The sequence below is a fragment of the Rhamphochromis sp. 'chilingali' genome (assembly GCF_963969265.1).
Source record: "Rhamphochromis sp. 'chilingali' genome assembly, chromosome: 4".
NCBI lineage: Eukaryota > Metazoa > Chordata > Actinopteri > Cichliformes > Cichlidae > Rhamphochromis > Rhamphochromis sp. 'chilingali'.
Genome location: NC_137948.1, coordinates 27,481,363 through 27,625,541, shown reverse-complemented (window position 1 = coordinate 27,625,541; position 144,179 = coordinate 27,481,363). Strand labels below are relative to the sequence as shown.

Sequence of the window (144,179 nt, the reverse complement as noted above, 5' to 3'; positions counted from 1 at the left end):
ACCTCATTAAATCTGCATTTTGATTTCCTTTCAGAGCCCACAATGCAAGACGCATGCAAGCAATTAGGATATTTTATTTAAAGTGAGCCGATAGATTTGTAGTGTTTAACATTTCTAGTCAAATTACTAAAATCGGTCCACAATGAACACAAGTGCAGTCAGTACAAATCACCTTCACTGAGTTTCTTTTTTCTCCTTTTTCTAATTTCTGTACTTTACAACACTGAACTCTGTCAGTGTGCAACAATTAATGGGAGTAAGAAAGATGTCTCAATGTATGAATCCTGCATTACTGCAATACCCAACATTGCAAAAAACCCAACACATTTACTCATGTGACACGGTTACTGTGTAACTTCAATATGCTGATGATATTTGCGGTCAGATTGTTGGGATCTGACGGCTGTCGTATGTCTTGTGTCCTTCTATACACCCTACACATCAGCTGCTAGACAGATTTTAGGGTTACATGGTGGAATAGTTTGTGATAAGGCAGGCAGGGATCGGACCCAAACGCAAACTCACGGGGACAGAACTTGAACTCAAAAACACAGCTTTATTGCTGGGAAAATAGAACACAAGCAATACAAAACTAAACTGGAAAAAGCTAATTATAATGCATACCAGGAGACACGGGGAGAATCACACACAGCATGAGGGAGAACGCGACACCGAACTGAGGGAGACGCAGACATAAATACACAGAGGGTTAACGAGGGAAGTGGGAACACACGGGGAACACAGGTGACACTGATAATCATAACAAGACACGGCAGGAGTAAATGTAACACTGACGGGAGACTGTCAAAGTAAAACAGGAAGTACACAGAGGTTCAGACAGGAGGAGAGAGAGCACAGGGAGAACACAGACATAACGGGCTGGGGAAAACATGGAATAAAACACAAGGAGAGACGAGGGCTCACAAATACACAGAGGGACACACAGGGAGTAAGAGTCACAAGGGGAAAACACATAAGGAACAACGTATATATATATATATATATATATATATATATATATATATATATATATATATATATATATATATATATATATATATATATATGAGAGAGAGAGAGAGAGAGAGAGAGAGAGAGAGAGAGATCTATAGATATATATATATAAGGGGTGCAACGATACACAAAATTCACGGTTCGGTTCGGGTCGATACTTTGGTGTCACGGTTCGATATTTTTTCGATACAAAAAAAAATGTTCATGCCTTTTTAATTTGTCATTTATTAAAATTATAAATATATATTTTAACTCAAAAGTGCAGTTTTTAAATTTAATGTTGCTGAAACAACAAAGTAATAAAAAAATAAATCTATCTGATGGAGAAATCACTCATCTTTGGAAAAGAGAGTGTATTACAGAATATAATAATCCAAATCCAAAATAAAAGCTATACTATACGCTTCTTCTGGGCTATATTCTCAGCAGCATATTAAACATATCAGGTGCCCATAAGGAGAATCATGTGCTAACGGCTGTCTAAATGACTCGGGTAAAGTTTGTAGCATGCGTGCTTGTTGTTTTTGTCTGCTTCCACTTGTCTTTGCACTAGGATGATGTCGGAGTAAATATGCAGTCATATTCGTTGTGTTCCCACTAGTGCTTTCAGGTTAATCTGAAATGACGTTAACGCCACAACACGGCAAATCTCCGTTAACGAGCTACCGCGGATCGCCCCGTGCGTGGGGCTGGACGGCTAACACGTTAACGAGCAAACTGTGCTAATGCACTAGTTCCCACCATGTAATTGAGCATTGCGTGGCACATCCAACATACTGTTTTACTTTTGTCCATGACAAGCTTACCATCAGGGTCATGCTTCACATGAAAACCAAGATAGCTCCAAAGGCCAGATCTGAATGAGGGTGGGGGAGGTTAAATTTGCCATGTTGCAACGAGAGCTTAACTTCTGTCTCGCTAGCTTGCCCTGCGCTCAGTGAATCTGCGTTTGACTACTCCGCCTAGGCTGCACTCTCGAGCGCAGATCCACTGAGCGCTCAACACAGAAAGCATCGTCAGAAGAAAAGTTGATAAAATAAATTTAAAATTTTGTATTGTTCGATACATATGCGTACCGAACCGAAAGCACTGTATCGAACGGTTCAATATCGATACGAGTATTGTTGTACCCCTAATGTATATATATATATATATGACGTTCTGACGTTGACTCTCTGAAAATCAATAGATTTATAAGTATATATAAAAACAATATATAAAAACTGCTAAAGATGGTGATCGAGATGACTTTGTGTTCCTAAATTCAGTCTGACATTTAAACACCTTTACTCAGATGTTGGCACTCGGGAACAGCTACTAAAAAAACCCTCTGGAGGCAAATGAAATATCCACCAATTAGCTGATAGAGATTGGCTACAATATACAGCTGCTGACATTTTCGATTCCACTTTCATTTTAACACAGACGATCACAGACACAGAATAGCAGAGAGAACTTTTGAGAGAGACACTCCGTCTAGCTTCAAGTTTGTTTGTTGGCATTAAATGCACAGCTTGTGGAAAGGATGTGTCATGATGGCAGCTGTGTGGATCTGAGAATGCCCAGCCATCACTCTCTTTTTGAAGCCAAGTGTGAAATGGGCTTTAAATCACTTTTACCCCAAGCACTCGCATTATTGATGGCAGACTCTGAATCCCATGAAAGAGGCTGTCTTATCGGTTTAGCACAAATGCTGCAAATTAGTAAAGTAATTATTATGGCTTTAGCTTTATAAATGCAGCTAACCACAATCCTCTCAAAGACATGCATGCATGGAAATTAAATATTTTAGGAATGCCTTGGCGAAGGGAGCAGACCAGGGGGCACCTTCCACCATCCGGCCTGATTCATGCGAAATTTATCTTTTCATTTCTAAAATACAAAAACAAATCACTAGGAGTACACTGCTCTCAGTTCATTATATTTTAAAAAAAAAACTGGCTCCTTCTGTGTTGCATTAGGCACAAATGGATGCAGAACAAACAGAAAAGCAATGAGCATTACTTCTTTCTGTTGTTGACGCCTGAAGCCTTCATGTGTGATTTACTGTGATCTTGCAAAAAAAAAAAAAAGACACCAAACTTAAGAAATGCAAACTTGGCCTTCGAGATTTGTAAATATTCCTCTCTGAATTCTGTTTAGCCCACAGTGAAACATGGGGTAGAACTCATGGGACTACATGACCTGCTAAGATGCACAGAGCCTTAGACAGAAAACATCTAAGGCTCGCTGACCTTCAGTTTGTCTGAGCTCGCGCTTTGTGCAGTTGGAGACATCAGGGGAGTAATGCGTCTTTAATTAAAGAAGCCGGAAAAAGATCGTAGTACTCTCAGACCGGTGGAGCCGTGCCAGGTTCAGCGCCAGCCTGTGCTGGTGCACTACTGGCTACCAGCAGCAACAATTCATCTTCACTTTGTGTATTTCTCTGGGAGATAGGAAATGACACCGTTCCCGTTCTCATCTCATCTCATTCTCCGGAAGCCATCTCTGCTGTGATGAATCTTTTCATCTTCTACTCATTGCTGGTTGTTGGAATGACAGAGCAGCAGGCATTTCCAAGCCAACTGTATTGCATACTCATGTTTCCAGGCCTTAGACGGTGAATCAAAAATATTGAATATTAACATTTCCTGTCTGCACGAAATATGATTATGAACCCATCACTACTGCTCTGTGCCCACGTGCTGCACACAGAAACAAACACGCACACATTTACTTACCTTTTGTGTTAATGTGTAACATATTGGCATCTTTTGTTATTATACAGAATCTGTATGAAACTAATTTTTCTTTAATCTAGGGTTTATCGAAGGCCTAGATCTGCTTAATCCATCTGTTAGCCCCTTTCCACAATGACTGTCTAAGAAATGATGCACTGCAGACCTGATGAGTTTTAGCTTTCTTCCCTTGTTCTAAGAGCACCTACTGTGCTCATCTCTAGCTCTGTATTTTTGTTTTTCGACTCTATTAGAGTGAATTTGCATTTATTACACTTAAAAAGAATCTTTATCTTATCATCTCCCATCCAGTCTTTTTATATTCTGCAGTTCCTCAATTTACCACTTGAGGCTGAGTTCAAAACCAAGTAAATCCACAGATTCCAAAATCAAACTACAAATGTTAAAAAAACAGTATGCTTACGGTATATGACAAAAGGTATAATTTTCCTCTTCATGCAGCTGAATTTTTATGTAACTAGATCAAAGCTGAAAGTCAGAGAAGCTGGGGGTGTTACAAAACAACAGACTTCACAGCACCCCCTACCAAATGCAAAAAAAACCAGACACAGAATATAAAAATTATTAAAATGACTGCTACAATATTCTTGTTGTCATTTTATCTAAAGGATGCATGATTTGCATGAAAAGTTGTAATAAATGATAACTATCAATGATTATCTTCCCTTAAATAGCTAAGCATCATGGACAAATGATGTAGCTATAAATGCTTTGTCTTTCAAAATGAGTTACCAGCTAATATCTGTCACAGCTGTAAAAAGCTATTACAATGGAACAAAAACAAATTTCCAATTTTTCCCTTGTGTTTTGTTAAATAACAGCTCATAAAAAGAGCACAAAGTGGGAGCTCCACTCCATTGAATCGCTCCTATCTTAACCAAGATAAGAGGCCTCATCCCAGTAATGACTCTCCAACTTGCTGAAATTGAAAACATGGTCCACAAGGACACCAAAGAAACTCACAAACCTTTCCCTGATGAATAACCTCACAGATATTTTTGAATACTTTGGATCTCTGTGCTGCTTATGAGGGAATTTATCGCCAAAACCTCTGAGCAGCGAGTCACATTTAGATTAGGATTTAACCGTGTACCAATATGAGGGTAACATGAATTACTACTTAATGTTATCATTAAGTAGTAATTCACTTTATTACCTTTGCTGCAAAATGGTACTTGACTATGTTGCATGATGGCTTTTGGGCCCGGTAAAACATTGTGGATATTGGGTAGGTTATAGTCAGCTGTGCACAAATGGGCTTATTGTAAGTTTTAAATGCTGTGTGTGCAAGACAGACAGTTTTTTTGTGGTTTCATAAAAAATGTACTCACCAGTGTGTGCTTGATATGTGCACCCACTCACAGAGCAGAGGTTTAATTAATGCCATATCTATGCTGTGAAAATGTTCAGATATCCCGCATGACTTTTTTCTCAGCCGTGCAGATCTGTTCAGCTAATTTTTCTTTTATGCAGGGGTCTGGTAGTTATTACATATTGCAGTTTGGTAGATGTAATGCACTAGATAGACCTCTGTTGGATCATGCCACAAGCACACACACACACATGCACTAACAGACACTCAACATTCAAAGCATGGCCCACAGCTCTGCTTGAAGTTATAAAAGATTAAAGGCGTGGCCATTTTAAGTGATGGTTGCTAGCTTAGATGCTAGCTGAAATGTATCTCTACACTTTACTTGTGGTGTTCGTGCCTTTTGGAGCATTTGAAATGCAATTAATTAGCTCAAGTGTGCTAACAGACCCATCAAGAAGTCTCTTCACTAATTTTAGTGTGTGTTTCATTTACATATTAGAGCAACAGTTATAGAGCACCTTGCTAACTATCTTTGTTAGCATTGTCTGATAATTTAGTACATCAAACTTATCAGATGAGCCAATGTGATAACAAGGTGAGGCTTTAAAATATTAACGGCTAGGTTGTGGTTACATGCGTCTTTTATGTAGAATCAGTTCAATCGATTAAAAATAAACAGGTCAAACAGGCTAAAACTTAAACAAAATTACATTTATATGCCAGTTTAATAGTTGTTTTTGCAATTTTATCGTGAAATTTTGAAGTATTCACAATTAATAAAAACAAAATGAAATAATTGAAATAAAATATATCAAATATAATTTTTGTTTCAAAATGCCTTTTAAGGAGACTACATACTGGTCGATTCAGTTACCAAGTGTGACATTTTAACCATGTGAAGTCCTTTTATTTTGAGAAATTTGTAAAATTATCAATCTGGATATTATCTTGGGATAATGGAAGAGACAGTTGTTCCATATGAAAAGAGTAAAATTTCATTGAAAATAAATAAAGGTAATAACTAGAAGTTTAATGAATGTTTGTTTATTTGTGCTTTTAAAATCATGTATCATCATTAATATTATTGCGTAAAAAATATCATGGTGTTTTTAATTTGAACATATTTGGTATAAGCTCTTACGTACACTACAGCCTGCAACATGCTGCACAAAACTCAACCCCCAGGTCTGTAACACACATTTATCCTCATGCCTGCACCAGTACCATTTGCATTAAATATGTAGAAGTTATATTAAATTAAGTATGGTAAAGTAATATTTATCTTTACTGTTGCATCACTGAAGTTATGCACTGTTAAGGACACTATGGTCAAAGTCAACACAGAACATACTGATATGAAAAAAAGTACTGCTGCAAGTATTAGCTTAGATGAAAATTAATAATACAGAAACGTAATTTTGAGGGTCGTTGCATTCATATATCAAATAAATCATATTTTATGACAATTTATAGTTGATGATTACAACCAAATCCTTTGTGAACATCATCAGTAGGCCCAACTTCATATCAACAGAAGCTCATACAAAGTTATGAATTTAAACAATTTATCGACTTCCCCACTCACTCTAAAGGACACACCCTGGACTTGGTCTGCTGTTCTGGTCTTACTCCCTTGAATCTTTCTGCTACTGAAATCCCCATAACTGACCACTTCCTCCTTTCATTTAACCTCACTCTCTGCTGCTCTTCTACCAAGCCAACCCGTCTCATCTCGTTCCGCAACATCAAGAACATTGATATGGACATTCTCACTACCAGTTTGGACAATGTTCAGATTCCGGACTTCTATTCTACTCCTGATGATTTGTTGTTATATTATAATAATTGTCTACGCACTGTCCTTGATTCTCTGGCTCCTGTAAAAACCCACTCTGTTTCCTTCACTCGCTCTGCTCCCTGGTTTACCTCTGACCTCCGAGCTCTGAAGGCCAAAGCTCGGCAGCTAGAGCGTAAATATAAGAAATCTGGTTTAACTGTTGATTCAGAAATCTATAAATGTCACGGTTTGCCGGGGCAAGCCGTGTGAATAATAATGGATCCAAACTGCAGGCTGCTGAAGTGGAGGGTGAGTTTATTGGCAACTAAAAGGTACAACAGACAGGGTGGCGAGGAACAGAACGGTGAAAACTCTAAACTGGGAAAACTAAATAAAACACTAACCGGAATACGAACGTGACATGCAGGGAGAATGACCAGAGAATCAACACAGAAGGGTGGAAGGGAAATAACACAGACGACCCAGCAACTACCATGACAGAAGACACAACTTAAATACACCCAGAGAACACAGGGAGATTACACGCAGGTGGGGAACACAGCTGGGAGTGATTATCGTGACGAGACTAGGGAGGCAAACTGAAAACACTCACATAAGACGCAGACCTTCACAATAAAACAGGAAACACATACACGCAATGACATAACACACCAACTAAACACAGACTGGGGGACACAGAACATAGGAACATGAACAGAAGAATACAAACACCCAAGGTAACCAAAACCACAGAATACTAATAGACTAAACATAAACACGGAGTCGCAGACTCCGGACCATGACAGGACCCCCCCCCTCAAAGGCTGACCCCAGACAGCCCAACAAAAAAAACAGCCAGAAAAAACAGAAAACAACCCGACCAGGGCGGGCGGCGGGGGTCCAGGACGGAGGGCTCGGGGCAAAACAAAACAGGAGCACCAGAAGGTCAAAAGACAAAAAGAAAAACAAAAACACGAGTCCAAAACCAAAAGAAAAGCACACCAGAGCACAGGAAAACAGAGTCCAAAACAGAAGAGGTCAGGGGGCCGGCCAGCACAGGAGTCCAAAACAAAAAGAGTTCAGGGGGCCGACCGTGCGGACGGCAACGGCGGCGACGTGGATACAGTTCGGGAGGCCAGCCGTGCGGACGGCAACGGCGGCGACAACAGCGCTGGTCCGGGGGCCGGCCGTGCGGAAGGCAACGGCGGCCACTCAGGCGATGGCGGTCCGGGGGCCGGCCGTGCGGAAGGCAACGGCGGCCACTCAGGCGATGGTGATCCGGACCAGGCGAGGCTGCAGAGGCTGGACCAGGCGAGGATGAAGACTCGGATGAAGCTGGACCAGGCGAGGATGAAGGCTCTGAAGCTGGACCAGGCGAGGCTGAAGGCTCTGAAGCTGGACCAGGCGAGGATGAAGACTCGGATGAAGCTGGACCAGGCGAGGATGAAGACTCGGATGAAGCTGGGCCAGACGAGGCTGAAGGCTCCGAGGCTGGACCAGACGAGGCTGAAGGCTCCGAGGCTGGACCAGAGGAGGCTGATGATGATGCTGCAGCCAGTGAGGATGATGATGATGCTGCAGCAGGCGAGGATGATGATGATGATGCTGCAGCCGGTGAGGATGATGATGAAGCTGCAGCAGGCGAGGATGATGATGAAGCTGCAGCAGGTGGCTGAACGGGCCCCTCGGGCCCTCCAGCCGACGAGGCATGAGGCTGGACGGGCTCCTCGGGCCCTCCAGCTGACGTGGCATGAGGCTGGACGGGCTCCTCGGGCCCTCCAGCTGAGACAGGTGGCTGAACGGGCTCCTCGGGCCCCCCAGCGGAGACTGGAGACAAAGGCCGGAGCGGTCCCTTGGACCCTCCAGCGGAAACAGGAAACAAAGGCCGGAGCGGTCCCTTGGACCCTCCAGCGGAAACAGGAAACAAAGGCCGGAGCGGTCCCTCGGACCCTCCAGCGGAGACACGAGACGAAGGCTGGACAGGCCCCTTGGACCCTCCAGCAGAAGCCATCACAAAGCCAGCAGGCATGGAGTCCTCTGGCAGACATGAAGGCAATGGGTGCTGTGCTGAGCACTGGCCCTGCTCAGACAGCACTGACACGGAGTTGTTCTCTGAGGGCTGCTTAATCTTCAGGGGTCCAGAATCAGCTGGGGACTGAGACCTAGCCTCTGGGGAAGCCCTGGAGTGCAGAACGGTGCCTGAAGCAGCTAAAGCGCGAGAAACTCCCTGACTAGACCTTTAATTTTCTCCCTTGCATGGAGTGAATGAGTGGAACCGGTACTGCTGGAGCCAGAGCTACAGGTAGCGGGGGCACTGGAGCTACTGGGGCCTGCGCTACAGGCGGCACTGGAGCTACTGGGGCCTGCGCTACAGGCGGCACTGGAGACTGAACTGAGGGTGACACTGGAGACTGAACTGAGAGTGACACTGGAGACTGAACTGAGGGGGGCACTGGAGACTGAACTGAAGGGGGCACTGGAGACTGAACTGAAGGGGACACGGGAGACTGGACTGAAGGAGGCACGGGAGACTGGACTGAAGGAGGCACGGGAGACTGAGCTGAAGGAGGCACGGGAGACTGAGCTGAAGGAGGCACGGGAGACTGAGCTGAAGGAGGCACAGGAGACTGAGCTGAGAGTGACACTGGAGACTGAGCTGAAAGTGACACTGGAGACTGAGCTGAAGGGGACACTGGAGACTGAACTGAAGGGGACACGGGAGACTGGACTGAAGGAGGCACGGGAGACTGGACTGAAGGAGGCACGGGAGACTGAGCTGAAGGAGGCACAGGAGACTGAGCTGAAGGAGGCACAGGAGACTGAGCTGAAAGTGGCTGCCGGGGAGCTAACTGAGCTGAGAGAGGCTGGACAGGCGATAAGCAGCTCATGTTGACATCCGCCACACAAAACACAGCCCCTGAATGAACAGTCACAAAGTCTGGAACAGACACAGAGTCCTCACTCACCACAGCCGGCGAATTAGAAGTCCGAACGTCCGGCTGTGGGGTGGCGCGCCCGCGGCGCGATCGGCGTTTCCTCCCCGCAGAGGGCTCCGACGGGCCTGGAAAAACCGCATCCGATAGGTGAGGCAGACGCGGCTGCTCCGGGGTGGCTGTAGTTTGTTGCTGCAGGACCCAGTCCGACAGTTCCCGAGCTTGCGCCGCCTCCCGGGCTTCATACAAGTTGGCCAATAAGTCCAAACATCCTCTGACCTGGCGGAGATAGGGATTTCTGTTGAGGATCGCCTCGATACCATTTATCCCAACGATCCTTGCTCTCGTATTCGAGGTGTGGGTTATCCAGTCGACCAGGCGTTGGACTTGCATCAGATCCCTCTCCCCGGGCAAGTCTGCTGGATCCATGTTGTGGCTGGGTCGTACTGTCACGGTTTGCCGGGGCAAGCCGTGTGAATAATAATGGATCCAAACTGCAGGCTGCTGAAGTGGAGGGTGAGTTTATTGGCAACTAAAAGGTACAACAGACAGGGTGGCGAGGAACAGAACGGTGAAAACTCTAAACTGGGAAAACTAAATAAAACACTAACCGGAATACGAACGTGACATGCAGGGAGAATGACCAGAGAATCAACACAGAAGGGTGGAAGGGAAATAACACAGACGACCCAGCAACTACCATGACAGAAGACACAACTTAAATACACCCAGAGAACACAGGGAGATTACACGCAGGTGGGGAACACAGCTGGGAGTGATTATCGTGACGAGACTAGGGAGGCAAACTGAAAACACTCACATAAGACGCAGACCTTCACAATAAAACAGGAAACACATACACGCAATGACATAACACACCAACTAAACACAGACTGGGGGACACAGAACATAGGAACATGAACAGAAGAATACAAACACCCAAGGTAACCAAAACCACAGAATACTAATAGACTAAACATAAACACGGAGTCGCAGACTCCGGACCATGACAATAAATACCATGTACTTCAGTATAAAGACTCCATTAACAAGGCCAAACAAAGCTTCTACTCTGGTATTATCAGTTCTTATGAGGGTAATGCTAGGACTCTGTTTTCAGTTTTCAACAAACTAATTCAACCCCCCAACGCTTTACCACCGCACTTCTATTCCTCTGAAACATGCAACTCCTTGATGCTGTTCTGGACTACGAAAATCGATAACATCCACCAGCAACTCAGATCGAATGTTGTGTCTACGCCCTCTCCAGAACCTTTTCTCCTTTTTGAGCCGTTTTCCACTTTTCATCTTCCTGATTTATCTGATATTTCCGAGTTAATATGTAAATCAAAGCCTGCCACATGTCATCTTGACCCCATGCCCACGGGGCTTGTGAAATCCTGCCTCTCTTCTTTACTCCCACTCATCTGTGCTATCATTCACTCTTCTCTCACCACCGGTATCGTTCCCTCCTTATTGAAGACTGCTCTAGTCACTCCTATACTGAAAAAACCTTCTTTAGATCCTAACAACTTTAACAACCTCCGTCCGATTTCCAATCTACCCTTCATTTCTAAGATACTCGAAAAAGTGGTTGCAGCTCAACTTCATTTACACCTGGTTAATAATAACATCTATGAGAGATTTCAATCTGGTTTTCGCTCATGTCACAGTACCGAAACTGCTCTACTTAAAGTCACTAACGATCTCTTAATCGGAGCTGACTCTGGTCTTCTCACCATTCTCGTCCTTTTAGATCTGAGCTCTGCCTTTGACACCATTTCTCACTCTGTCCTTCTAAGCAGACTTTCCTCTCTCGGCATCTCTGACACACCCCTCGCCTGGTTTCAATCATATCTCCTCGACCGTTCCCAGTTTATTCAACTAAGATCATTCCGCTCTCGCCTATTCCCCGTCACCTCTGGTGTACCCCAAGGCTCAGTTTTAGGCCCTCTTCTCTTTATAATATACATCCTCCCTCTAGGTACCATCTTCCGCAAATTTGATCTTCAGTTTCACTGTTTTGCTGATGACACCCAGTTATATATCTCTTGCAAACCTGATTCCTCCCTCCCACCTTCTTCCCTTACAGAATGTCTATCCGAGTTAAAATCCTGGTTTACCTCTAATTTTCTAAAGCTCAATGAGGATAAAACTGAGATCCTCCTTATTGGCACCAAATCCAACCTTTTGAAGGCAAACCATTTCTCACTTACCATCGATAACTCCACAGTTTTCCCTTCTCCTCAGGTTAAGAGCCTTGGTGTCATCCTAGACAGTACACTTTCTTATAAATCACACATCAATAACCTCACCCGTTCTGCCTACTTCCATCTACGTAACATTAACAGATTGCTTCCTTCTCTTTCCACCCAGTCTACGTCCATTCTTGTACATAGTCTTGTTACCTCCCGTATTGACTACTGCAATTCTCTTCTGCATGGTCTCCCCCAAAAATCCCTCCATAAGCTTCAACTGGTTCAGAACTCTGCTGCTCGCATTATCACCAGAACCCCCTCCTACCAGCACATCACCCCTGTTCTTCAGGAACTTCACTGGCTCCCTGTGAAATTCCGGATAATTTTCAAACTTCTTCTGCTCACCTTCAAGGCCATTCATAACCTCGCTCCTTCTTACCTTTCTGACCTGTTAACCACCACTTGTTCTGCCCGTTCACTTCGTTCTTCTTCTTCTGTCCAGCTTACTGTACCTTCCTTCCGCCTCACCACCATGGGAAGCAGAGCTTTCAGCTGCTCTGCTCCCAGGCTGTGGAACTCTCTGCCCCCTGAAATAAGAAATATTGGTTCTCTCCCCCAGTTTAAATCCCAACTCAAAACTCATCTGTTCAAATCTGCATATTCACTGTGAATCCACTGTTTGTTCATTTTATCTTGTGCTTTATTTTATTGTTCTTATTCTGCCATTGTTTTACTAAGTGTTTTATCCTATTGTAAAGTGTCCTTGGGTGACTTGAAAGGCGCTCATAAATAAAATTTATTATTATTATTATTATTATTATTATTATGTTATTTACTGGAAAATAATATTGTGTTTTACAGATAAACCCAGTGTGGTGTGAATGAGACACGGCACACGGCGGGTCCAGGGATCATAGGTTTGAACCATTTTATTCAATATTTGTCACACCACAACACACCAACCCCTGAGTCCCTGTGTTTTTAACTAGGCGGGCGTGATTGAGGATGCCGTGCAGGTGCGTCCGCCCTCCCTGCACGGCACCGCAGACCACGCCCCACCACACCCAGGTTTGCCACTTCATTGTGGCTGACCTGAAAGGCTTATTAAATGAGACCCAAATGAAATGGAAAAAGTGAATAAAAATTAATGTCACTTACAAACCAAAAGATAACAGTATGGGTTCCCATTTGTTTTTACACTTTAATTTAATTTTGTTTTTTTTGTTGCTCAGATTTAAGCACCAAAACAACTGTTTGGGTTAAAATATACCCTTTAACTTTAACTACAAAATACAAGCGTGTCTGTAGGTGCCATCATCATACAGAGCACATTGCCTACAGTCTTACTGTCCATTTCAGACACTGAGATAGGTCGGAAATGAAAGTTTATCAGACTGTGCTGCGAATTGAAAACTCTAACAGGGATATCTAGTGATTTGAGCGATGCCCCTAGGACCCGACCAAGAGCCTGCTTTTGTCTGCCCGTCGGAAATCAAGTACTGTAGGTGTTGTTTCAAAAACTAGTCAAATATGTAGTGGCATTTAAGGATGCTACCGTCACATAATTTAGTTGTAAATAATGGCTTTCCTGCAGCTCTTTCTTGTCTTTCCGCCCTTTCTTTGACATAAACAGTTTCATTATATTTATTGGGAAATCTGTGCTGTGTAATAGCATCAGCTCTGCCAGTCACAAGACAAACAAGAACAACATTACACCAAAGCCCAGAAGAGACCCGGGCAAAGGTTTTATTGGTAATCCACTGAAGCCAAATGTGCTTCTATACAAAAAGTACCATCCATTTGCTGCACACTTCATACAAAGGAGTTTATCTTGGGTAGTTGTTGCACAAAATTGATGTGAATATGTCAACTGTGAGAGCAGCTGTGCAACTTGATTGATATAAATGTGGGCTGCAAACACGGAGGTTCAGATTTTCCCTGGCTTGTTTGGATCAGCCCACGTTTATGTCTAGCACAGTCACTGAGGCTGTAACTGCTGTATCGACTCCTCAAATGATGTGTGTTCTCAAGTGTGCATAAACTGAATCCTTAAATTGCTAAAGGGGTCAGTGCTGATAGCATCAAAATTATCTTTTTACCTTTTTAATGGCGGCCAATTTAAATTATTAATTGGACATTAGTCCTTTATTAACTGATTTATCTGATAGGGCATTGGGGGCTAGCAATACATCACCTCACAGCAAGATAATTCCTGCTGTGAACTTCCTGGATGGCTGGAGCTTTTCTGTGTGGCGTTACGCGTGTTCTTACCGCCTCTTCCACCCACAGTGCTTGTTAGATTAAGTCTTAATTGGCCGGGTTTAGATGTGAGTGTTTGGTTGGTTTTCTTTCTGTGTTGGTCCTGTATCACAATGAGATCCGACGCCCATCTCCAAATGATAAAGCTCTCCAACAAAGGCAGCACAGTGGGACCGTTCTGTGGGGGGGCGTCTCCATGTGCTCTCCAGGTGATTAAGCAATGATCAATTCATAAGGATCCAGGAGGTCTAACTCTCCACTTACTTCATGAGTCATTTCTAATCAGCTCTATTCTAATTACTGTACAGTACAAAACAGTAACTACTGATTTATTACACATAGCACCAGATCACACAAAATTGTTTAAGAATTGTATTTAGTATTTAATTTTGAGGACATTAGTAGTTTTGATATGCAGAAATTAAACATTTTTTGTTATTATAAAGTTATAATAAAGTGACTTCTTTTCATTAAGGGCAGTCCAAACACACACAAAATAATAATATTTGCCACTACTTTCTTCACCACTGCTTTCCTTAACTGTGGCACATCTGTTCTTGCAGTGAGCAGTAATGAGCAGAATGACAAAATGTGGAAGACATATGTTATGTGTTTGTGACAGCTGTGCGACTGTCTGTGCATTCATCTTGCTTTTATTAAGTACACAGCAAATCACTGGAGTTAAATATTCTGGAGTTAGGCATAAAAGTGCGCAAGAGTTACATTCCGGGAGTTTATTTTTCACCTTATACTACAGTCAGTGTTGGGGAGTACTCTAAAGCGGTGTAATATTTAGGTGTTCATTCACTGGGTGCTAAGGAGTCTAATTCAACACATTGCTGGTGTTGTTTGTCTGTCGACCGTTACAGCGCCTATCTGTGTTTCTTTCTTGGACTCCGACATGTAGGAGGTAAAAATACTTTATTTACTTTGGAATTTTCTGTGAGTGTAGTGATGTTATTTATATATATATATATTCAGTTACATGGATGCACAAGTAAAATATAAAGTTAACTAACTAGCACTACATGTGTTTTCTGTATGTTATGCTGATTTGGAGATAGCAGCTAGGCTAATGCTAGTCAAAAGTTAGCTAACTTACTTATCTTACTGTATTTTAAGATACACATTTCACGTTGTCAATGAAAACGTTTATTTCTATTTCTTAATTTTAACACCAACGTTTAATTTAACGTTAGCTAACTACAGTAATATTCTGTTTAGACTCATGGTAATGGCCGTATTTAACCAAAGAGAGGTGCAGCCTGCACTGATGAGATGTTGAGGTACCATTAACATCAGTTAGTTAGTCCTGCTGCACACTGAGACATGCACACAACCCTGTCTCCAGAACTGTAAAGACAAGGACACAGCAAACATGCAGTCACATTGTCTGCTAAACCAGCCTAGCTAAATAGATTTTAAGCAATATTTAGTGTGGACAGGCTAACTCAATGTAAGACAGTGTTCGTTGATTAAGTTATACACAGTTTACATAGAGTTACCATAAACAACCTCTTCTTCTTGTGTTGTGTTTCATAGTAGTAAAGGTATTTTTTTCCGTAGGTGGCCAAGATGTTGATAAAAGTAAAACACAGAGAGACAAAGAAATATGCAAAATTGGAAGAAGTCAGCTTCACAGATTTTGTGAGAGCAGGTAAGTTATGGTTTGTACTAAGTCATTAAAGAAGAAATGATAATGTTGTTATTAACTAAGTGATGATTTTACTTCAGTGCAGCAGAAGTTTCTCATACCAGAAAATGCAGCACTGAAAGTCACGGATGAGCAGGGTATAGAGGTGGATGAGGATATCTTTCCTGAACTTGCAGCAGTCAAAGAGGTGTGTTTTGTCATCTATACAGCTGAAGGTAAGTAAATATATGCTCTGATAGATTTTGAAGGATTTGATTTGTCTAATATCCTGTGGTAACAATCACAAAATGCTGTTTTCATGGCTCAACAGTAAGTTGGATTTATCACATGCATTTCAGACATCCTGGAAACACAATCATCCAAGAAGCTGCGTGACTGCTCAGACCTAACACACTATGTGACACTCACACCTTGTGGTATGTAAATTGTATATTACCATAATAAAATACAAAATAACCATCTGTTCTCCTGGGAGAAAGTATAATTTAATCAAACCGTGCAATTTACTGGCCCTGTGTGCATAAATGGTATCTTTGTTGTGTTGTGTTTTTGATTGTATATACCTTGTATTCTAATATTTTTATTTGTCACCCTCAGATTTGACTGTCCTGAAGCAACATGTGGAAGAGCCCTCCTCTCCAAGTCTAACAGATACATTGTCTGTCTCAACCACCAGCAGTCAGAGCAGTGACACAAGTGATGCCGGACTTCAAATGGTTCAGCCTCTATTGGACAGCATACATGAAAGAAATGTAGATACAGTACTTAATTGACTTATACTTGACTCTTTAGTTGCCATTACTTGAAAAAGCTTAAACACGAAGATAAAACAGATTAGAGAAAAATAATTTAATATAGTATTTCATGTAGTTTGCTCTGCAACTGTAGTGTGTAATAAGACTTGCTCTCTCTCTCTCGCTCTCTCTCTGTTTTTGTTATGCATGTTAACCATGAAACGTGTTTCCATGATCAGTGTCCTGCTTTTCAGGTAAATGAAACCATTTTTAAGAAGATACTGGTCCTAGAAAGGGAGAAAGTAAGACATTTCAAATGTTTTGATGCCCAAATGTCATATGGGTGTGATTCACAATTTTATGTTCTGTGAGAGAGTTGCATTACTTAATTTGTTGGCTTGATGGAGACTTTACAGAGTCTTCCTCACGTTAACACTGCATTACAAGAAGTGCTTATTCTGTAGTCATTTTTTTCCTTTAATTCTGTTTTTTTTTTTCTTTTCGCCCAATGTTAGGCCTTTCTGACCTCAACTGTTTAGCTGCCAATAATGGTGGATATTATGCTATTACAGTACTGTTACACAGAATGTATGTTAATCCATGCAGCATTCATATTTGAATATGTTATTTTTGATAAATAAAATCCATACATTCATAATAATCACTATTGTGTTTTTGTAGTAATTTGCACCAAAAACCTAAAACTTTTTTCAATTGATGAGTAACACTACAAAAGAGTTAATATCAAACTTAACTCTAGTTATGAGTTAAATTTTACTCTATATGGTAGTAGAAATTTCACTCCGTGAGAGTTTAGTTTTAACTCCTATAAAGAGTTGAAAAATCAACTCCCGGAAAAGAGTTACTCTAACTCTGCACTAGAGTTCATTCGATGGTCACGCATGTACACTCAAATGTAGTTAATCTGAACTCCCTGAGAGTTTATTCCAAGGACCAGAATTTGCTGTGTATGTATGGAGATAAAGGCGAAATACATCTGCGCACTGTAAGTAAAAAAAACTTCATCCTCTGAGTACATCAGGATCAGAGTGTCATCATTAATGTAACACGGGAGTGAATATGGGGTTCTGTGTCGTGGCACCGCTCAGCAGAAATTACACCTCAGACCTGAGAACTTGTTTCCCTCTCATGCCTCTGAGGGAGGACTGCAGGAAAACATAAATTGAAACTGAGAGTGTTTCATCAAAGTGGGCATACATTGCTGATAGACTGCGTAACTGATTTGGAAAACAGCAAATTGTTCAGGACAGGGTTAGAAAGCACACGTAGCCACCATAAACACAAAAAGGCAAACATAAAACCATGCAAGCAATCACTGTCGCTTTAAACGCTCCCTCTGCTTTAAAGAGCCTGTGTTTTATCGGCAAACCATAAAAGAAACAGCAAGAATCCTTTACTCTGGCTTTTAGATTGTGAGGGAGACCAGCAGTTCATATAAACCGACGTAAATCTGCCTGCTCGTCTTTATGTAAGCAACATCTTTTTCTAATGCGTGTAATAGACAATGCTCAGTTCAGCAGAGGGGAGAAACTGTGTACTGTAGTGACTTCAGCCCATTGTATCTGTCAATAAAATTACTCATCATTGCCTTTTATTTTTCCTAAATTTGTGAACAAACCATAATTACATCAGGAGGTTTTTAAGGTTTGCTCCGAAATCTGAGTTCAAAGTAAAGAATGTTTTCATTTTTTGCTAATCTACCAATTAATTTTCCATTTAGTGCATTAGTATAAAATGTTGTGCGAAAAAAAAACCTCACAAATGATGCCATCAATTAGTTTTCTTTTAACCATAAACTATATCAAGTTGTTCAAGTTTGTTTCCAGTGTTCAGTTGGATTTAGGCACACAAACTACTCGGTGTGATCAGCAAATGTCCATGGTATCAAGCTCGTGATCAATGTTATCACTTCCTCTATCCTCCAGGAACTGCCTGCATACTCTCACCACACGAGGCCAGGCATTGCCCCAGGAGGAACCCGGGACCCACTGCACCAGTATAGTGTCTGACAGTGAGTCCAAGGACTTCATCCTGATATCTGATGGGAGCCAGGGTGTCATTGCCTAGCCTGCAGGTCTGATCCACCACCAAACCACACGTGCTGAACGATGTTACAGGCAGCATGACGTTCTTTACAGCTTTTCCACACACTTGCACGTCTGTCACATGTGCTCAGGGTGAACCTGCTATCATTTGTGAAAAGCACAGGGCCTCAGTGCCCTGCTGGAGGTCATTTTGTAGCTCTGGCAGTGTTTATTTTGTTCATCCTTGCATGAAGGAGCAGATGCCAGGCTTAAGGACCTTCTACGGTCCAGTCCAGCTCTTGTAAAGTAACTGCTCATCCCGTAGGATCTCCACCATGCTCTTAAGACTGTGCTTGGAGACACACCAAACCATCTGGCAGCGACACGAATTGATGTGCCATCCTGGAGGAGTTGAACTATCTGCACAACCTCAAGGGTCCAGCTGTCTCATTCGCTGCCAGTAGTGACACTGACCCTAGCCAAACGCAAAATTAGTCAGAAAATATGAGGAAGGAAAAAATGCCAGTGGCCTCTACCTGTAAAATCATTCGTGTTTTGAGGGTTGTCTCATTGCTGCCCCTTTAGTGCACCTAGTGTCAATTTCAATAACACCAAAGCAGCTGAAAGTGATTAACAACCCCCTCTGCTACTTAACCCTTGTATGGTGTTCGGGTCTGTGAGACCCGTTTTCAGTTTTTCTCAAAAGAAAAATTAAACAATTAATTATTTTTTCAACCTGAAATTCATTGGCTTTGGCTTATTTTCTGTGAAGAACATAAATCCGAACTAATTTTCAATGACCTCATACTGTACCTCCCCCCACGCATTTACATTACATACAAGGTGTTCGGGTCCACTGGACCCAGGCCTAATAAAAGTGTTGAAAGTGTAGGTCCTGTGTTCCCACACTCTGTCCTCCTCCTTTCTGGTGCTGCTGATAGTGTTTTCTTCCCCTCCTGCTCCCGCACAAAGTTGCAACATTGTTGAAAATTCAACTATCAACACCGTCTGCTCTGACATTCCCACACATTTTACCCTCTTTCTTGAGGGATCCAAATTTTATTTTCTCATACCCTGTCCCACCTGCAAATTAGGGGCATAATACTATAAATAAGACTTTGCCAGTGTGGTTCTTTATCACAACTGATCAAGATGGCAAAAGATTATCTGCTGCAAGGGCCATCCAATTGATTTTGGAAGAGAGAGGAGCTTCGGATGACGATGTTGACAAAGAGGTTTCAGAATATTTCACATTTCTGAAAATTCAGAGTCTGACAGTGACTTTGAAGAAGAGGATGAGGTTGAGCACCATTTAGTAACAAAACGAAGACGAGTACCCCATCTGCAGCCAGCTCCAGGACCAGAACAAGCCCACCAGACAGCAGGTGAAGAAATATGGACGTCAATAACTGGTGAAATTGAATGGTCTTCTTGCCCAAGAAATGAGCCACCCTGCAGAGCTGCTACTGTGATAAGCCAGGGCCAACACGGCTGACAGTTACTCATGTGCAGGACATCAAGTCTTCATTTGAGCTTTTCATCCCAGATTCCATCCAGAAAATTATTCTGGATTGCAGTAATCTAGAAGGAAGGTGTGTTTTTGGAGAGAGGTGGAAGGAGATGGACCAAATTCATCTAAGAACCCCAAAGGCCTACTTTGGGGTTCTTATCCTTGCAGGAGTTTTCAGGTCCAAAGGGGAATCCACAGAATCCCTGTGGGATGCAGAAACCGGCACGAAGCTTTCCGTGCATCAGTGTCTCTGGAAAACTTCCACAAAATTTCCAGGATTATCCGTTTTGATAACCGAGACGACAGACCAGCTCGACGGCAGAGAGACAAGCTAGCTGCCATCAGGACAGTGTGGGATAAGTGTGTGCACCACCTCCCCTGTTTTACAACCCTGGGCCTAATGTCACCATTGATGAGCAGCTGATCCCATTTAGTTGTGAAACATATTGCTTCATGTGTAAATGTGTTGTGTCTTTCCACTCACTCCACTTGATTATAACTGATTTATTTTTTTATAACATTTTATAAAAAAAAAACAAAAAACGAGAAGCACATTAATTCATAAATGTGATCTAACAAAGGTAAAGGGAAAAAAATTAACCATGTTTGCTGTTCATATGGCTTGTAATTGGGATGAAGTAAACATCTGTTGAGTAATTTAACATAAAATTGTTTGATAGTGTTAATTTGGAAAGCCAAAACTCTAGCGGGTCCACCAGACCCATGAACACTGGCTGAGTAACAAAAATACGAACACCACACAAGGGTTAACTGACCACAAGAGTAATTGACTTGAGGCTATAGTCTGATTTAAAGGATTTCTTTGATCTTATTAAAAATATTTTTAGGTTGTGGAAAAATATGAGCAGGGCTCTAGACTAACTTTTTGCCATGGGCGTACGCCTAACTTTTATAATAATTGATATAATATAAAGTGTTTTTCTGGATACACTGTGCTTTTTCAGCATTCAAAGATTGATGACACCGTGTCAGAGCACTGGCTATGAATTTCAGAGGGATCAGGCCTTAACTTAACAGAAAAGTTAGCAATAGTTCTTTTCCTATTACAGCTACATCCACGTCTGTCGTGCCTAGGCTGCTCACTAGGGCTGGGTATCATCACTGATTTCTATAATCCATTCGATTCTGGTTTTCAAAGTCCCGATTCGATTCAACTTAGCCTCAGACAGTCAGAAATATTATAATTCTGATCATTTATCAGTACAGACTTCTTCAGAATTGTGAACATCACAGCAGATGCCTTTGTGTGAAAGTAACTGAGAATAAAACACAGAAAAACATGAAGGAGATTTTCCTGGTCTGGCTTTTTATAGCAGATAACCTTAAAAATATTCTACAATGTTCTGCATATAAAGTTTAAATTTCTTCAGTATTGAACAACAGAAAAAATGGGCTTTCTTGTCCGAGGTCATTTAAGTGAAAAAAAGAAAAAGAAAAGAAAAAGACAGCAGCCACAGCTGTAAACAACGGTAGACTGGTGGGTAATAAGTGAATGAATAACACAGAAAACAGAGATTGGAGACGGGAAACTGTTCTTGAAGTACAGAGAGATATAGAGAGAGAGCTAGCTGTTCATGAAGTGTGATTTTAATAGTCGTGGAAGCAAAACAGCAAAATTCATGACGACATTGATCAAATGTGAAGCGCAGTTTGCTGCTTCGTTTGCTGCTTCGTTTGCTGCTTCGTTTGCTGCTGGCTCGGTGAATTTTGGTTGGAGAGACAAAACCTGCAGCTCAGAATCAGCACAAAAAGACGTAAACACAGCGCGGACCGGACGCATCAGAATCGCTTTATTCAAGCTACTCACCTCCCACTTCCACCTGCACTTTCAACTGGACCACGGCCAATTAGAGAGGTCCCGCCCCTTACTATCTCTGATTGGTTTAGTCCAATCAGAGTCGCATTTGCGACCAAATTGGTCGCACTCTAGAGCCCTGATGAGGGAATTCTGCACTCCTGGTGACACTATATTTCATTGCTGATCAACCAGAGTTGATAAAATAGGTGGCCACTGTTCCTCACTGGTTCAGTCAGGGGAGCTTTACTGACCTCTCAAAACTCCTCAAAGCGTTGAACATCAGATACTTCAGCTGTCAGCAGTGTCCGCTTGACAAGGTGAAGAAGACACTGCCTATCGGTGTCTAGTCTCATGGTAATCGTATTGATTATTCTCTGTGTTTTTTTGTTTTTCTACTTTGTTTTTTGTATAACAGCACTTTGCCCAAAGTAGGATGAAAGAAGATTGCGTGCTGACAAACACATTGTAAACACTGCAGTATGTAAATATGCATACTGCAGATTTTAGCTTCGAATGTCACCTTTAGCCTTGAGTCAATGTTTCCCATTAAATCCTTCCATTTAATCCCATGAATATTCTTCTTCAAAAAGTACCTGCTGGTTGTAATAACAGCTCATTGGTTGTTACAGAGACATAGGAGATCTCAAACAATCGTAAACAAATCAGTGGGAGAAGGCTGTAATCCTGAAAAGGTGGTCAGTGGCATTTTTAGAATATGTTTGACCCCTCCAATCACCATTATGTTAAAAATATTAAAATTAATTAATTTTTTTCCTTTTTCAAAAAGCAAGATGTTAAGATATTGTTTAACAAGGAATCTTTAAAGTGCAATGCTTATACAGTGTATAATAGTCAATTAAAAATGGAACTCTAAACTTATAGTCAGCATCATCAGCATTTAGAGGGGCCACCTTGTCCTTCTTTTTCCTGCTGGTGCCAAAAACCTAAGAAGTGACACACTGCACAGCATGCCAAGATGCGACAACAATAGCGTTTTGGGAATTGTTGTCTTAATGGTGCAAAAATACTGTTGTGTGTCTGTCAAACTGTGTTATCTTTCCCTAAATAAATAATGTATCAAGCTGCTAGCAACAAAGTGCCTAAAAATACTAGTGAATTAATTGTAAGTTGTCTGTGCGCACATAAGACTGGTTTATTCCTTGAGTTAGGTGAATTTTTAATGCTTGACTGATTCATAGGTCAGTGTTAAGTGGCTTAGCGAAGAAAAACATTCCTCTGAAAATGGTATTGTATGAGGACTGAATTGAAAACGAGTGTAAAAAGCAGCCAGTATCCAAAGAACAATTTTTATAGATCTTTAGAAAGCCTGGAGAGCAGGAATGAGAGAAGATGCATGCTACCAAACGCATCTGTGAACAACGCAGAATGTAAAATTCATTCAAAATAACTTTTAATTCAGCACATTTGTTTACATTTTAAGAATACACTCAGTGCATTTATGTGACAAACACTCAAACGTAACTGCTGTGTTTACTCCACGGGGCACTTTTATTATTCTGTCCATCAACTAATTGGCGGAAAAATAGTTTCAGGGCTTTACAAGAGTTTTGCTAGACGGCAGACAAGTGCAATCCAAAATGTTTTCATTGGAGCAATCTTATATCCATAGACCTGCAGCAAACTCGCAAATATCACTCAGGTGTGATACATAAAGGTCCAGCCTTGAGCGACAGGCAGAAAGAACATTTTAAAATTAATGTGTTTACACATTTTTGAGATACGCAGGACTGGAAATTGGCTTTCTTTGGGGCAGCTTTGGATCAAGTAAATCAAAAAAACCAAACAAAAAGACAGCATTGTAGTCATTTATAACTCTTTACTCTCTAAAGTGAATGCAGAGACTGGAAGGGGAAAAAAATGAGACAAGATGAAAATCAAATTTGAAGCGCAGTAATACAAACAGATGAGACATCATTGCATTAGCTGACAGTTAACGCGGTGACATCTCATTTGTTTTCCTTCTTTCTGCAGAATCGAGCATCTTAAATTGACCCTCTGTGGCGAAGAGACAACAGCATTTGAATATCTACAGCCTGTTTCATCTCGAAGCTAATCTCCCATGTGCTTCTTATCTGAAGGGCTTTTAAACTGGCACATCCCTGAATACACAAACTGACAAGGCTGCAATAAGCCAAAGCTGCAGTCATGCCTTTACTGCACCCAGAATTCTTGCACCGCTTGTTCCGACTGGAGTAGTAATTCCCGTCTTGGCATCTGCTCTGCCTCTCAGCCGATGGAGGGAACATGCATATGTGGCGAATCCAGCCCACTCCAGGGTCTTTGTAGTATGTGCGGACGGGCATGAATGTCTCAGCCATGGCATCTTTCCATGGCAGTAGATTTTAATGTTTCCACTGAGGGGAGTAATTGCAGACAAGCATGGCCAGACTGGCAGTACACACCACAACACACACATACCTCGGTGGGTACACACACACACACACGAGCACAGATACTTGCCCACTTCACACTGAGAGGGCCATAATGACAGTGCTAATGGTGTCTTCTATCAAAGGCGCTGGAATTAGGCATGAAGGACAACAAATTTCAACATCACAGGAAAAATGCTTGTTAACTGTGATGTTTAGATGAGCTGGGTAAACAAACGCTCAGTTATTAATAGTGTCAGAGGGGCATAAACGGAATTGTAGTAATGATGCAACGGGACTGATGTCGAATAGCTCTCCAATTTCCATGCGAAACAGCAAGAACGGGCCAAGAAATAAACAGATTTTCAATCACGTCTGTGTCTTTAAAACTGATTGATGGTGTGACATTTCCACATCAGCATGCCAAGCAAAGCTGTAATTAGTTGTGCTGCAGAGATAGGATGAATCATGTTTTTTACCTCCCCCCACAGCGATGATCATGCAGGCTTTATTTCTGAGCACAGAGGAAGACGGCGGCGCCATAAAGTTCTGTAGTCTGTGGTGAAATACTGCACGAGCTCGTGACATGAAGCGCTCACCTCTCACAGGCAGTCACATGCCCCTGACTCCTGAGTACTAGTGTGACAGCGCGCTTGATCACCGTGTTTCCTTTGCTCTGAGAATTGTTTTTGTCGAGCATCTTGCGAGAGCAATGCAATCAGAGAAGTTTCAAGAGTTTCTTGCGAGGATTAGCTCGGGCCCGCAGAGAGCGCAGGTTAAAACTGCTCAAATTCAAAGGGGAAAAACTTTGATCCTCGGAAGTCAGGGTTACACGAGACGAGTTTCCAAAAATAATAGTGTTTGCCTTATATACACTGCTACATTTAGGAAAGAAAACTTCTCCCACCTGTCCTCTGGGAAGAGCTCAGAGGCAGAAGTTTGCTAGAGGTAATATTGTCTTTGGAAGGTGCGGGAATATTATGCATTATTCATTACATTTGGTCAACTTCAAAGGTGAGATGTAAGCAATGGTAAGGTATCACCTCTGGAGTGTTATCACCACAGAGACCTTGCGCCGGCTTTTGTTCTCTAAAAGCTGTTTAACACAATGTTGTCTTAGGAATTACACATCGGATCACAACTCAGAGAAGAGGGAGAAAGGAGAAGGCAATCGCGCGGGTAAATTTCCTGTTTGTTGTCTTCAGTTTTGTTATTTGACACTGAATTGTCATTTTTTACTAAAAGATTGCTCAATTTACTTGTCACAGCACCTACGCGCTGCACCAAGATGTGTTGGGTTAGTGTAAAACGCGATTTAGTCGCACATCACATTAGTGCTTCAGCTGTAATCTGTGCTGTTGCCATTATTAAATCACAGATGCATCTGTGATTTAATGTAGCCATTCAGATGACTACTAACAAAAAACTGCAATGCAGAAATACCAAGGATATGGTCATAAACACTGTGCCAAAATTCAACTACCATCTGAATGTCATAGCAGAAATGGAAACTCATCAGAGCAGGTGACTTTTTCCAATTTTCTGTTGTCTAATTTTGCTGAGCCTGTGTGAGCTGTAGCGTCAGTTTCCTGTTCTTACCAGGCAGGAGAGGCAGCCAGTGTGGTCTTCTGCTCACCCAGTTGCTCTCTGTTTTTCAGACCATTCTTGGTAAACCAATGAGACGCTTCTGTGTGAAATCATAGTACTCCATAAGTTTCCTTTTTTTTTTTTTTTTTTTTTTGCCTGTCCCGTACTCCATAAGTTTCCAAAATACTCAGATCAGCTCATCTGACACCAACAACCATGCCACATTCAAAGTCACTTAAATCACCTTTCTTCTCTATTCTGTTGCTCAGTTTGAACTTCAGCACATCGTCTTGACCACGTCTACATGTGTAAATCCAATGAGTTTTAGACACGATTGGCTTATTAGGAATTTGTGTTAAGGAGCAATTGAGCAGGTGTACCTAACAAAGTGGCTGGTAAGCACAGCTTGTCCTTGATTTTCTTTTTTCTTATTTTTTTCATTTTAACTGTGCAAAAAATACTTCTCACCGTCTTTTACTAAGAAATACTCATGGTAACTTTGCACAGTGCATTGCAGAGGTCCAAGCTGATTTAAAATCTTGAGACCACGTTAACGGGCCTGTGAAATCTTCAGTGTGCATAATGAAGTCAATTAACCAAAGAGACCTGATCCTACAAGCAGGCAGTCAGACTCAAGCCAACAAAGATCTAAGAATAATTAGATCAAATGTGCTGTTGACCAAAACAGATATGAAGCACCAGCTCTGGCAGGAGCACGACACTCCAGCAATTTATGATCACAAGCCCAGTGCTTGTATTTACTTCTTGAACTGCTCACATTCAATATCTAGTCTCAGAAATACACATCTATGATACACGTGACCAGAGCATCTGGGCCTATTATGGCTCAGGTCTTTGGCCAATTTTCTGGTTACAAGGATCCATGAAAAAACAAGTCCTCTGTAGTGAAGGAGAGAAAGGGAAGGAGTCGGTGCCAGAAGCAGAGAGACGCAGCAATAGTGAGAGCTGCTGGGGGCTGTTTGTTGGACCACAGGGACGTCCGTGTGATTAGTTTCTTCCATAGCTTAGGATGACTCTAACAACGGCAGGGGTACAAGAAATATGTTACCGCCCCAGCATTCCTACAAGGGTTCTGTTGTGTACCCATACATCAGCAAACTACTACTGGGCTATAATGTTAACTGCTCTGTTCTTAGGGCGCTGGATATATCATCAAACAAAATATGCAGAGCAGACAGAGAAATCCAAAGGTGCATAATGATGTGTTTATTTTGGGAGGTGGGATGGCAAAGAAATAAAAGGACAAAAAAAAAATCTATGGCTATAAGTTGAATTTAATTTCACAGGACATAAAGCTAGCCTTTATTAGTTTTTCTCTCAGACTGTGAAGCGTGCTCTAAAGCCATAGGCCACGGAATACGCTGTACCCTGGAAATATTGAAAATCAAACCATAAACAATAACTATGCATCCTTGTCTTGCTCCCCTTCCTCGTCGTAAATTACGCTCTCTGAGCCGCTTTGTCATTTTGTCTGTGTCTTAATGCATCCAAGAGAGCTATTTATTTGTTTTCAAACACTGGAAACAAAGACATTTTTTATTCCTCTCAACATGTCAGTAAAACGGCTGAGGAAGTTTGAAGGAAATAGGCAGGGAGGAAATTAAAACTTTCCTGATAACTGATGCAGACGGTGTAGATTATGACTGAGCTTCATTAGCAGTAGGTTCCCCAACTGGGCTGTCTGCTGTAATTGGTGTGGCTGAATAAAACACTTAATGAGGGTGCCCCACAGAACAGAAGTGACAAATAATATATTTATAGGCTGCCCTGTTTGTATTAAGTACTGAGAGCTTTATGTGTCTCTATCTTGCGTATAACTGCGGCATTATTGTCAGCGAAAGAAATACATTTTCTGTTTCTACCACTAATGGCCAGCGCTTGATGAGAATTGCTTCAATTTATAATTTAGAATCTATACAGTACGTTTGATTGATTGCGCGCGATGAACGGCACAATAGGCTGCCTGATGCTAAATGACTCGGGGCGATGCGGAATCCATCCATTTGCCATGGAAAAGGATACAAATCAGTCCTGCAACACTCCTGGACATCAATCTTTCCTGCCTTGCTGAATTCCTAAGAAGGTGGATGAAAAAAGAGGTGACCGGTTTGGTTTAAGAGGAGGGCCATTTTTATGAATCCAGGTATAAATGCAAACATTAACGTGCAAATGTATTAACAAGCCCAGATCGTGACTTTTCCAAAGTGGTGAGTGAATGAGACCCAACAGCTGTCAAATGATGGCTCTTGCCTGCTTCCAACACAACCGGCAGGCACACATAAAAAGAAATATGGTAACCGCCCCGTGATTTCCCTGCACAAATTATTATAGCAAGACCTGACATGTCTTTTGGATGAGAAGATACTTCTTAAATGCTTTAGCGCATTCTACATTTAAATAGTAAAGTGATTCTTCACGAATCACCGTGTTGGCTGCTGCAATCTCATTATGGTTGAGTGTGTTAATTAAGATCTCATTGGGAATGACATTTTCATGCGCATTCTCTCTGCAGGGCGGCAAAGCCAGTACCATTTTCCCTTTACTAAGGAGCCTGGGAGTAATAAGATATGACACCGAGGGGGAGGGATAAAGGTCTTGGGTCAGCCAAAACATATGAATCAAACGATATACAAAATACGTGGAGTCATATATTTTCACGTCAAGCGCCAGATTAGATCTGAGGTTGTGAATTCAGTGTGTCTCTCTGTGGCTCTGTCTATCTATTCACAGGCTGTCAGAATGCATGCACACATGGACATTTGTTTTAAAGATTTTAATGTCAGGGGAGAGTGAAAGATGTTGCATATGATGCTTCCTGAAAAACAGATACTGATCATCAACATCTTCAAGCCGGAGCTTAAAAGGGCAGCGTTGCTGTTATTACTCAGGATGTTGATTAAATCTTAAATGTTAGCTGAGCTGAGGATATACACTTGGGTATATCCTGTGAAAAGGCATCTTCTGCTTGTAAATATATTTGTTTCTAAATGAAAACAGCAGTAAAGAGTTATTCATTGCATTTTTTCAGCCAATGTCTGCAGTACTTTCACTTATTTTCATACTTATAGGCTACATTTGAGAGGGCAAAAAGTACTTCTACTGAACCATTGCTTGTACTCAAGCCCCGTGGTTGCAACACAAACCCAAATCATCACCTCTCCTCCACCATGCTCAACAGTTGGTGTGAGGTATTTGTGCTCAAATGTTGCGTTTGGTTTTCTTCACCATGCGCTTTGCATTTTGACCAAATCTTCTCCACTTTGGTCTTATCTGTCCGAAGGACTTTGTTCCAGATGTCTGGGGGTTTGTTCAGATGCAGTTTTGTTACCTTAAGCTCTGCTGCCACCTTCTTTTTACAGATAAGACTTTCTCCTGGCAAGCCTTCCAAATATGCTATACTTGTTCATCCATACATCCATCTATCTTCTTCCGCTTATCCGGGGCCGGGTTGCAGGGGCAGCAGCCTAAGCAAAGAGGCCCAGACTTCCCTCTTCAAAGCCACCTCGTTCAGCTTATCCAGGGAAACACCAAGGCAATCCCAGACCAGCTGAGAAATATAATCTCTCCAGCGTGTTCTGGGTTTTCCCCGGGGCCTCCTCTGGAGGGCCATGCCAGGAACACCTCATTCAGGAGACCCCCAGGAGGCATGCTTATCAGATACCCAGACCACGTCAACTGGCTCCTTTCAATGTGGAGGAGCAGCGGCTCTACTCTGAGCCCCTCCCGGATGGCTGAACATCTCACCCCTCTCTAAGGGAGAGTCCAGCCACCCTGTGGAAGAAGCCCATTTCCGCCGCTTGTTCTGTCTTTTTCTAATTCTACTGTCATGAACTTTGTAGAATCTGAAGAGTCAGTCCATCAAATATTTACCAGCACATTTGGAAAAAAAAAATCTGTAAAACAATCATATAAACAGCACGTTTCTCTCATTAGAAAGCTTTCCAACAGTTCTGAACTAATAAGCGGTGTAGTTTGAGTCTCACACATTTGGCTTATTAAAAAATTTAAAAAAGAAAGAAGTTCATTACATCAGGAAGGGTTCGCTATGGCAGTAAGCGAGGAATAATGCAGCAATCTCAGAAACGCCTCCCCAACAGAGCTACACCAGTTTAAATCCAACTGAAATAAACTGGATTGCTGCACTTTGATTACAGTTGCTGTATTTACTGTGTGTTTGTCTTAGAGTAAAGTTTCAATAAAGCTATAACACCCACACCATCGTGTCTGCGTGTGTTGGATCATCGTCTAACACATTTTGAGCTAAACTTCAGCATTTTGTCTCAGAGCATCCCGTTGTTGTTCCCCACAGTAGGCACGGTCGCCTTGACTTCCTTTCCACTGACCCACCCAAAGCGTTCAATCTCCTTCGACCACCTTGTTCAGCCCACCACAGAATACAGCAACACACAAACACACACACACACACTGGCAGATAATTCCACCTGCGCCTGCATGCCTCCAAATTGATTGGTCCCTCTCTGCCTGTCCCTTTGGTAAGCTCGGCTGTATGATTGAGGTCCTCACTAATGAATTCTTAGAGACCAGGTGCTGATACCATGTTAACTGAAAGCAGAGGGAGGCATCTATAAAACAGGAGGGTATGAGCCCCACTGGACAGCTAGACAATGCTCCTGAGCGGTGCAGTGCAAGATGAAATACATAGGTAAATATATGATTCCACCTACTGTTTTCCCACTGTCTCACAACACTGTCACCACTCTGACTGGTGATTTATCATTTGTTTACCATTTCTTATTTACTTCATTAAAATCAGTGGTTGCATACTTTAGCATTACTTTTATTATGTATCAGATTATTGTTGCCAAGTGGCTTCATCGCGGCAAACCTGAGCACATTTTTGCATAAGGACTCACGACACACTGGATCATGTTTTACATAAAGCTGCCATGATAGACACAATGTCACCCTGGCAGTTCAGAATTAATGGTGAGATGAAATGAGTTGTCTGTCTGGGGACATGCCAAGCAGGAGATGGCCGCTATTAAGATGAGGGGGCAAAGAAGCAGAATGCTCTTTCCTACTCATCTGTCTGACATCCTAATATGTGCTGACAAGTTTAATGCCGTGTCCCATCCTTGAACAAGCAGCTATTACTGTAGCGGAGCACTGACTGTCAGTCAGGCCAGTGGAAGTTTATCATGTGAGGAAAAAGGAGAATTTAAGAATAGAGGTGCACCAATTAGAGAATAAAAAATATGTTTAAAATGCAACAAGTGGTTTTGATGTTCGCAGGAAAATGTGCTCTAAGCAGACACATGATGCAGATACACATGCAGCTGCACAAAAGCCAAAGCCCTAATCAGCTTGTTATGGCCTGAGATCTTTGTCAAGGTTACTTTAACCAGCAGCACCTGCTGGTTTTCCGTTTGCTGCACATGGATTGGCAGAGAAGTTGTGAAAGGTGTGTGGGGTGGATGCCAGGTTGGAAGATGCTGATCTCATTTTGAGCGGGAATTTGGTTCATGTGTAGCCACACTACATTATGTGAGGGGAAGTTTGTCTGAGACCTAAATCCACTGCACATGGAGAAACAGTGATTGCTGCTATTACAGTTTCCTGATGTCCTTTTTCCCCTTTTTTTTTATTAAGTTAGTCCGACCAGCCTTGCATGTTTAGTGGATGAAAATATCTGAGAGTGCATTTTTTCAGGGCAGACTAATTAACTTTGGTTTTTTTAATTATTTGGTTTGGTTTTTGTGACATATTTTTCACATTATCACATCTTCAGTTATAGCTGGGAGTATCTCTTGAGTATCTCTTCTTGGGGGTGAATGGGAATTATTATATGTTTGACTGAAATGAATATTATTTATAAATCTCTAATGAAGTTGTATTTATATCTGTTAGATATCAAGGGAGACATGAAACATTTCTATTCCCCGACTGTTTGTGAGTATCTGGAGGCTGCTGGCTGACACTGGGGGAAGTCGTGTGTGCTCCAGAAGCCTCCATGTGACTGCTTTAGTTGATTGCTATGGTCAACCGTAGTTTGCATGAAAGACACCAAGTTGTCTGGCCCTTTTGCATTTTTACGTAAGCTGTACAGAGAGACACGTCACCTTCAAAGTAAATGTTTGGCACAACTAAGTTGAACTTCAAGACCGTCGCACAGTTTCACTACCAGGTGATGAGTAGTTACGAGTAGGATATAGAAACAAGTCGGAGGCTGTCATGCAAACTGCTGCAAGCAATTGCAAAGCGACTGGCAGTTGCTGAAGGTCACTGACTGGTCTGCAGTCCTGCATGAATGCAGCTTTAGTGACCTCCAGCAGCGATCCACTAGACAGTTGGGGAATATACGGAGTGCAGAATTATTAGGCAAGTTGTATTTTTGAGGAATAATTGTATTATTGAACAACATCCATGTTTTCAATGAACCCAAAAAACTCATTAATATCAAAGCTGAATGTTTTTGGAAGTAGTTTTTAGTTTGTTTTTAGTTTTAGCTATTTTAGGGGGATATCTGTGTGTGCAGGTGACTATTACTGTGCATAATTATTAGGCAACTTAACAAAAAACAAATATATACCCATTTCAATTATTTATTTTTACCAGTGAAACCAATATAACATCTCCACATTCACAAATATACATTTCTGACATTCAAAAACAAAACAAAAACAAATCAGCGACCAATATAGCCACCTTTCTTTGCAAGGACACTCAAAAGCCTGCCATCCATGGATTCTGTCAGTGTTTTGATCTGTTCACCATCAACATTGCGTGCAGCAGCAACCACAGCCTCCCAGACACTGTTCAGAGAGGTGTACTGTTTTCCCTCCTTGTAAATCTCACATTTGATGATGGACCACAGGTTCTCAATGGGGTTCAGATCAGGTGAACAAGGAGGCCATGTCATTAGTTTTTCTTCTTTTATACCCTTTCTTGCCAGCCACGCTGTGGAGTACTTGGACGCGTGTGATGGAGCATTGTCCTGCATGAAAATCATGTTTTTCTTGAAGGATGCAGACTTCTTCCTGTACCACTGCTTGAAGAAGGTGTCTTCCAGAAACTGGCAGTAGGACTGGGAGTTGAGCTTGACTCCATCCTCAACCCGAAAAGGCCCCACAAGCTCATCTTTGATGATACCAGCCCAAACCAGTACTCCACCTCCACCTTGCTGGCGTCTGAGTCGGACTGGAGCTCTCTGCCCTTTACCAATCCAGCCACGGGCCCATCCATCTGGCCCATCAAGACTCACTCTCATTTCATCAGTCCAGAAAACCTTAGAAAAACCAGTCTTGAGATATTTCTTGGCCCAGTCTTGACGTTTCAGCTTGTATGTCTTGTTCAGTGGTGGTCGTCTTTCAGCCTTTCTTACCTTGGCCATGTCTCTGAGTATTGCACACCTTGTGCTTTTGGGCACTCCAGTGATGTTGCAGCTCTGAAATATGGCCAAACTGGTGGCAAGTGGCATCTTGGCAGCTGCACGCTTGACTTTTCTCAGTTCATGGCCAGTTATTTGGCGCTTTGGTTTTTCCACACGCTTCTTGCGACCCTGTTGACTATTTTGAATGAAACGCTTGATTGTTCAATGATCACGCTTCAAAGCTTTGCAATTTTGAGACTGCTGCATCCCTCTGCAAGATATCTCACTATTTTTGACTTTTCTGAGCCTGTCAAGTCCTTCTTTTGACCCATTTTGCCAAAGGAAAGGACGTTGCCTAATAATTATGCACACCTGATATAGGGTGTTGATGTCATTAGACCACACCCCTTCTCATTACAGGGATGCACATCACCTAATATGCTTAATTGGTAGTAGGCTTTCGAGCCTATAAAGCTTGGAGTAAGACAACATGCATGAAGAGGGTGATGTGGACAAAATACTCATTTGCATAATAATTCTGCACTCCCTGTAGACATTTTCCCCTCAAGATCAGTGGTTGTTTCGGTTTAGGCCTGCGTAACTGAGGCCTAAACTGAAACAGATAAATAGGTGATGTGAAGATGATCGTGGACATTGAGGGTTTTGAAAATGTTTGCACAGGAAATGGAACCCTACCAAATAAAGTGGACAGCAGGAAATACAACAATCATATGACCTTTGAGCAAGCACTTTGTTGACAGTGGGAAGCAAAAACTCCTTTTTCCAACAAGAAACTGTCAGAACCAGGCTCAGGGAGGGGCAGTTATCTGCTGTGACTGGTTGGGGGTGAGGGGAAGGAGTTACAAGGTAGTATTGGGGGGTGTAGAGTATTTCAGTCACATTTTTAACTCTGTCTTTTTATTTCTTTTTTGTTGCTGGAGCTCCATCATATATATTTAATTGCTTTGCAATACATTTTTGCACCAACTTTTTAAAACCACTGTTTACATCCATTGATCTCTTGTCTTAACTTCTTCTGTAGCTTCAGTTTTTTTCTGGGTGCCTGAAGCCTTTTTTTCTCAGGTGTATTTTTTTTACTAACATTTTTTTTGTTTGTTTTGAAAGGGAAATAAAAGTTTATAATAATAATAATAATAATCATTATTATTATTACTACCTTGGACAGGCTGTCCGTCCATCAAAGGACTAAAACACACACAATACAATTTGTCTGCAATTAGGTCAGAATATACTGAGAAGAAAGTACTGATGTGTGAAAGTGAAATTGACTGGACAGCACTGAATGCAACAGAGGTGCACTGAAAAGACTTTGATTTGAGGAACAGAATGAGAGGGATGCGCTGCTACACACGACTATCCTTCTTATCCAGTCTGGTCACACCTTCCTGCAAATTATACTGCTTATTATCCTTACGCGCTCTATCGCAGCCCTAAATCAGACTGAATTATGGGTGCACAGCCTCTGCCTGTGTCTGAGCATCTCTGCCGGACTGTGTGACAGCCACAGAGAACATAATCTTACTCCTGTCATTCTCTCTGTGTCTTTCCTTCATCCTTTGTTTTCCACGTCGTGTGCCAGTGCATCTCCCCAAGTCAATCAGGCTTCACTTCAATACTGTCCTCTCCCTTGAATTTCAATTTTCAACTCCTCTAATGTGTTTTTCCTTATCAAATTTTGCCTCCATGCCAACTCTCCCCTTGTCTTTCACTTGTAAAACAGCTGCCAGTAAGCACTCTTATGTGCATATATAAGAGTTTTATTTTAAAAAATAAAAATTCCCCACTCGCCCCTGTGGGCGGTCAATCCTTCAAGCTCGGGTCCTCTACCAGAGGCCTGGGAGCTTGAGGGTCCTGCGCAGTATCTTAGCTGTTCCCAGGACTGCGCTCTTCCCGTGGATCTGCTGGAGACACTCGCCTAGCTTGGGAGTCACCGCACCTAGTGCTCCGATTACCACGGGGACCACCGTTACCTTCACCCTCCGCATCCTCTGGAGCTCTTCTCTGAGCCCTTGGTATTTCTCCAGCTTCTCGTGCTCCTTCTTCCTGATGTTGCTGTCATTCGGAACCGCTACATCGATCACTACGGCCGTCTTCTTCTGTTTGTCTACCACCACTATGTCCGGTTGGTTAGCCACCACCATTTTGTCCGTCTGTATCTGGAAGTCCCACAGGATCTTAGCTCGGTCATTCTCCATCACCCTTGGGAGCATCTCCCATGATGGTTCCTCGTCTCCCTCCTCTTTCTTGGGTTTCTGCTGCCTGAGGTATTCACTGAGCACTCAGTCAGTTGGGGCCATCTTCCCAATGTATTCTTGGATGTTCGTTGTCTCATCCTGGACTGTGGTGCTGACACTCACCAGTCCCTGGCCCCCTTCCTTCCACTTAGCGTACAGCCTCAGGGTGCTGGACTTGGGGTGAAACCCTCCATGCATGGTAAGGAGCTTTCTTGTCTTTATGTCAGTGGCTTCTATCTCCTCCTTTGGCCAGCCTATTACCCCAGCAGGGTACCTGATCATGGGCAGGGCGTACGTGTTGATGGCCCGGATCTTGTTCTTACCATTCAGCTGACTCCTCAGGACTTGCCTGACCCTCTGCAGGTACTTGGTGGTTGCAGCTTTTCTAGCGGCCTCTTCATGGTTCCCATTCACCTGCGGGATCCCCAGGTACTTGTAACTGTCCTCTATGTCTGCAATGTTGCCTTCTGGTAGTTCAATCCCCTCAGTTCTGACTACCTTCCCTCGCTTTGTTATCATCTGACTACACTTCTCCAGTCCGAACGACATTCTGATGTCATTGCTGTATATCCTGGTGGTGTGGATCAGTGAATCGATGTCTTGTTCACTCTTGGCATACAGCTTGATGTCATCCATGTACAGGAGGTGGCTGACAACTGCTCTATTCCATAGTCGGTATCCGTAGCCAGTCTGGGTTCAGGCCTATGCAGAACAGCAGTGGAGACAGAGCATCTCCTTGGTAGATCCCGCACTTGATGGTGACTTGTGCTATGGGCTTGAGGTTGGCCTCCAGTGTTGTCCGCCACATCCCCATTGAGTTCCTGATGAAGGCTCTCAGGGTCCTGTTGATCTTATATAGTTCTAGGCATTCCAGGATCCAGGTGTGGGGCATTGAGTCATAGGCCTTCTTGTAATTACTCCAGGCAGTGCACAGGTTGGTCAGTCTGGTCCTGCAGTCTCGGCTGACTGCTTGGTCTGCCAGTAGCTGGTGTTTTGCGCCTCTGGTATTCTTGCCCATCCCTTTCTGTGCCCCGCTCATGTATTGACCTATGTGCCTGTTCATCTTAGCCGCTATGATGCCTGATAAGAGCTTCCACGTGGTGCTGAGGCAGGTTATTGGGACCGGTCCCTTCTGGGGGTCCTTGAGGATCAGGACTGTCCGGCCTTCGATTAGCCATTCCGGGTGTCTCTCGTCAACTAGCAGTTGGTTCATTTGTGCTGCCAGACGCTCGTGGAGTGCAGTCAGCTTCTTCAGCCAGTAGGCGTGAACCATGTCAGGGCCTGGTGCTGTCCATATATGTACATGTGTATATATACATATAGATATATATTTATGTATATATACATATATCTATATATATGTATATAGATATAGATATATATATATGTATGTATGTATGTATATAGAACTTAGTGGAGAGTGCTTGATAAATTCATTAGTCAACAGATATTGAATAAATGTGAAGATTAAAAATTCTATCTGTTCCTCGTAGACTGAGTTTTGCTTTTCTCTCAGTAGATATTTATGCAGTATCCTATCAACGACTCTCCATGAGGGAAAATGGCAACTGCAAGCTGATAAACAAATTTTGCTGCTACAGCTTAAGGGTACAAACAATGCATTTTGGTTAATAACCGTATTGTTAAATTAAACTTGTTTGTTTAAGCTTTAAGTTAAAATGCTTAATCTTGTATTGCAAATGTATGTATTTTCTAGTCTTCTTTAATAGTAAAAATAAAACATATTTAGGATTGGGACGGATATACAACAAAAAGCAATTTCAAGTGAACCAGCCACTCAAATTTTGTGCTTATCATATTTGCAGGCTTAACCGAGACTAAGGAATTGTGCAAAATAAATAAATAATCAATAGGAAACCAGGAGACGGAGACATATATATACTCTGTTAGGGATGTTCTGGGAAGCATCAGCATGTGTTTGCGCATCATGCACCATCATCCAGGTGACCTGGATCACATGCTTGATGGAACTACAGATAGTGATCATGTTTGGGAAGCGTTGTAAACAGCAGTGCGCTCCGGGAACTTTACCTTGATCTACCCACATCTGCTAAACTGCAGCCGAGCTCCTTGCGGGCCTGTCGCCGGGTTTCTCTGCATGCTGGGCTTTTGATGTTGCTGATTGCACAGGTGACTACCCCACACTTTGAGCATGCAGTGCTTATATATCGCCACCTATACCAAACTTCTACACAAGCCTTCACATTTCTGCAAGATGCATTACTAATATTCTTATTCTCCTTTAGTAGCACCACCGACAAAAGAAACACAGCAAACATAGACAGTCTGATTGGGCAGTAGACTTACATTCCTGGAGGACCTACCAGCTATGGCAGTACTGAATGACAATACAGATACACGGCACAGAAAAGCTAACATGCAGTAAAAGCCACCAGAGGGAATCAGCTGAAAAATAAAGACCCTCTGGGGTGTGTGGACACGGAGGAAAAATCAGAAGAGGTAAAGGCTGCAGTGGAGGAGCAGCAGTGACATAAACAAGGTACGTGTCAGGGTTTTGAGTGAGGATACTGACGATAAATCTGACAATAAATAATTTAATGCAAGCTTGTATGTCTTGGGCCAATGCCAGCTGATATAATATAAGTGCTATCACCACGGTCAGGTGAAGGTTAGGCCCGATTAGTCTAAATAAAAGAAGCGAATAAAAAGGACAAATCAGGTCCACCTTTGCCACCTTTGACTCTGTATTTGCACTGAAACACAATTCAAATGAATTTTTTCTTACTTGTTACTTTTTCCTGCCACCAGGAAATAAAAGGAGCATGCTACATCCACAGACTTTACAGTGGCACATTTTGTACACAGTTGCAGTCCCTGCTTCGAAACTATGCAGCAAAATGGTGACCATTAAGGCTGAGATTTTCACAAAGTTCAGCACTCACTTTCTTGTCACAATGAGCCATTTTTGTCTGTAGACAAAATGACTCAAAGCAGAAAGTGTAAATATGGAAGTACACATTTTTGAGAAACAGCTCAGTGATTTAAAAACATGCTAACAGTTAAATAATAAAGAATAAATAGCAAATATCAGTAAATGTGAATTGTTAGGATGAGTATTAGCACCTAAATTCTGAGACCACGGTTCTCAGTCTGAAATTTTTCACTCTAGGTCAGGAAAAAGCTGCTGCCCGAAGTGGAGGAGTTTAGGTGTCCTGGGGTCTTGTCCACAAATGAAGGGAGAATGGATCTGAGACTGTCTGAGCATCTGCTGGGAATCATGTAGGTTAGATGAGGCCCCGGGACAGATGCAGGACATACTGTATAGACCACATCGCTCAGCTGGTTTGGAAAGGTCTTGGTGTCCCGCTCTGAAAAGCTCAAGGAGGTGGCTATGGTGAGGGAGGTCTGGGCATCTGTGCTTAGGACCCTGCCCCTGTGAACTGGACCTGAATAAGTAGCATGTATGTATGTATGGAATTGGTTATACAGGTATTAAAGCATTAAAAAGACTAAAAAATTTTAATGGCAAATCCGCCAATATTTGTTGAGATATTTCACTCAACATAACAAATGTAGACCTGATGGTGGTACAGAGAAGAGGTGAGAGGATCAAATGTAACCAGGGTTCATTTTTGAGGATCAAGGAATTTACTAATTTTGGGAAATCTCTTCAGTAGATGTTGGAATACATTTCAGGATGTATGAAAACTCTATGCAGCCGTGGAGCTGGAAGAAAAGTTTAGGAAAAGTCACGACCGAATCAGTGGACCAGCCAACTGAAAGACGGACTGACAGTGTCAATCGAGATCCATAGCACAGCTAAAATGTGTATGGACTGAAAAGCAGCATAGAGACGATGCCTCATCAACTTAAAATTGCACAATGTAACATGACGTGATGCTACTGCAAAAGGTCTTTTCCAATGTCAGCAGCTGGTTTGTGAGAGCTGCTCTTACCACGGAGATCTGTGAATTCTCCCCAAAGAGTAAAAAGCACAACCAAAATACAAGAAAGAAGCCAGACCTGTGCAGCTGCAGTGACGTGCATTTAAAAATCGGGAAGTGTACAAAAAAAATAGCCTTGCTGTGTAATTAAGTGACAAAATATCTTGACAACTTAAAACAGAAATGAGAAAAGTAGAATTAATTATGGAATCTCAAAGGGGAAAATCCTTGCTCACAGTTTTGCATATTTTTGCAGTTTTTAGAAATTTGACTTGCAGAAATGTTGCAGTGTATTCCCCAGCTGTGTGTAACCTGTTACATCAGGATGAAAGCTTGATTAGAGCTCAGCACATTTGTTTCAACTGGCAACAGCAGCAGTAGTCTCTAATGATCAGCTTTAAACTTTACTTGTGCTGATTGCATTAGCATGTATTTCACTCTGTTTTCATTTTACTCAACTGTGGATGCCTTTTCCCACTATGTGCTTGATAAACACTGGTTAATACGAAGGGGAATTTTAATAAAACATGACACAGTCTGATCTACTGTATGTGCGCAACCCTGCACATAATGAGTGAAGAATTTGAACTAATGCGTTTAAAGATCAACAAACTGCCTGTTTGTTGATCTTTAATTCTTCATTAGATTTAAAAAATAAAGTAATTTTATTCCTTTAGTTGATGGAGAAAACAGTTGATGGAGACCACCGCACTACCAAAAATAATGTGACTCTGGGCATTGAATTTGTATCTTTGTCGCCTTGGAAATGGTTGGTTTGAAGTCTGCAACCATTCATGCCAGTTGTTGTCTTCAGCAGCAACTTTATTGCTGACAAGACAACAATAAAAAAAAAGTAAGACAGAGTCATTCTGCTCAGTTTGTTGTTGACAATTATATGCAATCCTTTTCTGATAATACACAAATTACCTGTAATAACTCGGTAACAATGCAGAGCGTTCTCTGTTCGCTAAATAAAGGACAAAATGCACATGAAGTGCTCCTGGGTTCAATAGAGAGTCTTCTGTGTTTACAGTGAAAAATGGGGTGTGGTGCTTAGAGCAGGGCGATATGACCAAAAATATTTATCACGATATACATTTGAAAATTTGCGATAACGATATAACTGACAATATAATTGACACTAGACAAAATACTTTACAACTCCTCAACTTTATTAGTGCAAAAAACCCCCCATCAATGTATTTTCACTTAAACAAGCAGCTGTTTTTTATGTGCATTAAAGTTGTATAAAAATGTAACAGTGAAAATGCAAATTCCTTGCTGACAGTTTAACCAAAAGGCATTTCCAGTGGAAATTGGCCGACATATCCTCAGCATAACCATGTATAATATCCACAAAACTTAAAAAGAGGTTATACACACACAATACGGTAATATTATGTTGAAGTACGTATCACTCTGCGAGGTGCCTGCCGTAATGCTCCGACAATCAATCAAGCGGTGCGGGTTTGTAGTTTAGCAAAGTCGTACTAAAACATTTGACAGATTTTCGAGCGCCGTGTACGACATAAAATTGTTTCGAGGTCAGTAAACACAACCGGAATTCATACATAAGGCACACGGGATTATAAGGGGCACTGTCGATTTTCAGAAAAATCAAAGGATTGATTTTAAGTGTGCCGTGTTTTCCAAAATACACGGTAATAACGACGGCCGCTAGCATGCACTACCAAAAATAGTGCTTTGTTGTGTATCTGACGGACGAAAGCTAAACCAGTTCCACACCACTGAAGTTGCCTCATTTTTACAAACCAGTTCTGGTTCATCCGTTTCATTCAACGATCTGCTTTCGCTCTTCTCATTCTGCGTCGCTGCCATGTGCATATGTAAACATAGGCACTGAGCACGCGCGTTTTACCCATATTCTATCGTGATACTTCATTTTCCTATTGTTGCCCTAAAATTACACCGGTATTACTGTGAACGGTATGATATAGCCCAGCCCTAGTGGTGTTGGCTTTTTAGCAGTGATAGCTGAATGTACTCCATGTTTTGATATTATGAAGTCTTGGCATAGCTAGACCCCACACAGTTTTTGTGCAGCTATGCCTGCCTTACCTTTGTAAATATATTTTACAGTTTTTGCCCGTTGCCTGAACACATTTTGCAAAACTTTGCTCATTGTGCCAAAACCCTAAACACAAGTAAACATGACACAACACTGGGAAATATACCATTCACATCTGCACCAAATTGAAACTCTACTCTCAAAACCTAAACTCTGCTATCAAAACCTAACATTCCTTTGTCAAAATGTAACTCTGTTGACAAAATGACACATACTTGCATCATATGCAAACACTTACAGAGCAGGGGGAACACACTAGTCTACTTTATATAAAGCACTGCAGTCTTTGATTTCCATTGTTCATTCAGAAGGCATATTGGTACATATTCAGCTCGAAGTCCTTTGACCCTGTCACTGTTCCTCTCAAATGGGACTCTGTAGAGCTGCTTCATGGTGATGCTGTGTTTTCCCAAGATGCGTCTGATGGTGGTGATGCTCACATGGTCTATGTTGCTGAACACTCGCCTGTCTGCAAGTATTTTCCGTCGTAGCTGGTGGAGACGGATGGCATTGTCTGCCCTCACTAGGTCCACAACAGCAAGTTCCTGCCGTTGTGTGAACAGGCGTTGGCGTCCTCCCCCAGAAGGTCTTCGAGTCATTCTAGAGAAATACAACCACATATTGTCATCGGTTTGCTTATTTTTCTTACAGTACTTTACTGTATATACTGTATCATCCACTGTACAACACTGTACTTCAATATAAGTAATCATGGTATGTTTCACAGAAACTACCACTTTGGCTGCAAAAGGAGCATTAGCACCCTGCAATACCCTGTACACTTGATATGGTAACTGTAGAACAGTACTATGAAAACCATCTGAGTAGAGTAGAAGGCAGTGAGATGAAGACAGACCTGCTTTCTAGTCTGAATGTTCTTATTGCAGATGCCACTGTGAAGCGGCTTAGATGTGGGTGGACTCTCTGCCCAGCTTCCCTCATAGTCAGGCCGTGGTTGATGACATGGTCCACCAAAGTTGCTCTTATATCATCAGAAATATGGGTCCGTGCATGGCCTCTTTGACCTCCTCCTCCTCTTCCTCTTGCTCTCCCTCCATCCATGCTTGCAAAGTTCTTGAAATGGCTAAACTGAGGGCTTTTTGTGGTTGGCTAATTGGTGTTCAGTTTTGCAAGTAAGTGCCTTCAGGTGTATATTTGAGTGGTTGCAATTACCCGATGTGTTTTGTATTTTGGATACATGTGTTTTCCAAATGGCACCCTGAAATTTCATTTTTGAACGAAGTGTCTTATGTATGAAATAGAGTGTAGTATGCAGGACCATGTGTGTTGCATAAAGGAGTAAGTGTGTTGCATAATTGCAACCAGAGTGCAAAGCAGCACTTTTGTTTAAGGTATGGGTACATGTGTTTGAGGTATGGTAACAAAAGCTTCAAGTTGTGTTACTTTAGTCTAAGCATGGGTTTATAGTGTTCAAGCAACGAGCAAAAACTGTAATGTTCAATTATTTGGGGTGAAATTCCTAATTATACATCTTTTACGCATTTTTTTTCCAGGTCTACTGAATTAATTAGACAAACCGCATGCATGTTTCTCAGATAGATGAATAAGCCTCAAGCTTTCATGAATTTTCAGTGGTCTCGGGGGAACTGTTAACATGAAAAAGCTGTTCGTTTCAATTTCTTGACATCAGCTGTTGCAGTGTTTTAAAATTTGAGTATCTAGCATACAAGATCTAGTGTGTCAAATCTGTTAAGAAATCATGGATTTATACAAGCACACAAGTGCAATCCAAGCAAACATAGGGAATAAAAATATATGATACATACAATGATAAAACATACGTCTTCTCCCCGCAGTCTTTTTTAAGCAGCAATTTGAGATTTCTACCAAAGAACCTCTTGACTATACATGAGAGCTAGATCACAATGGAAACAACACATTAAGGTCTGTAGACGTCATGCCGAGTGAGTCACACAAAGGCTCAGTGTGAACAAGTGTTTGGAGTGTGTGAGTTTGGCTTCCGCTAAAGGCGAAACCTACCTCCCGCCAAGCCGTAAAGTCTTTGACAGAGAAACTGGGAAGGAGAAGAAAGACGAGGAGGAGATGCGCTAAAAAAGAAACTAAGGACTTAAAAATTCGAATGTTGTGCGCAAATTTCTATTATTTATACAGGACATGCTTTCTGCCTTTCATGAAAAAGCCCACATTCACTTTGATTCGAAGTTCACTAACCCTAAAAAGTTACGTGAGTTTACATTGCAAACTTTTCTCTTGATTATTGATGTGTGCATATGTGTATGTGAAGTTTCAAACTGGAAGCACAAAACACAGCTCACATATACTGCAGACCGTATGCTGGCTATTGTAAGAAAACCTTACTGTAAACCAGTGTTTAATGTTAACAAACCCATATTGGTATTTGGACAAACGTCAAGTAGTCCAATACTTCTTTTGGTTTTAGATCTAACTACATGTGGCTGCAAATGTGTGTGTGTGTGTGTGTGTGTGTGTGTGTGTGTGTGTGTGTGTGTGTGTGTGTGTGTGTGTGTGTGTGTGTGTGTGGCACGTGCATGTGTTTCTGAGTTAAATTCGTCAGTAGGATTAGTGCCACTCCTGCAGCCAGTCCATATGGCACAGAGCTCAGTTTGAAGGCTGGCTCCACTCATTAACATTCCCCGATCGTAGAGGCCAAGGGGAATGAAAAAAATAAAGTGTGTGTGTGTGTGTGTGAGAGAGAGAGAGAGAGAGAGAGAGAGAGAGAGAGAGAGAGAGAGAGAGAGCGAGCGAGAGAGAGAGAAAGAAAGAGAGAGAGAGCAGGAGCATCTTTCTCGATCTCCAAAACGGTGTCGGCTCAGCAGTCTTGCCGGGTGCCACACTCCAATAAAACCGATACCTGCCCATCTTCTGCTAACACACTCCCACCACATACTCACCGCTGACTGATTTTGACATATTTGGTCCAAGTGAAAAGTTACAGCGGGAAACTATTCTAAGCTAATTTGATGAAAAGCAGAGGAAGCGAGGGGATGGGAAAGGAGGGTGGGCAGGAGCAATCCTCAGCCGAGTGTGTAGCATGACAAAAAGGGGTGTTTGCCATATGCTTGCTGTTGAAAAGGCAGCTGCCCCCAAAAGCCTCGGATTCCATGTTTCTGTGTTTTTGTGTTCGGGCGCCAGTTTGATTCTGTACTAATTACTATTTTGGAACATGAGGAAAAAAAGAAGAGGCGAGATGTGGGAATAGAAGTGTGTACATGTGCGTGCGGCAAAGTTAGAATAGATCCGTTTTGTTTTTTCCCATCCCAGGGCCTGTGCTCCCTGCCCTGCTGTTGTCTTCAGTGTTTCTCCTTTAACACAAACTATTCTCATGGCGTATCCTTCAGCTATTATGCGTTACACCGGTGGCTTTTTATTTTTTCTGCTAATTTGAGCACAGGACAACAAATGTCTCTGCTCTTTAGGTGCCAGTTTTTTCTTTCTTTTTTTCACGTACAAACGTTTGACATTTAAGTGATCCTTTCACCAAGCGACTGCACAGACATATATGAAAGGTTTGGCTAAAGGCTACACAATATATCGTTTAAGCACTGGTTTTTACACTGTGCACATAAGAGGTTTGATGTCAAGTAAGGTAAATGATCTCTAACACTTTGTGCTGCACCTCACGCAGTTGTTATTTTCTATGAAGAATCTACATAAAAGTCTCTCTAATATAACACGATTTACTCCAATTTAAGGGTACACTTATACTTTAAGCGCAAAAAAGAAAAAGGCTGCTGGAAAACACAGAAAAAGGAAGCGCTAGTTCCACAAAGAAGCACGACTTGGGAGGTGAATCAATTTATTCATCAAATACATACGAGAGCCACAGAAGAAGAAGAAAAAAGTCTAATTTTCACTATTTTCAAAGGTGTTCAAATCATGTATTCAATGTTTTGTCCCATAGGCACGAGGTACAACTTTGTCTTCTTAAATCTCCACAGGCGTTGCACAACTGGATTTGGGCACTTTTATTCTTTCTTGGAGATCTGATTTAACGCTGGGCTTTGGCTGCCCGACTCAACTACTGTCACTTGTCCTGAAGCCACTTCAGTGCTGTCTATGCTTCTTGTTTCAGCTCATTGTTGCGCTTTTGCTGCATTCATCCTTCCTTCACGTCCAACCAGTGTCCAGATACTACCACCACCATGTGATGTAGGATTGGAAGTCGTGGGTGAAGAGCAGAACTCTTCAGAGTTCTCTCTCTTCTCTAAAATCTGTAAAGAAAACACCAAAACAAGCTGTGATGAATCCTTAACTTACTTTAACTTACAAAACTTTCTGTTTTCTTTCTGGTCATCCTCAGGGTGTTTTTATGCTCACCGTGCGCCGCCTGTCACGGGTGTTGTGCGCTGATTTTGACATCACATCATGTGTCGCAATCTTTGCTGCACTTCGGCAAGTTGAAAACACAAGTGTACAATTATGTTGTTGTTTTTCCACAGTTTTAATGATGTTCCAGTACAGAAGCTCAGAGACATTTTTCTCTTCCTATATCAGGACTTCTGTTGTCTAGGTGGCAACACCTGTCGTTCAGGAGAATACTGAGTCATTATATTTCTGCCTCAGATCTACATTGTAACTTGTGCCATAACCCCATTTTAACTCTAACCGCAACCTTCTACTTAACCTGACGAGCACCTCACCGAGAAATGTAACGACACGTCGGGCTGATACAACAACGACTTGAATGGTGTGGAAGGTTGCTGAGTAGGGATAAAAGAAGTTTCTGGCTACTGCGTAAATTGACGTAAATTTCCAGCAGAAGTCTAAAACAACCTTGAGACAATTCTGCGGGGGCGAGTGAACCAACTTTTGCGGCGGCCTGGGGCCTTTAAAGTCCTGACTAAGAAATGTTCTCCAGTCTCTATAGACAACCAGCCTCTGAAGCTATTTTAGAAAGCTTGATGTGCCTCTTGTCACCACTTCCACCAAGGCACTCCTAGCTCTTTTTGGAGTTTGACGACACAGGGGGATCTCTAGGAAGTGCTCTGGTGGTTCCAAATGAGCTCTATCACACAATTTTGGAGGCTCGTGTGCTTCTGAACACACTAGAAACCTCACAAATTGCTATATCATGCCATAGTTCAGTAACAGTGTTTGTGGAATACTTTCATTATAGACATCTAATGAGACTAATGAGACTTTGTGGGGATAGGTTAATTGAAAAGTCTAAATTACCCATAGGTGTGAATGCGGGAGTGAATGTGAGTGTGAATGGTTGTCTGTCTCTGTGTGTTGGCCCTGCGACAGACTGGCGACCTGTCCAGGGTGTACCCTGCCTCTTGCCCTATGACAGCTGGGATAGGCTTTCAGCGCCCCCCGCGACCCTGAAAAAGGATAAGCGGAAGCAAATGGAAGGATGGATGGACATCTAATGAGAGTTTGGAGTTATTCGTGGCTCACCATGAGACTCTGCACAGGAGTATGCCTTTCTAAACTATCTGAAAACTTTTATACTTGCCAACTGAACACCAGCTGGAGTCTACCCATGTCAGTGGCTAGGTAAAAATCTTGTTTTTTCTTTTACAGAGAGATTGCGGGCTTTTATTTGTGGGAAATATAAAAAAAAAAAATAGATATTGGGCCTAAATTTGACTCTGTCATTATGATCAGTGAATGTTGATGGGGGAGTGCCAGTTTTACTGGAAGTGGATGTTGCAAACAAACAATCTTTGTGGAAAAAAACTCATTTTGTGAAGCAAATGTTGCTCCCATACGCTCATGTTATGTGTTTTTGAATGTACTCGTGTCTTTTCAGAGTAGGTCACTTTAGCTGAATGCCTGCAATACTAGCAATGATCCAAAATTACTAGTCAATAGTGATATAGAAACCTTAGGAGTGTTTGGTGTTTGTCCCAAACTTCTTTGTATCATGCAATCTAGAAGTTGCTGAGGGACTGGATGTGCTTTATACAGCTGAAATACTGTGTAAGAAATCTCATGTAGGTCCCCCAAAATTGCAACCATGCAGTAGTTCGGTAACAACCACTTCAGGACACTCCTCACCTCTCCCTGCTGTTTTCATCTCGTTTCATTCCCCCGACTCCCTTTGGAAAACATGAATCCCAGCATGACATCTTAAACACTGGCAGTCGGTATCAGAATACAAGTCCAATCTCTCATAGCAGCTAACCTGTGGGTCACAATCACCTGCTTCTCATCAAAAAACCACCCAAGAGCACCTCACAGAAAATACCAAGGTCAAGCTCCTCCTATCTCTAGTAAATCGAAGTGTTATGGCCTTGTTAGTGACGGCGACTCTCTCACAGATCGCATTACAGATGGCGACGAAAAACATCCACATACACTGTGGAAATGCTGCAGTGTCAGAACTCACAAACTTAACTCTGCGCGTTGCACGTTATTTGGGGCACAAAAAATATAGGACACTGGAAAATACTGACAAAAATAACCACGCATGTATAGTGCTAAGTCCTACTAACTCGTTTTCAAGGCACCTTTGGTCCATCTCGTGCTAATTATGCAAAGTTTTCTGGTTCTTAACCTGCTTATCAAATCAGAATCCTCTCAAATCCCTTGAGGAATCCTTTTAGTCAGTTTGAGAGCCACAGGTGTCTGGCTTTCACTGCTCTGTCTGTGACATTCATTTACCTCTCTAGCGGCGGGGGGAAAACAGCATTTGTTCCTCAACGTGGAGCTTTGTTACAGCTGTAGAATCCACATAAGCTAAAATAAAATCAACACTGCAGAAATAATATGAAATATGCTTTATCCTCTAGTTTTGTTTTCCTCTTACAGATGCCTGTAGTGTTGGAAAAATGCAAAAGAGGCTTTCCACTGATCAGCAATCAGACACATGTTAAAACCACCGACAGGTGAAGTAAATAACATTCATTATGCCCACAGTTCAGATCCATTTCAAATACCCGACTGGAATTCAAGTTGTTTTATGTATGCAGTGATCAGTACATACCAAAAGTGATCCAAGGAATAAAGAGATGGTCATGGGTGCCTAAATCATTTTGATGTAATGGGTAGAGCTGATGTTGATATGAAATGATGCAGCATAAATTACTGAAAAGCTTAACAATCTAAAGTCTGTTAAGCTTGCCAATACCAAATGCTCCAAATGCAAACATCACCTAGCAAAGACTGTGATCAGAGTGGTCCTATCAATCACGTTAAAATAACAAGTGTCACAATATTCACAATGTCTAGATTAACATTAATATTTTCCTTGATTCCTTGATACTGATCCAGTGTCTGATATGAGCAACATACTGTACATCAGCCCAGGCGACATTTATCAAACTAGATAAAGAGGACTGTGGCCTTTTAGAAAGCACTGTGACTTCCTGAGGAGTTTTTGAACAACGTATAACAGAGAATGGATATTTGGCCCCAGTGAGTTCAAAAAGGAGTCCTGTGAAATTGCAGTTCCACTCCGTCTCGCTACCCTGACAGACAGAAAGGAAATATGACACTTCAAGAAACTAAAGATTCTCTCATTTTTGCCACTTTATAGTATTTTACATCTAATTTCCTTTTCTCAGACGAGCGTTCTCTATCCCTGACTTCTCATTCACACAGTTATACTCTCAACTATATTATTTATTGCATAACCATAATGAACTAAATTAATTCCAGAGGAGCTACATAGATCTTTAACTTTAGTAAAAGACCTATGAAATACTCTCCTTTTGCCTGAAACGCCTGAAGTCTGGTAAGTGTGACACACAGAAAACTTCACGTCCATATTTTGATTAATAAACACAATAACATTTTAGTAAATCAGGTACAGCTTGACAGACAGAAAAAAGTAATAACCTAATGGAGATCTATGAATCCCTCTGCATTCATTTACTGGTGATACATCATATCAGTGTGTGTGTAGCAAGGAATGACCACTGAAAAAATGCTAAAAATATGTATTTTTAAATGTACTCTGGATAACGTTAAAAAGTAGTTATCGTTAGGCCACTATGATATGTGTTACGCAGAAAAAGTCGACTCATCAGACCTAAGGAGCTTGGAAAGAAAAGTGTCTGGACTTCTTTAAGTTGCTTGAAGATGTTTCACCTCTCATCCGAGAAGCTTCTTCAGTTCAGACCAGTCTTCTGGTCGTTTCCAGTCTTCTGTTATCAACATTTCAGTGAGCCTGTGCAAACCGTGGCCTCGGTTTCCAGGTCTTAGCTGACAGCAGTGGGACCTGGTGTGGTCTTCTGCTGCTGTAGCCCATCTGCTTCAAGGTTCAGCATGATGTGCATTCAGAGATGCTCTTCTGCAAGTGGTTCAAAGCAGTCCAGCAGTTTTCCTTTAACCTTTGAACTGCTGCTCACTGCATGTTACCTTGTTTTAAGACCATTCTGTGTGAACACTAAAGATGGTTTTATATTAAAATCCCAGCTGATCAGCAGTTTCTGAGATACTCAGCCCACGCCACATTTGCAGTCACTTAAATCCCCTTTCTTCCTCATTCTGATGCTCAGTTTGAACTTGTCTACATGGCTAACTGCATTAAGTTGCTCCCACGTGATTGGCTGATTGGACATTTGTTAACCAGCATTGTATACCCAATAAAGTAGCCATGAGCGTAACTGCATGCAGTAGTTTTTATTCCCTGCAAAAGATGAAAGAGCCAGTGAGAATGGTGTGTTTAAACTCTGTTTTCTAAGGAAGATGGACAAGCACTATTTTATTATATCAAACAAAAGCTTGTAAGAGTCATTAAAAGGTGGCACTGAGAAATGGTCGGAAACACTGATTTAAAAATGTACAGGTACTCTTAGTCTCAGGGAAATTTCCTTTTCAGGGAGAGAAAAGACTCCCCACTTCTGCCTCCGTGGTACCCCCGGCTGTGCTTGTGTTTAGCTGTGGGAACAGCCCACTTGGTGGCATGTCCTGAATAGAGGGCCTTCGCCTCTTTTGGTGATATGTAAGTGGATCAGCCAGCAAACAGGCTTTGGACCATTTCCTTCTTTGTTCTTTACTCTCATCTGGTTATTTTTATTCTGTTGCGCACACACTTGTCACAGCCATTCTTTAAAAGTTCATTCATCTTTCTGCCCACTTCTTTTGTAGTCACCTTTGTCTCAGTGCTCCCTTCCTCTGCTCTGTCCTCTGCCCTTTGAGAAATTATTAGGACAGGAGGTAAAAGACAAAGAAGTGACAATGATTATGTGTAGTAATTAGACATCTCATAACCAGCTCTCCAGAGAAGCCATCCTGGAGGCTGAGCTGTGTTGTGGAGAGTTGGACTTGGTCACTTGGAGCTAGTCCAAGCTAAACCAGACCCGCATTCCTTTCTTCTCTTTCCTCAGTGGGCTTACCAGGCCTGCTCCTAAACACAGTAAAACAGACAAAGTATATTAAACTAGGGTGATTTAAGAGCCAGCGGAGGCTTGATTTATCCCCACCTATAGATGCAGGGCCGTCTGCTTTGGCCAACATACCACCCCCTGCCATAAGAGTCTTGAGTGGGTTGAAGAGGGAGGGTGGAGGACAAAAAAGCAGTGGCTTTGGCAGCACCCATTAATAAACAAAAGACTGCCCAGCATTTTGGCAATGCATTGGTAAAAGGTCTGTAAAATGTATTTTTGGTTTCCCAAAGAAGAAGAAGAAGAAGAAGATTGCACAACAGAGAGAGATTTGCAGAGATATGTTTGTGTGCAACTATGCCTACAAGCTTCTCTGTCAAATCTGTTCCCTCAGTCCCATTGCACAATAATCAAATCGCTGATTGCAACTTCAAATGTTTTATTGTCTAATACAGTATGAAAACCCATTTGGAGACGTAATGAAGCCAGATCGAAATGAAAAAAGAAACAAAAAAAACCCCACTACTGCCTTGAAATACTCTTTTTCAGAGCTGAGACATGGTTTTTATTTTTGAAAAGCTCCCCTTTAAAACATCACTAATGAGCCAGAGGGCTCTAAAGTGAATGAATAAATAGACAAATAAACAGTTACGAAGCCCCAGCACATCCTGAAAATACACTCACGTCTCATAATATATGGAGAAAACAGGAATATAATGAAAATGAAGGCATGGGAACACAACTCAGTGTCCAGAGACAGTGTATTTTCACTCTTGGTTTAAATTACTACAATACTTTACTTTTTGGAAAAGTGAAAGCAAAAACTGTGGAAATATCATGCACCAATTTGCAGCAGAGGAAATTTTCATCAGAGTCTTGTGGAGAACATGATTTAGCTCTAGGTAATCACGTCCAATATAGCCTCTGTCAGGCCCTACAATCCATTCAGCTCTGCTCACCGGGAAGTGTGATGTGCTGCATGCACCTATCATAGCTATCCGGGGGCATTAATAATGACTGGGCTTTATGTACACTGCAGGTTCCACGTGTGTGTTGAGCACCATGCCTCCCCATTATCTGTGGCAGTGCATTGCCCCATACCACATGAAACATGTATAATATATGAGCCGCCATGTTTGGCTGTAAAAACAGATGAACAGGCTGCTCGGCTGCTCTGCCAGACTCTGTGGCTGGCACTTCAGGACAACCGTGTCAATGCAGAATTTCACGGGCCAGTGGAAGGTAGCTTCTGCAAGGTTTACTGTCTGCTAATTTAAAAAGAAATGTTAAAATTCAAAGCTCTGAAATGCATTTGAATGCACGTGTGCACATGTTTTTCTGTACTTTTATTTCTTTAATAATGGGAACCGTACATTTATGGGAAACAATATAAAGAGGAGCTCAAAACTGCAGCTCCATCAATCCATCCATCCATTTTCATCTACTCATCCAATTCAGGGTCACAGGGGGGCTAAAAAAGACACTAATCCAATTGTTATAGGGTGAGAGGCAGGACACACTCTAGACAGGTCGTCAGTCCATCATGAGGCTGATACAACAAGACAGACGACCATGCACGCTAGCATTCACACCTGTCAATTTAGAAACACCAATTAACCAAACATGAAGTGTTTGACTGTGGGAGGAAGCTGGAGGGCCTGGAGAGGACCAACACAGATACAGGGAGAACATCCACATGCCACGCAGAAAATCCTGAACCAGCCAGTGGAGCCAGTGTTGCTGTGAGGAACATTCCTAACCAATGCAACGTATTTTGTCCTGCCTTTAATTACCCCACCTTAAAACTGACCACTGTTGTGGGGTTCAACACGAGTCATTGATTGGATCTTTTTTCAAAGTGTCTGCTTGTCTTAAAATATCAGTTCCATTGTGAACTTTCGGATAATAGTTTTAGCATTCATGTAATATCAGCTGTGAAATCAGATTTTAAAATTACCTGAATGAAACATTTGGAACTTGGAAAACATGATTCTTGCTTTCTTTTTTAGCCAGCTGGACTACAACTCTTTTCTTGAAACTTTTGCAATTACAGCTCATGCAGAATGATGTAGCGAGACATTCTTAAAACCCTGACATCCAGTTAGTTTTCAAATGCTTCGATTTGTCTTCAAATCAAACCACAATTACATTTCTGAACTCTTAAATTCTGCTGGACCTCAGATAATCAGGGAGGCTGGGGCTGACACAGAGCACACAATCAGCTTCTAGTGACCAAGCTGCCTTCTGCACAGGCTCCAAATATATATATACATTTATGTGCTTGCTGTTGTGTTTTACCTCATTTTAATTCAATTCAAAATTTAAAATCACTTTCTATCTTACTGCTTTTAAACTGTTCTCGCTGTACTTCTTTTTTTATATTTGAATATGTAGCTCTGTGAATTGCCTGTATACATAAAGCTGCCTTGCCTCGTCTTGCGTATTTATGGTCTGTTAATACACCACTTGTGAACTGTTATGGCGTGGTTAAAATAAAATGTTACAACATCGAGTGGGCAACAATACCAACCTCACTCTGGCAGAGATAATGTGCACTTGTGGGTGATGCAGTGAGCTAGCTGGAAATTTACTCTGGAGTACGGTACAACTGAGCCATAAAGGGTTTTGTGGTTCCCTCTCCAAGTACAGTACAATAACTTTGTTTCAGTCATCTCGCTCGCTATTTAAAGTTCACTTTTCAAATAAAACTTGGAGTAGCTGTGGTGGATTGAAGAGGGGGAGGTGTTGTGTCGGTGTGAGGTATTAGCAGTTGCCGGTTTTCCCTGCGGTGGCACTGAGCGATGGCCTGCCAGTGAAAACGCAGTGAGAGATCTGATGACCCCTTCTAAAGTCCAACTTGAGGAAGCTGCTCCAAGATTTAGCCTGTCGCTGCGTGAGTGGTGGGGGGTAAGAGACAGAGAGACCACCAGGGAACCATGGAGAGAAGGGAGGGCAGAGAGGCAATGACCAGAGAGGAAAAACAAGTAAAAGAGAGTAAAAGTATCGATACCAACGCTGGTATTGGTATTTGATCGATATTAGCACAATAGGCTCGACACTTTATGTCCTCTATGTTCAGTATGCAGCCCACTGAATTGTGTTTAATTAATTATTTTGGGGGGAAATAAAAATATATACGTGCACTATAAAAACATACCTGAACCTTTTTGTGTTGATTGTCAAATCTATTTTATTTACAGCCTATAGCACATTTAAACGTTTACACTCCAGGTCTAAATAAAACCCAGTTTCAAAATACCTAAAAAGCTGAAAGGTGTGTTTTGTGATCTACTGGTAATTAAAATCTGTTTAGAATTTGCAAATTGATCTTAGAAGTAATTTCACACTGCCTTTATAAGTTACATATATCGGTATCGGTATCGGTAATACTGAGCCTGTATTTTTGTGTGTAAACACAGATTAGCAGGTGTGTCTTTTGCTACGGGGAAGCGCACATTATCATGGGGGGACTAAAAGGGAGGTGTTTGCAGCTCTAAGTAGGGCTCATCTGTATTCTGGCCCTGCTTCGTGGAACACAAGCGGGTGGTATTCATACAAAGAGCATCAGCCACAGCTGCTGCTCTGAGAGTGATCAAGAATTCAAACACCCACGCAGCAGGGGTTAAGAGCAAACTCTGCTACTTGGGGATGCCAGGTGTTGTACGAGGACCTAAAACAGGAGCTCAAACTAAATTCACCAAACTTGCTCAGGTTTGATCTTAAATTTTCTCTTTGAGTAAGCAGCAATTTGGGCTAAAAACAACAGTTGGTGTTGGGGAATCTTTGGAGACACTGCTGGCTCCAAACATGCTCGGTGCCAGTTTTCGTTGTGAGGATTGGCAGCAGAGCAACAGTGAAATCAGGTGTGGATAGTTTCCGCCGATTTCACGTGAAGCGTGTAGGGCTGCCATGATGATGCTGGTTTCGCTCCAGAAGGATACCGCAGCAGCTGGCGCGGCTTATAGGACTGGTCTCAGTCAAAAACAGCTGCCCCAGGTAGGAACGTCGGAATGCTAAATGTGTCCCTACAGGCCTGATCTTTGAGCACAGCAGCAGCTTCCTCTCAGTGGGTTCTCTGATTTCACATCTCTGTGGAGGGACGACGCTAAAAAGAACACCTGCTTAATTCAGTGATATGCTGTTTTTCCTGTTTAAACATATACTGAAATAGTTTGGGATATTAGCTTACGTATATAGAAGCTCTTCTGGGATTCAGAAGGCCTTCAACGAAGCAGGTGGGTAAAATATAATCTGCATCTTGGATTTTGGTCTAATCTTTTTGATTAATCATTTATTCTACACAGTCCTACAAACTCAGATTACCTTTGAGAGCACCTGGATTATATATTTATAATATCATTAGGAAACATCTTTAATGACTATATCTATGATTCTGACAGCCTGGTTTTAATCAGTTTGTCTCCAGGCTTTGCTTGTGGAAACTAAAGCAATACTAAGGCTCTCCATGGCTCTTTGTAGGTTCTCTGAGCACGGACAAACGTTATAATCTTGGTGAAGTAGTGAAAAAGTCTAAAGGGCCTTTAAGTAACATGAACATGCTTAAATTATTTAATCAAATCCACAATCTTTTCCTGGAACATTATACAGCTTCTTATGCGTTTACTGAACTGCGGGCACGACTCAGGATGCAACCTGTCTGTCTTGCATGTCGAACTGAGTTGCTCTTTAGGCTGAGAAACAGTTATGTATATCATTTTGGAAGTATGCAGCATTACCTTTGAGAGATAGCTGTTCAACTCATTTATTTATGGGAAATTTAAAAATCTATCTGTGATGTGGAGTTGGACAGAGGTGAGCTCACTGACCTCTCGCCTTCGCCCAACCTTTGCTTTAGGCTAGTGGTTGGAGGTTATGTAGGCCGCAGCTTACACAAAATCATGCAGGGCTTCAGTGTGGAACAAGGAAAAACATGTGCTTTTTAAATCCGATTTAATTTTTGCCATCCATAAAGAGTCTGACAGTGTACGAAAGGTTTAGCGCATAAGTTGGTACTGTACTCCTTTACGCAGTTTGTGGCTACACACCCATACTGCACTGAGGTTCCGTATGATACAGTGTTGCCTAGGACGTATACGTCATTTGTTACCATTTCTTTAGTTAAATTTATTTAAATAGTCAAAGATGAGAAAATTTGTTAGTCATGAAAATGTATTTGTTTCACCAGCGAGGTGTTTCCCAAAGAGCTAAAAATCTGACATCTTTGAGCACAGTGCGCAGAGTGTCTTTAGAAAAAACTTCAGGAAACACAAGAAATGTCCTTAAGAAATAGAAAACATCCAGCAAAGAACTGACACAGGACCTGAGACCCTTCAGTTAATCCAGCTGCTGTTCACCGAAGCTTCATCAGAAATGGTCTCAGTGGAAGAAGTATCAAGGAGTAATTCTTAAGGAAGGGAGACAGGAGGAGAAGCGGTTATGGTATCCCAAATTACATAAAAACTGCACTGTGAAAATCGCAGCACGGGAGAGATCAGGAGAGAGGTACAACAGTGAGTCTACAGTCGTCTGGAAAACACAGTGGAGGCTCTGTCATGGTTTAGGGCTGCATCTCATCCATAGGTGTTGGAGATCTGGTCAAAATTTGTGAATTTATCAATGCAGAAAAACACACATGCGCGCGCACACACACAAAACAGATGAATTCTTCAGTATGACAATGATCCCAAACACACTGCCAGTGCAGTAAAAACATACCTGGATAGAAAAACACACAATAGTACACCATCAGTCATGGATCAGAGCCTGGACCTCAACATTATTGATAGTGTGGAATCATCTTGACAGAGAACAGAACAAAAGACAGTGAACATCCAAAGAAGAGCTTTGATTGAAAAGCCTGGAGAACCATTCCTGAAGACTACTCAAAGAAATGAGCAGAAAGCTAGGAGAGAAGAATAACGGTATTCATACCAAATTTTCATTTTCAAGGTTGTTGCAATTGTAAGAATTCTGTTTTTGCCTTATATACTGTATTTCCACATATATTAGCATATGTTTAAATAAATGCCTACAATTATTTCCCATTTTCTTAATAAAATATAAAATAAGCGGTGGCTCAAGACTTTTGCATTATGCTGTAGTACAAGTTAAAGATGATTATAAAATGCATACTCCTACAGTTTGTTGTTTTGCTGTAACACCTGCAAAGAGGATATGCAAAATAAGCAAAACAATATGATCACAGAAGGGGAAAAACACATTATACCACTTTCAAGCACATTTTGCTTGTCATGTGTTTGCTATTTATGTATTTCACGCGTTAATTTTAAAAGGTAAAATTGATGCAATACTTTGTTTAATTTGTGGCTTGGAATGACACACAAAGAATGGCATTCATGCAGTATTGCAAAGCTGTTTGTGAGCGACAAAACTTAAGTGTAGAAATAAAACAAATGAACGCCTAAATTACGCTCCCACGATGGAATCTAATGCCTCTCTTTTGCGAATGACCTGTGGCATGCCGGTGCTAACAGAAGGTTCCGTAAGTGGACTTGTGGACTTGTCACAGTACTGTATGTAATGGAGTTTTTATATCCGTGCACACAAAAGTAAAAAACATGAATCAAAAGATTACATTTTGGGACAATTTCACAAACTGCACACTACCCACTTGATGAATGTCCCTTAGAGACACCAGCCTGGTATCGTAAAAAGGCAGTTTCCATAAGTCAGTCTGCACATTGTTGCTGCGACTTCCATTTCACACTGTGTGACCCCCCCAACACCTTAACTGATATTTATATGCAATTTTCAATATATCACACTCAAGATCATTAAAAGAATAATTCTCTTTAAAAACAGCTGTCCAGAGGAAACGGAATAATAATTTAACTCTTTCTTTTAACATCCAGAGAAGGAAGTCTTGTTAATATATTATTGTAAAAAGCTTCAGCTGCCCTATGTTTGACAGTACGAGCTCCTGAGCACCCATCCAACCAAACTTTTGTTGTTATTCCTTCAGTACTTCAAACATCTGCATAAAATTAAAAGCTTAATGATATTCTCTCTGTGGCTTGAAGCAATTTAAAATGTATAAACTAAGGCGTGGGGAGATTCTAACATTCACAAAGCTGAGGAATAAAGATCCAGCCGTGCTGCATTAACGGCCCCGACCTGTCGGGAGCTGCTGTGAATATCTGCTGCATTACTACAAAACTTGCATACATGAGTCGCTTCTTGAACTTGGTCAGTTTCCTCCTGTCTTTGTATGTGTGAGTCACCGTTTTATTTTTATCGCCTTGAAGGAACACCCACCCCACCCCCCAACTGACTACCTCAGACTGGACTTCTCCGGAAAGATCACAGAGGAGGAAGAGAGAGAAAGGGCTCCTCCCTGTGGTGAGGCTTCAGCTGTCCATCTCAAGGAGAGGGTGGAAGACTCCCTACTCCATAGCAACAGTCCAACATAGCAACAGCCAAGATAGCTTTGGATGCCATTCAGAGAGTATCGTGTATCTTCACTCAGTCCTTAGAAACAGAGGACATTGTAAGGAGCGCAGGATCATAATGCAGGCTGCTTAGCTTTAATTTCACTGCCACTTTTCTCCTTTGGTTTATGGAAGTGACTGTATGCGACTTCAGTTCAGAAGTGTGAGGGTTGTTTTTTTTTTTTTCAAACTGCAGGCTGTGAAATAAAAAGTCAGGTGCTTATTTCTGATTCATGCTGGGCAAGGAAAAGAAAACTGAAAAGCAGGAACTGGAAAATCTAGGCAGAACAGAAATGACTGCCATCGAGCGTTCAAAGATTTAAGCTCTGCATTTGAATAACAACACCTCTCAGCGCCCTCTGGTAGAAACGTCTGAACCGAGAATTTGTCACTCCTTATTTGAACTTTTTCCTCGTCTTTTCCACAGTCCTTATGATGAATCATTCAAAATCCCGGGCTCGAAATGAGACCAGACAGGGACAGAAACTTCCCTCATACTGAGCTTGCAGCAGCCAGCCCAACTCCAATTTCAGCCCAACAATGCGGCACTTTGATCAGAATTTATGGCTGATTTAGGGTGTCACCAGTAACTGTCTATCACTCCTACGCAGGGCCTCTAGGAGCAGTCGAGCTGAGAATGCCGGGGTTGGGACATGCCAGGAAATCAGGAATAGGGTGACAGATGGCAGACCGGATGTAAATCGAAGATGCATGTCAAGCCAGATTTGCCCTGGCACCACCTCTCTCTGTCTGTATTTTACTTTTTGTCAGCAAATTCTAAAAGTAAATTGGCAAAACTCTATTAAGATTTATCTTTGTAGCCAAAGCCTGAAGTACTACACTGTAGGTCAACCCTCTGCTGTTTACCAAAACCTGTCGACAGCGTATATCCACAAACCCCCATGTTGTTTACCATTATTTTGAATATTAGCGCTATTTGAAGTCAGTCCCACAAAAAGTAATTTGGACTGGTGATGTTGATCTAACAAGATTACCAAACCAGTAAATAAAAGCATTCTCCAGTAAATACACCAATCTCATCACCTTAAGTATCATTTACTTTAAACCACAATGTCGGTCTGTTTGAGCCAAAATTTCGAATGAAAGTTCAAAAAGGAGAGATCATTTGAAAAACCTGAACATCAAAGCATTAGAACTGAAGCCCCCACCCTCCCAGACTGTAGAAGCAATAGTGGTGGTGAAGATAAAGATGGAGGCTTGACTGAGTGAACAGGGTGAGGTGAGATTCAAAGCGCAGAGGCCATAGACTGATTGGGTTGGAGAGGGCAGGCCAGAAAATGACTGGACCAGAGTAATGATGTCAGTATTGAGTTTGACAGCGTGGGAAATTATAAGTTGGATGACTAAACACCCAGAAAACTGGTAGATGAGCGATTACAGATCTTCATTATTGAACTTACACATAAACTTCAATTCTCAGCAGGAAGACATCGACTACTCTGAAAGCCACGGGCAAAGTAACAAAGATAAAAGAAATTACCAAGAGACAGATGATTTTTAGACACAATGTTGTGCAAAAGTCTTGAACCACCCCTTGATTCTTTGTATTTTGCCTCTTGTCATATTAAAGTGGCTTCTGGACAGCCATCCTTAAGGAAAGGAAACAAGAAGGAGAGGCTGAAGTATGCCAAATTACACTGCATCTGTTTCCCATTTCCCTAGCAAAACAAAGAAATTAGGTGTGGCTCAAGACTTTTGCACGGTACTGTACTAAAATTTTTATATCTTGTGTGTCCTTGTTAATGTAACTCAAGGTTAAAGGCAAAAGAAGAATCATATTATTTTACTCTTCATATTACAATAAATGCATTGAAGAGATTGATATATTCTTCAGTGTGTGTGTGTGTGTGTGTGTGTGTGTGTGTGTGTGTGTGTGTGTGTGTGTGTGTGTGTGTGTGTCACATTCACACTGAGTGCTCTTTTACATCCTTTACTCCACATACAAAACTGTATAGTTTGAATAGCGCTGCATGTGAGCTAGGCCGGAGTGTTTTTTAAGGCCGCACGGCTCAATCAAAAGACAATCTTCCTGCCTCTCACTGTCACACATTAGCCTTGTTGCACTTGGCTCCCCGTGGCCATTATGTGAATGGAGTCTGTGCCTGTTCTGTCGCTCTTTGATCATTCCTGTTATTAACCACTCACCAGATACATCTGTCAGATGTTTTACAGTTATGGTTTCATACCATTAGGCACCTGCTGCAAATCACAATGTCAACTATCTACAGGGGTTTGCCATAATACCAGCAATACCTGTGCAACCTAATGCAATCCGGTGCTGTAGCTCTGCAACAAAACCTTTAAATCTTTGTGAGGATAACGCTTCACTTTTATTCGCTGTTTAAGTTTCAGCTGTGTCAAATTCTTAGGCCTTAGTTTCACGAAACTCTGTACTTAGTCAGCCTGTTTTATTTGTACTACATACAGATAAAGTGATGCATTGATCCTCTTTTTTCTGTTTTTTTTTTTGGATCCATGTCTACCTGACACAGCCAAAGATGAGAAGATGACAAAAGGAGCAGAGATACCAATGTTTCTGTCAGTAGAAATGCAGCTTCACCACCTTGGTGAGCTCTCTGGGATTTCATGACCCAGCTGTAGACAAAAATAGACGTTTTCATAGAACCACAGACCATCTGGTTGCTTCATCCATTCTCTCTCTCTCTCTCTTTTTCATTTTTGAAAGATGAATGTGAATCCAAGAAGGGTCTCTCTGGTGTACTCTGCATAAATTCTGCAATAATATTAGCATAACAGATTAACCATTACCTACTGTGAGCACCAGATACAACCACAATTGGTCTTCAGGCTTGAGCCTCATGCAGAGAGCCGAGGTATGTAGTTAATCATTAAAGCATTTTTTTAATCAATTCAGATGGAAAAGAGCTGTGAGGATGGAGAACTGTCAAGCAGAGAAACTGCTTTATTTTGTGGCGGTAGCTCATCACCACACTGTCGAGGAACGCTGAACAGCTTGTCGGGCTGCACTTGTCTGGGTTGATAGTGGCAATCAAGTCTGTTAAAACCTGCGTGCTGGCGGCAGCACTTCTCACAACGAGTTTGCACAATCGCACATTAAAATCAACAGCATTAACTCATCAGTTTCACACTTCGCTAGTCGTCCCATTTTCCGAGCTTTGGAGAACTCGATTTAAATAAACAGGAGGTTTTACCAAAACCTGCCACAAAACTGTCTCTCACCGTCACCATCATTTCAGTTACCGCTCACTGCTAGACAGGACAGTTTCCTCACTTTACACTGAGACTCATTACCAAAGGAAAAAGCAGGCATCATCTGCATCACATCTCTAAATGGCATAGTCAGAAACTGCCCTGTAAATAAAGTTCATTCAATTGTTTATTAGTTCTAGTTGAGCTCAGTGCAGCCCATTTTGCATTATATTTTGCCTCAAAAAGGCAATTTGTTTATGCATATGAACTACATTGAACCATACAAGACAACAGACCATAGAAATGAGCCAGAGTGTCTACTGCGAAACAATAAAGCAGATCACCACGGGTCATGGGAGGCCTGGAGTGGAGTCAGTGTTTCGACTGAACAACTGAATGCAGTTAAATACATAAGTATGATACAGTAGTGCGCAGCAAATAAGCAAAGGGAATTCAGTCAGCCACCTGCATCTGGAATTGATGTGTTGTTAAATGGATGCGGAGTAGTAATGAGTTTATTTGGTGTCTGAGACAGACACTCCCTGCAAGCAAACGCCGAGCTCAGCACAGAGGAGACTGGCGAGTGACAGTGATAAACTCCACCACAGGAGAATCAGAGCCTACAGGTGGAGGCCGGGCTTATGAAATACTGAAAGAGCAGAGGGAGGGTAGAAGTGGTGTCTGCATTTCAGGCTGAGCGCTAGCCGGCCCATGCATCTTTATTTGCCTTATGATCCGTATATTTTAAAAAATAATGTTTATATCAGCAAATACAGGACACCATATACAAAGACTGGCCAACCAGACTGGGCTCTAGTATAAACTCTGGAACTGGAACTGTGCTGTTTCTCCAAATGTAATATGAAAAACTGTCAATTTAATGTACTTGCATGTATATGGGGCTTTTCTAGTCATACTAGAATAGAATAGAATAGAATAGAATAGAATAGAATTCAACTTTATTGTCATTGCACATGCACAGGTACAGGGCAACGAAATGCAGTTTGCATCCATCCAGAAGTGCTTTAGTGATATAGATATATTACAATATATATTAGCAATAGTATAGATATGTAAGTATATTACAGAAATGGGTCCATTATAGTATGTTATAATGTACACGGTATGAAGTATGTTGTGAATATTCTATAACTATAAGTATGTACAGGCTGTCGTGAGTACAAGCTATGTACAGGCTATGAACAGGATATAAATATGAAAAACTATACAGAATATGAAATAAATAACTTTACAGAATCTGAGATATACAGCTATACAGAAGTGGGAACTATGCAAGTTATAAACAGTTGTAGGATTAAAAATTATCGAATGTACAGAATGATTATTTACACAGAGCTATACAGTAGTGCAGTTAAGATAAGTGAGGGTGTAGATAGTTTCTATACTAACCCCTCAAGTCACATTTTAGCGAGTCACATTCAGATTGCACTGAATCCATTAGTTAAACTAATGTGCATGTCTTTGGACTGTGGGAGGGAGCCAGACTAACCGGACGGAGCCCACACAGTCTGAAGGAGAACATGCAAACCACTCCACCCTTATGCCATGCAAGCACACAGACATGCCATGTTTACCTGCTGGATTTGGTTAAATGTGTGGAGTGTGGAGAGAAAAATCATGCAAATCATCACCTCTCTGTGTCAAAAGTCAAGGTAAGTGTCCATTCAGGCCTATGTTGCAGGGAAAAAAAATGTGAATTACTCCCTTTTAACACATATCTCCATACACTGTGATCTTTCTTCCCCATTTCAGTGCTCTTTTCCTTTAGATTTAAAAACTGATGAATATACACAAATGATGTATTTTATATGTGTCCAGAGAACTTTGATCTTCAGTCGCAGTTTTACTCAGACTTGATGGCTGCACCTGAATGCTTTGGCTTACTTTCAAAGAAACTTTATCATAAGGTAAAGTAAGATATTTGGACTAGTCATATGAGCAAAAGCACAAATGTTACTAATAACAATAAAGACTGCTCTGTTCCCAAAGTGTCTAAGTAAGCCAAGGCTGTAATAATATAACAAAGTTAATTAATAATAAAGTAATCATCAACCACTAAAAGGAGGCATATTTGAAAAGGCTGCCTAAAGGGTTTTCTCTTCTCTTGGTCTCAAAGCTGGTCTGAAATGACAGGTATTAAGGTAGGTAAATTGTGCAGCATATATGCATGTGTGTATATAATTTATACAATGTATAAATTAGAAAGAGGTAGTGCAATATTTTAGCAGTCTACAATAAGCAACAGCCTGGAACCAAATGCCACCATGCAGACAATAAAGATAGATTTGACCGTAAAACCACCAAGGCACTCATATAAATGTTTAATTGTTGGCAGGAAATTTGACTTGTTCCATTGCTGCATTGGCTCAGCTGCTTGGTCTGGATGAAAAGGAAGGAAAGTGCCAAGGAGTCAATGCTCAGAATGGATCTGTTTGGGGTATTCAGGACATGATTGTCTGTGGCTAAAGCACACAAAAAGGAAGAAATCGTGGCTATCCATTAGCGATGGTTACAGAAAGAGTCTCTGTGTGCTTCTGTACGTGTGCATCTGCGTGTACATGTGTATGGGATGTGATGTGAACCCCTGCTGCTGGATAACCTCACTGTGTGAGATCTGACAGCTCCCACTGCTGTCTCTATGACAGGATAAAAGAGCGCCTGTGTGTGTGAGAGACTCAGATAGTGAAAAGGAGGAGGAAGTGGCCACAAAGAAAGCGAGAAACCAAAGCCTTTTCACACAAAAAAATAAATATGTTCACTCAAGTAAATGTCTCTTTGAAAGCTTATCTGTTTGAGCATGAACAACTAGATGTCCCACACTTCTTTGAAACTCACAACAAGCGACTGCAGGCGCGATGGTATCTGCTGAGCTGTTAACAAGACGAAGAAAATCTAAGATTTAAGTCATCAAAAGTCTTAAATGTAATTATGCCCCCAGTGCTGTCTTCAAACAAGGCACAGCACCATAGGAACCATCTGATTTCTTTCTAAAAAAAATATGAAGAAACAAGGGTACAAAAAGCCTCCCCCCAGCTTGCTTTCAAGCAACAATTATAAAGTTTTTAAAGAGTGGCGTATAAGCACACAGAAGGACACGGGTCTGCACCGCAAGATAACGGGTGTACATTCATTTCCCACTTTTAAGTCAAAGAAATACAACATATTGACAAATGCAGCAACAAACAGAGACGTCGATACAGTTTGTGGGCCTGTTATTGTTGTGTGGTTCGGAGCAGTCCAAGCATACAAACCCTGCCTGCAAGCGTGTAATTTGCTGTGACACTTGTGAGATGGTTTGTGCTCCCGGAGAACTTTGATGTATTTGTGTAGTGTAGCATTTCCAAGCCATTTGCCCACTTTGGCTTTAAAAATACAGCTTCCATCAAACAGCAGGTAGAGGGTACATGAAGTACGCTTATCAACAGTCAATGGAATCCACCATTACATATTAGTTCTTAAGTGTACTTAAGGTCTTAAGGACTTACAAGGATTTTTGGGATTTCTAGGCTATTCCAATTACTGCAGCCTTTAAAGCATGGGTGCTAAAAAAAAACTTATAAAACATTTACATATGACAACTTATGAAGAAACGTTAGTATTTTAATTTGCTATGGTGCTCATTTGTTTTGGGTTCCAACAAATATTTAACATGCAGAAAGCTCTGGAAGATTACGGTCCATATGCGGCACAGCAGGCTTTCATAAGCGAATTATGTTAAATATTTTACACAGACACAGATATTTTTCTCCAAAATTATGAGGTGTGAACTATAACACAGTGCCGACTGGTATTCAGTCAGTGGCTCGGTTCAGGGTTCTGCCTGGCAAGTGGATGGACGTTGAAGGAACATGGATGCATCTATGCAGTGTATTCTAGTTGTGCATGTGTTCTTTTCTTCTAAGTGGTTCACACTTATAATCAAGGTACGCAGGAGAACATTACTGAGCATACAATGAATAGAACCCTGAAGCAGATGGGCTATAGCAGCAGAAGATTACACCAGGTGTCACTCCTGTCATCTAAGATCAGGAAACTTACAGTATATAAACAGTATATCTTATACTATAGTATAAGAAATACTGTATAAGTCTCAGTAGATATCCTACACAATACATTTAGGCTGTAAACATTTACAATTAGTTTTTTTTCCTGTTACTTTTCTGTGTGGGTACACGTGGCTCTAAAATAAAAGACCTTCTGCTTCCTGGAAAGTATCAAAAGCCACCACCCAACTGTAAAATCCTAAAGCCAGTGTGTGCATAGTTTTCTGCCAAGCAGTAGGCATTGTGGCTGCAAGTAAATTAACTTAATAATGTCAGTCCATAGAGTTTGCTAATATTGGCCACTACACACTGCAGTGAATACATGCTGGCAGAAGATTAAGTCCTGAGGGGTAGAAACATAAAGACAAGTGTTATACGTGCTATTCCTTATATTTTACAGACATTGACTTATTTAAGAGATTTAATTAAAAAGTGTGAGTGATTCCCACAAGATTAGAAAAACAAGTGAATGTTAATTTAAGAATAGCTCTTTGATCAGGATATTCAGAAACAGGCATCTCACATATACCATAATTTGATGGTGAACACTAATGTGGGAAGCCTCACATTCTGTTCCACTCTGTTCACAGCCAACAAGGCTTCTTAAAGTAAAGATTTCTTACTAAATCTGTCCCGAGGTGGTCTCAGAGAAACAGCACACCAGAAGCCTGCAGGTAGAACAGGGGGTAGGCTTAAAATGGCTACATTTAACCCTCCTGAGACAGCTGTAATTGCAGCTTGCTACCTGCCTGGCATTCATCTAGACGGTGAATATTGCGATAGCACCTACAAAGTGTCACGATCATCCATTTAAGAGCAAACTGCTGTTGTGCAATGATGTTCCCTGTGCAGCACATACGTCTGCTGTCTGCTCTGCCTGTTGTTTTGGATGAAACGAAAACGGATTTCACTTTCAGCCGAGGAACAAAACTCGCACTAGTGTGGGAGTTATGGATGATGTACAACAAATTAGGGTAGCTCTGCGCTTCATTTGATTAACGCAGAAACAAACACAACACTTGCTTCTTTTTCTTCTATATAATCCTTCACTTCAAATAAAGAAGTTGTATGCGCAAATAACATTAAGAAGAGAGGAGTTTTCATATCAAATGCATACCACCAGATATGGGCAACTGCCTATTTTTAAAAGTGGAAAGCTATATCATAGACGCTGCAAATAAAGCTGTTTACTTTGAAGTGAGGCTCAGCTCGCATACAGCAGCATCTTATTGATGCATGGCTGTTCTCCTTTGCAGCCTGTGGATGACTCATTCTTCCAGCTGAACGCCAGTATACACAGCTGATGGCAATGTTTGCATCTCGGAGCACATCAAACAAAGAAAATCAGACGCTTCAGCGTTACGCTAAATGCCTCACTTGAGCATCCAAATGCATTTTACTTTTAAAATCTTTGCATGCAGAAATATAGCAAGAGATTCACTTTTCACCCCGATTCTTGAAAAAAATGCTGATTTAAATTAGACAAAACAACTAAACTACCAGCATGGAGAAGCATGAATAGGTGAACAAGAGGTAAAACTGTAAATCCATTTAGCCAAATGTACACTAAATAAAAAAGCACTTCAGAAAAGGGAAGTGGTGATTTATTGCTGTCATAATTTTTGCAATTTTTAGTCTTTCATTTGGTTTAGATTTAGTAGGTTTAGCCTTTAACAACATTGTTTACCAAAAAAAAGCCATCTATAAAACACAGTTTAGGCTGTCATGGTTTGGGGTTGCAGCCAGTGGTGTAGAGGATGTTGTCAAAATTGATGTAAATATGAGCGCAGAAAAGTATCATAAGATTTTGATTTACTATGTGATACACCTGGAAAGTATCTCATTGGCAACAGCTTCATTTTTTAGCATAAAAATGATCCCAAACACAATGTCAGTGTAGTAAAAGCATATCTGGATAGAAAAACACACATATCGCATGGAAAGGTCTTACCAGAACCCAGACAACATTCAAAGAAGAGCTTTAAATGTCCTTGAAGATACCTGGAGAACTATTTCTGAAGACTACTTAAAGAAATGACAAGAAAGCTGCCTAAATAAGTTTAGACTGTGCTGAAAAATAGACGATCATACCAAATATGGACATTAAGATTGGCAGAATTATACAAACTGCTTTTGTCTTATATGCTGAATTTCCATATACATTTATGTTTTAACAGAATTTTTTTTTTAAAAAAAATTAAAGGTGGCTCAAGACTTTTGCACAGTGCTATATATACACAATTTCAAATACAGGATCCTTTCATCCTTACTTCACTTAACCTTTCGTTTTCATGTGAGTGTGGGACACTTCCACGTGATTATAGTGTCTTAGAAAGAACTTGTAAAAGAAAAAAAAAGGATGGATTGTAACTGCTCTTTATTACAGCCCAAATACAAATGTCCTGATTTATGGACGTAACTTGCCTTTTCATGAATAATAAGACATTATTGAATCAGCAAATAAAGTGGACAGCAAGATGACCTGACATGTGACTGAAATCAAAACATCGATTAAGGTACAAGACTGCTTAATCAACTGCAGGCTGGTTAACAGATTACTAATCCAGTTTCATCCTTTAAAACACAAAACTGCTGAGTGAAAACATGACTCGGACTCAACTTTTACTTATGACAAAATGATAAAAACATCCAAATTTGAAAAATATGCTGATACATTTGGATGGAAAAAAGAGACGAGACTGCCAGTTTGGCACTGATCAACACTCCACTCCGTGCTGACACTGGAGCCAATCTAAATAACTTAAAATGTTTAGTGACAAATAAACCCCCGAAAGGCGATGCGCAACAGTCCCACCTTAAACTAACAGAGGCACAGCTAAGGTCAGACTAAAACTCAGGACTTAAAAGTGAACTTCAGTAAAAGCCAACATATTCCTTGAGTTCGGATAACTCCCAGATAACACAACAGTTGAAGGTTTTCGTGGTTTCCTAACATGTAAACCCAGAAAATGTCATTTAAACCGAGCTGTGATTGTGCAGCGTTTGTGGGTCTTTATTAAACAGCAGCAGGTCCAGCAAACACACTCCACCAGTGCTCTCCCCCTCGTCCATCAGTCTTTATACTCCGTGTACTTCTTGGCTGACCCCTGCACTTTGCTGGCGGGGTATTTCAGACGGTTTAGAGCCATTTTACGGAGCACCGCTTGTGGGAGATCCACGCGACACTTCTCGGCCAGCTCCACGAGGTAGATCAACACGTCGCTGAGCTCGTGCGCCAGCTGCTCCCGCTCGGTCTCGGTCCAGTCCGGCAGGCCCTCGGCTACCTCTCCCTTCCACTGGAAGAGCTCTGCCACCTCGCCCACCTCCCCGACCATGGCCAGCAGAAGGTTGCGGGGCTGGTGAAACTGGTTCCAGTCTCGCTCGTCCGTAAAATCGGCCTGCATGCGCCTAATATCCTCGATGGAGGGCTCGGAGCTGAAGGTGAACCTCTGCGGCCGCTTCGACTGCGGCGACGCCTCTGCACAATCTCCGTTTACCGCAGCTGTGTGCGCCTCTTCATTGACCCCACACGCGTCTTTTCCGTTTGTTGCCATCATTTTCTGTGTGTTTAAACAAACTCCGAGGCTTGTAAACAACCCGCCTCTCTCCTATCCAGTGAAGAAGTCCCGCCAGTTCTCAAACCGGAAATGATGCCTCTTTACTCGGAAGCTGGAAAATACACAATGCTGGGGTTTGTAGTTTTAAACCTCAGCTAGCGGCGTAGGCCTATATACTAACTGCTACTTAAAAAAACTACAATTCCCGTGTTTGTCAGAGCAGCGACACCAACATGGCTGCCTCCTGTGTTGCAGCAAGTGAGCTGCTCAATAATATAAAACAAATATCAGCCTTGCGTCCAAAGGCTTCGTACGCAGTTAGGGCCGTGAGCACCACAAGCCCACAGTGCCACGCTCAACTCCCGCAGAGGGCACGAAGGTAAGAAAGGGTGCTGAGTTATTGTGTGTGCGTGTGTTTATCGTCTCTGACCTGCAGGTTAACCTGCATGTTGCCTTGGTGTTGAGCTATAATAATACCTCTTTAGGGTCTTCTTATTAACAGCAGCCGGGTGAGAAAAGTCATTAACGGCAGCCTCCACTTGTCAGCCTGGTAAAAAACACTGCAGACAAAAGAACATTACTGCGTATGCGACATGATTCGCGATTTCATCAACAAAATACGCCCTGAACATTATGGATTCATGTGGTCGAACAGCTTAATATACGTTTATTAGTCTTTTAAACGGCATTTGGAGTATAAGCTTTATCTTGTGGCTCGGTTAAAAACAGTTAGCAGAGGATGGTTTCGATCCATCGACCTCTGGGTTATGGGCCCAGCACGCTTCCGCTGCGCCACTCTGCTGTGGAGTTATGAAGGTGATACAAATCTAGTGGCTGAGCTAACGGTGCAAAGATTTTCTTAGGGCTTGACCTAAGATAGATGAGGAATAATAATGGATGAAAATCAGTAGAAGCAAGATAGAACGTGTGCATGGAAGAGAGGTACAGCAGGTGCAACAGTAAAGCTGCAGGAAGCAGAGGTAAAGAAGTTGGGGTCAACCAAAGCAAAGGACAACGCTCAAAAGAGGTGAAGAAAAAAGTGCAGGCAGGGTGGAGCAGCGGAGATTAGTGTCAAGAAGGGATTTATGACACAAGGATAGCAGCAAGATGGTAGTGGGATGTATGGTTTGAAGATGGTGTCATTGACAAAAAGACAGGAAGCTGAGCTGGAGGTGTTTAGATTTCCTTTGTGAGTAACCAGAACGGACTGTATTAGAAATAAGTTCATCAGAGTGACAGTTCAAGTTTTACCATTTTGGAGACAACGTTTCAGAGTCAAGGCCAAGGTGGTTTAGATGTGTACAGAGTGGCCAAGATAGTGGATACAATGGACAAAGGATGTTAAAGATGGAGCTGCCAGGCACGGCAACAGAGAAGATTCATGGAGGTAGAGGAGGACATGCTGAGGGTTGTTGTGAATTTGTTAAAAAGTTTGTTAAAAAACTACCATCATAGTTTCAGTTTAGGTATGGTTATGTACCAGATTTTTACTACTTCCTGGATACTCAACTGGTTGCCTTGGAGCAAAAAAAAAAAAAGTCATGTTACTTTTATTCTACTTAAGTAGTTCAGTTTCATGTGGCTTTATGCTTCTAGCCCAATTTAAAATTAGTTATTTTTCTTTTTACTCTGTTTTATGTGAAATCTATAGAGCAGCTAAGGAAAAAACACACATTGTGTGTCCATATTAGATAAAGGATGTTGAATATGGAGGGAGACTACAGAGAAAATTCATGGGTGTAATGAAGGAGGACATTTAGAGACCTGGTGATACCAGGGGGTGCCTTTTGCTAAGGCGATGTTGTCTTTATCAGTTTTATTTAGCTTTTCAAAGGGTTAAGGCAACAGTACAGACAGCAGTCTCTGTGCTTTTGTCCATAGAGTCACTCGAAGATACAAGCTATCCATCTGCCATGGTCACAGGATGCCATTAGAACACTGTAATAACAGATGACGTCAACGTGTGGTGCAATGTGAAAGATTACACGGAGACAGAATAAGACAATATGGAGCCTTTCATTCAGGATGCTCACCAAGCCTCTTACATCTGTGGCAGAAATCATGTTACTGTCGTGCAGTGTATCATACATCAAATGCAGTCTGTGTCTGAATAACAGGATGCCACGAGTTAAACAGATTAATGCAGACAGACATTTTAAGCTTTTCATCTCTGAAGAGTGCTTTAGGATTGCGTGCATGTTTCAGCTGAGAGAAACTACACAATATCAGTCCACTATGTACCAGTCATACTCCTTTAGGATATTAAATCAAGGCTACAACATAATGCAATTTAAATAACTACTGTATTATTATAGGGTCTTTACTTTAGTATAAGCACCTTAAGGCAATTGTGGTTGTGGTTTGGCACTACTACAAGTGGCACCTGAGTAGAACATCTGTTGCAGACACTAAGCTTTCCTACTAGTTTTTCTCAGTGGTCACAGATATAACTGTGGCTGCAATTCTTTTTGCTTGTATCTAGATACAAGCAAAAAGCGGCTTTTTTTTTTTTACTTCTCATCCGTAAATAATCTGCTCTTTCACGTGATTCAGTTTATTTTGAAAAGTCTCAACAGGATCTTGAGCTTTATTGTGAAAGGTTTATGTGGAACATAAACAAGCGGACACGCGAAGGTGTTACCGTCGTTGTTGCTAACCACAACGCATAAAAACAGGCGCTTGTCCGTCCGTAGTGTGGTTATATTAAATATAAGAGAAAGAGAGAACTTTAAGAAATTAATATAGCCACTACAGTGACCATCAGAACGATGAAAAAATATTGCCGTAAACAGTTTATTTTGCCACACCACCAAACAAACGATAGCGTAAAATGAAACGATAGATGTTTTTATATCATCATCCGATATATATCGTTATATCGAACAGCTCTAAAGAAGATTATTATTTACTCTCTCTGTTAGGATTATATTTCATTTAGATGATTGTTAAAAAAAAAAATCCTCAGTGCCTGAAAGTGAGCTTAACTTTCATATTGTCAGGACACCACGACACTACCAAGAAACTGTAAGTGGGACCAGAAGTGGAAACACTAACTTTTCAAAAGCAAAGCCAGAAACTGAACAGCTGTTTTGACTCGTGCTGTGCAGTTCATTCATCTTTGAGTCTGTTATGGCGTTTTTCAAGTTTTTATTAATGAACTGAGAAAGTGTAGTTTCATAAAGTTGTGTCATTTGCAGCCTACCTGCATTTGCTCCTGTCGGCCACATAGTAGGTCAGAATAAAGTTTTTAGGGCTTAAGTTAAGTTATAGTCTCCAAGCCCAGCCTCTGGGCTGTAAACAAAACAAAACACAGGTTTCTGCATACATTATTGAATGCAGAATTTATTAAAGCAGAATATGAACTGACAGAATAAGGCCTTTCAAGGTGAAAGGTCCCAGTGTCTGAACGTAGTTTCAGAGCCATATGGGAAGATGTCCTTGCAAACTCTTTGGAAAAGGACAAAAACATCTTCTTCTTCTACTTCTTTTGTGCTTTTGCTTCCTTTGTGAGAAAACAGTGTACATCAAAAGCGCTGCCAATTATAAAGTGTAATTGTAGGCATCTAAACACACTTCAAACCCATAACCCGCACGAAATTTGCTCATTTCCTTAACACCTCAAAGCCAGATTGTATTTTCCTTTGCCATAGTACACAAATACAGCCCACCTGTGTAGTTGAATTTTCTTTCATGTTTTTTGTTTCTGTACCGCGTGTCTCAGTGCTCCCCAGCAGCTGGTCGGCGTGGTGGGTTTGGAAATTCATGCTCAGATTAACTCCAGTACCAAGCTGTTCTCTGGCGCTCCGGTTCGCTTCTCGGCTCCTCCGAATTCCCTGGTGTCATTCTTCGATGCATCCTTACCCGGCACATTACCTGTAAGTTATGCTTCATGTGATTAGAATAAACGTAACCTGTCATTCTTAGATCATCTGTCCCCATAATGTCCCCGTGTGTCCCCAGGTCCTGAACAAGCGCTGCGTCGAAGCAGCGGTGATGACAGGACTGGCTCTTAACTGCGCCGTAAATAGGAAGTCGCTTTTTGACAGGAAACACTACTTTTACGCTGACCTCCCTGTAAGTTCTCGTTTTCCTGTCCTCGGTTGTCACTTTCTGTGCAGCATCTATGGATCGGTGGGAAGGAGAGTGATAGCACAGGAGACAGGGGTTATCTAAGAGACAGGACTCATTATCATCCTCCACGCTGCTTCCTTGCTTTGACTTTTATGCAAGCTGTGCTCGTCTGCTTCCCGCCTTTCCATCACAACTGTTCCGGTGAACTCTCCCAGCCGTGAGCTCTAATTTAAATGGTGAGCAAGTCTTGCAGAAGAAGCAAAAAGCAAAAAAGCAGTGTTTTCCTCACATACACAGAAAAATAACACTGAAAATGACCAGTGCTTTTAACTTGCCAGCTCATTTCCTTCAGTTCACTTCAATTTTTTTATTATCCACAGGTCATTGCCTCCTCCATGCTGTTAAGTTTGTGCTTTCTCTCTTTTATTTACTTAATTTCAGTCATTATCAGAATTGGAAAAACCAAACATAAAGTAACTGGATGGAACTGCACAGATTCACAACTTATCATATTAACTGTGAGCTAATATTATAAATTGTAAATTAAATAGTGAAAGTAAAATAGTTGGGTGAGCAGAGGCTGAATGATCTCCAGTCATTAACCAATAATGGGCTCTATTTGGATATTGGCTGCCGGCCATTTTCTTAAAGTGGATGTTTGTGTTTTGTAATGTTGGCTATCGCACTCTTAATTGAAACTATCCATATGGTTACTGTTGAATGCCCCCTTTTAAAGCAGCAGAACGGATCCAGCCAAACCAAAACTTGTAGCAGTGTAAAGTTCGAGTGTGTGCTAAACTCATAGAGTGTATGTAAAGAAAAAAAATGGACAAAGCCATTGTGATGTCAGCCATAGGTTTCTGAAGCTCTGCTTGGAGATTTTGTTAGCATCATATCATGTTGCTGGTTTGAAGCCCATATTCGAAGGAGAGAGTAGAGTGCTAAGCATCTCACAAACAGAACCACAGATACCTGCTAAGCATAATACAAAAGTTACTAGATTTTGACCCACCAAAACTGGTGGTCAGAAAATTGCATTTAAAACATGCCAGTAGAGATCAACACCACAAATGCAGCCAAGAGATGCAATTCAGTAACCAGGACTTTCAAAGGTGTTGCCAAACAGCATCCCGCTGCAAAGCAAACACACTCCTAATTTAGCTTTTAAGACCCCAAGATGCTTAAACTCCCTTCACTTGGTGCAGTAATTGCTCCATGACCTGGAATACGCACTCAGACTTGGATGTGCTAATTCTCATCTCATCTGCACTTTTTAAATCACTGGGGATTGGCTTTAAAAAAGAAAAGAAAAATGCACCGAATGGGAAAAGAAGAAAACAAAAGTGACAAGGCCTTTGTGACTGCAGGCTCTAATGTTGTAGTTGGCTGCTGAATGTCGATATGCTGTGGTGTGTATCAACATGCAAATTCATGCATAAATAGAAAAACAGAGAAAAAAAACTTTTTATCTTGAAGTGAGAGAAGAAAAACTAATAAGTGAATGTTAAATTAAACATATTATTTAAAATTTAAAAAAAAAAAAACAGGACATGTAAGAGAGAACATGAAAGAAGGTAAGGAGGATTGCTAAACGTCCCCAGCAGGCATGGCCCCCACAGGAGTAGGTCACAGGGGGGCAGGGCATGCAGTATTTAAATATCTAACGGCAGGATGTATAAGCTGAATAGTAGCAATACTGGAAGAGATACCCCAACCTCCCAAAAAACCCTCTTTAACGGTGATATTTCCATTAAACTGTCTTGCTCAAGTCATATTCACTTTGCTTTCTGTAATGGAGTGCTTGCATGGAAAGGTTTCTCAACCCTTCAGTAGCCCTGGGGTAATTTTACTGCCATTATAAATGACATTTTAAGGCTTGGGTGGAACAGACAAAATGTCATGGGAGCTCTACAGTGACTTAGCCAACAGAGACCTCCTGCTAATAAATCTAGAAATTTCTCAAAAGAAAGGTGTAAGAGAATTTTACTTTTCAAGTTTGTTTTCAAAGTGTAGCCAGCCCTGGTAAGACATTTTGCTAACAGAGCTTTGGGCAAAGTAATGAAGAGGGTAATTATGGACTAAATAAAAGTTTCATTTTCTTTGGAGTGTACCATATTTCAATGAAACTGCTCAAAGAAGTTCATTATGGAGAGTACTTTCTTGAAGTAGCAAGCAAAAAACAAAAAACTTTAGCTGGTGGTTTTATTTATTTACTTTCTCATCTAACTTGACTTTATTGTGAGCAGATGTGACTGCATAAGCATGATGAAGAACATCCATTATATGCAGATCTTTACAGATTGACGTTCTCCCGTTTAATTTTAGGGGAATTACTGATTTTGTGGCAGCAGTGCACATTTTCACTGTTGTAAATGATACATTGTCTCCTCTCAAAGTTCATCAATCTTCCAGCAAAATCCCCTCCAGAAGCGCGGGGATTATTGTTGGGCTCCTCTCGCTTCCTTGCATGTTTGTAGAACTTTACATCATCTCCTTTGGATTCATCCTCAACACACACGGCAGGATTAAGATTATTATTTTTCTTTTGAGAACTCGTGCCAGTAGGTTTTATCCCAAAGCCTTATTGATGTTTTAAATACCTAGTGTAGTCTGCTTTATAATCACTTAGTTTCCATTACTCTCACAGCTGCTTAAAGAGGGTGGTCTGTCTCAGTGAAGCAGCTTGATAATCTCAGAGTCAGAATGGCTTTAATTATGCAGATGATGGAATATTCTTCACATTCGACCAAAAGTTTGAGTGCAGTCTGTGCTCGTAAAAACCAAACGTGGAACAGGATCGAGGGAGAAATTATCCCGCCCTTGAAAAATACATTTGTAAATTGCATTGTACATTATTGATATGTTCCAGTAGAAATCCCTGATTGCATTTTGTAAAACACCACAGTTGCTCATTAAATGATTAATGCCGCTGTCCGAGCAGCATTCCTTCATTGAATTGAAATGGCAGGCAAGGCACATATATAAAGTTTTTAACAGCCCTTTAATAACATGCCTCAGCAGCTCCACGCTCATCTAAATAATTACAATTTCCTTGAGATATTAAGTTTCCAAATAAACAGACATGGCCTGGCCATTGAAGCTTTGACTTGTGTTTAATGAGAGAAATGAAATGTCTTTGTGACCTCGGCGGGGTAGCCGAGGAAAAACATCGGTGTGCAGGGGTGAGGAATTAGACGACCGACTGAGTCTTGTTTGTTTAGACTTTGGAATGAGTCAGAAAATGACTCAGGGGCTCACAATGTGGAAAAGAGTTGAAAGTGTGTGTGTGTGCGCGTTTGATCCTGCTTGAAACGGCGTGTGAGCAGACATGCATCTGTACGAGTCTCAGGAAGCGCTCATTAGAGCTCCGTGTTCTGTCACAGAGTAATTGCGAAAGCTTAATGTGGGTACAAGGATGCTGTTAACAGCAAACATGGCTCATCCAAAAAGCAGCTGATTTATTATGCAGGAAATGTAAATGGTCTCCACTTATTCAGATGCTCCCTAATGTCAGTAGTTGGTTGCACTTTCACCTGCAGAAATTGTCATTTTCAATGACCAGAGACAAAACTCGTGAAAGGATTAAGTGGGAAAGGGGGGGATTTCTGATGAGCTGCAACGGTAGTCACAAAATCTTGCAGATTTACAGATCAAATCCACCAAGAGGAGCAGAAGTTGAAAAAGAACATCCCCAGGAATCTTGTGTTGTTTTCTTCCTGTTTCTTTTAAAAGGAGGAGTTGTGGAGGTGATTGATTGTGTCGATCAGGCGCATTGTACAAAAAGCCGGTGACTAACAGCCCCCCCAATCTCTTCTCCCACGTCCTCAGTCTCCTTAGCATAAGTGTGATTAATGTTTAGGTCTTGTGATGTGGTTGCCGTGGTAACGTCGAAATTAATACTCGGGGCAGCAGGTTCTTGTAGGAATAGAGGAGCTCATGAAATATTGTGCTTTTGTGAGCAGAAACCTTGAGTGAAATGCCAGCTCCTCCTGCATTATGACAGCCAAGCCAATCGCCGTGTCTAACTGACGCTCCCCGCCAGACCTTTACACGCAGCCATGACGCTGCAAAAACTCTACTGCAAGACTTCACGAAACAGTCTTTCTTCTATAATTAAAAGGATGTATTGGTTAAACAAAGTGAAGGATCATTTCTTCATTCAGTTAAAGAGGAGATGAAATTCCTATTTTAAACACATATACACTCACTGACAATTTATTAGGTATGCCTTGCTAGTACTGGATTGGACCCTTTTTTGCCTTTAGAGCTGCTTTAATTCTTCATGGCACCAGTTCAACAAGGTGCCGGAAACATTCCTCAGAGATATGTGGGCCATATTGGCATTTAACAAACCAGTCTTCAACCAACCAGCTATCCAGCACTCATATATTTCACTATACTTTAATTCACATAGCAGCTAACATAATAATTATAGGACATGTCTTTTAATCACGTAGTAAGTTGGGGCATGTTTTCAGGTTCTATTTTTTATTGAATTTTTTTTGTATTGTATTTTCTTGTTTTAGGCTGGATACCAGATCACTCAACAACGTTTGCCAATCGCAGTAGATGGCGTGCTTACTTACAGCCTCCTTGGAGGGAAAAAGAGGAACCAGGTGATGAGAAAAAATGTGACCATCAAACAGATTCAGCTGGAACAGGACAGCGGCAAGAGTCTCCACGATGACGTCCGCAGCCAGACACTCATAGACCTCAACAGAGCAGGTAGCAATACAGAGGAAGAGTCTGCTCAATGGAAAAAAATCAATGATAAATCAGTCCTGCTCATGTCTTGTACATCCAATAGTGGCAGCTTATTCCTGTGATTCTCCTGATGCCATTTAAAAGCCGTCACTGAGCTAAACCGGTCTTTGCTTGATTTATTTTTTTATCAAGAACTTCAGCTAAAAAATGGACACCGGCAAATACTGTATTTACTGCGTATTTACTACTCATTGATTAGCTGTTTACTCCGCCACTGAACTGGTATTTAAAAGTCACTGGAAGAAAAACCTCAGAGTTATAATGTGTCAGAGGCCTGAGGGCTGCCAGCGTGTAGCAGCAGGTGTTTGGCAGTTGACTTTCCTAAACCATCTTTTGATTAAGAAATTAAACTATTTTTAAGAAGATGTTTTTATGATTGACAGACAGCAGCAGCAGCTGGAAAAGTCATAGAATTCCAGTGATAATGTTTTGATTTTTAAAAACTAATATTAGGTTAATCAACAAAGCAAGGGTTTATCACTGAGCTTCAGACCCTTGAGATGTGAAACGTTGCTGTCTTCAGGTGTAGGTCTGATGGAGCTGGTGATGGAGCCAGACATGAGCTGTGGAGAGGAGGCTGCTGCAGCTGTCAGAGAGCTGCAGCTCATCCTGCAAGCTCTAGGCACCTGTCAAGGCAACATGTCTGGTATGGAAATCACTCTCTGTCTCTCTCCTTCTCTCGTGCTTCCAAGCTGCCACACTTCTAAACCTAAACTTAACTCTCTCCGCGTGCATCTATTTACCTCTTTTTGCTCAGAGGGGCAGCTGAGAGTGGATGCCAATGTCTCGGTGCACAGACCTGGAGAGCCACTGGGCGTCAGGACAGAGGTGAAGAACATCAACAGCATTCGATACCTTGCCAGAGCTATAGGTAAGCACCGATAAAAAGTTTGAGACTCAGTAGCAAGGATAGCAGAAAGCGCCTCAGGCATTTATTCATTTATTTTTTGAATTTACTTTATCTGAAAGGGTCTTAACTGCACGCATGATTGCTCACACATTTTAGTCCTTTTTTAGTTGACATTTAAACAGGTCATGTTCAGATGAAATGGTGTTTCAGAGTTTTGCGTTTTGTGGTAGCTGCATCTACCAGCTTGTGGTAATATTGTCCAGGTCAAGATGTCTTGTGCCTACGATATGTTGAGCTGATTTTGACACACGCTGTAGTGCAGCTATTCTATTGTAATACTTCACAGTTGGTTACTATGCTCTCCACAGTGCTGCTGTACTTTGATTATGGCTCTTGTATTAAAAGCGGAGGTAAAATGAACAAGCTGTCAGTGTTTTCTTCTTCAGATTGCGTGAACGGCTTTTTAGGACAGTTATTAAGTTGCTGAACTATTGACATGACATATGTAGCAGATGTTCTATAGATTGGCTTTATTAGCCAAAAATCCAAAACTTGGAAGCTGACTCTCAAATTTTTACACTTACATTTCCTTTACAACCAATCAATCAATCAAGTAAAATCACTTCTATTTTTACATCCCTGTGTCACAAATATTAAACATTTGCTGAATGTTCCCTTGATCATAATAAAATAGCGTGGGTGCAAACTTCACCCATGCTTGGTGGAGGAATACAATCTAGACAGTTTTTCATTTGCCAAAGATGAATAAGAGAATTAAGAGGCAGCATCCAAGAACTTTGTACAGATAGTTTTGGAGGTACAGAGATGTTTAGGAGAGAGAACAATGCACTTTTTATTCAGACTGATTAACACAGTGCTGGGGAACGAGAGGATGCTTGAGGAATGAGGAAGAAGCACACTGATACCAATTTTCAAGAACAAGGGTGATGTGCAGAGCTTTAGTCACCAAAAAGGGATAACTTGATGAGCCATACCATGAAGTTATAGGAAAGAGTTATTGAAGGAAGGCTAAGAAGTGAGGTGACGATCAGTGAGCAGCAGTATGGCTTCATGCACAGAAAGGGCTCTACAGATGATATGTTTGCTTTGAGCAGGTTTATGGAGAAGGATGGAGAAGGTCAGAAGGAGTTGCACTGAGGTCTTTGTGGACCTAGAGAAAGCATAAGATAGGATGCCAAGAGAAGAGCTGTGGAAGTGCATGAGGAACTCAGGAATGGCAGAAAACTGAGGGTGGTACAGGACATTTATGAGTACAGAGTGGTGAGGTGTGCAGTAGGAGTGACTGATGGGTTCAAGATTGAGGTAAGTCTACTCTGAGCCCCTTCTTGTTTGCAGTGTTGATGGACAGGTTGGCAGATGAGATCAGGCAGGAGACTCTGTGGACTATGATGTTTGCAGACAACATTGCAAGTGGAAGAGAGGCTGGAGAGGTGAAGGTGTGCTCTGGGGAGCAGAGCAATGAAAGTCAGTAGAAGCAAAAGAGAATACATGTGCGCGTGAGTGAGAAGGGGGCAGAGGTAACACAAAGCTGCAAGGAGTAAAGGTAGAAGAGTTTAAATATGTTGGGTCAACCATCCAAAGCAAAGGACGGTACACAAGAGAGGTGATTTTTGGACCCAAGGATAGCAGCAAGAGTGAAAGGCAAAGTTTATGAAATGGCAGTGAGAGGGAGATGGTGGCACTGACAAAAAGACAAGAGGCCGAGCTGGAGATGGTAGAGTTGAAGATGTTTATTTGTCATTAGGAGTGACCAGAGCCGCCGGGATTAGAAATGAGTATATCAGGTTGATCAGTCTGGAGACAAGGTTAGAGAGGCAAGGTTGAGAAAGTGGATATAATGGATAGGGGATGTTGAAGACATCAACCAGGCAAGAGGGAAAGAGGAAGACCACAGAGAAGATTCATTGAGGTCATGAAGGATGACATGCATAGGGTTGGTGTGTCAGAGGAAGCTGCCAGAAAGAGAGTGAGATGGAGGCAGATGGTTCCCTCTGCTGACCCCTAAATGGAGCAGCTGAAAGAAGCAAAGTTGGGATAAAAAGTTTTAACTTTTGTCATTTTTAATCTGACTAGCAGCTCTATGAAAACATAATTGTCATGCTGCATTTATTAATTAAATCCATGAACTAAATACTTGTACCAGATTATTACTTGGTTGAACCCCTAACTTCCCGAAGTCTCCAATCAGCCTGGTTACCTTGGAAGGAATAAATCTCGTTACTTTGACTCCAATATTTCCCTTTCATGAGGCTTTATACATTCCTCTTTTTCATTTGATAGCTATAGAAAAGCAAAGAAAAAGCATGCGTAGTGTGACATAACCATCATATTTTTACTATGTCAGTGCCTAGAAATAGACCCAGTTTAGTAAAAGCAAAATTGCTGGATTCATGTAGAGGCATTAAGACAGGAAGTATAGTTGAAACTGACAGTAACTTGTGAAGCGTACGTTTTTTGGACTGACAGCTATTCACAAACAATTAGCTGCGTGATAGCAGCATGTGATGATTAACTGACTTCTTGCAGCTGTTCATAGATTTTGTGTCAGCTATAACTTTGCTGATTTTTAACTGAGCTTCACTTCAAACAAGCTAGTAGTCTCAGAAAATTTCAGTACTTGAGATGCAGGTTTTGGAAGTGCGTTTTGGCATATAGCAGCGCTGTGCTTCAGTTATTTATCAATTAAGTTGTTTCACATTTACTCTGCGGCTGAACTGATATTTAAAAGTCACAGGGAAAACAAAAGGCTGTTTATCAGAGTTATAATGTGGCAGCACTCAGAGAGTCAACGATCACCGGCGTATAACAGCAGGTGTTTGGCATTTAGCACCAAATTATATTTGCAGTTCTGTATTTGTGTTCATGTTCTCCTTGATATTCATCAGACTATGAGATCCAGAGACAGATTGATGTCCTGCAGAGAGGAGGGACGGTGCAAAACGAGACCCGGGCGTATGATTCCAAATCAGGGTAAGAGGATGAAAAAGCAGCGTCTTCATGCCAAGATGTAACTGCTACAGCACCCTGTGACTGGGATCTCTGCTTGCTTCATTAGTCGTGAGCTTTGCTGAGGACAAACCATCATGGTAATGATGATGAATAGAGCCATTTGGATGCTGCCGTCGTTCTGTGTTATCTGTGAGCTATGTGCTACTCACAAGCTTATGAGCTCACAGAATAAGGCAGCTGAGGCCTTGATCATCCTCTGGTACCTCCCTCCCATGAGGTCTTGTATATCCGAGGTACATGGTGAAGCATGCTAAACAGTGTGGGGTGATGACCTGTGGATCTTTCTTCTCATTCCTGTGAAAGTGGTCACAGATCTGATGCCACTAGTTTGAAGAAAAGCAGGCTCACTGAAAGGGATCCCCACACATATGTTCATTCTTTGTTTTGAGTATTTTCATGTTTGTTTGATCTTCTCATCAAGAGAAACAAACATATTGAGCTATCATTTCTGATACTGCCACCTTGTCTTGTAGGAAGACTCTACCTATGAGGGACAAAGAGGGTCTTCAGGATTACAGGTGAGTGTAAGTTCATATTGTAAGTGTTTATAAAATCAGAGAAAGATCCTCTTACTGGGGTCTGGAGATTGACAGGTAGCTAAACAGACCTCACCTAAAGTGTGAACAGACGAAGAATGTGTTGTAGTTTAGGTAGGGGAATGATTGACAGGTTCAAGGCTGATGGAGTCGAATGATCAGGTGGCCAAGTGACAGCACAAGACGACCTTTTTTTCCCCAAACTTACCCGTACTGCTGATAAAACATTGTTCCCTGTTTTCACTCACCCCTCCTGCCTTTTTCAGGTTTATGCCAGAGCCCAACCTGCCCCCTCTGATTCTGTATGAGGATGATGCATCACTGCCCACTGGCATTGATGCGTGCCAGGTGGTAGTGGTGCAGAAGATAAAGGAAGGGCTGCCAGAGCTACCAAGTGTCAAAAGAGACAGGCTGGTGCAAACGTACGGCATCCTACCTGAGCACAGCTTCACTCTGGTGGTGAGTTTCTGAGTGGGAGAAACTGGGTGAAACCAGCCAGTGGGAGGAAGGGTAGTTCTTTCCTTTAAAAGCCAGTTGATCAGGTCTTACTTGTGTAGCTTGCTGGACTTTAACAGGATGTAGTTGTATACTGATGAGCTCTGCTTGTTTGATTCTAATTAGATTATATGTTTGTGAAGGAATCACTTTTTTATGTCAATGTAGAATGAAGATGGGTTGGTGGACTACTTTGAGGCTGTGTTAAAGGCAACCAAGAAGGAGCCAAGGAAGGTGATTGGCTGGGTAACAAATGAGCTGCTGGGTCACCTCAAACAGCAAGACATGAGTGTGTGCCAAAGGTGAGACACAGACACATAAACATGCTCCAAGTTCCAGGATGAGCATTTATCTAACCGCCAGGTAAAGACTTGGGGTCTCATGGGTGGCATGGTGGTGCAGTGGTTAGCACTGTTGCCTCACAGTAGCAAAGTCCCTTTTTTTTGAACCTCCTAGTTGGCTGTTTGGGATTTCCACATTCTTCCTGTGACTGAATGAGTGAACCAGTTCTTTCTGTTCCACCTTTTCATTAGACCCTGAAGCACCCAGTCTGTTTCAGACTGAAAACTACTAAATAAAAGAAATAAACTGGATTTTGAGTGTCAGGAAACCCATGTAAAGAAAAAATAAGAATATTCTGAATGTTTGCAATGCATTGAGATGAAAGAAATTGATTCTGTGTTACAAATAAATTCCACTAGACATCTTTGTGGGGACCCGAAATTGGAACGTTACTATATTTGTGGGGACCAGCAGTCACTTAGGAGGACAAAAGTGACTGTCCTCATGAGTTTGAAGGCATTTTTCAGACTCAAAATGTGGTTTTAGTGTCAGGGTTACAATTAGGTTAGGCATTCATTTTTGATGGTTAGGGTAAGCGGCTAGGGAAGTGTGTGTGTGTGTGTGTGTGTGTGTGTGTGTGTGTGTGTGTGTGTGTGTGTGTGTGTGTGTGTGTGTGTGTGTGTGTGTGTGTGTGTGTGTGTGTGTGTGTGTGTGTGTGTGTGATAGGAAGTAACTCATCAACTGATAAACACATAGCTTTGAATAAGCTGATCATTGTAAGGCTCAAGCTTTTTTATGTTTATCTGAAAGGGAGAGCACTACAGCTTTAGATACATAAATAACTCTCATCCATAACTATACAACAGCAAGCTGGGATATTCATTAATTCTGTCAGTGAGAAAGCTTTTTGGAGAATTGCTTTTTGAAGGCTTGATCTCTCCCTAAATAAGAAAGCCTGTTAGCTTGAAGATCTTCTAAAACACTCTTGACATTAAAGAGATTTTGATTTGGTATGAAAAGAGTTGCCATGGTACCTTTTACACTTGAAACATTAAAGAAAAAAAACACACGCGCACACACAGACAAAGGTACATTTCAGGCCACCAGCTATGAATAAATAACACCTGTTGTCTCCCACCGTTTCTGTTTATGGCACTGTGTGACGCTAAATGTCCGACACTAATTTCAGCGCTTTCAATCTAGCAATTTTCCTACAGTGGCAGTTCAATAATTACTGCAGCTAAAAGAAAAATGAGGGCGGTCAAAGGCGTCTGAGCTGTTGGTCCAACTGAGATTAGCAATGGAGCACAATGATAATTTCTTTGAACTCATTAAAGGCCGGAGTCATTACACAACACATGAAGTTTAAGTAATGGACTGACGTCAGCATAGATGCTGTGTGAGCTTTGCTTTATCTGCCGTTGCCAGACTGTTGTGAAGCATTTGTGTGCGAATAAACTCCAAAGAAGCTCGTGTTTATTTATGCGTAACGTTGCACTGGCTTTGGTTGAAAGGAGGAGGGTTGAAGAAAAACAAAGAGTGGCAAGCGGTTTAGAAACTGAGTCATATAAGTACTTGGAGGAATATTTTGAGTCTTCGGAGCTAGGGAGGAAATAACCGGAAGTTGGTTAGCAAATAAAAGTTCTCCAAGTGTTACAGTAATGTCTGATGCATGACCTCTGCTGCCCTGTCAGGCCTGCCCGCATTTCCTCTCGCTCCTCTGGCTCTAAGCCATTGACTTGGATTAATGAAATGAGAAATTGGGAAGCATATTGGTGGGACAGCTAGAGAAGTGAAACTCCAGACATGTCATTAAGAGCTCATCCAGCTCAGACATGTCGCTCTCCCAGAACCCCCCCTCCCACCCACCAGGGAAACTGCTGGGGGCTGCCTGTGAGTGAAACTAAGTGGCATATTTGTGGCAGGATGGCGACAGCATGATGACAGAATTGTGAAATGTCTCACCAGGCCCACATGATGGTAATGTTAAAAATATGAAGATGTGGAAAAAAAATATAATGAGGGTCCCCTATTTCGATCCCAGCTTCCTTTTTGGGGGGGGTTTTGTCCCCAACAGCTGGATGAGCAAAAGTATCCCTTTATGTGAACCACCTAATTCATATGGGGAGATTATTGCTGAACTTAAATCTGAAGCTGAAGCTTCTGTTGTTACAAAAAGGTTTTTCAATTGAGGTGTCGTGAAATATTCAGGTTTCTTTCATTAAGTTTGCATAATTCTATCAAAAAAGAGAAGAAGAAGCAGCTCGAAGTAGCAGACTCTGGATGTATCAACTATTTATTGCATTACCTTTAGCTCTCTATTTTAACAGAATATTCACACCTTATTATTCTTTTCATCTCATCTGTTCATTCTTTGATTTCTGTCAACTTTTCAGCTGTGCTACCACTCTCACCCTTCATCCTCTGAATTATCATCTAGTTTAACATCATTTTCTGGATTCTGAAGAATCGACTTCATTGCTCACAAGGAGAGTTTTCTTGCTCACAGGCGGTCTATTATCAGATGTTTTCTTTTTCATCTTCAGTCCACTGGACTCGGCTGTTTTCTTATTCCTAACTCGAATGCTTGTCAAAAACCTGCTGCTGTCCTTTTCACGTTCTCTTTGTAGTTTGTCTTGGCCTTGGGTGATGGGGAAACAGCGACAGGAGACACAAAAGCTTAGTGCCTTCCTGAGTATTTGATCTTGCCGATACGTTCAGTGCACTCATGTATATTTATATCCTGATCAGTTGTCCTCACAAGCTGAAAAGAAATATTACAAGATGAGGCGATGATGTGAATATTAGCCCTGCTGGATATATGAAATGATAACACTACCTGATACTTTGGACAGAAGTATTAATCTGTCTACAGTGAAAAAAAAAAAAAAAAAAAAAAATTATATATATATATATATATATATATATATATATATATATATATAAAATCCACTCCAGGATTATTGCATTTCATAAATGACATGGGTAGTAAACAGAGTCAAGGCTCCCAATAGGCGGCACCAGTCACCTGTGCTTTCTCGTGGAATGAGAGACCTAGAAGGCACGGCTCATTTTGCTCCATGTAGCATCTTAGCCCAATCTCTTCCCACAGCAGACGGATCCACTTATTTGATCTGCCATAGGTTTTACCCACGATGCCCTTCCTGATGCAACCCTCCAGGCTTGAGATCAGCACTTGGAGCAGACTAGCTCGAGATGCCCTGAGGCTAGGTTTGTGCTTTCTCTCCCTGATTGGTGTGTAAAGTGAATGTGTTAATCACTTCACTGCAATTTTAAACAGTTATTCATAATTTTTGTTACTAAAAAACACGAGGGGTTCCCACAGGTGTTGATTCTTAACTTTAACTAATTCACTATAATATTGCCTGTAACATTTTCAGAGATGTATTCATTACTTTATAATTATTTTGACCATTTGTGCAAGACACTTTTTTTTTTTTTTTTGCTCTCGGAGGAGGCGGACGCACTTTTTCTCCTTCTCCTCTCCCTTATCTTCCCTGCTTAGTTCTTATGTCCTTGTCTAGTCTCGTGTTTTTTGTATTACTTTTCCCTGGAACACACTCTCACAGTCTGTTTCTAAAACCTAAAGAGAATTATGGATTTGATCAACTGGTCTCTGAATGCTATTGACACCCTTTTCTCAACGAGAAGTCCTGGCTCGGGAGAGCCCGAGTGCCCTGGAGGGACTTTCCCTGCCGGATACACGATGGACGGGTGGCAGACATGGAGGATCGTGTGCCTGGCGGGACTGTCGATCGAGGACGCTGAAGATATCTACCTATTCGGAACCATGGTAACAGGGTTCCGAACAACACCTCTGAGCGGACGTTGGATTACATCTTGGAACAGCTGACTGCGGTCATGAGGTCTCAGAATCTGCTCTTTGAGCAAAAGAATGACAACACCACAAAACTGAAGGTTAATAACATCATGGAGAAACTCGCGGTTCTCCAACGGGAGATTGAGAAACCAGTGTTGGAGTGTTAAAGAACAGCTTTGAAATTCTCATGAGTTGTTGCAAAAAGAAAAATTACCATCATAATCCGGCTACCCCTTCTGCACCAGCTGTGGGCTCAAGGCTGGAGCCAAACAAAAACTCCCTGATAACGACTGTGTTGAGTCTGTTCCTTCCCATTCCCTACAAGGCCACCTGGGTTGGCTGGAAGACTGTTTACTTAGCCTGGCAGGGCGAAGGACACTGTCTCAGCTGAACTATGGACACGCAAACACATACATATACTGATACTGATAAGCACTCACTGACGCATCACCCTCCCTACCCCGGATCCAACACCACCTCCAACGCTTACCTCCCCTCTGATGTGGACATCGGGTCAGCTGGAGGCGCAGTCGAAGATCAGTCCCAGATCAGATGTACACACTGGAACTCTTTCCCATGTTGCTTGTCTGCGTTTATTGTGCTATGGTGTGTTGATATCTGTGCATTCCTGTATTATCCTTTTGTGTTACACATTTCGATGTTTTTTTCCTCGCTACCTAGCCTGACCTGTCTCCCCAATGTGATGTTTGTGTATTATATGTACGGTCGGCAAGGTCTGTCATCTCGGTTGTGGGCAAAAGACCTGCAACTGACAAATAAAGGCTATCTCATCTCATCACTTCAAGCTATTTAAAAATCTCTGCTTTTATTCAGTTGATTGCAGTGCAGCAGTTGTCTTACAGATGTCTCTGAGGCTGACGGACAGCTTGGGAGTTTCATAATCCATTTTAGCTTTCTTTTTTATTTTGCTATTAAACCAAAAACGTGTGGCGGTTAACAATCACTGCCCTTGTTTATAACGACGAATACTTTTTCTAACGATCATACATTTTAGTATTGCTGTGCTCCAGAAAACCCTGCATATATATTTCAGTGTCACTGGTTTGTGCTCGCAGCGTGGACTGAGTCGAATATTTCGCCGTGCTTGTCAGTCGCATAGCTGCATATGCAGCAACAGCAGCAACGGTTCGTTGCCCCCTGAGGAAAAATGGGTGATCTCATGACAGGTGGAGATGATGTGTCACAAACATATCAGAGTTTTTGTTGGTGCAAGTAATGCACACAATATAAGGGTACATTTTTATTGATGCAGAAAACTATTTTTTGGATGTGTCGGTCATGGATCGTAGACCTCTGGTGCTCCATGAAGCCCACTTTGGGAACGGCTGGCCTATGGAATAAACACGGAGGCAAGGAAAAGACAAAACATCGCAGGCAAATCACAAATGTTGATTGATTCTTTTGTCCTTTCGGTGCAATCCTCTTCCCATCTCTTCTACCATTTATATCACAAATTCAAGTCCATCTATTAAAGTGTGATTAAATTACCGCTTTAATTTGATTTTAGCCCAATCTCTCCTTCTGCCCTGGCGGAGCTGCTGGAGCTCCAGGAAACAGGACACATCTCCTCTTCAGTTGCCAAGCAGGTCAGTCAGCTACACAGACAATGCAATTATCCCCTTTCGGTCTGTCATTCAACACACGCAACCCAGCTACCGCTTGTTTGTATTCTGCTTCTCACCTGCGTTTCACGGGTTTCTCCGTGTTCTTAGGTGTTCCAGGAGATGTGGAGGTCACCAGGCAAGACAGCCCTGCAGATCACCCAAGAGCAGGACTTGGGGCTTGTTAGTGACACCGCACAGCTGCACATCATCTGCCAGAAGGTGGTGGACTCGCATCCAGATGAGGTCAGGGCTCACAATGTCGCGTGTAATCACGAGTGAAACATCTCAAAAACATGTCCAAAAATCCCTCTGTGTGCCTCTCTGCAGGTTCACGCGATCAGAAGCGGGAACAAAAAAGTTCTGAACAAGTTGATGGGTCTGGTTCAGAAAGAGACCAAAGGAAGAGCTGATCCAGTTCTGGTGAGGGCGATTCTACAGAAGAAGACCTCGTGAAGATCGCACTGTAGTGTGAGACGCAACTGCATCAGTCTGACAATAAGACATGTTAGAAAAATAAAAACTATTTTGGCCTAATGGAAAAATCAGGCCCCTATTCTTATTTTTGACTTTGACATTTTGTAAATATTGAAATCTATTCTCGTCTGTATTTATATGTTTGAGAAGTAATAAAGTTTTCAGACTGTGACTGTCTGTAGCGGAGGTGCATTGCCGTTCAGTTTGTTTTGCCAGTGAACAAACAGAATTTCGAATCTTTCTTAGGATGTCCACTCATGGTGATAAGATAGTCAAGGTGGCTTTTATGTGCAGTTCTTTTATTTAAATCTAGTAGTCATGGCCATCAGGGATGGCTGAAAAGCTGATCTTAAGTATTATTTCCCTTAAAGCGAATGTGTGTAATTCAGTTTAATTCGTTCCATATAACTTAATGTCCCATTTGGCTATTGCTATGTTGGCCATTATGGTCATTTGTGAGGCAGAAGATGAAACTGCTGACATGACATTCGCTGGCTTATTGAGAGGAGCTGAGAAAACCTGCCAGCTCAAGAATCCAGGAAGGATCCCAGTCTGAGAGCTCCCTCTGGTGGTTGTCTTAGTCACTGCTTGGAAATGGAAAATGTTTACTCAGCACACACACACTTCAAGTTCAAGGTTTTTAATTATTATTATTATTACTATTAACAGAGGCATTCCTTTGTATCTGAGACAACAGTGAACAGCAGCCTGGTTAAATCTTGAACACAAAACAGATCAAAAGTCGTATCAGATGAGTCTTTGGAAAATAATCTACTGAAATTGGTTGATCAACTGCAGTCGTGCCACAGAGGTGTTAGACAGTGAGTGGCACTGTGGTATTAGAAGGCTGATAAAGTGCTCTGCAACATTCATAAAGACCTATTCAGCGGTCCTGAAAATGGCTTTGACTTGTAGATTTTGAGCCGTTTTGTAAAGAAAAAATAAATGTATTTGTATCAAGTAGGAATCAAACAATTTAAAATGAAACACAAAGTTTCATGTTTCAGATTTAAACCTAAAAGTAAAATCCAACCTTCTCAGCTCAACTTCTAGATAAGACCATTGACCTACTCGGTGTAGTTCACACATTCCTCTGCTCAATCAAAAAAAAAAAAAAACCTACATTTTCAGCTCATGCTGCAAAGTTTCATATTGCTCTTGTTTAACTCCTTCACAAATCAGGCAACATTGTGAAGTGAAATCATAACTTAGACAACAATTTGCAAGTATTTCTATGTTGGAAGGTTCATTCAGAAGAAGCATGCTTTGTAACAAAATATATATGTATATCTCATAGCATCTCCTTATACTGATAACCACGTGCAGACTAAATTAAGGCAATTCAAAGCAGGCTACCTTCAACACAATCCAAACTGATTTTCAACAGATGCAGAACTATGATTGAAATTTCAAACTGATCACAGCTAACACAACACCCTCAGCAGACGAAGGACCGCACGCTTAAAAACAAACAAAAAAAGCAACTAACCTCATCAAGAAAAAAAATGGCAACAGAAAAAAAGAGCTTAAATACCCCGATCCCGTTACGAAACATGCTGAACTTAATTATTCTTGATTGTCACCAGAACATACAATATGTACATTATGAGGCATCATAAAGGTAAGGCAGACAGTTAAATACGTCACTGCTGAACCTGGTTTGTCGGTTTTTCGCAGATATGGAAAGGCGCAGAGGCCACAAGTGTGGAAATCTAGTGCATCGTTTCACCTACAGCTGTTTAAGAAAATCTCCTGAGGTACCGTCGTGAATCAACAGGGAAGGAAACAAAATCTAAATCTAACACGATGATTTTGTGGAAACGCCCCTTCGTGAAGACATATTTTCGCCAAAGAATTAAGTGTCACAACAGTTGCATAAGAACAAAGTTTGGGTGCGTTTCTGTGAAGTTGCCAGCACTGCACCTTGCAGTGATCCATAGACGCAACACTTCTGAAAGGCCACCTGAGTAATATCGAGTACCACACTGAGCAGCGGATGTCGTACTGTGGATGGAGCTGGTTGTAGAAGACATTCGGGTTGAGGTCAGGACCCAGACGGTTCAAATAAGGGCTGATGACTGCTTTAATTCTTTAAATGTCTACAGTCTTTGGTTAGTGGTGGAGCTGGAGCCTTAGTCATGAACATTTCGGCTGGTGAAAGGCAACAAACTGGTCAAAGTTTAGAAATCCTCCTTGGCTGCCAAATTCTTTCCAGAAGTGGAATGAATACATTTAAAAAGTTCATGAAGTTTTTCTTTTGCTTGGAAAATAAATACTCTATATTTTTAAAAAGTAGTTGTATAAAAATCACTGGATCTAAAAAGGTTTCTATCAAGCGCTGCCCAAAAAGGACATAAATATCAAAAGAGACTCTTTTTATAATCTTTCCTAGTTAGGCTGGACTCTTGACGGAGGCCTAATGGGACACAATTACTCTTCCATAGGAATGTAAGATAAGATGGAGTGCTCTTGTGCAATTGCAGCCAGTTCTTTAAGGAACTCAGTGAAGAGGATGGTAGCGAAGACCTCGGTCCGCTCCAGGGAGATAGCTTTGGGTTTTGGTGGGGGTGAATTCTTTAGGATCCTTCCCCCCTCGTGGTGGTTGGAACCGCTGCTGCCGCCGCTTTTGTCTGTGAGGATAAAGATTGAATGAGTTGCACCGACTAACAACCACGTGAATACGCTGACATACTGTACATGCAAAAGTCTGGATTCAAAGATATTCTCTAAACATATTTCCGTTTCCTGATTTCTAAATACTACGCTCTGCTCGTCTAAATAATTCCCTTTAAAATTCCTTTCTTCTGACAACAGTTTTTCAAGCCTGCTCAGCTCTGAACCTACAGGGAATATAGTTCAAAACCCCGGCTAAAGCTTCAGGGCTAGAAAGAGAAAGCAGCTCAACTCCAAAGACACACAACTTAAAGAACTCAGCACAGGCAGTTAGATTTATTCTGGTACCAAACAGGAGCCCAAAAACAACCAATCAGGAATGCTGATGTTGCCTTGAACCATATTTAACACCATGCTGGTAAGGCTCAGGAATAATAAACAGTAAATCTAATGCAATCTGCCTTACTAACCATCTGGAATCTACCAAAATACTTCCCAGAAAGCTTTTACAAACAAACTATTCCTGGCAGGGCTAGCAGGGTAGCTTATGGGTTCTCACAGTATAATCAAAGAGATATATACATATATAAATAGATACTTGATTTTTCATACTGTTATAGAGCCATGTGCAGATTTCAATAAGAGCTAAAACAGAAAAGGAGAATCTGAGCTGTTGTCACCTGTTTCTATGAACGAGGGCTCCCGAGCCATTAGACAGTGTTGGGCAGCAGTGATCAGCTCTGTAAAGTCCTTCTTGCTGGCAGCCAGCTCCTCTATCTGGTTCTTTACAATGGCTAGTACCTAAAACACAAAGCAAAAGCAACATGATTTGCATGTGCACCATTTACAGAGGTGATATGATTAAGGCTCAGATAAAGACAAGCGACTTAAAACTAAAAGTGCCAAGTATTTCCAAATCCCCCAACTAAGACCTCAAAACTTGAGGGGTTACCTGGTAAAGAGAGCGAACAGTCGGCTGAAAAACCAAGTTGGTGTTGAGGAGGAAGGAGCGCAGCAGAGGCTGAGGGTAAGCAGCTAACTGGGCCAAGATACCCGTCAGCAACAGGTTGACATGAAGCGAGTTGGATAGCATGTTCTCCAGACGAGATAAAAGCACGCTGATGAATGGACCTGCAGGGAAGGAGGTTCAAAATAAAAATTCTTTCCAAATTCATTTTTGAACAAATGATGAGACTCCTACAGAGCTAAGATATTCCTCAGCTCACCTGTAAAAGGTAGTGAATGGTTTTTAGTCGCACTCCCGCTGCGAAACCTGTTGATTGTCCCAAATGGTGAATGCAGTTTCTCTGGCTCTGGCGTTTCAGCAGAGAAGGAGGCGAAATCCATCTCGTCCTCCTCCACCACCTCCACAGGCGTGATGGGCTTCTTCACCTCTCTGTCAGCTTTGACCTGTTTTCCACCTGCTTCGGGGTCCAAAGTGCGAATGAGCTCTTCATACTGAGCCAAGAGATCGTCACCCAACGCTACAGCAGTCGTGTTTTGGAGGTTGGCGTTGCAATCCGTCTGACCATTAGCCTTTGCGTCCAAGCTATTCCTGCTATTATCAACGATCGCAGAGCCTGGAAGTGTTAGATTGAGCCCATTTTTGAGGGGAATGTCAGCTGAGCCTGGCTTGGTTTCTTCCGTTTGCGAGCTACTGGGTTTACTGGTGCGCTCGACATCGCCGGAGTCTTTCTTTGCGATGAGATCGTACACCATGACGTCATCCTGGAAGTCGTTCTCCTCGATGTATGAGCCTTTAACCAACATTCGTGCTGTTCTCCTCATCTCCTGGATGTGCTTCGGGGGCTCAGCAGGAGGCGGAGGGGGAGGTCTGCTCTCTGCCGGAGCATCGGCGGTCTGCACGGGGCACGCGTCGTAACTGTCGTCCCACTCCAGCTCCAGCTGGTTGACAGGAAGCGGGTCTGTACCCGGCAGCACGCAGGATCCTGCTTGCGATGCAAAGGGATGTTGAGCTTTCTTGAGAGCGATCTGGGGGTGCCGACTCGTTAGCCCCGGCTCTTCGAGGACGCCCGGCTGGTATTTCTCAGGAGGTGGGTCCTCGCCATCGTACGGGGCTGACCACACCCGGCAGGCACGTATGCAGCTGCTGATGCTCAGACGGGCGTCGTAGAGGTAATGAAGATAACTGACATCCAGGTAGATTTCTGACCCGATGGTGCAGGAGTTTCCTGAGCCATCATTTTCTTCAGAGAAACTCATTTCTTCCTCTGATTTAAAAAAAAGAAAGAAAGAAAAAAACAGATAAGAACTGTTGATAAAAGCTGGTGTGCCTCAGCACAGCACTCACACAGAGCACAACTAATGAGTTTGACATGTAACTACAGGGGGTAAAGTGATGTAATGCATCGAAACAGCGGGAGATCTCGCCATTTGATAAAATACTCACAATCAGCCCCGTTACATGTTGGTTTCCCAATTAAATGCAGATCTACACCTTACAGTGCGCCATATGTCTGAACAGATTTGGGAAACGTTCCATTAATAAATTATCCCATTTTCATTTTAGTTCCTCAACCACCACATTAAAGGATTTTTTTTTTTCACCATTTATGCCAAATTTTCTGACATGTTATTAGGTTATAATATCCAACGTTATCCAAGTGAGTTGATTTGAGCCCATTATTCAGCCAGTTAGACTAACTAACCAACTGGAATAACTGGAGCACTTGACCATGCTTTTCTACTTGGGTATTGACAGATATGGATACTTATCCATGTCTCTCAGGAATATAATATATGTGGAAAGATCCGAGAGCATTTAATAATTTTTAAGGTATTACATGTATTTAAAGTTTGTTGTTGCCATGACAACAGACACGGTCTATTAATCTTTCCTTGGGAAAAGAAAAGGTGTTAACAGTTAATTTATTATTTTTGTTCTGTAACGTTAAATACAGTTAACAGTGTGCATTTTAACATAGTAAGCAAAAAGAATCAAGCTTTTCAAATAGAAAAGAACTGTTTTACACCATCAGGTTAGGGCTGAGCAGTTGATTGAATTTTCTTAATATTAAACAGCAAGCAAAAGCAAGTCGCTGTGTGAGGATCTGCCTGCATGAGCCAATCACAGATGTTCCCTGCAGTGCACTGCATGAACTTCCCTAGGTTTAGCTTGGATCAGTAAAAAAACATAAAAATTAAATAATTAATTAAAATAAAACGGAGCAACAACAGATAACAGACCGTCTAAACAACAATCAAATGTCTGGCACAGCAGGAGGCGAAGAGCTTCTCCCTTGAAGCAGATCATCATTTGATGTTTGGAAATATGCCAAAAAGCAACACAACCAACTTATTCAACCGCCTGAAAACGCAGAATTAACTGCAGTGTAGTTAATGCAAAATTAATAATTTAGGCTTCAGGAAGGCGGTAAACATGCTGGACGAAAGACTTCATCATACCAAAGTCACTGTGGCCATACATTTTACTATAAACACAAAAAAAACCTGCAAAAAACCTGCAAAAGTAATACTCGATTGTTCTATTTGTTACCTGTGTTTCCCGAATTGTCAGGAGTCTCTCCGCCCTTGGAAAACAGAATGGAGTCCAGCTGCCGGAGTGGCGGCGGGCTGCGATCGGGAGAGCAGCAGGATGGCGTTAACGCCAGGATTTTCGCTGCTGAGGCCGAATAGCAGTCCCGCTCCCTCACTACACGTCTCTGACTCAGCATCATGTGATTACAGGGGATCAGGTACCTGGGGAGGCATATGAGAGGGAGATGTCAGGAAAGCCAACGTGTGGCTGTAGGCAGAGAATGGTGAGGAGGGGACAGCGGGCAGATGGTAACAGCGGGAGGTTGCGAGTAAAAGCTCATCGTAATGTAAAGCAATTAGATGCAGCATGTTACCACGAGTGGGACGTGTCAGCGTGCGGGCCGCTCACCTTAATACGAGCTGCAGCATCACATCTTCACAGTATAAACCAATGAGAGTGCGGAAGAGTGCCAAGGACACAATCCCCAACTGTAGAGTTTAATCAAGTCAGAGAGACACAACAGAGCAAATTTTAAACACTAATTTATTCAGTCCTGAAGATATTTGCACAATAAATTTCACAATATAGGAGAACTGGTTAAACAATCACATATGTTTCCTGTAACAGTAGAAAGAGCATCTGGGACCATTTGTAAAACCTGTTCCTGGCTTATTAAACCTGAGCCATGCTCTATGTGCTGCATGGCAAAACTCGTTCCCTTAGCTGTGTGCTGGGTTACCTGGAAAGGTGTGTTGATGCGGCTGACTAGAGTATCCAAGATGTGGACGTTCTCGTGACGGTGGAGGAGGATGAAGGAGAGGAAGGTCTGCAGCAGTGCTGGCTCGGTTACACTTCGCAGGAAGAGGTCCAGGTAAGCTGTGGTGGTCATCACCTCCTCCAGGGTCACCTGTACACACGCAGGAATCAGTCAGCAGAGATTGTGTGAGTGCCACAATAAATGATCAAATATTAAAACCTGATTCTGTATCGTAGCAGTACTGAATTAAGGATTCATTTAAGCGAGGGAAATTAGGTAATTAGGTAATTTAATTATTGCGTGCGGTATTGCCTCATTATAAAAGAACTAAACAAATCATTGCATTATATAGAATTAAATATGATGTCCTTGACTATACATTAAATAGCCTAGAATATGGGTCGTCTTACACTTTCTTCCAACTCTCTCTCTTGATAGTTTAACCTAACTAGTGTCCTTTTTACCTTTAGACACAGCCCAGTTCATGGATTTTCTGATGCCAAGCTCATATTTAATGGATGACAGTGACGGTGATAGCTATCAGCTCAATTAATTTCTTGGGTAGAGGGGAAGAAATAAGAGTCATTTTTGGAGTGTTTATGCTTGTATGTTTTTGTTGACACACCGCGTCGTCCTGCAGAATAACCGCTTTCTGTAATTGGGAAATGAAACAGCAAAATGGCAAGTACTTCCTTTTACCCAGGTGAAGAGAAATTGCGCTACTGCTAACCTTGTGGAGTGCTGGTGCAAGGACAGGCACAAGGAAACCATTGTAGATGTAACTAACCAGCTGGTCTCTGATATCAGGGTGGGCCACCTGGGAGCAGTCAATATCAAGGAGCATGTCAGTCAAGCGTGTAGCCAGGCAGGAGGTTGCAGCCATTTATCACACGTGAATGCATTTTTCATGAGGCAGAGCTTTTATCGTGCGGCTCACGTCTTCACCTGAATAACAGCGTTGCAGAATTCCAGTGAGTTGAGAAACTGGATGAGTGATGGCATCTGAAGCCAGTCCTCTTTGTGCAGGCAGTGCCACTCTTCATTGGGGACCTCCAGCTTGGTGGGCAGAGATGAATACAGGCCGCTCAACCCTGTGGCCAGCACCTGCCAAATGAGGTTTTTATATTTAATCTATGCACCGTTCATATAAAGTTTCCTCCAGAACCAAAATATAATTCAAATTTGTGGTTCTAAGTATAATTTACTTTTAATTTTGGGTAATTAATTTTCTTTAATTGAATCATTGAGACAAATTGTTTAAAATAATGACATTCCCATTACTCTCATGCATGAGGTAAGTACAGCTACATTATAACGGCCCTTTTACCTGAACATAGGAAAAAGCACACTGTGTTGCACATACATGCATCATGTAATATAAGAAGTCTATTAAAAATCATCTGCCATAAATTGATTACAGAGAGAATGTTATAAACTTCATTAAACATTAACGAGGTAGTGTACCATATAGCAGATGCAGACACACACACACCTCCTCTGCTGTCAGTTTTACCTTAAGCTTCAGCAGATTTATTACTGTGTTTTACTACAAAGCTAAAACACTGGTGTAAATCACTTCTTGGCCTCTGCTTTGTAACTTGTAATGCAAATATAAGCGGATGCAGCAGTCTACATATCAGCCTGCTGCTTTCTCCTTGCACAGATTTATGCCTCCTATGGATCAGCTCAGCTCGGAGACCTTTAGCAGTATTTGAGATGCGACGTGACTAATGCTTTCATTTCAAAATAAGATTCCATCTTATTTTGAAATCCTTGTGTTCTGGGCCAGATTATCCAGGCATTCTGGGCATATGTCCACAGGCCTCAGACACAGTTGAGGGCCCACCCAAGCACCAAATAAAAAAAAAGAAAAAATAATACCAGATTTTGATTCTCTTAAACTTTTTTGGATCATAAAAACATATATCATGGGCGCAGTGTAAGGTACCCTGCTCTCCACAGGCACACATTCCCATATGATCTGTCTAATTACTTAAGAAGCAAAAAAACGTGTAATCATCAAATCAAGTTGGCGCGTGCCCATCGCATATTTGTGCCCAGGGGTCTTTAACTGGGCATGCCTGCATTGTAAGTACCAAGAACTGCTTTACAAATGCAACACAGGCTATACCAGCGCAACCAAATTAAAGTGTAAGATGAGTGACATTATTAGTATTGTAGTATTGTACACGTTCCTCTGCAGCATTATTCCGCTGTGCCCTTCTTGTAGACGCCAGTGGAACCAATTAAATTCTGTCTGCATTCAAACCTCATTTTGAAAGCACTGTCTGCAGCCGTGAATTAATGACGTTATTTACATGGGATTATCTTGCAGCTGTGCTGTAATCTTATAAATGCCACACATTTGGTGCCAGATTTTTATTTACCCTTGTTTTGGGGTTTGTTTGTTTTTTTGCTTTTTTAAGCGAGCCCATGAATTAATCACCATCTGCTCTCTGACTAATTATGACACCCAGACACAGAAATGTCAGGGAACAATGCTGCCAATGTTAGTGCGTGAGTGGGATTATTTAGTATTTAGGACAAAACGATTCCTTTTGAATTTTACGGAAAGTGAGCCGCTGAGCTTCCATTTGGGACTGACCGGACAGAAGAAGGTGTTCTCTGCGATGTGTTTGGCCACTCGCTCATTCTCAGCAGACAAAGACATGATGAGCAGTAAGGCATCTCTGGCTTGCTGGCCCACCGTGCCCTCTCTGTGAATAAAAGGGATGAGCAGGGAGAAGATGAGGAAGTTGGTGGCTCCCTGATCCTCGCTCGTGTGGAAAAACAGCTCCAGAATTGAAGGGTCCTTCGCCAGGACGTAGCACAGCTGGTTGAGCAGCAACACCAGCTCGGCTTCGACCGCAGGCGCAGTGGTGCTCGAACAGGAGGACAGCAGCATCATGAGAGGCCGCAGGATGGGCTTGTGGTGCAGCAGAGGCTGGCGCGCCTGGCCCACCAGCATCTCGTACATTTTCAGCTGCTCCAGCTTCATGTCGTCCGTGAACTCTCGACGGAGGCTCCACACAAACAGACGCTCCATCACGTTCTCCATCACCACAAACTCCAGGATGGGGCCCATGGCTCCGGCCTGACCGCTCTCCTCCTCCATCAGCAGGAACAGCATGTGCTCCACATAATTCTGCACCGCGTTTGCCTCGTCTCCAGGGATGGGGCCGAAACGAGAGCTGCCGCTAGAGCCGGCGGTGAGGTTGATGACACTGAGGGAGGACAGGGCGGAGCTGCTGCGCAGGGGATCATGCTTTTCAAGGATCTTCACTACCTACAGTACAAGAGAAGAGGATGATATGAGATCTTAGACTTTTACGTCACCCAAGAAAGTGTCTGTCATACAGATAAACTCCTGTTATCTTTGATCTAACCTCTGTGGTATAAGAGGTTAGATCTGAAATGTTGGCGTTTTATGATGCTTTTATTACAATACGATGCCATGAAAACCACACATGCTGGATTGCTAACAGACAAACAGACCCTACTTTGTGGGGGAAACTGTGTAATTGTTTTTAATGAAATACTAAATTGCCTCAGTTTAAACTTCTCAGACGTTTTCTATGTTCTTATGGGAATAAAATATGGGTTTGTGAGATTTGCAAATCATTGCATTCTGTTCTTATTTACACTTTACACAGTGTCCAAACTTTTTTGGAAGTGGGACTGTATGCAATACAAATAGGTACAATCACTTCCTTATTCCTGACAGGTTCAGTTTCAACAGAAGTGGAGTGAGGACAAGCAGCACTGTATGAATAAACTCACTTTGGTTGCACAGAATAATACAGTCCTTTGTGTATCCAGTCCCTCCCGTGTGTGTGTGTCTGCTGTGTAGAAACCAGTGTCACAATAATGGAGCCAGTGTCCCCAAGCTGACGCTGCTGCCATGACAATAACAGTCTGTGTATGAGATAACTGGGCATGGCTAATGGCAGCAAGAGAACAGAGTCTGTAATCCCAGCCTGAGCTCAGTGGAACAAGCCACAGGGATCAGTCCAGCTCAGGCTCTCCTTCCAATTCTGAAGTAACAGGAAGGAGGCAGGGGATAAGATTTTCCCAAACTGAACAGCTGGAAGAATGGAACCATGATCATGAACCACCTTACACTGGTGACGTTATGGTCGGTTCCAAAAGGGGTCAGTATTCACAGTGTTTTTTGTTGTTGTTTTTCAGGATTTGCCCAACGATGCTGATTGGTGGCATTATTTTACATATTAAGCTGGAACATGAGAGATACAGAGGCCTTTTAAAATGTGACGAAGAAGTAGGCTCAGGCTGGATCAATGTCAAATATTTCCCAAGAGCAGTCAGTCATTGTTATGCTATGGATGCTGGCATAATAGTGCCATAGATATGGGAGGATCCTCAAATGACAGTAGTATCATATTGCCAGCCCCCAGTGCCTCACTGTGTCTGTGACAGTAACTTCAGTTAACCATCAGACAGAGCAATGGACACATTGAATCATTCAGAATAACATTCATGGTTTAAAGACAGATCTTCACTGTACTCAATTATGAAAAATCAAGACTGCAAACGCCAGTGAGGAAGGAAAAGTCAAGTGTCATAGCAAATTCAGACAAAACTGCCAGATTTTCTTGACGACTAAAATGAATCAGAGACCTTTACAGGATCACCATAAACACGCTGCCCACACTACACACAGACTACAGTTAAAGACTGTTGCCAGCAACTGACAGATCACTTAACGTGACGCAACACACAGCTCCGTGACGCCTGGAGAGAAGCTGATAAGAGCCAGCAAATGAACCTAAAGCTAATCTTCAACTCTGAAACAGCCAGAGCTTCTCACACAAAGACAAGGTCATTACTTACAGCGTGTTCACTGTTTTCTGAGCTGAAACAAGTCAAGAGCATTCTTATCAGGCTAGAGATTAAGTAAGAATGAAAACAAAACTCTGTGTGAGGTGGATTTGTGCTGCCTGAAGCAAATCGAACTTTAATCCGAGCCCAGAGTTTTTGATTACGGCTACTGTCAAGATGGGGATGAAAAATATGAAGCTGAGCAGACAGCTAGCAAAGACGGCCACATGACTCATGAGGTGTCTGTTGACATTGCTTAGTATTAGCTGCAACAGACTGATCGTGTTTATTTCACAGTTACAGTTGTTATTAAAAATATCCCATTTGTGTGACAAGTTGAAAAGTGTAAAATCTACAATTGTGCAAAATTTTAAATGCTTTGAATGTCTTGTACATCATTAAACGGTTTATCATCACTAAATCCCCAGATGTTTCACATTGGCACATTAGTTATACAACCACTCACATAATAAAGAGCTGTATAAAGAGCTAACATCTCTAAAATGTCAGGAGTAGTTAGTCATTATGAGAAGTGTTTGTGAACTAAAAATCAAGAATGTGGGATACTGTTTGTCCGTGATTTGAAGAGCCCAGTGCGTGCTCCCGACCAAGGGAAAACCAATTCTACAGGGGAGACCTACCTCAGCACTTGTGCAGGTGAAACCAAAGGGAAGATATGCTTCACCATATTTTCTAGTCTTTGGCTTAGAATGAAGTTGGTTTGGAAACATATTCAGCTATGCTTCATCTCCTGCTTTGCGTGGGCGCCCCGTGCTAGCAGTGTCCAAGCGTTTTGGGGGTTTTTTCACCCTTTTCATACCGCCGCCCCCCCCCCCCCCCTGCAATGGCTCTGCGCCCCCCTAGGGGGCGGGCCCCACACTTTGGTAAGGTCTGCACTAGGATGATGTCGGCGTAAATGTGCAGTCATATTCATTGTGTTCCCACTAGTGCTGTCAGCGTTAATCTCGTTAAAATGACGTTAACGCCTCAAATCTCCGTTAACAAGTTACCGCGGATCGCCCCGTGTGTGGGGCTGGACGACGTCAACACGTTAACGAGCTAACTGCGCTAACGCACCAGTTCCCACCAATGTAATTGAGCATTGCGTGGCACATCCGACATACTGTTTTACTTTTGTCCATGACGAGCTTACCATCAGGGTCATGCTTCACATGAAAAATAAAATAGTTCCAAACGCCAGATCTGAATGAGGGTGGGGGAGGTTCAATTTCGGGTAGTGTTGAGGCAGTTGCCATGTTGCAACCAGCTTAACTTCTGTCTTGCTAGCTTGCGCTGCGCTCAGTGGATCTGCACTTGACAGTGCAGCCTAGGCGGAGTAGTCGAACGCAGATCCACTGAGCTCTCAACACAGACAACATCTTCAGAAGAAAAGTTGATAAAATAAATTTAAAAATTTTGTATTGTTCGAGACACATGCATACCGAACCGAAAGCACTGTATCAAACGGTTCAATACTGATACGAGTATTGTTGCATCATAGATAGACAGACAGACAGACAGACAGACAGATATAGTACCAAATCACAACAACAGTTGCCTCGGGCACTTTATTCTAAGATCAAGCCCATACAATAATACAAAGAAAACAGAAAACCCCAACAATTACACAAACCCCTGTGAACAAGCGCTTTGGTGACAGTGGGAAGGAAAAACTCCCTTTTAACAGGAAGAAACCAGAACCATGCTCAGGAAGGGGCAGCCATCTGCCACATATTTAGATTAGAGTTTAACACAATGTCTTTAAACTTGCATAGTTTTAACACTAATGAAACCAAAAGTGGGATTCTGCTTGATTTTGATAAATTCGGGTCAGTCATCACATTGACAACCATAAATGTAGATGGCAGTTACCATTATGCTCCTCTATGTCCTCATTATTCAGTGTCCCCCTGCCCCATGTTAATGTGTGCAGAGTTTGTTCATCTCTGTGTGGGAGGAGTGGGATTAACAGGCTGCCATGTCCTGCAGGGGAGTGAACAGGGACACAAGCTGCTGGAAAGAACCAGAAGTCTGAGACCGTCAGCCTTTTACCGCCAAGATTCCACTGGCCCTGCTCACACTGCAGTTTACTGTTATAGGGGGACTACATGAGTCATTTTTTGCCATCAGGTTTTGAGGAAGGAACTAAATAGAATGTGCATCTTTATTTACAAGATTTTAATATATTCACTTCACAAGGGTTTCGTTATATTCTACTGTACAAAAGTCTTATGCCGCATTATCGTTTCCAAGGAAAATGGAAAATGGGTGCTTTTTAACCACATTTTTGTTTGTGAACATGTTTGTTTAACCTTTTTAGAGGATATCAGGTGAATACTTCGGAAGTTAAGAGATCCAGATTCTTTGCTTCTAGTGTGAAAAACTAAGCTGGCTGGAGAATTCACAGTTCTGAGACTGTTAGCTTGGCGCTGGTGTTTTACCTGAGCCCAGTGGTTCTTGAACACAATCATGCAGGTCTCTGGGTCCACCCCTTTCAAGACCAGAGACTGTCCATCACGGTTTCCACTGGCAACCACAGAGGCCATCATGGTGACCGGATCGCACATGGGTTAAACCATGTCATAGGCAGGACAGGGAGGGCTTTCCTGGCTGCTCACTGGGCGTTACCAAAACCAGAGAAAGAGAGATGATCACAGGAGACCTGAGGAGTCAAATAAAAGAGGAAACACAAAATGACATCATACACAAAGCCAAAAAAAAGTTTGCTTCATAGGATAGCAGCACAATGATACGGCTGGTGATTGCTGCAGACTGCAACCCCTCTTTGCTTCTGCATGGCCAGCTAGGAGCTATGACAAGCATGCAGGAGAGAGAACAATAACAAGCCAAGTCAGAGGAGTCAGTCGAGGAGAGAAAGAGAAGCTGCTTCAAGTTAGACTTTACCGTCTCCTGCAGCAACTCTGCGCTTCACACCGAGCTGTCAAATCGCTTTTGGAATATATCATACGCCCCCATTGGATTCCTGCAGGCCCCTGGACATCACTCTCATTACAGAAATATTTTGTGACATCAGAAGGCGAGCAGCAATTGGGTGTGTCTGCTATGGCTGAGTGTGGGGATCAAGGAGGGTAAAAAGATTTAAATAAAATACAGGACAATGTTAGTTCTGTAGATCACACGTGATTAATTGCATGTCCCGCTTTTACTTCTGGATCAGAAATATTACAAAATGTATGAAAGCACTCTTCACACCGCTTGTTTGGATGAAGAACATATATTATTTTAGCCTGAGGGCAGCTTCGCACAGCAGTTCCAACACTCACACTGGCACCATAAAAAATCTGGAAGAGACTCAATCTTTTTCCCCCGTAAGAAAGGAACTAGTTTGTTGTTTCCCTTGGAAAGCATGTTCATGGAAAGATTCATACAGCCAAAACTGAACAGAATGAGAGTAGGGCTTTTCGAAACAGAAACATGTGAGCTGCCATATAACCAAAACAATACGAGTTCCCTGCTACACAGTTCCCTGTGACACGCTTCCAGGTACTGTGCAGGCCTTTGCTTCACAAGAAAGAACATCAGGATGTAATACGGATCCCTTTCCTGTGTGTGCCGACAGATACCAACAATCAAACAAAAGGTCCACAGCCCAAGCCGTGGAGAGTACTTTCAACTAGAAATCAGTTTTACCGGATGAACCTGGATAAACTAATTATACTTAATATATATCAACAGCAATAGCATTACTTAACTATTAACATAAATGCGACAGGCTTTTTACCTATGTATGAGAAGCCCAGCAGCTCATGGGAGCTCAGATTTGTTTTTTAAAACTGTAGATCTGCCTTAATGTTTTGTTAAACATTAAAAACTAGAACAGTTTTAATGTTTTATATTAAAGATAAAGTCCCAAAGCCAGTGAGCCACTATTAAGGCTTGATGTTTTACCTGTTGAGCTGATATGTGTCCACTTGAGTTGACAAGTTGTGTTGGGAGATCTTTAGGATTAATTACTGGGAAAACATACAGGTTGTTAAGATACTTCAATACGAACCAGCAGACTGACAGAGCCACCCCTACAACCCAACCACTAGCCTGGCTACAAGCAAACTTTCCAGCACTACACAATGACATGACAAAGTGCGTTTGTCTGTGAATACTAACACAATGATGGGACCAAGTCAGGCAGTCCCAATACGGAGGGCGATATGGAAACCGTCACCACAGGGGACCAACTGTAAAACACACAGCAGCTGCACAACATGGGGCCCCAATTTACGGCTTCTAGTCCCCAGCCCCTAAACACATCTCCTGACGAATCAGAGCTCACCACCCCCGCCCACCCGTCACTTTGCCCCAATACCACACAGAAACATCTCCGCCACCCATACACGTTAGGCTCACTTTGCCAGGCAAAACTTTTCAGCCATCTGCTTTCAGTTACGAGTGACTGCAGGCCGGTTAGATTCTCAAGAAGGAATGTGAAAGCAGCGTGGAGCGAGCGTGCTGGCAGGATTTCTTACCTCACGTGAATCATCTTCAACTGGCACAGGTCGCTAAGCAGACAAGGACCTCATTCTGCTCCTGTTGCACAAAAAAAACAAAAAAACAAAAAGAGAGACAGAGAGAAATATGAAAATATATCCAGAGAGGAGCAGGAAGCGCCTGTGTGAGAGGCGAGGCATGGTGGGAAGTGACTGGACATGAGTAAGCTGCTCTGAGCACCAGTTGGATGGAGATGAAGAGGAGGTGGTTACAGGGAGGGAGCGAGGGAAGAGAAGGGAAGGAAAAGCAGAAGTGGGAGGGAGTGAAAAGGAAAAAAAAACAAGCTGAGTGAAAGTCTACAGAAAAATGAGGACATACAAGTACAAATTCCAGCAGTGCACACAAGAAGACTAAGATTACGTATACTGTATGGCAGCACTTAATATTCCTATAAGATTCATAATTCACAGAAGAATAACACGATTGTCCTTTCCAGTTTGTGATGTGACACTGCACAGCAGCCGTCCTGAGCTGCGAGAGGCCAGCTGCCCTCTCTGGCACCAGCACGGCCCATCATGTAAAACATGTCACTTGAGACAGCAGCCTTAAAAGTCTCAGGGTCCAACTTGTAGTTGTGTACACTGTAACACAAACCACAAAAGCTGCACGCTGCCTTCAATCCACGTTGAAATTCTGAGCAGATGCAATTCAGAAATGTGTCTTTCTTGGAAAGTGGGCAAGACTTTCCTAAAGCGTGACGTCGTGTATACAGCAACAGTCGGACGGAGACAGGTGTGTGCGTGTGTGTGTGGTACATGCACGAGTTCTTAGAAAAACACCAATCCAAGCGTTTGTTGACTCATCTTTGGCTCAATCCCAGCAGTACATTATACAAACTGTCCATCTGCACTCTGTTTAAAGCCACATAACATGCCTACATAAGAATAACACGGGGAGCAGTTTTGTTCAGAGCTCTTCAACCTGTGGACAGGAGGTGCTTACAAATTGAATTGCCAGCCTTGTGATTAATTATTAAACTACATGCAGCTCACAGCTGCTCCAAATTTGCCTTCGTTTTCCTATTTATGGCCTAACAGCAGATATTAGGACGCGGGTTGGCAGCTTGGTCAAACAGGCGCGAGGTGCTGACTGTAGAAGTTGAATCAAGAATGGTTGCTATGATTTAATCATTTATAACTGGTGTGATAACAGTGCTGTGTAATCACACCTCCTGAAAAGATCAAGAGGGATTAATTCCATTTTAAGTGAGGGTGAAGGTGCGGGCATAAATCTTTGTTACACAAAATGATTCATTTAAAACAAGTGAATCAGCTGAGTGGGCTGGGCAACACATGGTGGATTCTGACTTATAACACATGTCAGTGTAGTCGATTCTTCTGCTTTCAGCTGCTCCTTTTAGGGGCCAACACAGCGGACCATCTCTTTAACACACACCACCTGCATGTCCTTCTTCACTCCATCCATGGATCTTCTGCGTGGTCTTCCTCCTTTTCTTCTACCTGGTAACTCCATAGTCAACGCACTTTGTCCAGTATATCCATTAAACAGTAATATATATTTAGAAATATATTTGAGGTAGTGTAAAAGTAGTCTGGCCACAATCTGAGATAAATAAACAACAATAGATAACCATGGGACACAGTATAGTGAAGCAACATCAGGCTATCCAACAGACTGTATACAAAGTGGCCCTGAAAAGTGAAGCCAATGGGCAAACCAGCATTGTTTTCAAATGACCAGCAGGGGGCAGCTTCTCAGGTTGACCCAAGGCTCCCTCATCAGCGATCTCAATAAATATGTTCCAGCAGAGGTTTTGTTCTCGACTCTGCTATCAAGTTTCCTTTAGTACAGCATGAAGTTCATTTTCTAAGGCATCCACTTGCCTCCTCCCTTAAATGACTACCATCTGCACTGCACTGTTGTCACCCTTGTACACAAAAAAGGTCCAAAGTATCTTTTATTCTTCAAACCATCACATTTCTGAACATGAGCAACACAATTACTATTCAAATTATTTTTTACCAACGTTACTATGCAAGGAGAGTGAAAGTGTGTATATTGCGTGCTAATGTCTTATCTTGAACTGATTGTTTTACTGCATGTGTATACTCACGTCATGGGACATAAATGTAACTATCTATCTAAAGAAGATAAATCAGGGATATGCACTGCCACTCAATCTCTCAGTCAGATCCACACCTTTCTCATCCCATCCAGTTTCACAAGTGGATATCAGCTAAACAGCTGAAAGTAAACCAGTAAGTAATTTCCTTCACTTTTTTAAATTCTCTATAAGATCAGTAACCCTCTCAAGCTCTTTTTATATGAAAAAATGAGTCATGTAACAGCTGACTCTTTAGATATGTCACCTAACTTAATTGTTGCAGTTTAAGTCTAAGAGCAGATTAATGTTAACAAACTGATCCTACAATAGGAAAAAAAAAAACCTGTATGAGCATGGGATTATTTTAGAGATTAAAGTATTGTATTATACATTGTTTGTTAGGATTTCTGGATTAGTTTGTTTACATTTTTTCTGCACCCTGTCTATCGTCTCGCCTTCCTGCAATGCCGTCTGGTCCACATCACACTGCCAGGTTCACTCGTGTGTCAGCATCACTGCCTCTCAACTGAATTTTCAGCTGTATTTCCTCCAGGTTTCCATGTCGAAACAGCCATCAGTTTTTGATACACAGGATAATATCAAAAGCTCCCGTTTCAGAATCACTTGTTCTTTTGTCAGGGGGTACAAGTTTCAAGATTAGCTCAAGCAGTGATTAGCTGCTCCTAGACAACAATACACCTGCAACAACTACCTCTCAAATCTCCATTCAGTACAGCAGGTTTCTTGACCTATTAATAGCCAAATAGGTCAGGATTTGGGCCCAGCAACAGAAAGGAGACTATGCCCCAGCGCTTTCTACTCAACTAATACCCCAACAATCCAACGAGCGTCCGACACAGCATGAGAACAAAGCCACTTATTTCTAAGAATTAAAATGTGCTTTTTGAAGAAATCCAGTTCTAGGCCTGTTATGGAAAATCGTGACCTACATTTACAGGTCTCATTTACAGTACCTGCTGTCGCACAAAGAGAGACAGACCACTCTTACCCATAAGTCACTGCTCTACTTGCTCAAAATAACCTGAAATACAGTAGAGTCATGAAAAGGTTTAAAATACAGGCTGCTGAAAACATCTTTTGTCTGTGTGAATCTGTGAGCTGCTTCTGAAAGAGTTTCTCCAGCAACTATCCAATTACAGTAATTTGATAATTACACATATTTGTTGCTTCCACATCAGAGTAACAAACATAATAAGACAGAAAGACTGGGATGCTACCTTCTTTTTCCTACAGCCCTGTGCAAAATTTTTGAGCCACCCCTCATTTTACTTTTATACTTTGCTTCAAAGGAGCCAGACATCTTGGTCACTTTTTAAAGTGCTCTTGAGCAATGGGACTCTGGGCTTTCTGAAGGTCTTTCGATGATTGTATTTCAGTCTAGTCCCTGGACCTGACCACACCACAGAGGAATGTTTTTTGTTATTTTTTGCTTAGGTATTTTTTTATGCCAGTTAACACTGATCTATGAACTATTTAGGCATAATTAGCGCTGTGTCTGAGCATAACAGACATCTCAGCAAAGAGCCAACTTTAAATTGTAGCTTTAGGTACTTTGCTACTAGCAGCCTGCCGCAGGAAAGTATGATTCGTTCCCCTTTCTTTAGCTGAATCTTTAAAAATACCAAAGACTGGGCTGGAAAAGTAGATGATGAACAAAAAGAGAAAAAAAACCCTACAGCACATGGACAGCATGTCAAATTCATGTCCTTAAGAAAGAAACTGTAAAACATCCTGCAAAGACCTGACACCAAACCTGAGAGATGAACAAGGAGAAAAGGCAGGTATGCCAATTACACAAGAACTGCACTGAGAATCAGTGATAGCAGGTGTTCTCTATTAATGAATCCAAATGGATTTTTCGCATCAAATCTACACCATTATATACAGAGGTGGTCACGAGAGAGGTACAGCGAAGAGTGTCTACAGCCATCTATAAAACACAGTGGATGCTGTGTCATGGTTGGGACTGCATTTCAGCAATTCCAATCCCATTGGCTCTGCTTTGGGAGTGCCTACCATCGCTAAGCAGCACATCAAAGACATTACATTCGTGCAATTTAATTGCGTGGTCAAATCTTTGTGCTTTTTGGAGTTATTTACCCACTAATTACATTTAAAGTAATGCAGTACGTTGCTTAATTACTCCCAGAAAAAGTAATTCATATGATCTTTCCCTTAGTATTTAGGTATGAACACGAAGCCAACAGCACAAAGCAAAGATGAAAAAACACACAAAGAGACTTCAAAGCGATCGCCACAGTGAGTCTATTTTAGAAACATGAACAGGCAGATATGGAGGCTGCAGCCTGACTGCTCATCACTGACTTTGTCACCAGCTGAAAATCAGGGTTTGGCTGCTGGGTTGAGATCAGCATTCACTCAGTTTTATCATCACTCTAAGTTCTTGGCTAGTTTAAATGTTAGGATGCTATCTGCACAGGTGCTTGCAAAGAGCCGAAGTTGTGTTAGCAGCATAATAAGATTGTTTCTGTTCTGGATGCAGTTTGCACATTGCCAAAGTGCTCTCATTCTTTTGTGTCTATATCCACGTTGCAGACTGTGCCACCATTTACCTCTTCCAGCACACAAACTGAAATCAGCTGATTGTAGCGCAAGTGCGACTGGAATCAATAAGCAGGACGGATATAAACAAGCAGACTAACAATTCCAAGGAATTGAACTACTGGGAAGTGGTTCTCTAGAAAAAAACAGTTCTCCGTACTGGGGATCAGATTTTGATCCACCATTGGTACCATCCAATTGGCAAAGGGTTCATTTTTCAGTAGGTAAAGATTCCAAACACACTATCAGTGGAGTAAAAGCATATCTGGATAAATCAAAAAAACTGTCTGGGGTCTTTCTGTGTGGCGTTTGTATGTTCTCCCCATGTCTGCGTGGGTTCTCTCTGGGTACTCCACCTTCGTCCCACAGTTTGGTAAATTAGTGATTCTAAATTGAACGTAGATGTGAATGGTTGTCCATGTCTGTGTTAACTCTGCGACCGACTGGCACCCTGTCCAGGTTGTACCTTAGCTCTATGACACTGGGATGGGCTTCAGCTGCCCGGGACCCTGAAATGCAGAATAAAACGTTGGATGAGGGTGGTGGTGGCTCCAGACTTTTGCTCAGTTTCATATCCTAGTGGTCGTCTCTATTTCTTGCTGCAGATCCTAGATGTTCAACACACTGAAAACTAACACCCACACTGAATTAAAAATGCTCAATTAAAAACTGAAAATGAAAAAATCAAATCCAAAGCTGTGACAAAGCCAACATAAATGGCCCTGTTTTTCCCCCCCCCCACTAATTTCACAGGTACAGTGCACCATTACTCAAAGCTCTGCGGGGTTACTTTACACTTGCTGTGCATCATTTCTAAAAATGGTCCTGGCAGCATTTAGGGCCTGCTGCAAATTCATGTCCTCTACATCAACATAAGAATCAGTGCATCATTACAAACATGTTATTAGAAAACATTCAAGATCCCATTTTAGCAACAGCATTGCATCACACCTCTGTCACAGTGCCAGCTGCAAATGGTTGCACAAGTTTAAGTAATTACTTATTATCACGACACAGCGGCACACTAGACATCCATAATTTCTAAAGCTTAAAGAGCAGCACTCCAAAGGTAAACACCAAAAAGAGATTAGTTTCTGATGAATCAAAGTGAAATAAAGACACGAACTGATGGGAACAGATAGGATCAAACATGATGTAAAAATGAAAGAAATATTCACCTCTAGGCCTTTTGTCATTTCTTCTTTTCTGATCTGGTTTCGGCATTGTCAGCCGACTGCAATCCCAGAAGGTTTCATACACAAAGGTGTGTCCTGTGCAAATACCTGAAGGGCAGGACACACCTTTAACTCAGCGTAACGATCATATTTCTCGCTAAACAGGAGCTTTGATCAGCTGAGCATGAAAAAAAAAATACAACTTATTATGCTTCTTTTCTAAACCTACCTTTTATTAAAAGGTGCAGCATTCAAAGGAGAGTTTCAATGTTTCCATCAACTTAAAGGTGCTGTTTAAAGAGAAGAAACTCGCAGCAACCATAGCAACCCAGAGACCAACAGCCCCATTAAAGTGATAGCAGCTGCTGAAATATTTAGAGCTGTAGGTGAAACCGCTGAAGGGTAATGTAGTGTCTGGTCTGAGTGTTAATACTCCTCACTAATTCAATCAGCAGCACAGCAGGGAGGAAGAAAAGCCAATGTTATTATCCAGATGCTGACCACTGTGCCAGTTCATCATGTTTACAGGTGTCATACTAAAGTAAAGCTTAAATTACATATTATTAATAATATTATTACATTTTTTTATGTTCATTTCAGTCGTTGTTCGACAAAAAAATAAAAAGTGAAAGCAGCAGCTGTAACTAACTAGCTTAACTTTAACAGAGGTTAAGGCACAAGTAGCATCTCAAACCACCCAATAATACCTCATTTTGAAATCAGCACATACCAATAACAAAGGTATAAAATATCTAACGAGCAGCAAAAACATTTCTGTGAAAATATCTAACCAGCCAAAACGAAATTTCAACATGATTAGGTGATTAGTGCACAAATATTTCACCCCTAAAATTACATGTGTGTGAATTCTGTCAGATGTAAACACTACAGGCCAGATGTGATTCATTTAGCATTTGCTAATGCTAAATTAGCTTAGCTGCAACATTCCACTCTACAGTTTTTCTAAATGTTAATTTAATATAGTATAATATAGTACTTGTAGCAGTACTATATTGCAGTAAAAGAGTTCCCTATCCAAATAATACTAATCTTCCTTTGACTAAAATGAACAGTGCTTAGAAACTATTGAGAAAAGTAGACAGATAGCACGCTAACACTTTTGTAAAAAGCTACCTTTCTTCAAACAAAAACATTTTTATATCATGTATATGTTGCTTCATTCACTGAAATGCTGTTTCTTAGGCCATTATGTGTTCAGTAATGACGGTAACTAGCTTATGTAAGCAGATAACTTCGCTCCATGCCTGTGGATTTTCACATGCACACAACGGCTAATGGCTCGATTTGCCATTATATGCAAAATGATTCATCAACGTGCTCAAAGGCAGATTCTCAGTTTAGCTTGAAGGAAGCAAAAGGAGGAGAGGAAAAGAAGAAGAAAAAAATCAGTTTTAAAAGGCAATACATAAAGCCTGAAAGAAAAAAAAATATGCCACTTAAAATAACCAAGTTCATTATACAAAGGGGATAAAACTAAGAGAGACTGACCAGAACACACAGAAACCAACTTTTAATCAACGTTATCCAATGTCTTGTGACTCTCTTAGTCTACTCTTAAGCGATAAAGCTTAAAAAAGCTTTTTACATCAGAGGTAGATAAGTTCATGCTGCTGATATGAAGCATGAAGTCATCCTTTACCTGAATGCGGTCATCCTTTACCTAACTTCAATATATCTTAAAATGTTTATCAAAACATGCAAACAAATGATTTTTTAATGATCCCGATTTACAATTCAAAATTGGGGTGCTAATTCATTAGATTTACACAAATATTATAATTACTTTAAATGACATAATGGGACTCAGCTAGTCCACAGGGCAACCAGTAGATATTTCATTCTGCTTTTTGCTTCTTCTTTTTTTTTAAATGAGAATTTTATTTCTGCTTCTTTTGAACAAACACTGTGATTTGTTGTAGACGATGATGCATACTTGAGTCTTGCTACACTGCGATACCATTGTTACTGAGGGAAACAATAACAATAGAGCAATATGATACAATCATGTAGACTTGATAGTATCATATTCTATGAGTTACACTCAAAAACTCTTACAGATAAAAGTCTGACAATATTGTATTGGACTCTGTAGAAAAAAATTAAATAAAATATAATAAAAAATTTTTAGCCAACACATAAATCGCAATTATAAATCTCAGTGTTAGCATTTGCTAGCTTACTTACGAGGTTCTGGAAGTGTTTCCTAACAGTATCCTTATTTCACATTAGCAGTTTAATTGTGTACCTTTAATTATTTAAGCTTTGTTTATGAGAATTTTTGCCTATTCTGTTAGTTCTCTTCACAGAACGGTAAATGGACTGGTTTTTATATAGCCTGTGTAATTAAAGGTCCCAAATTTATAAAAATGGTACAGAAAACATGTCCTCTGTACCTTCCTCCCCCGCCCTTCCTCTGATCTTCACAAGTTAAATTACCGCATTGCATGTGTGCCGGTGACATCATTCCTTCATTCATATTGGCAGGGGAGACTTTAGCCTGTCCTCACGCTACAATAGGCGACTGTCAGCGATAACAGGGCATTTTGTGTGGGTATATCCTATCTCTGCTCTCCTCCTGCTTCCTCTGGAGCTCGTTTGCATCGCATCTCCCTTGCTGATAAAGCAGACATGTTTGCATGTGGGATGGAAGAAGGAAGAAGATACGAGGCTTCTTGTGAAGTTCAGAGATGTTTATCAGATAGACGAGAGAGAGCTACAGCACCAAACTGACATAATTAACCAAGAAGATGAAAAGTTCTTGTAAAAATAAAAAAAAAGGAGCTTATGCAAATAAATAAATAATTCACAGCTAGCAGCAGAACTTTTCTTTTTAATTTTCAGTCTTGTACGCTTCACTTTTCTTTTCCTTACAAACACATTCAGTCAAAGAAAAAAAAAAAAAACATTGGCCTTAAAGCACCCGAGCACTCGTCCTATACAATTTTTTTTTTTTTTGTACATAATTTTCAAAGCAAAACAGATGCAAAACAAGACAGTATACCCTGGGAACTGTTTATCAGAGTAGTAAATACTAGCCTCTACACCTGCACAATAACTCTTCATGTTATCAGAGTACAAACTGCTGACTTGATAGAAAAAAAAAGAAAAAAAAACAACCTTCTTCCAGTTCATTGTAGGACAACATAAGTGGTTCAACCAGATTGAGTGACAGTGTATTCATTTCACAGCACAGTCACGACACTACAGAGTCTGTTGGAGTTCTCTCAGTAGAATTAGGCCTAGCAAACAAACGGGACCATACTGCATAAGTTACCAACAATGATCATAATTGAAGTAATAGAAATCAGTTTTATGATGAGGATACATCAGACTAAGAGGGAGTTGAAAATAAAGTGGAAAATGAAAACGCTCAACTTAAAACCTAAGGAAGCATTTACAGCCAAGTTATCCCAACCTAAACCTCCTGCCCAGCATCTTATTACATGCGCTTAAGCCGTTAATTTAGCTCTCTATTGTACTCTATATGTTGCATTTCCATTCATGACAAACTAACACCCTCACCCAACTTCCAAACAAAAACAGGCTCAGATTAACTGCTGCCATTGCTGGTCAGTAGGGCTGCTCAATTAATCGAATTTTAATCACGATTACGATCTGGGCTTTCAACGATCATTAAAAATGACTGAGCCGATTATTAGCCCCTCCCTCATGCTTTACTCTCGCGCTGCTCCGTGTGGCAAATCAAGCGCACTGCTCTGCATTTCGAACACGCGTCACAACAATTAAGAGGACCCGAGGGAAGCTCAGAAAGCTAAGCAGAAGTTATTTGGAGAGGAGTGGACTGCCGTTGGTTGAAAAGAGAGGTAAAAAAAAAAAAAAAAAAAAACTTCAGTGGTGTGGAAACATTATGGGTTCGCGGAGTCAGACGTGGATCAAGTAGACACAGTGTGTAAACTTTGCTATGGTGTCGTAGCTGCACCACAGAGCAACACTGCAAAGTTTACATTTTTCATTTATTTCTTTTATTGCAAACATTTGCACTGTTATCAGTATTTGCACACTATTTTATATTATTTTTTAAAGTCATTATTCAATACATTGTTATTGTTAACCCTTTAAAGCCGGTCAGAGCAGCATGCTCGTTTTGTATAACTATTTTTAAATCCCTGTAGAACCTGAACCGCTAAGCTAGCACAATAAATTTTTTTCCATATGAAACCAGAGGAGTTGTACTTACATCTTATGCCATCAGCTTGTCCTAGGTCACGGTTTCCTTCCACATATAGCTTTGCAAAAATTGCATAAAAAGCGCTTGCAGGAACAAAAACATAATATTCCAGAAACACCCTTTGCCGATCCGATCAGCTGTTCTTAACACTTCCCACATTGAAAAAGACGTCAACGCGAACTATCGCAAGTGACATCATTTTCGCGGAAAATGTAGTTTTTTACTTGTAGGCCTTAGAACTCGAATTGCACTGCTGGAAATAGTTTATTTTGATGCACATGCACATTCTTTGCAAATTTGCATCATAGGATTGTTTTTTTGTTTTTCCTGCAGTGTATATAAAAATTGCTGTATCTCCAAAAATAAAACTATGAAGACACTCAAAATAAATTTCCTGTTGTTGTAAACTATTTTTTGCAACTTTTTTGTATTTAAAGTTTTGAGGGATAAACCTCTTAAATTTCTCCAAGTAGAAATATATGTAAAAAAAAACAAAAACGATTTTCAATTTTTTTGTAGTTTATTGCACTTTTTTGCAATTAATGTAGTTACTATGGACTTAATACATACACATTTTTAAAATATGGGCTATAACAGTTGTATTGATGTATAGCAACTTGAAATGCTCCCACAAATGGCACTACAGCATGTAAAAAAAATATTATAAGCTCTGGCGGACTTGGTTCTATGGTAGATCTTAAAGGGTTAAATAAATATCGTCAAATAATCGTGATCTCAATTTCAGTGAAAATAATCGTGATTATCATTTTTGCCATAATCGAGCAGCCCTACTGGTCAGTTTAGTATATTTGTCACCTCTCGGGGTCACGAGACACAAGAGGGGAAGGTGGAGCTAATCCCAACCACGGGACAACTGAGCTGGCTTGTTTATGGAGGGCAAAGTGGGAAAACACACAGAATCACCTACTGATGTGTTTAGATTTCTCACAGCTTTATGTCTTGTCAAGTATTTTCAGACCGAGTAACAACAGATAGGCACAAATAAGTAAGGTAAAGCAAATCAAAAACTTGTGACCTGAAGCTGTGCATGTAAATCACATCAGCATGACCAGCTTTCAGTGTCTAGCATGCTGCAGTAGATCCTGTGTGTGTAAAGGCCCTGGAAGCAGGTCTGAGCATTGATCTTAGCCAAACACATTGTTGGACTGCTTGAGCTCCCCCTCTGAACATCAGCAGTAATCGTACAGATGACTGATTAACTGTACGTTCCTCTCATGCCTCAGAAACTGCTCTCAACTCTTCATAAGGTTTAAACTTCACTTGCACTCTTGCTGCATGTTTAATCTACTCCAGTTTAAAATGATGTGAGAGATGAGAGAGAAAGTAGGAGGCAGGCCCACCACAGCTCATAAGCACTTATAAACAACAGACAGTAGACTGCGTTAAACAAGAGAGTCTGTAAAACTGCCTCGAATTACAGAAGTTTTGCTAAACTTTCAAATTACCTGACACCATAACAACCTCACATTTTTACATCCTCTGCAGTTGAGGCATTTTAAAAACAAGCCTGAGCAAATACGGCAGACCAGCCAGGTCAAACTCATTTTACATTACGTCACACGTGCAGCCCACTTTGACCTCTGTGGGCTGCATGTGTGCCGGACCAGTAAAACTCCCCTTTCTTCCAGCGTAAAGAAGTTTAACAACGTATCGAGTCCCTCATGTATTTTAATATAAGAACAAAGAAGTGTAGTTTCAACATTACATAGGAAAATACTGTTAAAAATACAAAGTCTATGCCCTCCTTCAAAATTTGCAAAACCATCCAGTGGGACCATCTTGTGATTGACAAATCATTACGGTATGAGCTCCTCTGTTTCCTACTCAGATCCACACCCGACTCATGATGTCTGGTTTCGAAAAGGCAAGATTGCAGCATCCAAAATGCTCAGCACAAGGCTTCATCGCCAGCTGACATAACAGTGGCTCCATCCAGTTTTTGTTTTTGTTTTTAAATGAACAGTTCTCACTGAATATCTCTAAAGAGACGATTCTGCAGAGAAGCCCTGATGTGCTTAAATGCCATCCATGCACAGAAGTCCAGCTGTGACCAGAGTGTGGTTTTAGGTCACTGCTTGTGTGCTGGGATGCCTTTAAACTAGATCCATTGAAGACCAGTTCAGCCACCACAGTAGCCACATCTGACAATGACATGCAGACATCTGAAGAGGACACTGGTCCTAAAATAAAGATCAAGCAGTTTGCCAGAAATCACATAGCCCAAGCTGGCATTTCAGTCACGTGATAACACGGTTTACTGTGCGAGGGACGTGTGAGTGACCTCAATTTGTCAGATCTGAAGTGATAAAAAGTGAACCATTGATAACAGGATTGCCTAAAACACCAAGTGCACAAACAGATTTATATCTTTTCAGTGCCTTATGTTCACACGCACGCAACACTTAGGGAGAAAATGTACTTGTATACTGTAGCAGTCAAACAATTAGTCGATTAAGCAGTTCGCATACTGACAATAAATGATTTTGTCTTTTATCTACAATTTTTTTGACAGCTGTTTAATTGTTTTCAGTGACTAAGCAAATTATATAAAGATACTGGCACTTTCATCAAGATTAGTTCACTCATCTAGGAGGAGATAGAGGACAAACATAGACTATGAGGACTATTTGTAATCCTCATTCTATTCTCTAGTTGTAAAATATGTACATATGTATATATAATCTATACACCGATTTTTCTAAAGGAGGAAAAACATTAAAATGTGGATCATAGCCTTCTCTTCGTCATTTTACTGAACCGCTTGCATGAATATGGACACATAAATGAGTACCTACCACTTCCAAATTTTTAACATACGTTTTTTAAAAGGTATCAGCCAGCTATACATGTTATTGATTATCAAAATTAGGCTCATTTTAATTTGCACAAGCACAGGCTGGACTTAAAGCAACCTGCACAGCTTTCCATTTATACGTATTAGTGGGGTTTATGGGATTAAACATGCATAATCGGCTGTTTTGCAGCTCCATGCATTTTGTCCCGTCATAAATTCCTTTAAAAAAATGTCTTCTTTGGTAGTAAAAAAAACAAAAACATTTCAACACACAAGTGAGAAAACCATGACTTTGTTTGAAAGTTGTAGTGAATCCCTTAAAGCTCATATCAAGAGATCTAGTCTCGCTGTCGCGTTGTTTCAAATATTTATTAATGATTTGATATGCTGCACTAAAATATGGTGACCTCTACCTTGAGATAAAACGTCAACTAATAAACTACAGAGGTTGTAGTAACTCATGACCGCCATCTGTTCATTGCCTAAATCGACGCTCAGAAGCGCAGTTTGCATCAGGTGATTGTGGAAAACCCTACAAAACAAAACAGTGATTTAGCGGGTAGAATAGGATACCTGCACAGGAATGACACACATGAAAAATTCATGATGTTTGCAGGTAACTCAACACCCGCACACGGCGTCCTGCCTGGGAGTGGATACCTGAGTTCAAAGCTCAGAAAAGAGCAGGCTGAAAGGCGATAGAGAGCGTAACATAAAGTTTATAACAATGACAATAACAGCAGCAGCACGTGGATACAATATTTGTCTCGTCCTGAAGATTCTGCGTTATTATGTAACCAGATCCGCGAACATTTTTTTATGAAGCATTGGCTGTTTTTTTATTGGTGTACAGAACTAAGATTAGACATAGGGTGGGTCTACTTTGTTTTCTACGGTCGGGCAGAAGTAGTCAAAGAGGAAACGAGGCAAAACAGAGTTTAGGTTTTCACTTCTCTAACGTCACAGGGATGCAAACTTGTCGCCGTGATCCTGGGTATCTCCCCCCGGTAAACCCAAAGGAAAACACCCCGCAGTTTGGAGATACCCAACCCTTCCACCCGCCTACCCACCCGCACATGTTAGTCACAGAGTCTGGAGCTGTAAAAACAAGCAAGCAAAACTTAACATACAAGTCAAACTACCACTGCCAAGTGTTGCCTGCCGAGCTGGCCTTTCCCGTCTTTTTCTTACCGTCGGACTCGTAAAGATCCCCACCTTGGTTAAGAGCGCACAGTGACGATCAGCAGCAGGTTTCCAACCACAGACACGCACTCGCTCTCTGAGCCCCCGCAATAAATGTCCGCGTTTTCCACAGCTCCACAACGTCCCACTTTAGAAATAGTACACAGAGACAACCTAAACGTAACCAAAATCCTTAACCTGGTCCGTGGCGCACACAGTGGAGGTGAGCCCACACTGATCCTCTTCTGATCGCTCCTCCCACAATACCAAGTGGTCATGTCCACTGAAGAGGTGTTTCTCATTTTTTTGTAATACCTTTTGGGAAATAACCACGTGACGATATGATTAGCGGCGTTTAGCACCCTGTAAATTCTGTATTTATTTTTGAGAATTTAGATCTGAAGTCGAGATTAGAGTGTGGGTTTGAGATCAAGCAGGCTAAGAATAGGTGCTGTACAACGGTTTACTCTTCCCCGACTTTCCAAGTTGTGTGTAAATCTGGGCCTCAGCATGTCTAACTCCACCCATATCTCCAGCGGGATCATAATCATTGTGATTTCCAGCATGAAATTATACTGTAGAGTTATAGAAGAGACACAACCTCCATTTATGCTTGATTGAAAGATATATTTAGCCCAAGTCGTAATTTAAGAAGTTAGATGCAAACGTATCTAACTGTCCATGATTTCCGGTAGTTACATTGAGTCTTATAGGGGGACTTTTATCGGGCATATTTTGACAGATTTGGCCATGACAGTGAGGGACGTTTTTGGGTTTTTTTAGTTTATGGTTATAAAGATGAGCAAGCCTGTAGCGGCATCTGGTGGCAAGACAGATGAATTACATCTCCCCAGAGTAGCCTTTCAAAGGAAACGTGTCAACGACCGTCAAGAGTTATTATAGCAGCAGGTCGTAGGTGTAGTTCTGACTTACTGGAGGTTCGTATGAATATTAAAGCTGTGTAAATTAATACAGGGTGGTTAATGGTGAAGATTAATGTTGAATGTGAAATGGATCGGGATACATGTGACTGTCGACACACCCGGAACTTTCAGCTTACATCAATCTCATTGGTTGACGGTGACATTTTCTAAATAAAGATTTATACAAATTTGAAACGAAAAAATAAAAATCTGTCTCAGCAATACAAAATATCCAAGGAGGAGGGATCCATCAACAAGAGCCTTGGATGAAGTTGTTGTGGTGGTATCTATTTTATCATCTGAAGTTTTGTTTGTTTTTTCAGGGTTTTTTCTTTTTCTTTTTTTCCTCTTTTTTCTTTTTCTAATTGATCATATTGTTGACTTGTTGACCCGTAAATGCGACACGTATCTATCATTAGTGATATGAAGTCAGAATAAAGGCTAAAGATTACTGTTGACGGCTCGGTATTTATCAATATAAACGTAGATATTAGACATAAAATAATAATGTTTAAAAAAAAAAGCCGCGTACAAACATCGACAGTAACGACTCCTGCCGGGGGGTCCGGTCACTGGATGTCGTCACCTCTGTCTGTCCACAGCGGGGCAGGACTCGGTGAAACTTCTAGTGGACAGGACAACATCCGACTGCGTCGTCGTGTTATGCTCACAGATGACTGAGTGGCCAGCTGCTCACAAGATCTAACTTTTTTTTCTTTTTTTTTTATCTGTTTTTTAAATTTCCACATCGTTTCATACCAATATGGCAGAATCCAGGCGTGAGGAGGAGGAGGAGAACGAAGGGGAGCGCACAAGCCAGGCATCGGGTATGGTGGTGTATCAGGCTTTGATTTATCTGCAGAGCGCGTTTTTTAGGAAAAAGCTGAATCTTGGTTCAAGTGTGAACACTTGCAACATTGACGAAATCATGTAGAAACGCAATGTGAACAGCAAATAATGTGAAAAATCTTCATTGCTAAGCGGGGGACGATGCTCCATTCATAAAACCTGTTGCTTAAAGCTCACAATTCAGGAGTCAGCGTTTTATTCTAATATAAACACAGAAACTGAGAGAGAGGAATGATCCCTAGAAATCCTAGAAATGTATAAAAGGTGTGCAAACCTCTCTTGGACCTGCAGGATCTTGCCATCTGGCAGGATTGAGAGACCGGTGTTAGGGTTAATTTGGGCAAATGCAGAAGGATTTTTAATAACTATGTTTTGATGTTGCTTCAGAAATCTGAACACAGTATAAAGCAGCAGGCTGTTGTAATGCTCTGATTTTCTGCGTGGAAGCAAACCATTACTTTATTTAATAACGCTCTGACTGAAGTGCCATTTACATCAGTTTCTCCGTTTCTTATAATCACACAGCGCTGTGGATTTTAATCATCCAGTTTGTGATTATAGAAAATTCCCACCCGCTTCTGTACTCATAATTTGCTGCTCTTCATTTTAGCCCCGGCTTGCCCACAACAGTTAAGTACCAAGATAGTTTTACCCCAAGTAATCTTTGTTTTTTCTAGCAAGCAACCCCACCCCATGTCAAACCCAGCAGTGTCAGACCCTCTCATACCACAACCTGACTCCACCAGCTGTTTGCATGGAAATTCCTGTCAGTGTCTGAACAGGCAGGCTGCTGTGTGATGAACACGTTGTGGTATGTAATTGACAGAACTTGTGATAATAACAGAAAATCGTCTGACCCACTTCAGATACTACTTCGGGAAGTTTGCACTGTGAATCACTCATTTGCATCGACACCATCTAATCTTCCCGGACACTGCTGCTGACATTGTGTTATTCACTCGTGACATCGTCATTTGGCAGCTTTAAGCTCTCTTGTTTTTAGAGTGAAGGCAAATGTGTTTTCAACAGTTAGCAGCAGCACTTCCTGGATTTTGACCTTAGTCACACTTTAGAATCTTTTCCCTCCCAAAGGTGCTTCAGCATGTTCTTGATGACCTGTACAGGATAGGGAGCAAATTTGCTTATCGAACTGACTGCTCTCTTAACTCATGCTGGTGAAGCGTGACACTTGAAGGCAGATTGTTCTCCATTTGGTGCTCGTTTCACCAGCTGCTCTGTGACTGCTGCCACTTGTGCTGAGTAACGTCAGCATGTGTTCGAGGGAGAGTATGGCTGTGAAGGGGAAACCTTTCCTGCTGACTTTAGCTGCTTTCTGATGTCAGTGAATCTCTAATGGTAAATAATTCTCTTAAAGAAAGCCACTATTGTTACTCACAGGTGCAACACATGTTTCAGTTTCTCTATTTGGGATGATCCTGTTGCTTCATTGGTCAGTGTGTTGGTTATTCTTCCACTTTGGCCCTTATCAATATACCTTAACAGCCATCTGATGCATGTGTGGTCAATCCATTTTCCCAGGGTGCCACACGGGAAATAGGGACTGATTTAGAATAAGCTGAACCCAATTCTGCTTAAAATAAATGTTATCTCTTTATAAGCTTAATTGCTGTTGTTCTCTTCACCTACCACAATGAGGTAGTTCTTGGCCTGAAGTCACCTTCATGATGTTTAAGTATGGTACAAGATTGCCTGAAGCTTATTCAAACTAGTGTGCCTTCACCAGCTGATATAATCTGTCGTTTCTGGCATTTGCTGCTGGTTATGGTGGGATCAAAAATCAGTGTTCACTTTGCAAAACCTCCACAGGACTCTGGAAAAATCTCATTTATGCCTTGTTGATTCCCTATATCACTGCAGTTCTACTAGAGGGATGAAACCTAATTCATTCATTCCCTTATTTGAAGTTTTGAACATGATAGCGGAGAGCTCTGTCTGTCTCAAACTTCCCACAGCCATTCTGTTGGACTGAGATCTGGTGACTCATATGATTCACGTTGTTTGACAATCAGTCCATCTCTGTGCGACGGGGAGGCATGATCAGTTAAGAGTTTCAGTTAATTTGTCACACCTCTGTGTGTGTGAGGTATTCATGCCTAACGTCTCACGCACAGGTGAGCTTAACCAAGACAAAACCGCAGTGCTGTTATTGGTGCAGAGGCCAATTATGACTAATAGGGAGGTTTTTGACATCCATTAAACCAGAACTACATTCAGTACATTTAGAAGTGCATTCAGCTTTAGAGTTTATACTTTAAACCATGCGAAATGTATCAGCCTGCATCACTTTCTTTTTCACACCAACAGACAGAGAAATGGATTCACTTTGGTACCTTTCAGATATTTCAAACTCACTTTTTCTTTCAAAGAACTTGAAAACATGTACCGTTTGCATTCCTATAAGCCTGAATCTGTGAACACAAACAGCTGGCTTACATGATTACTTAAAGTGTAACCAGGGGCCCGTTCTTCGTACCTCGCTAAGTAGGTTAGCCGGATTAGATTGTTGACGATTTCGCGTGATCCTGGATCAGTCGGTTCCCCGAAGCTCATCCGGGACTTGCTGTCATAGCAACAGAGCCGTAAGCGTAAACCTGCTCGGGAGCAGGTTTACTTTATGTAAACAGGATTAGATCGCGGCCACGCAGGTATGTCCGCGTCATCATACGAAAGCAACAGCGATATTCCACCACTGTTTCACCATAAATAAATAACATCAATGTAACTAAAGACAATGCAGCACCTGATCCATTTATTGATTTCACACAGGTCATTTCCTAAAAAAGGGAAATGTACTATTAACATTCTATTACATGTATGTGATTATTACAGATTTAATTCATATTTCAGAGTAGCAATTGTAAATTACTTCGTGTAATCAAGATGAGAGACCACGGCTATAAAAGCGAAGGTGGATTTGGGAAGCCTGTCGCAGCCATGTCCTGTCCGTATACGCGAGCCACCCATTGCGGAAGGTGCAAGATTGATAAGAAGAGTTTTCAGAATTCAGCGTATATTGCGGGACAGACAGGATCCTTTAGCTCAGCGCGACAGTGTGCTCATAGAGAGATATCGATTTTCCCGTGAGGATATTATTTACTTAACCAACTTGTTGACGAGGGGGTGCAGGACCACCACCTGTCTTTTTTTCCTCTGCCCTTTTCTTGGTTGCTGTTATAAACAAACAGATTATTCCAGGGTCTCTTTCCAAGAGACTAAAAGCAATATAAGTGATAAATATTACCATTCTGTAGGATATTCTTATATTTCACTTTTACCTGTTCCCATGTTCTAGTAGGTCCTGTCGTGGCTCTAATGTGACAGAGGATAAAATATAACATATTATAATATAATGTAATATAATATTGGATAATATAGTGTAATATAATAAATCTACCCTACCGCCTACTGGTGTTGGCCAGAGGGGCCGATGGCGCGATATGGCAGCCTGGCTTCTGTCAGTCTGCCCCAGGGCAGCTGTGGCTACAACCGTAGCTGCCTCCACCAGTGTGTGAATGTGAGAGTGACTGAATAGTGGCATTGTAAAGCGCTTTGGGTGCCTTGAAAAGCGCTATATAAACCCACTCCATTATTATTGTTATTATTAAATTACTTACGAGTTTAATTTGTCAGCAACTTCCTGCCAGCCCTCGCTCCTTGCTTTTGCAGCCTTTGCAGTGTTCCCTTGCGTTCTGATTAAACTCTGAAACTCCTGAAATCCCTCACTCAAGAGTTCTTGCTCTGCTGCCGAAAAATACCGAGCCGAGCGCGCTCCGTCGACATTTTCGCCGACCAATCAGAGGGTTGCCGATCAATGTTTCTACTATCGATGCGTAGCCCCTTTTACGACACCCAGTGATGTCACATTACTGCGTCCAGCTGTACTAATCGTCAGCAGCAGGTGTGTTCGGGGAACCGGATTAGCGAGCTCACGGTTAGCGCGATGATTTGATCTTGGATGTAGTAAGCGACGTACGAAGAACGGGCCCCAGATGCTTTGTTTCTATCCTCTAAGATAGAAACAAAGCCCAACGATTTGTATTTAAAAAAATGAAAAAATGAAAAAACACATCTCAAACCTGCAAACTCAGAAAATATCTGAATCTTTTAGTTTTGACTGTCATGTCTATTTTATTTATAGCCTATAAGAGATTTAAACAGCAGAAGCTGACTGTGCTCTAGAGAAAAGGCACATTTACATTCCAGGTCTCCAGAAAAGCCCAGTTTTAAAATATATAAAGAAATTTTCATATCAGTATTGGCAATACGGGCCCTGCATTGACTTGATATCAGATCAATGCCAAATCGTGCAGTATCACACAGCACTGCTGGTTACTTTATCTTCATATTAGAGCTATGGGTTTTTGGTTGCTCAGCTAGTAGACCAGCAGGTCTATCAATCAGAAGATCAGTGAACTCATCCTGACTCCTCCAGCTGCCCTGAGTTGCCACATGATAAATCTGTGTGAGGGTGTGAACGCTAGAAAGTACTTAGGCATAGATAAAAGTGCTGAATGAGTGTGCGTATGACTGGATGAATGAGATTAGTAGTAGAAAGTGCTTTGAGTGCTCACCTGAGTAGAAAGGTGCAATATATAAGTACCAGTCCATTTAGCTTACTTGGATTTACTCAAGGACTCATATTTGAAGTGCTTTGAATGAGTGCTCTTCAGGTGCTCTGAGAAATCGTTGTTTTTTTTTAAAATAGATCTTCCATTTATCATCATATTTTTAATTTTCTTTTTAAAATCCTTTAGTTAATTCAACATTTTAAGCAAATACTCAAGAGCCAGGTTCTATATTGCACTGGAAATATAACAGTTAACTGTTTAAGCCTGAAATAAATGCTGACCTGGTGAGAGAGTAAATGTAAATTCAAAGCTGCTGAAGTTCATTATTTAACGGCTGTAGACCCGCGTCACCTACAGTATGGATGACAGAGTCGCGTGAACATTTCTGTGACTTCACAAGTAAAAGATTAATATGGTGCAGTGTTACACTGAAAACCTCCACTTCCTGATTGACCACATTCCACTTCATCAGATTGGCCGAGTAAACACTGAGACATTATCGGCCGTCCCTCTTTTTTTTGCTCTTGCCTGTGGGTGTGCGACTGCTTGCTTCAGCTTCACTGGCACGTTCAGAGGGACGCTCGGTGGACCAGGAGAGAAAATATTGATTGGAAATAACCTTTTGGATGCTGAACGCTTCATGTCTTTTCCTTTAATTTCTCTCAGGTAAGGCTGTCAGCACATGGTGTCACTTCTAGTGATACAGATGACCAGGCAGGTGTGCTTTTGTGTCACTTATGTGACTTCTGTTATGAAGTGTTGACATTTTATTAAGTGTAAAAGTGTCATCATGTAGCCACTTAAAAATGTCTGTGTCATCAAGTGAAAGTACAGAAGCTGTGTTCTCACATGCTGCGTAAATTGAGGAAGCAGCACTATAGCTTAAACAGATAACAAGTAACAGGTGTGACAGGTGCGTGTCATGAACAACTAGGTCAGGGCGTCAGGTTTGAGGCATTAAAAACAATGCCTCCTCTGTCTCTGCCTGCTTGCTTTCATTAAACTTCAAGGACAAATGACTTTAGTTTAAATGACTGAATTTACTCTTTAGCTTGTGCTGATAAATGCTGGAAATCTGCTTTAGGTTTGTAAAAACCTAGAGATCAGGTCATGGACCACATTAGTCCAGGAAATAACTATACGTATGTTTATGGTGCTTCCTGAAGGAAACCAGTTCATTTTAGCCAAACTGGTTCATCAACATGTTTCTGTCCACCCTGCTGGTATGGTTTCAGTTCTTGTATTTCTAGTTCACACAGCACTGTCTGGAAGCAGTGGGAGAGTCTGGGGTTTGTGTCTTATAAAACAATGGCTCAGACCTTTGGCGTGGACCGTGATGTCATATTTAGTTGCCTTTTTAAAAACTCCCATCTTCACCTGCTGCTTCTTTTGTGCATTTTTATCCTCATTCTGATCCTCAGTAAGTTGCTTTACCAGTAGGACCAGCTCATGTTTTAGAAAGATCATTCTATCTCAAATGAACCTGCACCTACGGCTCAACCGTCTCTGATTCGCTTACAGATTTTATTTTTATTTAATCGTTGCTGTGAAATTTTATCTTTTTTTCCCCAAACTTCAATGTTTACATATGGATGACTGAAAGGCTATTAAAGATGAGATTTTCTCTGACCTTCCTTGCCATCAGAGTCAATAAGGATCTGTAACTTGGGAGAGCAACGTCTAAAAATGTCCAATTATTGACTAGTTAAAATTTGAAGAAAAATAATCAAGCAGTCCTGTGATGTCTTGTATTTGAACTCACAGTAAAAGTTTGGGTTGTTTTTTTTTCTGTTTGTTTGTTTTTAAACTGATATTATAAAAGATTTCTGAATGAATATAGTTGTATTTTGCAATAATACAAAATAAAATGTGCAGAATACTTTTCAATGTCAAATTTCTGGTTACAAAAACGAAGAAAGTGCCATTTTCATTCAAACTTCAAGTTAGATTGAGCAAGTATAACAAGTTGTACCACAAAAATATCAGTAGATCGTTTCCAGATGGTACTCTAATTATAAATGAGAAACTAATTTTGTTGATTATATGCATATTTTTTCATTTTCAAGACCTACTCTACCCAAAGGACTATCTGATAATAACATTTATATCATAGTTGTGACTAAGTATTGAACTTAAAGTATTCTACAGGTTTAATTGCATCATTGTAAAATTCAACTTTGTACCATTCAGAAATTATCACTGGTTGTCTTTTGATTTGTGAAGCTTTTTTCTAAGTAAGCGCTCAAATGTGACTTTACACAACCGCTTCATTTATTTGTTTTTGTTTTTAATATTTTAACTGACCAATACTAAGACATTTTTTGATGTATCTGTACTAAATTTTAGATCCTGATTCCTTTTGATGATAAGAAAGGCCAGTGAAATTCTCAGGCTTTTATCTTTAATAATGTTTGAAATATTCATGTCCAAACACTGACTCATGCTGGTAGTGAGCCAATGGACCATTTTTCAAAAATATATCTCTTGAAAAAAAATTTTGACGTATAAGGTTGAAATTTCATAACAATCATTATAACAAGTTTTTTCAGAAAGATTTAAGTTAATTGCACATGATCGATCAGAAGGTCATGTTAACATAGCTTGTTTCTGGATTCAGTGAAAGCAGCCATTGCTTCTGGTTACTTGACCTGTAGTATCTCAGTCACTGCACTAAAAATGATCAATCATGATACATCTAACTTTTCTCATACGTCATTCATTGTCACTTATAAAACCTGTTTCTCTCTGTTTTCCTCTGCAGATGGTGCTGAAAGAACCAAGAACCAAGAACATTTGCATTCCAGGTATTTGATTTCATGCCGAGCTGAAGTTTTGTATGTTCGATCCAGCTACAGCTGTTCAGTTTCACCAAACTTCAGCTGTAGCTGGAAGCAGGGCTCTGTCCCCTTTAACAGCCAGATATGCTGATGGTGAGGTTGTGAATGGACCAAACAATGCGGTGATCTATCCTCGCTGACAGACAGGAGGTCAACACAATGACGAGTAGACACCGTGCTGCTTTTTTCACTTGGTGTTTACACATGTTAAGAAGACAAATGTGTGTAGAGCTGAAAATCTGTCCAGTTATTTAAAGCTTTCATGCATCGTGGATTTGTTTGTGACCTATTAAGTCCATGTGGTTCCAACTCAAGCAGTCAATTAAATTAACCGCCCAGCACAAGGAAAGGAGGATTGTTGGGCTTTTGTCAGATAGTTTAGATCCAGGACTCGGGTCTTAACGAGCAGGGAAAATTCCCTGTCACGTTAGTTCAACCTCTATAGTTTTCAACCAGCACAAAGAGTGCTGCGATCAAAAGGAAAGAATGTTTGAAAGTGAAACAAACGGAAGATGTCAATACATTCGCCACCTGTATTTTGTAAAAGTGTTACAAAAGAGGAAATTGTCCTGTTTATTGGGATTCCTGGTTTTGTTAGCCCGATGTGTTCAAACAGATTAATGAACGGTGTTTGTTGGGATACTACTCTTGTCCTATAAGGTGGAAACTTATTATTCTTTGCCTTTTATTTGTGTGTGGTTGTAAAAGTGGATGCATTTTTTTTAAGCATATAAAGTTTCATAAATGTGGTCAGTGTTTTTAAAAGCTTCAACCTGTGCTGAACATTTGGATTCAGACAGTTTTTACCCCTCAGCTGTAAAATACTGATGGAGTAAGATACCAGCAGGATATCATAAGTGGACAATTTTGAATCCCAGTGACTTTGATCACAATGTCAAAGTCAGAGGTCAAGTTTTCTGAAAATCTTGTGAATGCGATAACTCAAGAAGGAAGTCACCTTGGATTTTCATCTACTGAAAATCTCCGACAAGTTTGAATCCCAGTGGCCTTGACCTCAAGGTCAGAGGTCAAGTATTCCGAATACCTTTTGAATCTAATAACTCAAGGCGACATTGACTTTGATACCATGGTGTGTACTGTCTATTGGAGGCTGAGAAGTAGCACTTGCATCCAGCAGTGTTTTTTTTCCTACTGTTGGATCTCTATGATGTCATTTAATGCTGCTGTCTGAGGCAAATAAGTCTGTATTTAAGCAGAATTGCTGCCCACCTGCTGCTTAAACCGTCCGTTTGAGAGAGGTAGCCAATCAGAAGTAAGGAAATGAAACGACTCGTTTCAGACAGCCCAGTCTAAGAAATGTGAATTGCATAATTAACTCTGGACTCTAAGAAATTTCTAAGAACTTATTTCAATGTATTTCAGCACATTTTTTTTTCTGCTTGTATAAAATATTTTTGTCTTTTTACCTGATGTAAACCACCTTACTCTTCCCTTAACCATAATAATCCAATATAGTCTGCCATCTGCCGGCTTACATTTTTATCATTTACATCTATAAAATATTTAAGCAATTCATCTCTGCCTTATTGTCAATCTATTTTTGGATCATCAACAATAAGGAGGAGCTGCATGGAGTTACACTGCAAGGATTGTTAAAATGAAGAGTGACGAGATTTCTGTTTAACCATGGTGTCACTGCAAAAGTATGACCCTGCTGTTGATGATAAACAAGACTCTTGTTCTGCTCTTTTCAGTCCAGGACCTCTCTCCTCAATACGAGCTGCTATCAAACGAAGTAAGTTTGCCTAAACCGGCCTTCTGAGAAGCGTTTAGAGCCTTTTATGGTGTGTTTCTTCACACGTTTTTCATGTGGAAGTGTAATGAGTCAGCAGGCTTTTTTTTTTTTAAGAGAGAAATATATCTGTAGTATGATTAACTTGAACAGACATCTTACAGTGCAATGGTGACAAAGTTCATGTTACTTTTTTTTTCTTTCTTCCTTTAGCGAGAACAAACTCTCAGAGCAACAACAGAGACAGGAGGTACAGTAAAATGTTCCCATCCTCCTACTCTTTACATCTCGCCTGTATTGTTTGCTTCTTAAAAGCTTAATGAAACCAAATATCTGATTTGTGCCATGTGGTTCAGAGAACTGTGCTTTTGCTAACGAATCTAAAAAGTAATCATCAGTAAATAAACTGCATTAAAGATAAATGAGAAGTGGGTGTGTAGATGTGTTTTTGTCGGGGGGGTGGTTTCATGGAGGGGGGGTCCTCATGGTGCTATGGCGATTTGTCTTCCAGGCGACCACAGATCACTTTTGTAGCAGCAGAGCCTCTGACAAGTAACACCTGGTTCACAGGATCCTCGGTGGTTTCCCCTCCTCCTCAGCCAGGCTCTGTGTCCCAGGTAGGTTTGACCTGAGCCACAGTGTCTCAGTGTTACCTATTTAAAAAAACAAACAAACAACAACACAGGCACGCAGACTCAAATGCTTTGACTGAAAGGTTCAAATGTTGGGTCCAAACATGCCTGGATCAACCTATGAAAGCATGCCTAATGAAAAGAGTCATAATAACAATAGTAGAAAGTTCAATAATTCTATTATTCTAGATACACGACACAGAAATGTCATAGCAACTGAGAAAATGTGGGAAAATCTCTCTTTTAATGACTCCACTCCCACCATCCAATGACCAGGTGATCAAAGAGAAGACTGGGGAGGAACACACTGTAAAGCCCACTCCAGCCCCCCGCCGGAGCAGCTGCACAGCCACAAGCGCCACACAGGCTGACCCTACCGCTGCTGTCACACAGCGTGGTGACACTCCACCGTTAGCGGAGAAAAGACCTGCTGGTGAGGCATAAAAGGATCGTTACTGTCTGCTGAGCATTCATAGCAGGTTTGACTCTAAACACCGTGGTTCTTCATGTTTCCAGGTACAAAGCCACAAAAGCCACCCAGGCCCTTGCTGCCGAAACAAGCAGACAGAAAAGCAGCAGAGAAGGTTGTGACAAATACTGCAGCGCTCACAAACGCTGAGGACCAAAGTGATCCTGGCTCTGATGGAAAGCAACTTCGACAGCAAGACTCCACGCACACGTGCGTCCGATCTGTAACTGTCCACTGGAACATTCCCGTAAACCATCCTTCTGTTGCCCCTGAACCTGGTGACGCCACTCTTTCACCTTCAAACTCCAATCGCAGCCAACGTCCCGTTCCACGCCCTCGCACGAAATCCCTTAAGCAAGCACCCGAAGAGGAGGCTAAAGTTCAGACTTTGGTTGAAATCTGTGAAAGTTTTGGGGATATTCAATCTGATAACCAGGAGTTCCACTCAAATAAGTATTTAAAGGAGTTGTTGGAGGTTTTCGGTGCAGATAACGAGTGCGAGCAGGGCGGTGGCATCACTGATCAAGCCGACGAATCCTCGCAAAGTGAAGATGCTCCTGACGAGATGAGCGGCAGCAACAATCAACGTAGCATCCGGGCCACGATCCAGGCCTTTGAGAGCCAGGCTACCGGCGAGGACGGAAATGGGAATGAATCTAGCAAACCGCAGCTTCCTGCCAGGAAGCCATCCATTAGACCTCCGGTTGCTGCTAAACCTTTTGTAGCTCTCAAACCTCCATTTACCCCGAGTATAGACGATGACAGTCAAAACATATCGGGGGCAAACATCTTTAAAAACGCTATGACAGCCCCCAGACCTCAGCCTCCTGAGAAACCCGCAGGTCTATCAATAAGGGAGGAACTGGAGGCTTTACACAGCAAGGGGGCAATGTCACAAATATCACGCTCTCCGCTGACCAGAATCAGTCAGGTGTATGAGGAAGAATCTTCACCTTTTCCACCTGAATATTCACCTTTTCCACCTGAATATTCACCTTTTCCACCTATACCTCCGGTGAAGGAACCACTCAAACCCAATCTGAATATAAACAACCACAACTCGGCCTCCGTGGTCAGAGAGAAAGAGTATGTGGAGACTCCAATAAGTAAGTGCAAATAAAATGCACTGCTCCAAAAGCACGTGTTTACGTTTTTCATCTCCAGTTTCTGTGTTAATCGACCTACTGTTTTGTTTTGGGTTTTTCAATCTGCTTTCATATAAAAATCCTTTATTTGACTTTATTAATGTAAGAAGAAATCCTATAAATTGTGGTTAAGAAGGTTATCTTGCCTGCAAAGATCTTACTGGTGTTTAAGTGACAACCATAAGAAGCTGAGAAAAGAGAGCAGAATCTTTGATTGGTGTCACTGGCAGATATTTGACATTTAAAGAAACCTAATGAATGGTTGTTTGGTTACATCGTGGTCAGAGATGCTGCACAAAACTATGTAGTGACTGGAGGAATGGCTAAGAAATGCGAATGCACAGTTTCCCCCCCAGCCTTATTTCCTACAATGCCAAATGCTCCCTTTAAGTAAACCTTAAGCTCTTCTCATCTCGATTGCAAATAACAACAACGTTCTGCTTGACTTTTATGACATTAATGTACACCGGAGGTCCTGAGTTAGGTTGGTGCAACACAAAAGCAAAGCTGTACACTCATGAGGTGTCTCATTGCTCAGATCCGATGCCATTTAAACCGCCGCGTAACTCTAACATCAATGGAGGCTCCGTCACCGTGCCAAGCCTGCCGAAACGACCAACCACCATCAGGGTCCCCAGCAAAACCAGTTCAGGTAAGTTCAGTAAGCCTTAAGCGATTGACTGATGTTTGATTTATGTCAAAACACTGATGTGTTTATCTGACATGTATGCAGCATGTGGTAACTGCGCACTGAACTCTTACCTACCTTCACTTTATTTATCCTGTACACATGAAGCACTGCTGCTCAGTATGCCTTTTTTTTAATGTCAGATTCCTCCTGGGATGATCCTCCTCCTCTTCCAATTCAGAACCCCGTGGGCTCACTAAACAACTCAATGAACCACAAAAAAAGCCTGCAGTCCAGCTTGTCCCTCCAGGTATGATTTGGATCACAGGAAAGCCTTAAACCTCATTAAAGTGCATCTTCTGATGAAACTCTTGCCTCCTAAACCCGCTGCCTGCTGTTGAGCTTCAGCTAGTTGTGCTTCACATCTTTTGCCCTGATTCTTTTTCCAGGAGCCTTTCAGTGCTATGCCAATGCCATCTCTGCCACCTCGGTAAGTGCAGGGGGGAAAACAATCAGATATCAAACTGTAGGACACTTTGAGTATGTCCCGCTCAAGTTGTGCACAATTTTGCACTTCAGGAAGCCAAGTGTGAACAAAAGCCTCCCACCTCGCCCACCTGCTGCCAAAATAGCCCCAGGAAGGCCTCCCCAAAGCTTCAAAGCCACAGGTCGCTCTCAGTCGCTGTCATGGGACGCTTCACCTAAACTCCAGCCAGAGAAGCCCCACAGGAAAGAACTCGTCTTACCCCCAAGGCCCAACCCAGGCCACCGCCTCTACAACAAATACACTGTGAGAGACTGCATGCATAAAAACTCCAGGCTTGTTTCTACAACGGCTTAGTGAGGGCTTGATAATATTATTTTTTTCTTTCTCCTACTAGTTGCAGCTTCCCCATGGGATTGCAAGCTTTGACTACAAAGGGAGTAGTTCAAGAGAGCTGTCATTCCAGGTGACCAAACTAGTTTTACCAGCACATATGTGGCCTGCAGCTCATCATTGTTAAGCACATCATTAAGTCCTTTGTGTACTGTTGGCCTTTCAATAGAAAAACGAAGTGCTGCTGCTGCTCAGAGAAATGAATCACAATGAATTGGAGTGCCAAGTTGGACAAACTAGAGGAAAAGTCCACAAGTCCTGCATGAAGATTATAACTCCCCTTTCCTCGGATGAATCTTCACCACAGGTGACTCAGCCTTTTATTATGAGTCAGTGAATGTTTTTTGCCACCTGATCCGTTGATGCTGTTGTTACCAGTCTGTCCTGATGTGTTATACTTTAAAGTCTTTGTTCCTTTTTGTGCAGGATTCTGACCAAACTGGGCTAAAGGTGCAGGTCGTACATGACTTCGATCCAGGTGAAGCATCGGTTTCTTGAATAACTGTTTAATAGAATATTTTTGACATTTCAGGCTGTTCTTTGTCTGGATTTGTTGTGGCATTTTAATTAAGAGGACAAATACAATTATAGGTTTCCAGTCAAGAGGGGAGGGAGGTTAGTATAGTGTAATCTCTGTAGACAGGGGGCTAACCCAAGGGCCTCCCACTAAATTTAGAAATGCATATGCATATGCATTTTTTTTTTTCTTTTAATCTTTGGAGACAATTCTTTCTGGTGAAGTCAGGAGGTGATGGTTTATATGGCACAAGATAATGGGGGCTAACTAGTAAGAATTAGCGTTAACTTTGACCAAGACTAGCTTGTTTTCCAGAAAAGAAATGCAATAGAAAGGAGGTCAGTCCAAAATTGACAACCACGCCTAGATCTACCTCTAATGCTCCCTAAATAACAAATAGTTTCTTATTTCTGCTGGCCTCTTTGTGTCCGTGCTACAGTGAACACTCTAAACAACAACCTCTCCTGCTGATAAAATGCATATTGTCTGAAAAGAATCATAGACACTGATGGCCACTTTATTGGGTACACCTTGCTAGTACCAGTTTGGCCTGTATTAATTATTCATGGCATAGATTCAACACGGTGCCGGAAACATTCCTGATAGACAACTGCAGATTTGCACATCCACGATGCAGAACTCCTGCTATACCACATATCACAGGTGGAGGTCATTTGAGTACAGTGAACTAATTCACATTCAAGAAACCATCAAATATCTTTGATGGCACTAAGGGGCCCAAAGTGTGCCAGTGTGCCATGCTTTAAACTTAAGCATGACCATGTCTATATACTTAAATTCACTGGGTTACCACCATGTGATCAGCTGATCAGCCATCAGCATTAACAAACAGTTGAACGGGTGTACCTAATGAAGTGGCCTGTAAGTGTAGATGTATTTGTTGTATTTGATTGTTTGCACTGAATGATTGATTGTGAAGTGTTTGGTCCTCAGAGGGCCCCGGAGAGCTGAGTCTGAGAGCGGGAGATATTGTGACCATGGTGGAGAAGGTGGACAGCGAGTGGTACAGGGGCACCTGTAGGGGATCTACTGGTTTCTTTCCCATCAATCATGTCAAAGTCCTGGTAGGTTTCAGTGCATTCTTCACCTATTTAGTGACAATCAAAAAGCAAGGCAAATGCTTTTAACTTTTGTTTTCTTTTTGATTAGTTGGATTCACCAAAACCCCTCCCAGAAAGGAAACCAAAGCCGCCACCAACACCCGCAAAAGTCAGGTACTGTCTTTGCAGCATAAAATGTTTGGATCAGCCTTTACAAACCAGCATGATGGGCTAACTGGATGTTTAATATACCCTTAAAGTGGTCCCAGGTGTATGGCGAGGTTCGACTTTGAAGGGGAGCACAGTGATGAGCTGTCGTTCTCTGAGGGTGATGTGATCCAGCTGAAGGAGTATATGGGACAGGACTGGGCACGGGGACAGATCGGCGGCCACACTGGCATCTTCCCCCTTAACTTTGTAGACGTCATTGAAGATCTGCCTCCACCCCCGAGTCAGAAACCCAGTAAGAAGGTCGCACTGCCCGGTAAGATTTTCTGAAGACACTCAGACGCTCACTATGTGCTGACTTTTAAACTGTACATGCATACATTTATCTGTGTGAATATCCACACTACAACATGCCGACGTTTTGTATCTTTCACTGAAGAGCTTTTATGAGCGTCTTTACTTCATGCTGGCTGGTACATACTCTCTGTGGCATGTCAAGAATTTGCACTTGTGTTTGACTTTAATTAAGTAATTGTTTACAAAAGCCCAGCCATAGACAGGAGTTTAGAATTACAGATCAGAGGTTACGAGTAGTGCATTGTTGTCCTACAAATACTTTTTAAATCAGGGGTGTCGAACTCCAGGCCTTGAGGGCCCGGTGTCCTGCAGGTTTTAGATCTCACCCTGGGTCAACACACCTGAATCAAATGATTAGTTCATTACCAGGCCTCTGGAGAACTTCAAGACATGTTGAGGAGGTAATTTAGCCATTTAAATCAGCTGTGTTGGATCAAGGACGCATCTAAAACCTGCAGGACACTGGCCCTCAAGGCCTGGAGTTCGACACCTGTGCTTTAAATACTATAAATTGAGGAAAAAAGTTGAAAAGTTAAAGCAAAGCATTCACATGAATAATGCAAACTCCTGCTCAGTAAAAGAAATAATACAAAAAGGCTGACACCAGTCTCCTCAATGGCAGCAATATTGAATTATTAATAGCACACCAATACATTATTGAGGACTGTCACAAAATGTGGCCACAGAATTTTCTGTTTGTTCCTTGATTTAATTTTGTTCACACAGGGATGGCTGCCGCTTCTCCAAGCATGCACCCTGAGGCTGGCAAACCTGCTCAGGTAACCAACACAAGCACGATAATAAATCCAGACAATGTTGGTCATGCAATTTGACCCTGTGTTTTGAGCAAAATATATAATAGTTTTGTTATAGTTAAGTTTTCCGCAGGTGCACTGAACATTTGTGTATTTTGCTCTTTTTTTTTTTGTAGGCGTCTCACTCTGACGTGGAGTGGGTGGTGGCTCTGTATGATTATGCAGGGAGGACAGAGGAAGAGCTGTCCTTTCAACAGGGCGACTGTATCCTCGTCACCAAGCACATGGATGCTGAGTGGAGCTGTGGCAGGCTCAACGGCAGGGAGGGCCTCTTCCCCAGGAATTATGCGGAAAGCACCACAGGTGTGATGTCATTAACATTTGAGCTGAAGAGTTTCGTTTTGAAACGCCCGTGTTTTTATACTGTGCGTTTTTGGTAGAGAAAATCAGGTGTGAGAAGATGGACAAAGACCTCGCTTTTTATGTCATGCTGCTCTGTAGCATGACACAGTGAGAAGCAATGTTTGCCCCCAAAGCTTCACTGTTTATCACATGCATCCACTAAATACACTGTTCTAAAAGTTCAAGAAACAAGAGTATAGGATCATGCTCAATGAGATCTGATTTGCAAGTGTTCCTTCAAATCTTGCCCTTTACAGGCCAGCAGCCGTTTAATAACCAGGAGAATGGAGCTGGTGGAGGCGGGAGAGCCAGGGCTCTGTACAGCTTCGCATCAACCTGTGATGAGGAGCTCTCCCTGCGGGTACTGATGTGATTCCATCTTACATGAGTAAACAATAAATTCCTCATTACATGTAAAACCACATTTCCTCTTCTTTTACAGGTTGGGGATATTGTAACCAATCTCGAGTCCATAGATGATGAATGGTTTTTAGGGGACCTGAGGGGCAAACGGGCCTTGGTTCCTAAAAACTACGTGCAAGTACTGGATTAAAGCCACATGGACTTTTGCTCGGTGCAAAGCACAGCTGGATGACCTGAAGCTCCAGTGACTTGTTCACAGCAGCAGAAGCCTGAACTGACTTTAAGTTGAATGCAGTATTTTACCTACAAGTAATCCAACTTTAAGTCCACTTGAAAAATGTTTACTGAATAATCAATAAAAATATTACAAATGGTGGACGATGTTGGTTTCTTGGTAAGCATTTTTGATTTGACCAGATGTACACTAGCACCATCTAGTGGTTTTATTTTCTTCCCATTACAAATGAATTTCACTTTCAAAGTGTTCTTTACTGAGATGAAATTAAATCACACCATTTTGGGGGGGAATATTACTGCTATAATTTTAGTAAGCTTCAGTAATGTGATTTAACAGGACCTGTGCATACTGCAAGAGTTTTACCACAGATACTGGAAACACAGGCATCTTCTACACTGAAGAATAAATTGAATTCAGGTCAGTTACCTTTTATACAAACAAGACCTAATGCACTGCTAATTCTGCAGCATCCACCTTTTATCTGGTGACTAGTTCCTTCGAGTGCTGGATTTTGTAGCATTTTATCCCCTCCTTACATGCACTGACTGAACGACTGCATTACTTTACTGACAAAGAGAAACAGGACAGTTTGTTGGTCATTTACATTTTTTTATTCAAATCAGGGTGTTTTTACACTGTCTCCTGAATGGGGGGCTCATAGCCATCAGCCCTCTCCACCTTGGCTCCAGTGTCATCACCGGAAGCCTTTGCAGCACCAGCAGCACCACCCTCACCATGGAGCTCCATCAGCTTGCCCACTGCAAGGGAGGACAGGGAATTTAACTGACTGATCAAACCATTACTGACAACTTGCAAATGACAGTTTGTCATACATATGTAATGGCAAAGACATAGTTGTAACATTTCATTCAATTAAACCAAGAATGTCTGCTTGTCAACTAGCATGTTGCAAGGGAACATCAGCTGATCTCAATTAGGTAATCAGGTGATCATATGGGACCGAAACATTGTCATCTTTTGTTCCCACAAACAAAAGAAACACTGTAAATACTAACATGCATTACTTACACTCGAACTTGGGCTTCTTAAGCATCTTGACCTTGCGAACGTACACATCGTGCAGAGGGTAAATGGACTGGCATGCCTTCTCGATGTCCTTGCCAACACTGTCAGGGATCCTGGAATACGAAAAAGCAAACGCATTCATTTAAAACCATCAATTGCGACACACACAAAACCTGAGTGCACTCAGAGATATAATTAGCTCAATCTTAAATTAATAATGCCATCTGTGCTTTAGTCAGAAACATGAGACTTACAACTTGTTGACCACTTCCTTCAGGTCATTGGTCTGAACCTCACGTGTCATGATCTCCATCATCTTCTTGCGGATTTGGCGGACCTGTTGGTGCTGGGCGTAGGAGGTCTTTCTGATCTGATTAGCACGCTTCTTTGTGAAACCCACACAGAAAAGACGCAGAAGGTAGCCATCGGTGGTCTTCACATCCACATGGGCCTCAATCATGGTCTGAGCAGAAAAATAATGATGACATTAACAGTGCCGCCTTAAAACGCATCGGTCTGTAACAAACTTTTTCTGCTCGTGTTCCTTCAATGTGCTTCTCACGTTTCTTTTTCCGAACCAAAATGCATTAAAACCCAACTTGAAAGTTTTGTTAATCTGGAGTCACTAGTAAATGGTTTGAGGTGTACACTTGTCTGCCAAGGCACTAGGTATAGCTGTGAAGTCTAATGCGACAACTCTGCCACATATTCTACATTTAGAAAGCTTCTACATTTCCAGTTTTGTTCTACAACAGTCTATGATTCTACTGCTCGCTGTCCACATGTATGCCATCTGAGCGGATAAAATGTTGGGAAATCTCAGATGTAATAGTCCAATATACAACATTGACAAGCTTGAAAGTATAACGAATAGCTGAACACACTAGATATCCCAGGTGTATCTAATAAAGTGGCCTTTGATTTTTGAATGGGAAGAGCCAACATGAAATGACACTTTGTTGCTTGCGTTTCAAAGAGCATTGGTGCACTCAGACTTTGCTGCTACCATTGCTGTAAACAACACTACAAAATTATGAATATATGACCAACACACTCAAATCCAAAATATTTTACCAGCGCCTGCTGAGAAGACCCAACACTTTCATAACCGCTGTCTCGGGCCAAAAAATAAATACAATTTACAGATCAGATGACTGTACGCACTTACGTCTTAACATGATTTATCATTTTAATTTCGTGCAAGCAAAAGTCAAACAACATGTTAGTCCTTTGATAGACTGAGTTCTAGAGTGCACTCTGCCTCTGGGACTGGATGAAACCCCGCTGTGAACCTGAATTTATGTTTACGCAAACAGGGTTTTGTGAATGGACTTAACTAGCGATGGCCCATTGCTTGCACTCACCAGCTTACTACTGTAGTGGTTGACCACTTCAGATAATTTTAACTGCCGACACATCTCATAGGCCCAACATTTAAGCCACTGACCAGAATTAACTTCATGTCATTAACAAACAATGAAGGGATCCATCAGCACAGGCTTCACTCACTTCTGAAACAAGAACAGCACGAACAGCACACACACAATGCTGTGGAAAGGTGGAGGCTTATTGCAAAAATAAGCTCCCAGTATCCTCAGCAACCCATATCGCATGTGTGAAAGAGCTTCGCACAAACATCAACTGTGCACTCTCCCAGCAGAGCATGAGGGGCACTGACAAACAGCCCTGTGAGGATGCCAGTACTCAGAATTCTCCATCGCCAAGCAGCATTGGTGATTATATTGACTTCTCAAAGCTCCTGTTTTGTAATTATTATTTTTTAAAAGACAGTATATTAAAGAAGTATATCTAAAAAGCTTTAAAACATACCACATTACATTGGATTACTTCCCCCTTTATACTGGTCATGGAAGACATTTCTCATAAGTCTTTCTTTTCCTTTAATGTGTTGAGTCCCAATATTTACACTGCAGCGTAAATATACCGTATACAAACCTGAATGTTCACACCAAGACCATACATAGTGTAGCCCTGTAGCCAAATCTCAACAAACACATTGGCATAAGTGACATCATCAGCTATCTGGCACCACTGGTGAAAAATGTGACCATCACCTGCCACTTCTTGACCATGGAGCACATCTTGTCACGGGTCAGGTCCATGCCGTGGAAGTTGGTGAGGCAGTTCTTGCCCTGAACATCCTCAGTGATGAGCTTGAACTTGCGGAAGGCCACCTCATCATTCTGGAGATCAGCGAGGCTCACTTCAAACACACGTCCCTTCAGACCATCTGAGGCGATTCCTGTGTGGTACAAGAGGTACGAAAAAAGGTTAAAGGGTTGAAAGGTAACGAGAAGTCTCTGGAAGCTGAAGTACTGATAATGGGAAAGGCAGTTGATCTCGTAAGTAATCAGGCCCCTCATTTGGGACCGAAACAGTTTGTCATCACACATTCCCACTGTACGCCAAGGATACTCTCAGATAATTATGGACAGCATTAGAAAACAATGCATCACCTACACAATTCTAAAGCTGATCTTTACTACTACTGCCAGAGTTTCACTGAATCAAAGAATGACACTTCTGTTCTTTACAGAAAGCAACATTAGCATACAACACACACAACAGCCACAACAGCCTTCGCACAATGCAGACTTACTGGTTCCCTGAGTCCTGGTGACCAAGGTCTTGCCAAGGTTGCGGATGTTGAACATGGCTGGTGCCTTGACATCATACCAGTCCTTCTTGGAGAAAGGGTCCACACTGCAGGAGAGTAGAAAGTATTAATTCACAATCATCTCAGCCATGCTTGAATACCAGTACGAGAAAGGACACTGCTCGGATTAGCAAACACCGTGGAATAACCACTACTCTAATCGATTTCACGATTTCCTAACGGACTAGCTCGGTCGTACTGATTGTCTGCACCACATGGTGTTATAAGTTAGATACATTAACTCTTAGCCGTAGGATCCGACTGCCATGTTGCCAGACAAGCTCGCCTACAGTTAAGCTAACATTCAGTAGCCTTTAGCATATAAGATTGCAGGCGCTAGCTAGCAACCAAATTACTTGAGCTTTCCCTTACTGTGCTGGTGATACTCCAAATGAGCTGCTCGCACATAATAAAATCAACTTTAACTACATAAAGTCTAAGAGCATGAAAGGAGACATCATGCTACAGCTCAGCGCCACTGGGGCCGGCGGTGCCGACACTAGCACTGGCCGCTTAACATCCACCTAAAATCGGCTTCATCCTTCACCCATTTCACACCAAAACGACACCAACGAAAAAAGCGAAGTGTTGTTCACACAACAATGTCTGAATGTCCAACTTACATCTTCTTTTTGGCACCCTTTTTGCCGCCTTTGGTCAGCCTCTTATTCTTGCCGACTGCCATGTTGGCTACAGGGAGTGAAAGAGGAGGAACTCGGAAATCCCGCGAGAATTAAAGAGACGGCTCGGGGTTCGTGAGATTTGTCTCATCTCGCGAGTGTTTTTGCAGTTTCATTTGTCTCCCTCTGCCGGTGAAAGCACAGTCTAACACGCTCGTAAAAAAACTAACAAACTACATTAAAAAATAGAGTTTTGAAATCAGCAACAATAAGGTGAGCAGACGTTCCGCTTTATGTGGCAATGCGCAGCATTTTTATCCCCTGTGCCCTTCTCCCACATCTTCAGACAGTGTCCCACACTTTGATCGGTTCTGCAGGACATGCTTTTTCAAAGAGACCGTTTTTACCAAATGTGTATAATAAAGAGTTAAAGTTAAAGCATGTGAAGGCAAGGCTTTTTTAAAAATTATAGTCAGGTCAGCATCTCTAATGCCATACTCATCAGGGAACAGTAACCAAATCAAAAAGTCACAAGCTTTGCAGATTCTGCTGAATATGACAGAAACAACTACAAAGACAATGAAGTCATAGTATATACTGACAAACTGAGCTTATTTATTTTTTAGCTTCACACAGGAGTGTGAAGTAGCAGTTTTATTAGTCATGATTTGTTAAAAAATTGCCGAAAATGTCAGACATGCCTCAAAAAAGGTATATCAGTCTATTGACATATACAACTGAAAGCCAAAAACTGTTACCAGGCAGAACAGCGGCTGAAATAACAGTGAAATAAAATTCAGCATTGTCAACCTGTCCCACTTTGCCCCACGCAAACACAGTGTTTGCCCTACATTTAGTTTGTTGGGATCTGGTCATCCCATTTAATTCTATTAGTTTAAACCACGGGTAGTCTAATCAAGCTTGAAAAGATTTCAGATTCCACATTCAGGAAACTTTTTTTTTTTATCCCAGAAATGGCGAATCAGTTTGACGGTCCACCACTACAACGATAAGGAAGCAAATAAGAATAAAAAACAATAAAATAAAAATCATATAGAAACCACAATCATTTTAGTATTAAAGGCTGATATGCAAATACAACAACATAAAATAGCCTGGCCTGCTAAAAGTATTTGATTACTGGCAGATTATAGAAGACCACAGCGCAAAAACAGTGGAAGGGCCAAAGAGGACAAAGTAACAAAGACAAAACCTACATTTTTTAAGTAATCTTTTTAAATAAATGGAAGCTGGAAAAAAAAAAGCTCAACAATAATTTATAACTAACTACAGCCATAGGGAACAACAGTTTTCAAAGTAAAATTTGTCAAATGCTGAAAGGCAATAGTACAACATTTTCGTATTTAGTAATTTGTGTCATATAGCAAAAAGTGATCCACACCAATTTTTTTTTAACTGGGAGACAAGTTCTTCCACATCTCTGAACAGGATGAACTAGTCTCAAGGTGTGCAAACAGGTAAAATAGGCGTGTTGCCTGTTTTCCACCAACATTATTACTGTAACAAAGGGAAGAATTTTGTCGGTTGGGAAAATACACTTCGGAGGTTATTTATCCACTTACCCACAAAGCCTAATACAATAGTCCTGTAATCTTCCACCTGTATGAAGGTCATATTATTCTGTGGAAGATGTTGATTCCTGATGGAGGACACAAAGTAAACACGTTAGTGGACTTCATCTTTCATATACCAATATTGACAAATGTAAACCAGGTAAACAGGTAAAAAGGTGTTGTTTTATGTAAAGTCTTGCTCCTTAATTCTTCCTAATATGCCAGCAAGGTTATTAGTACTTTGACTAATCCAGCTCCTAGTGCCACAGATGTTTTCAAAAATTATTTGAAGGACGTGGCAGCTGTTTATTGTGTCTTCTCATTCAAAATCGGATTTATGTTGACATTTTTTGCCTTTATTTCATCTACAGCAG

At 41.6% G+C, this 144,179-nt stretch overlaps 6 protein-coding genes across 13 annotated transcripts; 3 read left to right on the top strand and 3 right to left on the bottom strand.

Annotated features, from left to right (window-relative positions):
- The first annotated feature begins 14,903 nt into the window (after window positions 1-14,903).
- On the top strand, window positions 14,904-17,283 carry LOC308395947 (uncharacterized protein). Of its 2 annotated transcripts, none has more exons than XM_080881007.1 (5): window positions 14,904-15,144; window positions 15,801-15,891; window positions 15,969-16,103; window positions 16,227-16,304; window positions 16,486-17,283. In XM_080881007.1, the coding sequence occupies exons 2-5, from the start codon at window positions 15,810-15,812 to the stop codon at window positions 16,659-16,661; spliced, it is 471 nt and encodes a 156-aa protein (XP_080737133.1). In that variant the 5' UTR covers window positions 14,904-15,144; window positions 15,801-15,809; the 3' UTR covers window positions 16,662-17,283. The 2 variants fall into 2 exon arrangements, with proteins under 2 accessions (XP_080737133.1, XP_080737134.1); XM_080881008.1 differs by lacking the exon at window positions 14,904-15,144 and adding an exon at window positions 15,274-15,690.
- Window positions 17,284-67,260: 49,977 nt separating this feature from the next.
- dctpp1 (dCTP pyrophosphatase 1) lies at window positions 67,261-69,142 on the bottom strand. The gene has a single exon (XM_080879837.1). It carries the CDS (start codon window positions 69,131-69,133, stop codon window positions 68,648-68,650), a length of 486 nt encoding a protein of 161 aa, XP_080735963.1. The 5' UTR covers window positions 69,134-69,142; the 3' UTR covers window positions 67,261-68,647.
- A 220-nt stretch (window positions 69,143-69,362) lies between these two features.
- Window positions 69,363-89,282, top strand: gatb (glutamyl-tRNA(Gln) amidotransferase, subunit B). Its single transcript, XM_080879836.1, has 13 exons — window positions 69,363-69,512; window positions 72,855-73,008; window positions 73,094-73,207; window positions 77,731-77,929; window positions 78,492-78,614; window positions 78,726-78,839; window positions 81,725-81,809; window positions 82,322-82,366; window positions 82,651-82,843; window positions 83,048-83,181; window positions 88,531-88,609; window positions 88,736-88,870; window positions 88,955-89,282. The coding sequence occupies exons 1-13, from the start codon at window positions 69,367-69,369 to the stop codon at window positions 89,078-89,080; spliced, it is 1,647 nt and encodes a 548-aa protein (XP_080735962.1). The 5' UTR covers window positions 69,363-69,366; the 3' UTR covers window positions 89,081-89,282.
- Window positions 89,283-89,725: 443 nt separating this feature from the next.
- fhip1aa (FHF complex subunit HOOK interacting protein 1Aa) lies at window positions 89,726-119,584 on the bottom strand. Of its 7 annotated transcripts, none has more exons than XM_080880707.1 (14): window positions 119,355-119,584; window positions 111,142-111,246; window positions 105,294-105,354; window positions 103,251-103,471; window positions 98,576-99,256; window positions 96,916-97,074; window positions 96,701-96,787; window positions 95,953-96,120; window positions 95,622-95,701; window positions 95,232-95,434; window positions 92,941-93,945; window positions 92,667-92,845; window positions 92,395-92,515; window positions 89,726-91,731 (listed from the first exon to the last, which is right to left on the bottom strand). In XM_080880707.1, the coding sequence occupies exons 4-14, from the start codon at window positions 103,374-103,376 to the stop codon at window positions 91,532-91,534; spliced, it is 3,009 nt and encodes a 1,002-aa protein (XP_080736833.1). In that variant the 5' UTR covers window positions 103,377-103,471; window positions 105,294-105,354; window positions 111,142-111,246; window positions 119,355-119,584; the 3' UTR covers window positions 89,726-91,531. The 7 variants fall into 7 exon arrangements, with proteins under 7 accessions (XP_080736833.1, XP_080736831.1, XP_080736834.1 ...); XM_080880705.1 differs by lacking the exon at window positions 111,142-111,246 and adding an exon at window positions 104,719-104,783; XM_080880708.1 differs by having other exon boundaries at window positions 119,379-119,584.
- A 1,297-nt stretch (window positions 119,585-120,881) lies between these two features.
- sh3d19 (SH3 domain containing 19) lies at window positions 120,882-138,046 on the top strand. Its single transcript, XM_080879389.1, has 21 exons — window positions 120,882-121,095; window positions 128,468-128,510; window positions 130,259-130,299; window positions 130,510-130,546; window positions 130,808-130,913; window positions 131,205-131,361; window positions 131,445-132,503; window positions 133,081-133,194; window positions 133,374-133,480; window positions 133,620-133,660; window positions 133,750-133,960; window positions 134,052-134,120; window positions 134,217-134,354; window positions 134,474-134,525; window positions 135,519-135,649; window positions 135,735-135,799; window positions 135,886-136,109; window positions 136,877-136,929; window positions 137,082-137,268; window positions 137,565-137,668; window positions 137,750-138,046. Exons 1-21 carry the CDS (start codon window positions 121,032-121,034, stop codon window positions 137,858-137,860), a joined length of 3,114 nt encoding a protein of 1,037 aa, XP_080735515.1. The 5' UTR covers window positions 120,882-121,031; the 3' UTR covers window positions 137,861-138,046.
- A 450-nt stretch (window positions 138,047-138,496) lies between these two features.
- On the bottom strand, window positions 138,497-142,380 carry rps3a (ribosomal protein S3A). The gene is made up of 6 exons (XM_080879390.1): window positions 142,235-142,380; window positions 141,555-141,658; window positions 141,010-141,197; window positions 139,189-139,397; window positions 138,938-139,047; window positions 138,497-138,666 (listed from the first exon to the last, which is right to left on the bottom strand). The coding sequence occupies exons 1-6, from the start codon at window positions 142,294-142,296 to the stop codon at window positions 138,539-138,541; spliced, it is 801 nt and encodes a 266-aa protein (XP_080735516.1). The 5' UTR covers window positions 142,297-142,380; the 3' UTR covers window positions 138,497-138,538.
- Between the last annotated feature and the right edge of the window lie 1,799 nt (window positions 142,381-144,179).

Coding starts and splice junctions, on each gene's coding strand:
- fhip1aa (XM_080880707.1), bottom strand. CDS start 103,376: ATGTGCGATCCGGTCACCATGATGGCCTCTGTGGTTGCCAGTGGAAAC. Junction 95,702..95,952: donor GCATCAACACACCTTTCCAG/GTAACCCAGCAC, acceptor TAAACTCTACAG/TTGGGGATTGTGTCCTTGGC. Junction 93,946..95,231: donor TGACAATTCGGGAAACACAG/GTAACAAATAGA, acceptor TTTTTAAATCAG/AGGAAGAAATGAGTTTCTCT.
- dctpp1 (XM_080879837.1), bottom strand. CDS start 69,133: ATGATGGCAACAAACGGAAAAGACGCGTGTGGGGTCAATGAAGAGGCG.
- rps3a (XM_080879390.1), bottom strand. CDS start 142,296: ATGGCAGTCGGCAAGAATAAGAGGCTGACCAAAGGCGGCAAAAAGGGT. Junction 139,398..141,009: donor CCATGGTCAAGAAGTGGCAG/GTGATGGTCACA, acceptor TTTTCTGCTCAG/ACCATGATTGAGGCCCATGT. Junction 138,667..138,937: donor TAAGAAGCCCAAGTTCGAGT/GTAAGTAATGCA, acceptor CCTCCCTTGCAG/TGGGCAAGCTGATGGAGCTC.
- LOC308395947 (XM_080881007.1), top strand. CDS start 15,810: ATGTTGATAAAAGTAAAACACAGAGAGACAAAGAAATATGCAAAATTG. Junction 16,104..16,226: donor TGTCATCTATACAGCTGAAG/GTAAGTAAATAT, acceptor CATGCATTTCAG/ACATCCTGGAAACACAATCA. Junction 16,305..16,485: donor TGTGACACTCACACCTTGTG/GTATGTAAATTG, acceptor TGTCACCCTCAG/ATTTGACTGTCCTGAAGCAA.
- gatb (XM_080879836.1), top strand. CDS start 69,367: ATGGCTGCCTCCTGTGTTGCAGCAAGTGAGCTGCTCAATAATATAAAA. Junction 69,513..72,854: donor CTCCCGCAGAGGGCACGAAG/GTAAGAAAGGGT, acceptor CGCGTGTCTCAG/TGCTCCCCAGCAGCTGGTCG. Junction 73,208..77,730: donor ACTTTTACGCTGACCTCCCT/GTAAGTTCTCGT, acceptor TTCTTGTTTTAG/GCTGGATACCAGATCACTCA.
- sh3d19 (XM_080879389.1), top strand. CDS start 121,032: ATGGCAGAATCCAGGCGTGAGGAGGAGGAGGAGAACGAAGGGGAGCGC. Junction 134,355..134,473: donor CGGATGAATCTTCACCACAG/GTGACTCAGCCT, acceptor CTTTTTGTGCAG/GATTCTGACCAAACTGGGCT. Junction 135,800..135,885: donor CCAACACCCGCAAAAGTCAG/GTACTGTCTTTG, acceptor ATACCCTTAAAG/TGGTCCCAGGTGTATGGCGA.